The following is a 121,896-nucleotide window of genomic DNA, read 5'->3' as shown; positions in this document are numbered from 1 at the left end:
TCAACACTGAGATGATTCAACGCAATTCCAATAGATTTGTGATAGAGAAAGTCAACCCCATCTAGAGAGAAGACTATGAAGACTCTATGTGGATCACAGCACAGTATTTTCACCTTTTTTGTTCTTGTTTGCTTATTTTGTTTTCCTTCTCATTTTTCCCCCTTTTGCTCTGATTTTTGTTGTGCAGCATGACAAGTGTGAAAATGTTTAGAAGAATTACACATATTGGATTATCTGCTGTCCAGGATACAGGGAGATGGGGAAGGAGGGGAAAAAAATTTTAAACATAAAAACTATCTTTTTATATATTTAAAAAAAACAAAACAAAACACCATCACAAAATTTTGCAAGGGTGAATTTTAAAAACTATCTTTGCATGTATTTTGAAAAATAAAGAGATATTATTTAAAAAATAAAATAAAAATAAAAAACAAAACAGTAACTACAAAAAATAAAGTATGCAGTCCAACCTGGGCATTCCTCCCATCACAAAAATTCCAGCCAAGACTGAGGTTAACGGGAAGCACCCATAATGTCCTTATCCTCAAAAAAGCAAATGAATAACCTCAAAATAATTTGTTTGACTCTGGTGTATATTTATACTTATAGGACTGATTTATGATCTAGTGACTTGGACACAATGTAACTAATTACTTCTTGTCATGAAGAAACATAATGGAAACAATTATTATAAATCAAATACTGTACAGTTGCATCATCATATGACCTTGTATTAGGTGAAATTGACTACAGGAACTTTCTTAATAAAGTAGCTCCACTGCTTAAAGGATAATACCTTCATTCTTTCTTTCCTTCCTTGGCCACTTTCCTGGCAGGCCAAATAGTTAAGCCAAACTGAGAAGAACTTGGGTGACAAAACTCCTGTCCTGGAAACGTGTTCATCTGAAAGTTCCTGAGGTTTTCTGTCTTGGTCTTTCAAATTTTTGTTAACCTCCCCAAGCTCCAATCTCTAAATTAGCTGCATCCCTTTTAAGATTTCAACATGTGATGGCTCATTCACTTACCAGGAAAATTTTTACAAAAAGTGATTAGGTTAAATTGCTAATTACAGTCATCTGCTATAAGGAAGTGTTATAAATCTATATAAAGTCAACATATTTATAAAGTGAATCTTCTGCATAAGTAGGTGAGTGTTGAGGCACAAGTAGACATCAGAACTATAGAACAAATTCTTTTTAATAAAAAAAGAAAAAGAAAAATAGAAGAGAACAGTAATGGCACTAATAAAATCGGATGCAGTCTAAAACAATTAAGTGCCACTTCCCACCACCTGCATCTCCTCTTTCTTGACCCTTTTTTCTTAGTCTCACTTGTTTCTAGTCCCTTTCTTCCTCAGTGACTATCCCTTTAGATCCGCCTGGGTCAATTATCGTCTTACTCAGCCTTTTTTCTTCTTACTCAAGGACTAAGAGGTTGCTGATGACCCATGAGAGATCCAAAAGCAGTAGAGGTAATGTCAGATTCAAGCTTTCCTAATTGAAGAGCTTTTTGCTTGTAATGATTTTCACTTTTTTGGATAGTCTCTTGTGAGTATGTTAACTGCTGTATAATAATGTGTATGTAATTGCTTTTTTGCCATGTCCAGCTGCTGCCAGTGAGAATGAAATACACTTTTCTTCATATTAATTAATACCTCTTATTCCATTCATGTGAAAGAAGTGAAATCAGATTTGGTCACAACCCCAAATAAAACTAAGAAAAAGGTTTCATGAATACAATTAGCAAGAAAACCTAAATTTCCCACCATAATCAATTATGAATGGACATCAGCCATCCACATAAAGAAAACAGTCAGTGGTCGCTTGGTATCAAGAATCAGCTGGCCTTGAGATGGAAAGGGAGATTACAGTCTCATGCTTTTTTTGAAGAGATCGCCAGAAAATATTTTGGTGATAGAAGAAGAAATTTCCTTTTGTTGCTCTCTCCACTTCAGTATATTTTCTATCAGTTCCTCTGTTTCTCCCGCCAAGACATTCATCTTTGTCAAAGCCCTATCCTAAAATATTTGAAAAGAAGTGAGAAAATACCTATAAGTAAATATGTAGATTATACAAATTTAAGTTACAAAAATGAAATATTAGTGTTCAACACTTCAAAGTTATTTGCAACTTATTATATGAACAAACAAGGCCTAATTTCTAAAAAGGCATGATTTAAAGAGAATAAGTATTTAATTTCAAAAAGTCAGCAAAACTGGACACTTAGAGGATGAAGAAAAAAGCTATCTGCAATAGTTTATAAAACTGAACTAAAGCTGAGCAAAAATAAGAAAAAATGATCAAAATATACTTACCATATTTTTCACACTAGAGTCTAAACAAGGAATGTTTCTTATGGCCTCAATATGGGCTTCTAGCTTCTCAATGAAAATCACTGCTAGATCCAACAATTGTACCACATACCTAGGAAAAGGTCAGAAATCATGAGAAGAGAGAGGGGATATCATCTACCATTTTAAGCAAAATTATTTTCTGGGTTTGGTTTTAATTTTTCCTTCTGCTAGTATTTCTAATACTAGTTGAAAGAATTAAAACCTATATTATAGTTTAATAATAGACTTGGTTTTTAAAGAAATGTATGAATCAAAAGGTTCAGACATCATCTAGTTATTTTCCCCTGCTTTTCAGAGGAGCCACATCCTATCATTCATCTAGTACTTACAGATCAAAAAGAAAGCGACCAAATAATCATACGTGGAATTCAATTTAACACCCACTAATCTTCCAGTTAACAATTTGTGCATATGTAAATTAAAACTCCCACAATTTCAACTCATTTCAAATCTTCATATAATAGTAGAAAGAGTAGAGTAATACTCTCTATTTAAAAACCCATTCTAAGATATCTGTAATCACAAATTCTTTAAAAAGAATTATTTCTTCTTGAAGGTAGTAGACTTTGTAGTTTATTAATTCCTATGTACCATGCATTAATATCCACTGATATTATTTTACTGCTAGTTAGAAAACTTCAATATAAAGGGTGGTAGTGATTTGCTAAGGGCTATGCTAGAAGTCACTGGTAGAGAAAATATAAGGAAGCAGATGGTTCAAGTTTTTGTTCTTTTGCTTAGCTAATACTTTACATCTGTATAACTTAATTTTTTCAAAACAGTCCCATACACACTATTCTCATCTGATCCTCACAAAACCCCTTAGAGAAAGAAAAGCAATGTAGGTATTTTCTCATCCCCATTAAGTGTCTCACCCATTGTTTTATAATCATTAAATAAGAGACATTCCCTTAGAACCATAGTCTTCTAATTCCTAGCCTAGAAAAAGCACCTTGTCTACACACATTCTGCTACTAAGTTACAAAAGAAATAATTTAAAAATAAGATGAAAGTGCTTTTTTTCTAAAGTAAAAAGCCAGAACTTAATCTCTAGGTACGAAGGAATACTTTTGTGCATTCAGTGCTCTAACCCTGGAATTCTATCCCCATTCTAGCTTTTAAAATTTCTTCCTGTAGGAACAGTAACATATGACATTTTCTATAGTACTTTAAAGTTCCAAAGTACTTCGTTCACACTAACTCTGTGAAGTTGTTTCTTGCCTGTTTATTGTGGAAGACCAGCCATGCAAGCCCAATTTATAGATAAGGAAACATAGGAAGCTTATGTGACTTTGCGGAGGTCAAATGGAATCTAAAAATTGGGACTTTTGAAATTATCTAGACTAACCTATACTGCAACAAGAATGCCCATCACAAGAGTATGCACCCAATGAGGGATCATCCAACTTGTGTTTAAAAACCTTCATTGAGAGAGAATCCACATTTTCCAAGACAATCCATTCCATTTTATGCAGCTCTTATAATTGGGAAATTTTCCCTACATCACTATGTAGAGAATAATCTTACTCTTTGCAACTTTTAACCATGACTCCTGATTGTGCCTTCTGGAGTCAAGCAGATTAAGTGTGACCCTGTCTCTTCCATGCCTAAAATGTTCTCCTTCTTCATCTCCAACTATTAAAATCCCTAAGTCCTTAAAGGCTCAGTTCAAGTGCTATTCCCTTCAGGGATATCTGTCTTTCCTAATTCTCCCCAAATATTAATGTTCACCCTCTGAATCACTTTTTATTTTATCTATTTTGTTTACATATACATGTGTTTGTATGGATGTATACACCACACAAGTATATGCACAATCTATATTAGGAATTTGTGAAGATATTGCCTCTTCTCTGTAAAATCAAAGCTCCTCTAATTCCAAAGGACTCATGACAGAAAATACTATCCACATTCAGAGAAAGAACTGAAGAAAGTCTATATGCAAATTGAAGCACAATATTTTCCATTTTATTTTTGAGTCTGCTTCTTCTTTCATGACATGATTAAAATTGGAAATATGCTCTATGTGCAATCTCACATACATAATATATATCAAATTACTTACTGGTTTAGAGAGGGGAGAAGGAAAAGATAAAGAAAAATTTGGAACTCAAAATTTTTTTAAATGAACATCAAAAATTGTTTTTACATGTAATTGGAAAAACTACCATTTAAAAAAGGAAAAGAAAAAAAATCAGAACTCCTAGAGGACAGAGAATATCTTATTTTTATCCTCAGTACCTACCACAATGCTTAATACATAGCAGGTACTTAATGTTAATTGATCAATGAAATTAGAAGATAATTAAGTGTCATTTAAATACGGATTTCTCCTAACTACAAAATCCAGGGCTCTTTCTACTATAGAACACTTCCTTCTAGACCTAGTAAAATGCTGTTTCCTTTATGAAAACTTTCCCAATTCCCTTGGCTAGAAATGATTTCTGCCTCCTAAAGAATTCTCCAAGCATTTCATTAGTACCTCCCTTCTATATTTAGTATAGGTTCTTGCATTTGGTATTGCTTATAGTTGTCACAATTATATAACTAAGCTCTTCAAGGTCTATGTCGTCTTTATCTTTGTATTTTTCCCAGTGACCCTGAAAAATGCCTTGTACAAATTCAAAAATCATCAAGAGCCACTGTTATGAAAAAGAATGATTATTTTCACTTTCAGGATCAGCATATTATCACTTAAAAAAAACCTCCCTACAGAAAAAAAAAAAAAAAAAACAAGTATAATGATCAAAGAAAGTCTTAATAATACTTAATAAAAGAAAACACAGTAAAATAGAGAAGGTGTAAGGTTTGGATTCTGGATCTGCTTGCTACATATATATGCTTGATATTTATATGTATATATATAGATAGATATATTTACATTTGTGTTATTTATATGGGCATACCTCTTACCTTCTCAATGTTAGCTTTCTCATCTATAAAATGTGGGGGGTTGTACTAAATCAAGGGATCTTAGAACTTGAATGGGGAAAAAAAATTACATCATTATTTTCATTAACCTGTAATTGTAATGTAATTATTTCCTTCAATTGTTTAAAAACATTCTTCTGAAGAGAGGCTTACAAGGCTTCACTAGATTGTCAAAGCAGTCCATGATACAAACAAGGTGTGACCATGACTCTAAAGGCAAAATGTTATAATAGGAAGGAAGGTGATCTTAAGATATGAAAATTTTTGTTAAGACCCTGGGCACTGAGATCTTAATTAGATGTGTGGATTTAGCCAAGTTAATTAATCTTTAATGAACCTCAGTTTCTTTAGATATAAAATGGGATAATACTAATTATACTGCTTACCTCAAAAGGTAATGACGAAGAAAATCTCTTATGGCCCTTCAAGTCCTATGTAATTTTATGTCATATCACTAAAGTTACTTATTTATGAGTTATTGATTACATATCACTAGATAGCAACGAATAAAATAATACAGACCCAGAACTTGAATTTTCCAAGTCCTGACCTGTGGTAAATAGCTTCTATAGGCAAGTTCTCCTGGCACAGGGGCTTCATCAGTCGTTGTCGAAGAGCCCTCTTCTCCTTCAGTACAGTCTCCAAGTGTTGATTCATGCTTTGCAAAATCTCACACTTTTGAGCTGTATAAACCAAAAGCAGTAAATGTAAAAAGAAAGCAAGATAAAAGACATTAATTTTGAGGTTGCTAATCATTCCTTTTCACTTGTCACGAGCAGTGATTTTATCTTAAATAATTCTCAATCCTTCTCTTCTCTTCATCCAGATTACCAAATCTAAATTTCCCTTTCTCAAATCTATTCCTTTTATGATTTTATAGCTGAAGCCATAGTTCTCATATATGAACTTTGCCTTTATACAATCCAGTATTCTAACAATGCACTAAAAATCAATTATCTTAAAGGCCATTTCAATTTTCTCAATATGCTTTCTTAGAGGCTTGGAGTGACTTACATGAACTGATGCTGAATGAAATGAGCAGGACTAGGAGATCAATATATACTTCAACAACAATACTATATGATGATCAATTCTGATGGACCTGGCCCTCTTCAACAATGAAATGAACTAAATCAATTCCAATGGAGCAGGAATGAATTAAACCAGCTACGCCCAGGGAAAGAACTCTGGGAGATGACTAAGAACCATTACATAGAATTCCTAATCCCTCTATTTTTGTCCACCTGCTTTTTTTATTTCATTCACAGGCTAATTATACACTATTTCAAAGTCTGATTCTTTTTGATCAGCAAAATAACTGTATGGACATGTATACATATGTTATATTTGGCTTATACTTTAACATATTTAATATGTATTGGTCAACCTGCCATCTGGAGGAAGGGGTAGAGGGAAGGAAAGGAAAAGTTGGAACAAAAGGTTTTGCAACTGTCAATGCTGAAAAATTACCCAAGCATATATCCTGTAAATAAAAAGCTATGATTAAAAAAAAAAAGATATAAATTTGTGTAGAATTCCCCATAGATTTTAAATATTAGATTTTATATCAGATGAATTGTCTCAGAGACAGTTTCCCAAACAGTATCATCTCTGTCCATTTGATCTATATTGACTTGTGTGAAAGCCTCTTGATTTTATATAATTGAAATTGTTTATTTTGCTATTTTTATGATTTATTCCATCCTGTGTTTGGTTCTGATTATCTTCTCTTATCATTGGAGTTTTCTTATCAAATAATTTACATATGTGTGTGTGTATACATATATGTATATTATATATAGTTTATTTAAAATTTATTGTTATATAGTATAAAATACCATTCTAATTCTACTTTTACCATATTGCTTTTGAGTTTTCCCACCAGTTACATTAATAAAATCTTTTCCCAGGAAAAAAAAAAAGCTTTCTTAGAATCCTACTGTGGTGAACAATCAATTACTACTTCACATGAAAAAATGTATGACCATGTTCTCTACTTCACTCTCAACCTTTAATAACTATCATTTTTGTCCATTTTGAAACTGAAGTGCTCTGTTCTAATCAGGCAAATATACTTAACACTTGTGCTTGATTTCTAGATCACTAGTTCTAGGTGTAACCTCCATAGCTATCTATATTCATGGTGTGCCCCTTTAGCAGGCTGTAAGCTCCTTTCATGCAGAAACTGTCTTGATTTTATCTTTGAATTTCCAGTATTTAACATAGTACATGGCACATAGCAGGCACTTTATATGCCCTGAATTAAATAAGTATTTTTACAAGGCTTAATCAAACACAATCCTGAAAAGCTAAGAGTCTTCAGTAAAATACAATCTATTACTTAAATCAAAGTGAAGGAAATACAGAGAAAAGAATCAATTGAGGTCACATATGCAAAAAAACAAATTTAAACAAGGAGCACAATAATAAAACACAAATAAATGAAAATGTATTCCAGACTGAAACCATAGGTATTTAAAAAATAAAAAATATGGTGCTGGGCGAAGAAGAAAAAGGCAAATACAAACAGAAAAAGAGAAAGGGGGGATAGTAATATACAAATCCACAAAAAGTAACATAAACAGAGGAACTTTCAATTATCTGTGTGTATGTGTATTCTCACAAGTACAAGCACTTATACTTTTTAAAAGATACTGTGGTTCAAAAATTTAAGATCATGCTGAATCTTATAAGTATAAATTTACAAGTAAAAACAGGACAATAATAAATTAGAACTTGTTTGCCCCACAGACTGGATAAAATTAAGTATAGGACTGAAAGTTCTTCACATCTGATTTATATAAATAAGCCATTAGGTTTTCAGTAGGTACAATTCTTTTTTTATCTTTTTCTTCATTATCAGCAAAGATCTAAAAATTGCCCATCTTTCTACACTTTGTATACTATTTCAAAAACTGAGATCCTTCGATTTAGATTGTATATAAAAAATTAACTTTGAAAGATTAAAAGTTTATGAAAAGAGTTATGGCCTTTGTACCTCTTCATCATCTCCAATTGCCCAGTTTTTATCTTTTTTTCCCCATAAAGTTCAATTGGAATATAGGAGATGGGGGATGAGACTGATAACATTTTGGCCTTACTTGTAAAAGTTATGGGCAAATAATGAGATTGAAACTACCAATAGGGGCAGCTAGGTGGCACAGTGAATAGAGCACTAGCCCTGAAATCAAAAAGACCTGAGTTCAAATCTCGCCTCAGACACTTAATACTTCTTAGCTGTGTGACCCTGGGCAAGTCACTTAACCCCAATTGCCTCAGCAAAAAAGAAAGAAAGAAAGAAAGAAAGTATCAATAAAGGAGATTTTGTATTCCTTAAACATTTGTTCTTGTTTAACTATCTGAAGTGCTTAGTGTATCAGACAAGACATAGAACAATGATGTTATAAGATCCCAGCCATGACAGAAATGTTATACAGTGTTATGCTTTGTCATTTTACAGTTTTATTCAAAGATGTTTATTTAGTCTTTCCTATTAGCATAGATAATCGAGAAATGATTGACATGTCCAGCAACCCTCTATTTAACTAAAACACACTTACCTAGAAAGAAAGGATGAACAACATCTGCTGTATCCTTTTCTAGTTTTAAGAGGTCAATTTCCAAGGTCTTCTACAAAAGACAGAAAAAAAATCATTTGGGTCATTCAGAAAGTAGCTTGGGGGAAAAAAGAATCACATATGGGTAAAAATATATCATTTAGGCCATGCTGCTGTTTCACTGGAAAGAGGGGGAGGGAGAGAAGTGGCTAAACCATAGAAAGAAGATACTATGTGGCCAAATCCTTTATAATTTATTGACATATTTCCTTGGGAGGGATAAGGACCGTTGATTTTAGAATCAGCAAGATTTCTTGCTGGCAAAACTGAAAAATAAAAATTAATATTGTCATATGGCAAAAGTGAAGCTTTTACCTGTCTGATTTCAGCCTGTAAATCTTTAATCTGCTTGATTCTGGAGAAGTTTGCAAAAATTGGAGCAGGATTCTTACATGAATCTAGTATCTCCTATTAAAGAACAGAAGACAGCACAAAATTAACAAAGTCAAAAGCACTAGGAAAATATCAGAAGGAATTTCTGTAAGGTACAACCAAATCTTCCTCTAAATACAGAGTAACATATAAATGATGCAACATGTATCTCCTGTTTTTCAAAATATCTACTATGATTGATAAGGATAATTACACAATTATCTTTAAAATAAGACTAAGAATCAGTCAGGAGAGTTTATGCACATACATATATACATGTGTTATTGACTATACATTCCCATTTGAAGAAGCCACTAACCCTGAAGTTATAAGAAAATCCTAGCTCTTCTGTTATTCCAAATCAAAATCCATCCCTGATTTCTTTGACCACCTTGGAATTAACAAGTCTAAGGTTTCACAGATACATTTACCCTTTTTAGGTTAAAGAAAATCTGATCATACTTTTCTCAAAGAGAAAAAAAAAATAGCACGTACTTGAAATCAGTTTTAAACCATTTCCTGTCCCAGAAGTCAGAGACTTCTCTGTGCTCTCCTCTCCTACTGTCCTCTCATAGTTCTTTCTTTATAAAAGAGGCCAGAAAAGGAGGGTACAGAGAATTAATCACCTGAAGGTTAGAACAAAATGTCAAAATTCATCTTTCCCATGTCCTAGAGTTAACCATTAAAAATAAAGGAAACGAAATGAGTGGCACCCTTACTGATCACTTTCTTTTGCCTTTTACCTTTTTTTTCCACAAATAATTTCTATCCCTCAAGGCTCCCAATCTCTTTTAGACCTTGGTGTGATATAGAGCAGCCAACACAAGATTACATCTCCTGGTCAAATTTACCAACTTTTTTTCAATATTCTAAAAAAGAAGTTGTCATTTCATTGTTGTGTATATTCCTTCCCACCCTCAAAGTACCTCAAAACCACTTTATAAATTAATATATGGTGGTATTGGAAAATTTATCAACCTAAAGTCAATACGATGATCTACTTCAAATTTCTGATCCCTGAATAACAAACATACAGTCCATTACCAGGAATGAACTCCAAATAAGTGACCTCCAAAGTGCAATAGGAATCCTGGCTTGATCCCAAGTGTTAAAAGGCCCATATTCTACCTTCCTTGAGGATAATCTTCAATACATGTAGCCACTCCCCTTACTTAACTCTTTTCCTCCTTTGTGCAAAGCTCCTGGCTTCCTCCCAAACTAGGTGGTACAATGAACAGAATGCTTAATGTTAAGCCTGGAGTCAAGAAAACCAGAGTTCTAATTTGGCCTCAGTTCTGTGACTCTGTGCAAGCCTTTTAGCTCTGCCTGCTGCAATTTCCTCAACTGTAAAATGGGAATATTGTGAAAATTAAATAATATTTGTAAAGAGCTTTAATCAGTGTGAGGCATATATTAGGTGCTTCTCTTCCCCACTTCCTGAGCCAAGATTCAATCCTTTAAGGCAGATATAACCTAATATAAGTATCCCCACAGCACTAACAGTGCTAGAAAATTTTTCCTGTATTTCCCCCTACATAGCCATCCTTTATATTCCAGATAATATGACAAAATTTCACATTGATCACTGTTCTGTGGGACGAGTGCTAGACCCTCTTTACCAAATTAACTAGTCAAGAGACATTTTCAGGTACAAAGAGAAAGCATTTATTTAGTCCCTGCAGGGAGAGACCCAGATACATCTGAGAAGCACCTCAACTCCCAACATGTTGGTGGACCTGACCAGCAAGAAATAGTAATTGGTTAAATAGCAAAAGACCCAAGCCTTTTCATTGGATAGACTAAAAGGAAGTAACCATCATTGACTAACGGTCAGCAATGTTGTCTGCTTCCTGTGGGTCACATCACTTCCTGTCACTGACCTAGGGTCTTGGCCTTTAGAGACTTCTAGGCCTAGAGAACATGTGACTTCCTGCTACTTGGGGCCAAACTTGATCTTCCAGCTCTGCAGATCTCTGAGAATAGGGATCACATGACTGAGGCCTAGACTCAGACTTGAGAAAACTTCACCCAGTTAGTCCTATTCACAGTGAATCTGTGAGCCTATTAAGTTCTATGCCCGCTGGTATCTTCCCACATCATGAAAAAGATAATGATTTAGGGATTGTTTAAACTAGAACCTATCAATATAACCAGAAGGAAAACAATCAAGGTTAGAAAAACAAAAATCAAAGAGCAGATTTGTATGGGACAGGGTCAGTTTCTAAATTTTCCTGGAAAGAGAAAAATCATGACTGTTTTAGGGTTGTGATTTAAAACTAGGGAAACCAAGAGTATACCTGATTTGAGAAGAAAGCTCTATACTTTGGGAGCTGCTTGTGTTTTCCTATATCTTGATACTACACAACAATGCATCATATTGTAAAAAGAAATTGGCAGGATAAAGCTCTATTTTAAAAAAGAGATTGGATACACGAAGATAAGGTCAAAATGGGTTCATGATCTAGGCATAAAGAATGAAATTATAAATAAATTAGAGGAACATAGGATAGTTTACCTCTCACATCTGTGGAAGAGGAAGGAATTTGTGACCAAAGAAGAACCAGAGATCATTACTGATCACAAAATAGAAAATTTTGATTATATCAAATTGAAAAGTTTTTGTACAAACAAAATTAATGCAGACAAGATTAGAAGAGAAACAATAAACTGGGAAAATATTTTTACAGTCAAAGGTTCTGATAAAGGACTCATTTCCAAAATATATAGAGAATTAACTCTAATTTATAAGAAATCAAGCCATTTGACAATTGATAAGTGGTCAAAGGATATGAACAGACAATTCTCAGCTGAAGAAATTGAAACTATTTCTAGCCATATGAAAAGATGCTCCAAGTCATTATTAATCAGAGAAATGCAAATTAAGACAACTCTGAGACACCACTACACACCTGTCAGATTGACTAGAATGACAGGGAAAAATAATGGGGAATGTTGGAGGGGATGTGGGAAAACAGGGACACTGATACATTGTTGGTGGAATTGTTGGTGAATACATCCAACCATTCTGGAAAGCAATTTGGAACTATACTCAAAAAGTTATCAAACTGTGCATACCCTTTGATCCAGCAGTGTTTCTACTGGGCTTATATCCCAAAGAGATTTTAAAGAAGGGAAAGGACTCTGTATGTGCAAGAATGTTTGTGGCAGCCCTCTTTGTAGTAGCCAGAAACTGGAAACTGAGTGGATGTCTATCAATTGGAGAATGGTTGAATAAACTGTGACATATGAATATTATGGAATATTAATGTTTGATAAGAAATGACCAACAAGATGATTTCAGAAAGGCTGGAGAGACTTACATAAACTGATGCTGAGTGAAATGAGCAGGACTAGGAGATCAATATATACTTCAACAACAATACTATATGATGATCAATTCTGATGGACCTGGCCCTCTTCAACAATGAGATGAACTAAATCAATTTCAATGGAGTAGGAATGAATTAAACCAGCTACGCCCAGGGAAAGAACTCTGGGAGATGACTAAGAACCATTACATAGAATTCCTAATCCCTCTATTTTTGTCCACCTGCATTTTTGATTTCCTTCACAGGCTAATTTTACACTATTTCAGAGTCCGATTCTTTTTGTACAGCAAAATAACTGTTTGTACGTGCATACTTTATTTTGCATTTAATTTATACTTTTAACATATTTAACATGTATTGGTCAACCTGCCATCTGAGGGAGGGAGTGGGGGGAAGAAGGGGAAAAATTGGAACAAAAGGTTTGTCAATTGTCAATGCTATGAAATTACCCATGCATATAACTTCTAAATAAAAAGCTATAATTAAAAGAGAGAGATTGGGAAAAGAAAAAGGAGAAGAGAATGTCTTTTAAAAGACAGGCATATAAAATCTATAACTATTTTGCCTACAACAAGGGATGTGGTGACTGTCTGAATATATATGTAGTTATAGCCATGTTCAAATTTTACCTGCTAGAATTAAACTCTATGCATGTGACCACCTCTTCTTATCAAGAAAACATGGAGCAAGAGAACACGTACCACATACAAAATAAAGATAAGATGACATATAAATGGTTGATGAGAATAAATACTTCAGTCAGTGAATAAAATGAAGTTTAGAGGTCAATCTCAGTAGACTAGAGTGCTTAGAAAATGCTTCATGAATATGCAATTAAATATGTCCAAACCAAAGAGAAAGATGAGAGTTTTGTGCAGTGTGAAATAGTCTCATAAGAATTTTACCTTTTTATGTCATGGACAATTGATAGACTCCTAAAATCTATGAACACTTTCTCAGAATAACAGTTTTAAAATAATTTAAGGAAATGTTAAATTTTAATTTGAGACTAATGAAAATAGAGACATAATATTCTCATCAAAGTCCATAAACCCGCTGAAATCATCTTCAGACCCTCATAGGGGCTGGTAGATTCCAAGAACTTTTTGCCTACACTGAGTCAAAATGCACCTTGCTTTAACAATAAGGTTAGCTCCCTTTTTTTTAATACAAAAATAAAATCCTATTTCCCTCATCTCCCTCTATTATCACTGGGAGATTGTCTCAAATTGTTCTTCCATTAGGAATAGCTCCTGACGCTTTAGTGTTAAATTTTATTTTGTCTCCATTCCCCTATCTCTTCAAGTAATTATTTAATGTTCTGTAAACAGACTCTAAGATATATTGGGGATTTTAGTAAATAAATACTCTTTTGTACTGAGAATAATCCTCTTTCCTTCCCAATTTCTAGCTTTAATTTTTTTATTGAAGTTTTTTTTGTTTTTAATTTTCAAAACATATATATGTAGGTACTTTTCAACCTTGCAAATTTTTTTCCCTCCCTTCTCCCACCTTTTCTCCTAAACGGCAAGTAATACAATGTAGGTTAAACATGTGCAATTCTTCTATACATATTTCCACAATCATTATGCTGATTTTTCAGATCAAAAAGGGAAAAAAATGAGAACAAAAACAAAATGCAAGCCAAGAGCAACAAAAAGAGTGAAAATATTATATGTGATGTTCTCTGAGTGCAGATGGCTCTCTTCATCACAAGACTATAAGAAATCATCTTGCTGATCATTTCTCATAAAACAACAAATAATATTCCATAACATTTATATACCATAACTTATTCAGCCATTCTCCAACTGAGATTCAACTTCCAATTTCTTGCCACTACAAAAAGGGCTACCACAAACATTTTTGCACATGTGGGTCCTTTTCCCTCCTTTATGATCTCTTTGGAAATACAAGACTAATTCTCTCTTTAATTAAAAAAAATTCAGTAAATAATGAAAAACCATATTTAAGTGGAATTTACTTATGAGATAGGGTTATCTATAATCTATTCTCAATATCCCTGCTATAGAAACTCAGATGGACAAGCCTGAATACTCATTCATAATTATAATCTAAAATTTCTTTAAAGATTCTTTGCCTTTGCTATTCCAAGTTGACTTCTTCATGAATAGCGAGAAGTAGACAAATTAGAGACATATTACAGAGGTAGAAGTGGCAAGATTCAATAAGCAACTGAATGTGGGGGTTGATCAGGAAGGAATTTCTTGAATCCAGGTGGAAAAATAAAGAGTGTCTGGAGAGAAAGAGGTAATTATAGAAGGGAATAGGAGAAAAGACATAATGAGTTCTATTTTGGTCATATTAAGTCTTAGCTATCAAAAGAGAATAGAAGAGATCTCCAGCAGTCATTTGGTGATATGCAAATGGATATGATATAAAGACTGGTAATTGAAGCCAATCAAATATATGTAATCACTAAAGGATTCCTGTTGTTCACCCTTCTTTTTCAAAGAGGACAATAACAGGGAGGTGATGATGCCATGACATACAAGTGAATTGGATTTAAGTGAAGCAGGGCTGTGCAAAATCACCAATCTCACTTTCTCCTCCAGAGCCACCTAGGTCCAGTGGCGAGATATACATCAGGATGACTGCAGATGGCCCTGAATGCAGAGACACCTTGGCCTTTTTAAGCTAAGGTATTTTCCAGGTCTCAGTTTGACAGGGTAATGTCCATTCAGTGATTAAGGCTAGATAAGAACTGAAGCAAAGGATGACTACTTTTATCTAGCAAAAAAATGAATAAATAAATTCAGTCTGGGAAGGCAGACCCTCGAGTTCCTTGCCAAAACATAAAACAGAAACAATTGGTTGGGGGGGTTGGGGGAAGAGTAGGGGGTGTAGGGGGTGTGTGAAATTACTTGATATCGATTGGGGTCCAAACAATGACCAATTGGGGCTTGGCCTGGGATCTACTGTTGGTAAATCAATAAAAGTCAGAGTGATTTGGGTTTAAGAGATGGTCCTTAAGAAAGAAATCTAGCAGATAAACCTCAAGATATCAAGAGGTTTCAGCAATCAAAAAAAGGAGAAGGTACTGTAAAAGAAGAATAGAAGGTCTAGGATAGATTCTATTTTAATGGATCATCTATGAAAACAAGACAATATCAGAACAAGGAAGGATCAGAAACAAGGAGACTCAATGATCCAGTCTTCAATAATCTGGAAAACACAAATTACTTAGAGGAAAAACTCTACTTGATTAAAACTTCTGAGAAAACTGCCAAGCAACATAGTAGAAACTGGACTTAAACCAATACATTATAACACATTTTGTATAGATACATGATCTTAATATTAGAGATCATGCTATTTTAAAAATCAGAAGAGAAGCAGATTACATGCCTCTCACAGTTATGGGTAGGAGATGTAATCTTAACCAAATAAGGGATAGAAACAATTATGGAAGATAATGTAGATAACTTTGATTATTTGATTTAGTCAAAGGATATGAACTAAGAACCATTTACAACCTATATATTAAGATTGTTAGAAGAATAATTGATAATCTATAGCGAATAACCTATACAAACTATCAACAGTATAAAAGAACACTCCAAACCACTAATAAAAATATAAATCAAAACACCTTTGAGGCTTCACCTCAAACCCTACAAACTGGCAAAGATGACAAAAGATGGGAATAGTCAAGTTTAACAGTTTTTGGGAAGATGGGCATATTACAATATTTTTGGTGGAACTATGAATCAGTACAACCATTTTGGAAAATAATTTGGAATTATGCAAATAAAGTGATTAAAATGTTCATACACTTTGACCTAAATATTCCATTACTATAATTATGCATCAAAGAAGCCATAACAAGAAAATACCTTATGTGCCAAAATATTTATAGCAGCACTTTAAGTGACAACAAAAAATTAGAAACAAAGCAAGTGATCACTGATGGCTAAAGAAATTGTAGTACATGGTAAATGTGATGAATACAGAAAAACATGTAAATATATATACACACAAACTTTTGCAGAATAAAATAAACAAAGCCAAGAAAACAATACATGCAATAACAATATAATAAAAAAGAAATCACTTAAAAAATCAACGTGAATGTTTTTTAATTATAAAAAACAAGCAGGCCTGAAAGATAGATAAGATACTCCCAACCTAACCTTTTGTAGAGGTAGAAGGTCCACAACTATTATATATTGCACAGCTTTTCACTTTTTTTGAGTTATATTTATTTTTACCTCTTTTTTTTTCTCTTTTTTTGCTCTTTAAAATATACTGTTATTTGGAATAGCTCTTTGGGAAAGGAGATATAGAATAAATTGTGATGATATAAAAAAACAAAAAAAAACCTTATATTTAAAAAAATAAGAGAGGTTAACTTTGAGGAAAAGGGTAAAAACCTGGTTTCTCAAAATCAACAAACCTAGAACAAAGAAGAGAGGACAGATGAAAATGTAGAGGGGTTTTGAGGAATGAAGAGGTGAGAAAGACAGTTTAGAACAGATGACTTTGTAATTTCTTTAATGAGGCTTTGTTCTCTGTTAATGGAATTTCAGGCACCAAGGAACAGTTAGGAAATATGGTTTTTGAGAGGAAGGAGATATTCCTAGACAGCCTAAATCATACTAAACAGCAGTTTGCCACAAAATCTACCTGTGCCAAGTATAGCAGATAAGTGTAACATGGGGTAAATGATTTAAAAAGATAGACTATATAGTTCCTTCATTTAGATTTATAGTCTATTAGAAAACAAGATAGCTATTAGGCAAAAGAACTGAATATGTATTGTGTTAAGCATGTAGAACATACAACAGAATTATAGATGTTTAGAACTGATACAGATATTAGGGATTATTCAATCTAAGTGCAAATTTCAAAAGATCAGGAAACTGAGTTCCAAAGAAGATAAATGATCTCCCTGAAGTCATACTGACAGTGAAATTAGAATCTAACACTCTTTAATGATATTCTTTTCTCTATACCATAGTGACTCAGATGAAAATTATCTACCCTGCCTCCTTTCATGAAGTCAGCCCCACTGACCATTACATAGTTTCCCATATAGCAAAGTAGAAATTCTTTACTGTTCTAGCCTCAGCTTCAATTTTCCTATATATCCTGGCTGAAATAACAGGTTTATACATGTTAGAGCTGGAAGAGAATTTTAGAATTTATGCAGTACACTCCCAATCCTCATTTTTAGAGGAACAGAGTTTGCCTCATTTAAGATTGCTGGTAGCAGAGCCAAGATTTTAACCCTACACAGAAACCTATCCCCTCCCTAGGCACTAGGGTCAGATTGCTTTACAGATTTAAAAAGTTAAAAAGAAAAAGAGTTCTATTTTTAAGCAACCCTGATATAATACAAATGAAAGCCCAGATTTACCAGTGCTAAAAGGAATCACCATGTCTCATAGACATTAGGACTCTTAGTGAAAGTCAATAAAGGATCCTATTAAACAATAATAAACAATAAGTTCCCCTGATGTGTGTTAAAAAAAAAAAAAAAGAATGTAATATATAAATTTAGGATTTATATAAATATCAGAATTTGTTATGTGAAACTCTATCTCTGCCTCAAATAAAAAATTAAGTAGGCATTAAAATCTGGGATTAGATGTTTGGCTTCTCCTAAAATGTAAAATTCTGAGTAGAGGACAGACATGAGAAGTGGAGGTGGAGGGAGGAGAGACAGGATTAGCTCATTTAATGGGGTCGAGTAGCATTTTCTGGAAGGAAAGAAGGAAGGAGCTCAAGCCCCTGGAAACTCTATACTCAAGGGTCTGACTTCCTATATATATGTCTAATCAATGAGGTGGCAGGAAGGGGGGCTGGGGTGGGGGGAGGTATTCACTTGGTCTTGTGGCCAAGACTTCTTCAAATAATGTCAATTTTGTGGTATAGACAAAAGCAAACTTAATCTTGGCATGCATTACAAAGAGAAGCAAAGTAAGGATGTGACAATCCTACTGTAATTTGTCCTTGACAGATCACTTCTAGATGCCATAGTTTAAAAGGGAGATTAAGAAAGCTGGAGGAGGAGATCTGGTTTGACTACATTTGTACTCTTAATGACCTCAAGCTAGTAAAGGTCCATCTTTATAAAATAGCAGGATTTGTTCAGTGAAACTATATGGCTACAATTCAAGAAATATTAAGAGTATCTGAAGAATTAAAATTTTAGGTCACCAAAGGACAATGGAGAGGAACAAGGCAGTGTGAATGAAGTGTTGTGTATTATGTTATGCAGAATTGCACAGTAAAAGCAGTATAAAATTTATCATTTGAGAGACTCTGTACTGGACAAAGAAGCGCGCCAGTGATAGAGTGCAGGATAACTGGTAGAAAGTCTAAACACAGGATCAATATTCAAGCAATGTGGAGAGACTTAGAAGAAAGTCCTAGGTAATTAGAGTGGAAAGTCTGGTAGTTTATTTATGGAAAAAAAGGTTATAAGTCACAATGGATTATATGATTAGTATGGCTGTTGATTTCCACCATTATAGAAAGGAAATTATCAACACTGAAAATTATAAATCCATTGGAAAATACTGACAAGCAGGGATGTGAGCAGAATAGGATAAACCGGACACTAAGAATATGCCATGTAAGTACTGGTTAAAGATATATCAATGGACACAAAAGGAGGTAAACAGAAACAGGAAATACAAATAAAACAATGATTACAATAATGAAGAGAGAAACAAAAGTGATTGTTATTAGAGCTACAGGGCATCTGGAAAGAAAGAGGAAATAAATGAGGAATTTGGGAAACCTCACAGGCCTGGCAAAGAGACCTCAATTATTCAGACAAAGGTTAATGAAAGGCAAAGGTTTTTTGCCAAAAATAGAGGTGCCTTTTGACTTGTTTTAGTGATAATTTCATTTTCAAAACATGGAAAAAGTTTATTCTAGATATGATTCTCACTAACAGAAAGGAACTGAATAGTAAGGTGGAACTCATAGGAAGCTGGGAGTAAAGTGACTACTCCAGTCTAGTTTGCAAGAAAGATGAAATCTGGGCACGAAGATGTCCTCCTAGATTTTAGAAAAGCAGATTTCAGAGATTCGGAGAAAAGATAGGCAAGATTCCTTGGATTAAAATGCTTCAAGAGAAATTGGTTAGAAGATGCTAAAAAATGAAATTTTGAAGATAAGAAAGGTAAACAATTCCAATAAAAAGAAAAGTGGGATTTATCTGAGAAAGTCAATATTAATCCACAGGAACTCCAACTAACTTAGATTTTTAAAAGATAAATAAATAAAATACTAGCAAGAGAAAATACTTTTCAGGTAATAGAAAATAGATAAGTACATAGCAGAGTCTTATAAAAAGTGTCAGGAATGCTAAAACTCAGAATGGTGAGGGAAGCAAAAGACAAAAAAAGAGTAGGGTTTATTTGGGAGGGGGTTGTCTTGTTTTAGCTAAATTGAGAGGAATGGAGGTTGTCAAAGAAGATATAGAATCTTTAACTGGGAGAGATAAGAACAAGCAACAGAGTGAGAGAAAGCTGAGAATAGCTATTTAATTCTTTGTTTCTGTTTTATCTACAAAGCTGAATGACCTTTACACTAAAAATAACAGAACAAAAAGTTGATTCATAATTAAGGAGACGATCAGAGAAAACCTAGTTGCTCTTGATGGATTCAAGTGCCCTGGCCCAGATGAATTACTTCCTTGAGTCCTGAAGGATCTGGCAGATGTAATCATTGTGTATCAGTGATACATGTAAAATTTGAAAAAGATGAAATTGGAAAAGGGCAAATATCTTTTTTTTTAACTGAAGCTTTTTATTTTCAAAACATATACATGGATAATTTTTCACCATTGAGCCCTTTTGCAAAACCTTGTGTTCCAATTTTTCTCTCCCTTTCTCTCCCCCATCTCCCCTAGGTGGCAACTAATCCAATATATGTTAAACATGGTAAAAAAAAAAAAATGTAAATCCAATATAGGCATATAATTTTATACAATTACCTTGCTGTACAAGAAAAATCAGATCAAAAAGAAAAAAATTATTCTCTTCATCACCAGATCATTAGAACTGGCCTGAATCATCTCACTATTGAGAAGAGACATCCATCAGAACTGATCATCATATAATCTTGCTGTTGCCGTGTACAATGATCTCTTGGTTCTGCTCATTTCACTTAGCATCAGTTCATGTAAGTCTCTCCAGGTTTCTCTAAAATCATCCTGCTGATCATTTCTTACATAATATATTCCATAACATTCATATACCATAATTTATTCAGCTATTCTCCAACTGATGGACATCCACTCAGTTTCCAGTTTCTTGCCACTACCAAAAAAGGGCTGAAGGGGAAATATCTTAATTTTCAAAAAAGGCAAGAGAACAGAGTCTAAAAATTAAAACTAGTTGAGTCAGATAATTTGGCTGAAATTCCTAGGAAAATTCTATAACAAAATGTTGAAGCAGTGATTGTCAAACATTTAGAAAGGGAAAGGGTGATTACAAAAAATCATCATGGCTTCATCAAGAACAATTATGTTACTTCATATTACATATTGCATTACTTCATATTACATTATAATAATAATGTATAACAGGCATCTTTTTTTTTTCTTTTCAAAGAGTGGGAGAAGGGTTGGAAGAAGAGAATTTGGAATAAAATAAAAATGTAAAAATAAAATTTAAAAAAAAAGTCATGCTAAACCAGTCCCTTTTCCTTTTCTTTTCTTTGTTCTTTTTTTGATAAGATTACTAACCCAGTAGAGCTGGGAAATGCTATAGATATAGTTTACCTGGATTTTAGCAAAGCTTCTAATAAAGTATATCATATTATACTGTAGATAAGATAGGAGAGGTTTGAATTAGGCATTAATACAAACCAGATGAATTGACATGAATTAGGCAATACTATTAACTTATAGATTCAAAACTCATTGAATGGTTGGAATAAAATACTAATTACTAACAGTTTAGTATCAATGTAGAAGATGTTTAGGGGAGTACCCCCAATGGATGCATGCTAGGCTCTGTCCTGCTTTATCATTTTTATCAATGACTGGATAAAGTCAGAAATGATGTAAACCCATCATATTTTCAGATGACATAAAGATTAAAAGGATAGTAATACAATACATGACGGTCAGGATCCAAAGGGTTCTAGAAAAGTTAAAGACTGGGGTTAATTCAAACCTAAATTTTAGAAAAAAAAATGCTTGTGGATTACACTGATGTGAAACTGAGGCAGTTAATGGTTTTTACTGACCACCTTGATTTGCTCAAGCTCCCCACTATGCAGAGGCGGCCAGACTGACCTGGGAATCAGGAGGTGACAAACTTGAGTTTTCCTTAAATTGGGCACATCAGAAATTCCTTGCAATTATTGGCAATCTGAAACTGCAACTTCCCCTGATATGCCACAGAACCAACTCAGGCTGGCTCATGTTGATCTCTAGCTCAGTGGCCAAACCTAATATGGGCCACCTACACCTTCAGAAAAATAACCCAATTTAGAGATAACCTGATAAGACCACTATGAATTTACCGCTATCCCTTGACCTGGGATTTTTGTCTTGATAACCTAATCAGATCACTATATTACACACACACAGCTTGTGATTTCTGTCTTTGTAACTCCTTACTGCTTATGGCCCACCTCAAACTCAGTATGCTCCCATGTATATATTAGCCTTACTCTGCTAAGCCTCCAGAATTAGGACCAATGAGTGCAAAATAAAAGGCAACATGAGGAAAAGACTCACTGACAACTAGAACAGTGTAAATTTAAGGCATCCTGGGAGGTAGTGAATTCTTTATCACTTTCAGGGGTCTTTAAACTTTTTAAATAGGGGGCCAGTTCACTATCCCTCAGACTGTTGGAGGGCCGGACTATAGTAAAAACAAAAACTTTGTTTTGTGGGCCTTTAAATAAAGAAACTTCATAGCCCTGGGTGAGGGGAATAAATGTCCTCAGCTGCTGGCCCGCAGGCCGTCGTTTAGATCTTCAAAGCTGTTTTAAAGGAGAATTCCATTCAGTGTGTGAGATAACTCCTAAGAGTCAAAGAAATCATTTATCCTAGATCAAATTGTAAAGATATGAATTGGGCTGAATTGAAGGCTTACCAATTTTGTTTTTCTATTCATTCCTTTTATTTCTCATTCTAGTCATTCTTGCCTTGCTTTGTTAACTAAAGAACCTAATGCTGCCATAATTAGAACCCCATGGCTTTGCAAATACACTCAAATCTTTGATACCCATAAGATATCGCTGTATCTTTCAAAATTTTTATATTCCTGGGAGCTCATTCCTGAGTTCAATGCACTCCAATACAGCCTTACCATTCACACAGCAAGATCAGACTTCCTAAAGCTGTGTGTGTGTGTGTGTGTGTGTGTGAGAGTGTGTGTGTCTAAAGGATGTACAGTGCTCAAATACCTAAATGAGCTTATTGATTTGGGTATTTCCTCCAACAATGCAGATTGCAATGCATTTATTCCTGCCCTATCAGTGCTCCTCTCATTCCTCTCCTCGAATAAGTTTGCCACAAAAGGGGTTAGCCCCTGTACCAGAAGTCTTTTCTCAATTTTTTCTTATATGATCAAAGACAGCAATGAATACTTGGCTTGGAACAGAATATGAGAATCGAAAGGGAACTCAAAAAGTCAACTAGTCAACTCGGACAAACATATTTTGTTGACTCAGAAAAAGAAGCATAGACCATTAAAATCTACCCATATGACTATTCTATCTTCCATCCCATTAAAAGTAATATCAGTCATGCTCAATCAACATATATTAAATGCCTCCTATGTGCCAGACACTGCGCTAAATTGCAGGGATACAAATTTTTAAAAGACAGTCCCTACTCTCAAGGAGTTTATTATCTAAGTGGGGGGACAGGGCTGCAGAGACACAATTCACACTAAGTCAACAATAATCACCTAGTTCAGGCACAGGGCAGGAATTAAATGAGTAGATAAACTTTCTCAGGGCCTGAGATTGTGCAAGACTGGAGTAAAAAACTCTAAATCTCAGATTTAGTGTGGGAAATCTTGGTCCAGATGATGAAGAGAAGAAGGTCAGCAGTAGCAGGCAAAGATGGAGAGAATGTGCAACGTTTCAGTTGGGAGGGAATTTATGTTTTCTTAGCCATACTCAGATCATCTTTTCTACCAGATCTTTCTACCAAGCTTAAAAGCAAGAAGCATGTTTTTAATTATGTTCCTTTTGCAGTCCTTCCCCATAGTGCTTAGACTTCTGTCCACCACAACAATCATAAATTTTATTTTCTACACAGGACAGCTAGAAGAAAGTCCTTGTTGCTTTTGAAAAATAGCTATCCTCTGCCAAGTATAAAATGTTAAGAACTAGAAGATACTTGAGAAAGAGATCACCTAGTGCAATCTCTTCACTTTTCAGATAAGAAAATTGATTCAGAGAAAACAAAGGTCACAGCTAAGTAAGGAGCCACCAGAACTGGAATTACAGGGAAGTGTCTTTTCCACTAGATACCTTATTGCCTCTCTAAAAGAGCTAAAAAGCTGTCCTAACAGTCACTTCCATAATTAAATCCCATAAATAAATCTGTTGAGTATCCCCAAAATTACAGATTTTCAGGGATTGAAGGAGAAGATATGTAACCAGAAAGTTCCTGCTTATCTATACCTCCCTAAAAGCAGGGCTGGAATATGAAATTAATAAGTGATTGGTGCCAGTACATGAGTAGGCCTGGACTTGTAAATGTGAACTGTAAAAAACTGAATAAATAAAATTATGGCAGGTAGGCTTCAATAAGGAATTCAGTATTGAAGGATAGAATTGGATGAAATAGGTTATGAGAATAAAACCAGTAATTTAAGGACAAAAAGTCTCAAATTTTAGGCTCACTTAAAATTTTATATAATAAATAAAAAAATCTATTATGTATACTTGGGGGGGAAAAAGGAAAATGAAGCTAGTCTAGCAGACACCCCTGGAATAATGGATGTATCAGTTGCAATCAAAATAATGATTCTGGAACAAAAAGCACAAAATCAGACCAAGGAGAAACAGGAGACACCTACTGCTTAGGCAGAATTATGAAACAGTCAAAGCTGTACTCAGTGCCACCTACATTATTCCTATTCTGAACCCTTCTCACATTCTTTTAGTTTTAGCACTTTATCCCCATGGAATATTCTTATTCATATAACCTGTCTCTTAATACAAAAGATGGAAATGATTTGATAATTTTGTTCATATTATAATTTCTCGGAATTGGGGAGAAAGAAAATGCTTACCCCCAAAAAACAGCTTAATTTGGTACAACGGTGAATGAGAAATGATTAAATTTATTCTGGGAACTCCAAAAGAGTAAATTTGGAAACAGTATAGAAACTCTCCTGTTTTTAAATTTGAAAAAAAAAATTAATTTTCTTTTTAAACTTGAGACATAATAAAAAGTCCTTTTCATAAAGCCCTCTAAACCAATGCCTTCCCTTTCCTCACAGCACAATCACTACATATTAGCTATTACTATGTATAAAAGTATCTAGCACATAGAGGTGACTTTGAATGTTAGTAGATGTGTATGATAAGATTGAGGTATTCACACCCAATGTTGAGGTTTGACATTAAATGATGAGCTTCTATAGCAATTCACATGTAAAGAAATGACAAGGACTTTCTCCTTATCACAAGGTACATTTATTTATGAGAAGAGGTTACAGACAAAATGAAGACATACACCAGGAGTGGTAAATATGAAATAGATTTGGAAGGGCGTATAGTTAGCAAAGAAAGTGGTTTTAACAATTAATATCGGAAAAGACAAGTTCCCCAGGGGAACTCACAATTAACCAGGAAAAAGGAATACACCATGTGAGGAAGTATGCCATTGACTAGCAGGCTAAAACCTAAAAGCAGATATAGCACCCTAAAAGAGTTAGCTAGCTATAATAAGGAGAAAGACATCATGAGTCATGGGGGAGGGGATACAAAGAAAAATACTACTAGCAGAAGAAGTAGAAGCAGACTGCCATGGCTGGCTAATCCAAAAGGGATTCAGCAGAGATGAGGTACTCCAAGAGCAGATTTATAGGAGAAATTTATAGGAGAAACACTAATCTCTAGGGTTTGGCATCATAGCTTGGCTTTTTGATTGAATACAATAAGGTAGGGCTACCCAAGAACTTCACAGAGATTGAGACTGGAAGGCTGAGCTGATCCCCATCAGTGCTCTTTCCTTGTTGCCTCAAAAGAGTAATCTTATCAAACTTTCTCTGCCAACCAACCCCACCTCCTCCCCATTTAGGACCTTATCATGTATACAAAGAGACTAAATGACCAGGATAGAAGAATATGATATTTTGGAAGGGATATTAAAGGTCATCTGGTCCAATGTCCTCATTTTATATTTGCAGAAATGGAGGTCCTTAGCTAGTTAGTACAATAGTCCAGACAAATTGAGGTCTTCTGACTTTCTTCAGTTTTGTATCATGTTGGTGATACTCTAGGAAAGATTCTACCAATTTAGATGGAAGGTTGATCTAGCTCAGGGCTTCTTGAACTTTTCCACTCAGGACTCCTTTTCACCAAAGAATTTTTACATGACCCTGGGCATATAGGTATATAAAATAAACATATAAATCAAACATTCACTGACGATAATTTCATGACCCCTACATTCACTTAGGAGACCCTATATAGGACTGAAACCTACAGTTGAAGAAGCTGGGACCTAGGGAATATTTGAAGTCCTTTAAGATTTTATAGAATATTTTCAGAGCAAAGGATATGATAGATATCCATTTTAATCCATTTTGCATTTTCACGGATTAGCACAGTGCCGGGCATATAGTAGGCAATTAATTTTAAATGAATGGTATGTAGACATCAGATTCAGAGTCTCTCCATTTAATTCTGTGTCTCTTTCAAATTTAATCATTCTTCCCTCATCTCTTCTGTACATTTTTTAATTCATAAAATCACAAAACATTAAACCTATAAGGGAAACTATAGATTATCTCATCTCTCATTTTCAGATAAGTTAATTTAAGACCCAGAGAAATCAGGTGACTGCACAGCATGCGTGCACTCTCCTTTTCTATCCTGTATTCTTTTCTTCTTTCATACTATTCTTTCCTCCCTTTCATTACTTTCGGCACATACCTTTCAATGATCTACAACTACTCCCCAACCCATAGCCTATTTCCTTCCACAACGGATACAGAATTAAATTCACAATCCAATGATTTCCATTCCATTCGAAGAATTTATATTCTTCGAAAAGTCAGTTTTTTCCTTTTCTTTCTCTGTTATTTCTTCCCTTTTTTGTATTCTCTCAACTCACTGATGCCCCCAGCATGAACTCCATCTCAAGTCTCATCGTTATACTAGATCAGTAGTCTTCAAAGTGTAGTTCAAAGAATTGTTGGGGTCTCTGAAACCCTTTCAGAGGGTCTACAAATTCAAAATCATTTTTAATATAGTAATGTGAACAAAAACTTTTTGTTTTTTAAAAAAACTCGATAGTTTTTTTAACAACATGAAGATACTGAGAACAAAAGTTTGAGAACCACTGTGATCCTCAACCGTTGTATTGCTCATCTTCTTTACCTTCACATATTCCAAATTCCCTGACTTCCATCCAGAAGATGAAACGCTCAAATCCCAATTTCTACAAGCAACTTTTCCCAGTCCGCCCAAATTTAATTACCTTCCTCTCTTAGAATTACGTCTCACCAACTCTGCCTAAAAACACGTACGTTCGTAGTTACATACATGGTTTATATGTGGTCTCCCCGGTTAGAAGCACCTGGTGGGCGGGGGCTGCAGAAGCATTTCTACATAAACCTTTCCCCCTTCTCCCAACATTTGGAACGCACAGAAAACAATAAATAAAATACAGCCAGTAGTTGTTTTCGAAGAGAGGGTGGCGCCTTCCTTCCCTTATCCGCCTATAGCGAGGCAGAGAAAATTATGACGTCAGAGCTGCGTCCCAGACTGAAAAGCCATTGGAAAGCTCCGGTGCCCTTCTTTTCCCTCCTCCCTCCAGGGACACGCAGGGGGAAGATTCTTCCTGCAGGGACTTTGTCTGAGACAATCCTTCCTCTCCAGAAGAATCGCTAATCTCACCAACCCGCAAAGAGATTTGTTCCTGGTATCGCAGGAAGGGGCCTTAGAGGTCATCTAGTGGAACCCCTTCACGTTTTACAGAGGAGGAAACTGAGGCTCGGAAAGGTTTAGTGACTTTGCCAACATCACCCAGGTAGGACGTGATAGAGGTGGGATTGGAACCCAGGTCCTGGGACTCCAGTTGCGACGCTTTTTTCACAACAACCTACTCTGCTGACTTAAATAAGCCTTCTCTCGATGGACTCCTCCGTTTCCCTCCCGGCCTGTCTCGGATCTTTTTTCCCGGCTCTCCCGCCCAGTCACCGTAATCCATCAGGGTATTAGGCTGATGGCAGTTATTTTTCATTATCCTTGTGGCCACCCACTCACCTGAGTGACGATTCCCGAGGCTAAGTATTCGTTTAAGAGCTGCCCCGCGGCGGTTGGGGAAGTCTCCGGGACCCAAGGGTTTGCAGCCGCCATGCCTCCGTTAGCTATCTTTCCCTGCCGGGGGTGGGGTGGGGGTGGAAGGGCCGGACCAAAACGAGGCTCAGCCTCCGGGGCGCAGGGGAATCCAAACGACGGCTGCCTCGGTTGGCTGCGTAGGCGCGTGCCAATGACATCACAGGGCGTTCCCGGCCCAGGCCGGGGTACAGCCTCCCGCCCTGGGGCGGGGTCCCCGGCGTCACCGGGCCAAGGCCTGAGTGGCCGGGCCGGAGATCGCCCGGCATCGTGGGACGCTTGACTGCAGAAGTTGTGGCAGTCGCGGGCTTGCGGGCAGCCGCGGAGGGCGGTAGGACTTGGCGGGCGGGCGGGATGGACTCTAAAAGGGAAACCGCCGATCCCTCCCGCGGCCGGCGCTGACCATAGCGGCTTCTCCCGCAGGGTGAGTAAGACCGGGGCCGGCGGGCCGGCTGCAGTACTTGCAGGATGGGGAACAGCGCCCTCCGCGCCCACCTGGAAACGGCGCAGAAAACGGGCGTGTTTCAGCTCAAGGACCGCGGTCTGACGGAGGTGAGATCGAGACCGAACCTGGGGCGGGGGATGGAACCCGGCCGGCTCCGGGAGGCGGCGGGGAAGCGGGAGGCTGGGCTGGGCCGGCCCGCGCTGCGACCACTCCCTTTCTCCAGTTTCCCGAGGATCTGCAGCGGCTGACCAGCAACCTCAGGACCATTGACCTGTCCAACAACAAGATCGAGCACCTCCCACCCGCTCTCATCGGCAAGTTCACGCTGCTCAGGAGTCTGTCCTTGAACCACAACAAACTGAGTGAGTCGGGGTGGAGAGGGCCTCGGGCCTCCCGGCCTGACTGCCTGTAGCTGAAAAAAGACCCCACAGGACTGGGCATAGAGAGGAGATGTTTATAACAGCGCACTGGGAGAGAGTGAACTCTCAATGCTCTACTCCCGAAGTATAGCCCTTGTCCCTGTTCCCAGTCGGAGAAAACCCCGCAATGAGTTTGGGTGCTCAGAATAGCATGCAAAGCGTTATTGCGAGCCATGGGGAAGAAATAGATTTGGTTATAAACAATAACCCAGTATGGACAGCATAGAGATAGGTTCTGTCAGGAGAAATGATACCTTCATTGGAGGAGGAAGGTGTGCTCCAAAGACCCGTCTTGAGAGTGCAGTTCTTAATACTCTGATTTTTGGTGTCACCTTTCCTAGTTGGTTGATTTGCCTGTCAGGGCTCTAAGCAAAGTATTGTTTGGGGAGCTTGTTATCAGAAGAAAGCTGGTGGTACACAAGATATTATTTGGGGGATGCAGCTGAACCTTCTAAAAATGTCCCCATTTTCCCATGTTATATAAACTTACAGCCTTCTTCAAAGGATTAAGCTTAATCTTATAATAATGGTGTCCATATGTGTCATCTGTAAGCTATCCTTAAGGAGAAAAATGTCATGGTGGGCCAAATCTTAAAACAATAGCACTAGAACAATTCGAACTATTTTTTTTAAGGGTACATTATTAATGAAGGCCATACCACAGCTATGGAGTTCTGCAAGTGATAAAATTACCTTTTAATAAGCCAACAAACATTTGTTAAATACATACACATAGTGCTAGGCCCTGGACATAAAAAGAGGCAAAAACATCCTCTGCTCTCAAGAAAATTTCAGTTCAATTGGGGAGACTAACATATAAACAATTATGTATATAAACAAAACATTAATGCTGAGAAATTTTCAGAGTGAAGATATTAGTATGTAATAGAAGCAGACAGTGGGATTTTAGCAGAAGGTTTGAGGAAATCAGGAGGTGGAGATGAAGGTGGGAGAGGTGTGGAGATGAAGTCATGTTCAAGGAACAGCAAGGAGGTTTATAGATCATGTGAAAAAGGGAGTCAGCTTTAGGAAGATCACTTTGACGGACTGGAACAAGGAGAGACTTGAAGGCAGGGAGACCAACCAGGAGGCTATTGCAATAGTTACAAAGGATACCCTTTTAATACCTTTGTTTCCTTTATCTTCAGTATGACCTTCTAGAGGGAAATACAGCAGAACACACTATTTGAAAACAGCACAGCATGGGAGTGTTCTAAACAAGTTGAGAATTTGTTGGCATTTGTTGTTCTGTTGCAACAGAATCTTTTGGAAAGTTCTTTTGAAATTGTTCCTCCTGTGTTTGTATTCAATTATTTCTAATTATCTTTGCTAGCTGTTCTACCAGAGGAGCTGTGCAAGTTGACAAAGCTAGAGACCCTACACCTTAACAACAATCACCTGACACAGCTGCCATCTGCCTTTGGGCAATTGTCTGCCCTCAAGTCCCTGAGCCTCTCTGGGAACCGGCTTCGAGCTATACCATCTCAGCTCTGTAGCCTACGACACTTGGATGTGGTAGATCTCTCCAAGAACCAGATTCAAAGTATACCTGACACAATAGGAGAACTACAGGCTATTGAACTGAACCTCAATCAGAATCAGGTCTGTAAATAACTCAGATGTGCATGTGACTTAATGAACTTTTGAATAACCCCTTTTCCTCTTTACCTGGATCTGAGAAAGTAAAAATGGAGGGGGGCAGGGTGGGGAGAGGGGAGAAGAGAGAGAAAAAAAAAAAGAGAGAGAGAGAGAGAGAGAGAGAGAGTGTGTGTGTGTGTGTGTGTGTGTGTGTGTGTGTGTGTGTGTGTGTGTCCAGCCATCTATCCCTTGACTCAGAGCAATTTATTTGCACACAGTTTAGGCAGAAATTCAGTCCCCATTCTAGTAGTTTTAATAAAGACAACACACAAAAAAGGTAGAGATTTTATGGAAAGTGTGACTGATTATCCAATGAAATGTTTGTTGTAAGCCTTCACCTTTGAAGGAGAGGTACAGAGATGAATTTCACAGTCATTGTGACTTCTTGATAGGGTTAAAAAAATGTAATATTGAAATGTGAAGGGAATTAGACCGAAACTGTCCCCTTGTAATTCTGCAATGACTAGACCCCTCCTTTTGAAGTTATCCCTTGTGTTATTGAGCTGCCAGGATTTAGAGTCTTTTTTGAGCACTGTCATGGGAGAGACTAAAGGATTAGCTAATTAAGCAGAGGGTATTAGAATTTTCAGTTTGGGAGGAGCCCATATCTATATATTAACCCCATCTTTTTCCCTCTCCCCCCCCAAAAAAAATTAGTTTTTGGTGTAATGTAAGCTTCTTGAGGGGTTGTTTCATTTTTATGTTGTGTCCTTACACATAGCACAATATCTGGTGTAGTCTAGAAGCTTAATACATAAGTGCTTATTGGTTGATTTCCTTTTCAGAGTCATTTCCTATATTAAATGTTAAAACCCAGTAAACCAGCATCCCATTCCTTTCTCTGAATTGGCTTATCTGAAAATTCTGATCATGTAGAATTCTAGTGAATATTTTGGAATGTTTGGCACAGGAGGTTGAAATTCCTGGTTATATTCGTCATAGCTCTATTACTGACTCTGCTAGTTTCAGTTTTCTCATGTTAAATAATGAGCTGGACTAGAACTGTTAAGGTATGTGATTTAAAATAGGTTTTCTGAGAACTCAAGTTATGGCCCCTCTGCACTTGTCTCTCTTGTCAAAAATGGGTTTTTTCACAAGAGCTAAAAAGTGCTTAGTTGGAAGAACTTAAATGTGGGCAAAGTAGTCTAACCCTTGCATCATAGAAAAATGCTTCCCCCGCAGCCCCAATCCTTTAAAGCATTGCTTCAAGGTTGGTGGTCCAACTTTTTTGTATTCTGAGGGGAAATGGTAATATAAATGCTGCATTCTGAGTGTTGACATCTTGAGGATTTTGTTCACTGAGAAGCAGCTAGGGGACACAGTAGATGGCATGCTGCCTTTGAAATCATGAGGATCCAAGTTCAAATTCTGCTTTGAACAAGAGCAAGTCATTTAACATCTATCTCTTTGTACAATGAAAATCCAATAATGAATAAAACTTATATCCAAAGTGTGAGGATAAAGATATTTGTAACACATTTTACAAATCTTAAAACACTAGCTTTAAATGCTAGCTATTATCATTATTATTAACATTCAATTTCCTGTTGTTGCTATATTATCTTCTCCATTAAATTACAAGCTCCCAGAAGTCAGAGAGTCACCAAGTAAATTTTTGAAGCAATTGTTGGTGTGCTTAGCACTGTGCTGTGATTTAGGGGATGCTAAAGAAATAATTCTTAAATTGATAATGTAGTTGATGAGCTAAAATTTTTTACTAATATCAAAGAGAATGCAGTTTGTGACTGAATTTTGAAAGAAAGACTGAGTTCTGAAGGAATTCATAGGTATTTGGTTGTGAGCAGTGGAATAGAAATTTATACAATTAGGAAGAGTGCTGCATTTGGAGTCAGAGGCCCTGAGTTCCAGTCCCAAGCTTGATGCCCTTAATTAGGTCATATAACTTTTCTGAGTCTTGGTTTCCAAGGATGGGAAGTGATAATACAGCCCTGTGGGAAGAGAAGAATCTAGAGGATGGATGGGATTTTTAGGTAGGTGGGAAGGGGAAAGAGATAGAGAAAAGAGAACATTCTAGGTAAAGCAATGAAGGTAGTGATGAACTGAGTGTATTTGTGGGGGCAATGAAAGATCCAGACTAACTAAAATGAAAGGTGTTTTTAGGGGATAATAAGTAGCAAAATTGGATACAGTTAAACATATAAGAGTTTGTAACTCATGTTACAGAGTTTAAACTCGGTAATCATACCAATCAAGAACCATTGAAGTTTTTAGACAAGAATGACAAGATTAAAACCAGCTTTAAAGAAAATTATTCTGATATCACTATGTGTCAGCCAGACCAAATCAGCCTGACAACAGGTGGGGGAGGGAAAAAGAAAAAGAGGGGGAAGGTTAAAAATGAGCAAAACACCAAAGACTAGAGAAATGTCCGTAAGTGGCCAGAGGAATATGAACCAGTGAAGGAAACTGGGAGTAATAATATAATAGTATCTATTTACACTGTACTTTTAAGATTTCCTTGAGGATATCTTTTCTGTTTGTGGCTTTTCTTGCTAACTGTCTGACCATTCCTTTCTGTTTTCTTCACTGAACCCCTGATGGTTGAATGAACCACCTCTTTTCAGAATGAGAGGTGGAAGAGTCACTTAGTTGACAAATCTTATTAATTACATCTCTGCTTCATGTTTTGCTTCTATTTGCTCTTTTCTACTCACTTGGCCACCACCCTAGTTTGGGCTATATGAGTAACTGCATTGCTCTTCTGTCCTCAATATAACCTTCATAAAGCTTGCAAAATCTTCCTAAGGCATAGATCTAATCATCTCACAACCTTGTGAATTTTCCATGGTTTTCTGTTACCCAGGGGAAAGACTTTTTAGCCTAGTACTCAAGGTCTTCCATAGTCTAGCAATGGTCTACCATTGCAAATTTACTTTTCGTGTCTCTTTAACACCATCTGTTCAGCAAAAATAAGAGTACTAGCTGTTTCCCAAACTCAAAGTACTGTAGTTCCATCTGTTTCTACACTTTCTTTCATATCTAGAACACACTCATTTATCTGTAGAAATCCTTTAAGGTCCATCACATGTATTGCTTCTGTGGTCCCTGGCATTATTTGCTCTGTTTTTTCAAATTTTCTACAAATATTTCATATGTAGTTTTATTTGGTCTGCCTCACATCCTACCTTGTTATCTTGGTCATATCCCTCCTAGTAAGCTATTCTTCCCTTGAGGATAGCGATTGCCATATATTATTTTTCTATTTCTTATCAAAGTACATTATTCCCAGCAGTAACTTAATGTTTGTGTGGTTGAAGAAGGAAAAAAAAAAGGTAACAAAATACAAATCAAAAATGGTGTCATATGCAACAGAAATATTAGGAGAAAGAAGAAATACCATTGAACTTGGCAGTAAGGAATCAATAACCTTTGAGAAAGCAGTTTCAATAGAGGGGGGAAGTGTTAGAAATCAGATTGAGGATGGTAAAGAAATGGAGATAATCGACCTCCCCAAAATGGATTTTAAAAAAAATTTTTTTCTTTCCTTCCCACTTCCCCACATCTATTGAAAAAGACCAAAACCCCTGTCACAAGTAGTATAGGTAGTCAAGCAAAAATCAGTCCCATAAAAGATAGTGGACCATTTGATTTTGTCAGTAAAAAGAAGAGAAAAAGAATTATAAGAAGAGATAAAGTCAGTGATGGATTTGTTCTATTTTCCCCCAAGACATCAAACAGGAAATAATGACTTTGTTACTTTCTTGATAGATTTCTCAGATCTCACCACAGATATCTCGCTGTCCACGCCTCAAGGTCTTGCGCATGGAAGAAAATTGTCTAGAGCTTAGCATGCTTCCACGAAGCATCCTCAGCAATTCGCAGATTGCTCTGCTTGCAGTAGAAGGCAATCTTTTTGAGATAAAGAAACTCCGAGAACTAGAAGGCTATGAAAAGGTTAGTAAATAACAATTCAAATGATTTTCTTATCTCCCTAGAGAAGGATGCTGATCCACATACATTCTTAAACCTAGTGTTAATAGAATAAGTTTTTCCCTATTCAAGTTGTCAGCTATGTGAAGATTACATGTAGGAATTACTGCCAATGTAGCTTTTTTCCTAGAGCTGTAGAATAACCTAGATGACTATGAATTTATTCTTCAAATATCAACATTTTTTGCTGACTGGACCACATCAATGAACTTTTTAAAACTGGATTTAGATCTGATTTTTCTTGCTGTCTTAGAAGAGAGGGGAGGAGGGAAGGAGAAAAATTTGGAACACAAGGTTTTGGAAAGATAAATGTTAAAAAAAAAAAAAAACTTTTTACATGTATTTGGAAAAATAAAAAGCTATTATAAAAATAGCTATTATAAAAATAATTGGATCTAGAATTGTTAGTAACAGAAGGGCAGCAAATTAATAAAAAGTTAGGCTTACTGCGATGCTACATAAAAAATGATGAAACAGTTTTATCTCACTGACTTTTCCCTTATTTAGCCATTCAAATAATTTTGGGTTTTTTTTTTTTTTTTTAGTACATGGAGAGGTTCACAGCCACCAAGAAGAAATTTGCATGACATTCCCCAGAAACAAGGCACCTCACAGGAAACATATATTAAAAGTTGGGAAGTCTGGCTGAAAAGAAGACTTAGGTTATTGCCAAGGAAATCTGCAGTGAGGAAATGATTGAAGGAGGAATGGGCACTTGAGTACCAAATGGTGTCTCCCAAGAGCAGATTATGTTGCATCTAACTTTCTCTCCCCTTTCAGGACTTGTTATAAATAAAGCAGACGGTAAAAGGGGAGTGGGGGAGGACAGCCAAAACGAGAATGAGAGCATGTTAGAGAAGAAGAAATGCCAAGTCCTCAGGCTGAGGGATAACGATGGCCTATATTTTCACAGCTGTTGCTAGTTTCACTTTAAAAGAAACAAGTAGGTAGCTGCTGTTTTATACACTTAAGGGGACTGTGCCTGATAATTGCCCTGAGGTTGTCTCTCTAGAATAGCTCCACACCACAGCTTGGAAGCCCATATTTAATTCTGGTGTGTGAGCTGCCATAACAACTGTTAACAGATCCACCTATGTATTTAACACTTTTTCTATTTGTGTGGAACATGAGTTCATGAAAGGCCTGCTATGATAAATCACAGCATTCAGCGCTTTGTTTATTGCAACACATCAGTTCTGTTCAAATTTAAAACTCTGCTGCTTGAAAAAAGTGCTTATTCTGCTTGGAAGTTAATGTATGATCTGTGGCAGATGTTGCTATTTAAAATGTGCTTTGCTGGTTTTAAAAAACCAAACACTTAGGAGATAAGCCCCAAACTGCAGCAAATTCATTACTACTATTGTAGGTGCCTTACTGGTGAAGGTACTCTTATGCAAAATATGTAAGATGAAAAGAGTTGTAATATCCAAGATTTTTCTAAAGCTTCTTTAGAAATATCTAATTTCCTATAATCTTTGACCTTTTTTGTACTATAATTTTATTAATCAAATTACGTATCCAAAAGCTGTTGCTACAAGAGATTTTCAGAACATCCCATTATGTATATAAGGTGTGCTTTCTGCATAAGATGGAAAAAAAATAAGAAAAATAAATCTTTTTTTTTTTTAAAAGAACCCGGGTGGAGTACAAAAATTAAATAGCCCCTACCCTCAAGGAACTTTTGTTTTACTTGGAGAATTATGTATATAAATATATTCAAAATAAATTTCAGGGAAAAGGCATTAACAGCTGGAAAAAGGGGGGCAGCTGGATGGCATAGTGGATAGAGCACCGGCCCTGAAGTCAGGAGGACTTCAAATCCGGCCTCAGACACTTCACACTTCCTAGCTGTGTGACCCTGGGCAAGTCACTTAATCCCAATTGCCTCAGCAAAAAAAAAAAAAAAAAAAAACAGCTGGAAAAAGGGTGACAGGGAAGAGGAAGGAAAGGTGTGAAGTACAGGTTAGCTCCCTGGAGGCCTCAGAATCAGCAGGAGTCAGGATAAGCAAAAGTCCTTGGTCTTTAGGGGGAAAAGTGAAGGGGATTGACAAAAACTGCCCCATGCTCTCCACCAACTGACCTCCCTTCTCCTGGGCCTCCTCCATCCTCTAATCCCTCCTACAATTATCTGTATACACCAAAAGATTGAGCCAGCACAGAATAGTAAGAAGGGCCATTTTGTAAACATGCAAATAGAGTATTTTGTCCAATAGGTAATTAGCCTTAAGTGCTCAGTTGTCTGATTCCAGTGCACCTATTCAGAGTTTCAGCCTTTACAGAAAGACCTTGAGAAAGGGAAGCACTTGATCTAAACTTTGAAAACAGCTAGGAATTGTATTTTTAATGGTTCACACCATAAAGGATAGACTCTACAAATCTGAGAACAGAGTATTAGGGTGGGGGGAAACCCTGCAAATCAGGCACTTTGGACCAGAAGGCTTGAAAACAACAATTTCTGTGTGTGTGTGTGTAGATATATATATATATATAAAAGCAAGCCTGGAAGGGTGAGAGATTGTGAAAAAAATTAAGCGTCAAAATGGAGTTGCAATTGCTCCAAAGTTTGAAAAGCCAGAGCTGTGTTTCAGGAATTGCTTTGGCAGCTATATGTCAATATGTCAAAACTGCCTCAAGGAACCATGAAATACCAAAGATTTTCTTGTTTATATGAGCCTTGTCAATAAATAAGACATTAAAAATATTTTTTGAGGATTCCACAGCAAGGGAATTGCCAGTTTTGTTTACAGTGAAAGGTTCTACTAATAGAAAAGTTGAGAACCACTGGGCTATAGCAGCAACTCAAGGGAGAAATTATTCAAACCTCATCTAAGATCAGTTCAATTGAGAGTGGAAGGAAGCTGAGACATAACACTTTATGTCCTCGGCAAGAATTATCACCCAGGTGTCAAAACTGACAATATCTGCATATTAAAAATTATAAAGCACTTTCTTCAAATAAGATTTTTTCATTTCTCTGGCTTAACAGTGATTTGCTCATATACAAATACACTTATTGAATACCTGCATTTAATCCAGTGAAGAAATAGGTTAGCACTTTGTTCAGTGTCCACAGCCAAGTTACATAACTGGGATTTGAATTCTGGTTTCCTCTGAAGTCTAGCATTTTACATTTATGCCACACACCTTCATGTCAGAATTGTCATTTTGAGAAAACTTCTCATTCCATTCTACTAGCCAAAGAAAGAAATGGAACTAAATTTACTAGCAAAGCCTAAGTGGGAGACCACAAAAGTTTCTAATATTGAATCTTCTGAGGAGTCAAAACAGTATTTTTCAACAAACTACATCTTTGTAAGACTATAGTAGTTGTCCTTTGTGTAATCCAGCAAAAAACATTCTTCCTCTGAAATAATTTTTTGATGTCTCACATAGTCAATATATGATGGCCATGGATAGTTAAATTCTCTGTAAGCAGAATACAAGCTCTAACAGGTCCTGCTAGGATAGAAAACATCCCTCTACTGTCTGTTTATAAAATACATGTTTGTTGTCCAAGTAGCCAGCCTAATTTGTAGTTTATCACTGTTTGGCTGTAAGGTGGCTTTTTTTGGCCATGTACTTTTTTTTTTTTTTTAATAACTTTTTATTGACAGAACCCATGCCAGGGTAATTTTTTGCAACATTATCCCTTGCACTTACTAACGTTCCGATTTTTTCCTTCCCTCCCTCCACCTCCTCCCCAAGATGGCAAGCAGTCCTTTACATGTTAAATAGGTTAAATATCCTAGATACAATATACGTGTGCAGAACCAAACAGTTCTCTTGTTGCACGGGGAGAATTGGATTCAGAAGGTATAAATAACCCGGAAAGAAAAACAAAAATGCAAACAGTTTATATTCATTTCCCAGTGTTCTTTTTCTTTGGGTGTAGCTGCTTCTGTCCATCATTGATAGATTGAAACCATTTCCATCAGAATAAATCCTCATACAGTATCGTCGTTGAGGTATATAATGATCTCCTGGTTCTGCTCATTTCACTTAGCATCAGTTCAAGTAAGTCTCTTGGCCATGTACTTTAAAAGATGATAGTCTTCTAAAGGCTAGAAAATGTTTTTGATTTGCTGAAAGATGGGAGGACCCACAATGAAAACACATCTTTTGATAACTGAAATAAATGCTATCATGTGATATGCAGTATGCATTTTAATATATTTAAGAAAACTTGTTTTTATATGGAAAAGGCAAGCAACGTGTTTCCAATAATGGGTGTGACACTGGTACAAGCCGAGTATATTATCTTTCTCTTATGTTTCTTCCTATACACACTGGCTGCTGGGTATTCCACCTCAAGTGTTCAGTGTGAAAGTACAAGTAGAATCAGACTAAGATAAACATCTCTACCTAAATCTCTGATCATAAAAACAAGCTAGAATTTTATCATGGAGGGAATATTGAAAGGATAATAGCCCATGAAAACAGCAGATTTGGTAATTAGCAAGTGCATGTCCAAGAATATCCTCTTTCCCTACCTCATAATATATAGTGCTAGATGTTATTGGGTGGGCACAAAGACAACTCTGCCTTCAAATAATTCGTATGGTGGGAGACAGCTTTTCAAAATTTGAAAACTACCTTTCATGCATTGACATTTGCTCACAACAGCCATGTGAGACAGAAGCTATTGATTATTTAAAGAAAAATGAAGATAGAAGATGGAGCCTGAGATCCCTCCCACAGCTAGTGTCGTAGGCAGAATTTGAATTCAAACGTTCCTGATTCCAAACTAGTAGTTCTCTCCACCATACCAGGATCTTACTCTATCCAGGACCTTGTTTTAGGTTTAGGTTGAAGATGGAAGGTTTGTGTGCAGGTCTAAATAAATGCCTTACTGGTATAACTATTAAGAAAATTTTGGTTTTAAGTACTAATTTTAATTAGTTCTGTAAGACAGTGATTTGTGGGGCTGGCAATTGAGAAATCTTGGAATCTTAGAAAGGGATATGCAGTTTTTTAGCAGAGTACAGAATGCATTGAGATAGGGAAAAACTGGAATCAGAAACTAGGAAAATGTGGAAATGGAGAGAGACCTGGGAGACCAAATGGAGAGAAGCTGGGAGACCAATTCACCACTGTAGTCCAAGCGAGAAGTGATGGGGACCTGGTAATTATGAATGGACAGTATGTAAAAGACAGATAATCTAGAAATTGCAAAATAATTTTTACTATTAATATATGGGATGAACAAGAGAAAGTAACCAAGGTTGTAAACCTAGGTGACTAGAAATATGGTTAATATTTTCAGTAGTATTAGGGATATTTAGAAAAGGGAAGAATTGAGGGAAGGGGGTAAATGGAGTTGTGTTTTGGATATGTTAAGTTTAAGATGGCTATGGATCAACTAATCTGAACTATCCAACAAGGAGAGGAGATATGAATCTAGAACTCAGAAGATTAGAGCTGGATGAATGAATTATTTGGAGAGAGATGTGAATCCGTAAGATTCACATCTTATGAGATCAATAAACAAATAAGCATTAAGTATCTACTATGCTAAGTGCTTTATAAATATCACATTTAATTCTCACAACAATCCTGGAAGGTAGAAGCTGTTATTATCATTCCCCAATTTACAATAGAAGAAAACGAATACTCAGAAGTTCAGTGACTTGTCCAGGGACACATAACTAGGCCAAGGCCTGATTTTAATTCAGTTCTTTCTCACTCCAGCCTCAGCTCTCTGTCCACTGTGTCATTTAGTTTTGATAATAAAGTGGGGCCAGCACAAAGCCACGAAGGACACCTCAATAAATGGACATAACATGAAGATCCAGAAGTATGATGAATGTTCAGATATACCAATATATATAGCATTAAATTAATGATAGATTAATTAGTATAAAGTAAAATGAAGTTAAGAGCTTCATTAAAAACAAAAAATGTTTTTTATTGAGGAAAACCTGATCATTCTAATGGCAGTTTCAAATTAGCTCTTCACTTACAGACCTCTTTTCCTTCACAAGTTGAATCAGCTTCTCTGAAAATAGTGATCAAAAATTAAGCCAAAAGAAGATTAACAGCAATCCAGACAACACTACCTATACCCTCACTTTATTCATAAAATTATATCCTTTCCTGTTATTGTCTTAAATAAGGTCCATTCAAAGTTTTCCAGGTTACCTGCCAAGATTAAGGGAACAACATATTTCCTGGAATATCCCAATAACAAGGAAACAACTAAAGTGGCTCATAAATGTACTCCTGGACTGATCTCAGAATAAGTACCAAAGCAGTAATACAATGGAACCATTGTATTGCACATACATTCCACCTGGAAATGAGTTGGTTCAATCAGATAGATAGTGCTACTGTTTGTTTTGATTCCTAGGAAGACATTTCCATTCATTTACTATTTCAATGCCCACATAGCCAGAGCATCAGTGGAAAAAAGGTAACAAAGAGGGGCAAAAAGGAAAGGGGCCTCCACGATAACTGAAAACAGGAAACAGTCCAAGTTTTGTACTTTCTTAGGACTTTGCTTCATCATCCTCTTGAAAAAATATCTAGCCAAAATGTTTTTAATGCCTTGATTTCAATTGAATCAATATTCTTCATAACCTAAGCTAAAAATTTCTAATTGAATACTAAATCAGTATTCCATTCCATTTAAAAAACTACTGAAGGTTAGGTTCCATAAAACTTTGTACTTCGTATTTTTCCTGTGAAACTCTGTCAGGTTTATTTTTCAAAATAATAACTCAGACTTGTATAAAACACTTTTAAGTTTTGCAAAACAGTTTGTAAATTAGTTAAGTGAATAAAGTTACCACTGGTCCCATTATGAATGGATCTACTCCAGACTAGAACTGACTGCGTAGCTCTTTCAGGACAGTTATAATAAGACATTCCTTTCTATCAATAGCAAAGGTACTAGAAAAAGAAAAGGATCTACCAAATGTGCAGATACATTTTTAACCTCAAAGCAACAAACTACTAAATTGCATTAAAAAAGATACATATCCATTATTATTACAGAAAAAAGGAATTAATCTGTATTTATTTCAGCAGCAATTGATTTATAATTCTATTATAAACAAAATATATAACCCTTAATTCAAATGCCAAATGTTGAAAAAAAAAAAAAAAAAAAGGGATAGTCCGGAGAAATATCATGCAAAACAATCCAAAAAAAGAAACAAATTCAACAAAAAAGAGAAACAAAAAAATGTTTTTTATTGAGGAAAACCTGATCATTCTAATGGCAATTTCATCTTGGCTCTTCACTTACAGACCTCTTTTCCTTCACTTCACAAGTTGAATCGACTTCTCTGAAAACAGTGATCAAAAAGATTTCCCACTACCTTGAGAGAACATAGTTCCACGGGTCAGGTACAAAATTTAATTACAAGTATCAATCTGTGGTTTATGGAAAAATAGCTGATATGTATCTGTTGACATATTAATGAAAAAGGCACAACTATATTATGATCAGTTCATGTAAGTTTTCAGGTAATGCTGAATATTCTGCTGGATAAAGTTAAATATGCAAAAAAAAATGATAGTGCAATCACATTTTTCTTCATAATAACTGAGCCCAACTTATGATTTTCCAGATTATTTCTAGCTGAAGAGAAACCAATAAACAGTCTAGAATGGGTAGACTACTATAGTGGAGAAAGCTGGGAGCTATAAGGATACCAAAGCAACCCAAGTACTTTTTTTGAGTTAAAACTCCCCAAACCATTCCTTCAAAAACAAAACAAAATTAGTAACAAAAAACCCCCACTGTAATTCGTGGTTTTGAGGTAAACTGAATTCACTTTATACAGTTATATTAACCAATTTGTCATTCTTGTTTTAAAGAAATGTCAATGTTTAACTTGTAAATTATATATAATTTCTCCCAAATAAATGGAACAAACACTGAGGTGATAAATGAAGATGCAGCTTTGTAATGGGAATGTGATGCTACAATTTTTTTTTTTAATTTTAAACCATGAACTTATACAAAGTGTTCCTGGAAAATGCAGCATGAACTGGGACTACAAAACATATTTCTGTATAGCAATCATTTGGACAAAAATTAAGTTCTTTTATCTAAAAAAAAAAAAAGTTAATTCTGTTCTGCATTTAGATTTTATGATTTTAAGAATCATAATCTCCAAAGCAAAAAGGAGCCAAAAAGTTATTTATCACTACCCTTACCTTAAGGATTTTATTTTTGATCCTGGCCTGTGATTTCATCTGATGCAGATAGGCACATGCTCTGCAACTTCTAGAGTGTCAGGCAGTTGTCCTGAGAGCTTTGAGAGCTTGGGCCACCTGCCCAGAGGGATGGGTTATGACTAGACATTATCTCTATGTAACTTTTTCTATGTAACTTTTATTGGAAAAACAAATAATCCTCCCAAACCTCTAATCCTCCCTATCCCACCCCTGAGTATATACTCTCCTCCATTGCTGTCTTTGGCAATGCTTAAAAATCCTGAAAGCCAGAAGTCTGCTTGAGTGGAACAAAAAGAATGTGTAACAATTTTAAGGGTTTTGCAATGCAATCTCAGCCTGTGTACCAAGGAGAAGAACCCCAAAGGGAAGACTTAATTGTTTATATCAATCTGCTTCACAAAGGAAAAGAGCAAGAACTTGAAACCAAATGACAGGAATCTGCTTCACTTCTCTGTCCCTTGCCCTCTCGTTACTTAGAGTGGATTGTTGGGGCAAAGAAATTTCAAACACTGAAAGGTACTATGAGTGATTCAGGAAGAACTGGAGGATGTAGCAGATGAAAGAATTTCCAGGTAAAGGCAGCAACAACATCTTTAACTGTCAATGAGTTTCTTTGCTCTGGCATTGGCATTATCAATACGATCTTTGTTAGTATCAGCCTGAAATGGAAAGGGGGAAAAAGTTAAGTACACACAGTATAACATGGACATAAAAAATCACTTGAAGGAGTTATTTTCTTCTCAAATCTTTGTCAGAAAGATATGGAATTGAATCGTCTTGAATAAAGCAGAATAATGTCATAAAGTATATATTCTTAAATGTCTCCACAAGATCAGAGGCTTACTCCAGACTTAGGGGATTTCAATTTCAATGTCTTCAGACCTATTTTTCCCCCAGGTTCTGCCCGTTTCTATCAATAGGTGTCTTCGTCAAGCTCCCCTTTGTCTCCTACTCAGCCCCCACTTCTCAAAGGAGTTCTAGGACATATCTGAATGACATCATTTGTCCCCTGATGTCCCTCATGCTGTTATTTTGGTTTATAATTGTTATTATTACCTACTCATCAAACCAATTTGCTGTAAAGATGGTATCTTATTGGAATCTTCCCATAACACTCTACCACAAAGTCAGATATTGAATAACTATTATGGAAAAAAATTTGCTGTAAAGATGGTATCTTATTGGAATCTTCCCATAACACTCTACCACAAAGTCATATATTGAATAACTATTATGGAAAAAATGGAGAGGCTTTGAGAATCTTACCTTCTCAGTGATTTTTTCTATTTGCTTGTTCTGAAAGTCAATCTCATTGCCCATGTCTATAGCCATGGTTTTCAAATTTCCCAGGATACTGCCCACCTGAGACAAATTTTCTTCCATTTCATCTTCTCTGGCATCATTAGTTATCCTATTACAGAGACAATAAAATATTACCACTGAATTTGTAGTATGCCTCAAAAAACTGGAAAACTGTAAAAACTGACTTCTTGAGAAGAAGAAACTAACTTTTCATTTTCAAAAACAGCTTAATTGACTGGATTGTCAACACTCTGACATCAGTTTTTTTTCATTATAGAATAAGTAGTACATATTAAGTGGTCATTCTGAAAAATTTGACAATAGTGAAACTCAGTACCAGTAGAAATAGAATATAATCTTTTATGTATATGTGTACTTAAAAGCAAATTTCTAACATAAATTACCTTTTTTTCCTTTTTTTAATGAAAGCTTTTTATTTTCAAAACATGAATAGATAATTTTTCAACAATAATCCTTGCAAAACTTTGTGTTCCAAAATTTCTCTGCCTTCCCCCAATCTCCTCTCCTCGATGGCAAGTAATCCAATATAATAAATATGTTAAAAATATACTAACATAATAACTACCTTAATGCCATCTAAGAAACCATGCAAAGTTATTCTAACAAAGAAAGGAAATTCAATGTCCTGAGTGAAAAGACATGAGGTTACATGTAATGGAAGGCTGGGGGATTAAGAGGGGAATTTTTTTTTTTTTTTTTATAAGAGTAATGGGGAAAGTTATTGGGAGAAACAGATATACCGTTTAATGTATCCACCACTGGCTGCTCCTGCAGCTGTTTGCTGAGTTTGACCATTTGTCATACGGCCTGGCTGTTTAGAAACCACATTACCAGATGAATTGTCTCCACCTTCAGACCATGTTGCCTTATACGCTTTGCCAGACTCAAAATTTGCTGACCTACACAAAAAAAAAATAAATAGCAAATCAGATTGAGCGGAAATTATGTGAAAGAGTCTACATCTTGTTTAGCTTGCCCTATTACTGATGCATAGTCAAGTATACTTGAGATTTCCATTAAAATGAACACTCAATCCAAGCATTTAATTAAATTCTACTATAATATATAAATGTCATTCATAATTCTCATGAGAATCCACAAGGTATAAAGAGAACTGACTTTAATCCGAAAGGTTAGGATAACCACTGTGAGGCTCACTTCTGGTTAATTACCCTAAGATCAAGTACCCTAGCACATGGCAGAAAAAGTGAAAACTGTTAAGAATAGTTTATCTTGACCATAATATGAAATAGGAAGAACACAGATAAGTTAAAGATAATGTTAACATTCAATTTCATTCAACTTCCTTTCCACCAAACTTTTACTGGAACTAATAACAAGTGATATAAATGTCTGACTGGTTTGTTTCTTACTTGAGGTGAAAGTTTCAAGAGATATTAAATGAGCCCCCAACATAATCATGGAATCATCAAATATTTCAACTAGATGAGTAATCTTGATAAACAGAAAAAGTGCAAATCGTATAGCCTACCAAGCAACAACGAATGAGGACATAGATCCAGACTGCCATTTGAGCCAATCCAGTTTCCTCATTTTATTTATGTATTTGCTGACGGAATTGGGGTTAAGTGACTTTGCCCAGGGTCACACAGGCAGGAAGTGTTAAGTGTCTGAGACCAGATTTGAACTCAGGTCCTTCTGACTTCAGGCCTAGTGCTCTGTCCACTGTGCCACCTACCTGCCCTCTTCCTCATTTTATTTAAGAAAAATCCTAAGGGCCAGAGAAGCTATGATTTGCACAGTTATTCAGATAACCAATAGCAGAATTTAAGGCTTGAAACCAATATAATGGGCTTGAAACCAATATTGCCTATCAGTTCAAGGTTCTTTTTTCCCCCCACTACACCAGGTTTTCTTTCAGAGGTGAGCAAACACAAATAATGAATGACGTGAAAAAAATGTTTGCAAACCTTAAAGCACTATATAAATATTTACAATGGATAGATTTACTTGGCTAAAATTTTTAGATACAATAGCTTATTCTTCCTGATCCTATTTTTCTCCCTATTCAATCAAATATTTAGTTAACATTGACTATATGCTAGAAACTGCTGTTACAAGATACAGAAATAAAATGATTCCTGTCTAAGTTTACATTTTATCCTATGATCTGAAAACCAAATCTTTTATAAAACTATCTTTTCTAAAAGTGACTGATAGTCTATCAGAGTATACTTTTATTATACCTGCACCTGAGAATGATGAAGACATAGGGCTTAATAAAATGCTTGTTAAATGGTAAAGTCTATTTAGAGGATTTCATAATAATGACTCCCAAGAATACTAAAAACTTTCTAACCCTTTTACAGGGGGGAAGAAAAAGTTAAAATAGCTAGTGTTTACATAAGCAGATATTCTTTGTGGAATGTACTACTTGAGAGTCTAGCAAAAACTTTAGAATCCTTCTCAGAACAATGTTTTTAAATACACAGAATAAAATACATAAAATATTACAAAAATCAATTATATTGAATTTTCAAAAATCTTTTTTAAATTAAGGACTCCAGGTTTCTAAGTTTCACAAAGAGTTTTCACAAAATAACATGGGCTATTTCATTTGATCTTCCTAACAACCTAGTCAAGCTTTTATATATATGGCTTTTTTTCAGGTTCTCCTTTGCTAAAGATGAAATGGAAGTTTCTGGAGATAATCTTGGCCCCTTTGGTATACTTCAAATTATTCTCCAATAAGGAAATTTTAAAATGTTATAAGCAGAGAAGAGATTAAGATAGTATAGTATGACTAATCCTAAATGCACTTTGGGGTTTATTGCTGAAAGAACTATAATTTTAAATGTATTATAATCTTTATGCCTTAATACAAATGTGTTCTGTTTTAGAATAGGATGAAAAAAGTGAAGCAAATGTTTTAAAAATATCAAAAATTAAAATCTGAAGTATGTATCTATATGCCTTTTTTTTGTTTTTCCCAGTTACATGTAAAAGAACATTTTGTTGTTGTTGTTGTTATACACGTACATTAATTTCCTAACATATTTCCATGTGAATCATGTTGGGAAAGAAAAATCAGAACAAAAGGAAAAAACACAAGGAAAAAAAAAGGGAACACAGCATGTGCTGTGATTTACATTCAGTCTCCACAGTTCTCTCTCTGGATGGAGATGGCATTTGCTCTTCAAATTTTATTGGAATTACCTTGGATCACTGAACACCAAGAAGATATCAAGTCTATCATAGCTGATTACTACACAATCTTAACTGTTGCTGTGTACAATGTTTTCCTGGTTCTGCTTGTTTCGTCCAGTTCATATAAATCGTTCCATATCTTTCTAAAATCAGCCTGTTCATCATTTTTTATAGAATAATAATATTCCATTATTTTCATATACCATAACTTATTCAGTCATTCCCCAATTGATGGGCATCTGCTGAGTGCCTTGCCACCACAAAAAGAGTTGCTACAAACATTTTTGCACATATAAGTTCTTTTCCCTCTTTTATGATTTCTTTGGGATACAGACCAAGTAGTGCATTCCAATTTTCTTTAAGAGTTTGAATGAAAAAGTTTATTTTGATCTTAATAAAGCCAAAATTATTAAATACAATAATATTCCTTTTAAAGAAAATACAGTCCAATGATACTGTCAGAAACCTTATAACAGGAGGTATAAATAATATTAGCAAGAATAAGCAAATGGGGAGAATATAGCATGAACAATTATTAGAAACCAAAATAACTTCAAATTTGATAGAAAACATATAATATATATGTGGGCATCTTGGGGTTGAGGTTGGAGCAAAACTAGGAAAAATTTTAAAAGTGCCTGTTTTCAGGAAAGGAAGTAGAGAAAAACTAGGGCCTAAAAAAGCCTATTGAGATCGGACCTGAATTATACCAGGGTAAGGTCCAGATCACAGATTAAGAAGGACATAGGTTCCTCAATGAAACTCCTTGAACCTCCAGCAGTTTCAGCCAACCTCTCTTCCAGAATAAAGAGCCATCTGTGGGAAAAGAACAAGTAACTTTGCTTTCAGTTTCAAGTCAATTTACTAATTCTGTTTTACTTTCCAAAATCATAAGTCAGTCAATACACATGTACTTAGTTTAATAAGTATTGACTGACCTAACAGCTAGAAGGTACCTTAAAGATTGTTTAGTTCAACCTTTAATTGAATAATAATCCTTTCAAAAATATTCCCAATATGTGCTAATTCATCCTATATCATGATTTCTCCCGTAATTGGAAACTTACTATCTCCAGAAGCAACTAATTCCATTCTTAGATAATTGATTGTTAGGAATGTCTGTCTTTATATTGAATCTAAATCTGCCTCTGTCAATTTTCTGTGTTGACTAAGTAGATTTATTATAATTTGCAGGACCATGTCCACTATGCCTTTCCCTCTGAATAAAAAAGAATCTCCTTTCTGTCCTGCCCCTTATTCCCTTACCAAGGACTAAGAATTCCTTTAATAGGGTGATGTGTGCCCTCAAAATGGCTTCCTAACATTTAGAGATTCAGTTAAAATGTAATCAGTCAATGAGTATATCAGGATCATGGCATAATTTCTTCTTTTTATAGATGAAGAGGGAGGAGGAAGAATTTGCTTAGAGTCTAAGGACCTTAAAGGTATCAAAATATACTGTTTCAATTAACCGCCTAAAGAAAATTGGCATGTAGAAACATACTTTAAGCATTAGTACTTGAAATATAATTATATACACTGAAATATGTATATAGCTCTTTTTTCATGCTATTTTACTCTTTTAAAGAAATTTTTATTTTTATCATTCTTTTCTTGTTAAATTTTGAGTTTCTCTCTTTCCTCCCCACCCCCAAGAGAGCAATATATTATACATGTGAAATCATGCAAAACATATATCCATATTAGCCATATTGGAAAAAAAAGTGAGAAAATTATACTTCAATTTACACTGAGTTCATCAGTTCTCTTTCAGGAAGTGGATAGCATTTTTTCATCATCAGTCTTCTGAAATTATCTTGGATCATTGTATTGATCAGAGTAGACACGTTTTTCAGTTATTATTACAACATTGCTGTCACTGTGCACAATGATGTACTATTTCTTCCCAATTAACTTCATATATGTCTTTCCATATTTTTTCAAAAACCACTTCCCTCATATTACTTATAGCACAATATTCCATCCCAATCATATGCCATATCTTGTCCAGCTATTCCCCAAGTGATAAATATCCTCTCAATTTCAAATTCTTTTCTACCACAAAATCAGCAAATACAAATATTTTAAATATTTTTGCATATATATATGTACTTTTCCTTTTTCTTTGACCTAGTAGTGGTACTGCTGAATCAAAGGGCAAGCACAGCTTTATAGCCCTTTGAGTGTTCTCCAGAATGGTCAAACCAGTTCCCTATTCCACTAACAGTTCATTAACCTATCCTCTCCACTTCCAATCCCCTGAATCATTTCCAATAGGTGAGGTGATTGAAGAATTGTTTAATTTGCATTTTTCTAATCAGTAGTGATTTAAGGCATTTTTTCATAAACTATATAAATAGCTTTGATTTCATTTTCTGAAAATTACCTATTCATATACTTTGACCATTTTACCAAGGGGTGAATAGCTCTTGTTTTTATAAACTTGACTTGATTTTCTATATACATGAGAAATGTGGCCTTTATCAGAGAAATTTATTGTAAAAATTTTGATATTACTTCTTTTTCTATGGTGCCTTTTAGCAAAATTTTATTTCTCTGACTCTTTTAATTAGGTCTATTTTTGCTTTTGTTTTATCTAAGATCATGACTGCTACTCCCAACTTTTTTTAGCTCAGTTGAAGCAAGAGTTAAACCATGTTAGATCCTACTCCACCCTTTTATCTTAAATCTTGTAGGATAGGTTATTCTTGGTTGTAATTCTATCCCCTTTGCCTTCCAGAATATCATATTGCAAGTTTTCTACTCCTTTTACATGTAAGCTGCTAAATCCTGTGTGATCCTATGACTCTACAATATTTTAATGGTTTCTTTTAGGCTGCTTCCAATAATTTTTTCCTTGACATGGGAGCTCTAGGATTTGACTGTAATATTACTGGGAGCTTTCACTTTAGTATCTCAGGAGATGATGGGTGAATTCTTTCAATTTCTATTTCAAATTCTATTCTTCCCTTTCATTCTAAGATAGTAGAGCACTTTTCCTTCGTAATTTCTTGGAATATTATGTCTTCACTCTCATTTTTGATCTTGGCTTTATGGTCGTCCAATAATACTTAAATTATCTCTCTATTTTAAGGATTAGTTGTTTTCTGATGAGATATGCTACATTTTCTTTTATTTTTCATTCTTTTGACTTTTGTTGTTTCTTGATGTCTCACGGAATCATTAATTTTCACTTGCCCAATTCAAATTCTTAAATAACTATATTCTACAATCAGCTTTTAACCTCTATTTCCATTGGCCAATTCTGCTTTTTAAGGAGCTCTTTTCAGTAAATTTTTTTGGCTCATTTGTCATTGGGTCAATTCTGGGTTTTTAGGTGTTATTTCCTTCAGAATTTTTTGTGCTTTTTCCTTTTTCTTAACAAGCTGTTAACTCTTCCCATAATTTCCTTTCATAACTATCATTTTATCCCCCCATTTTTCCTCTACCTCCCTTATCTCTTTCTTTAACTCTTCCAGGAATTCTTATTCGGCTTTTGTTCATTTAGCAATCTTACCTTTTTTTCTTGGGGAAAGGGGATAGCTATCAATACTCTCATGCTCCTCAATGAAAATTCTTCTCCATTTCAAATAAAAATAATAGTTACCAAACATTGCTAAGTCAAGAAAAGCAAATGTCCCCACATTGGACAAAGAAAATCTGCATCTTTTACCATTCTGAAGTACTTATAATGAAAAATGCTATCCACCTCCAGAGAATGAACTGATAGAATCTAAATGCAGACTGAAACATACTTTATTATTTTTCTTGGAATTTTTTTTTTTAGTCTGTGTTTGCTTTCATAACATAACTAATATGGATAATATGTTTTGCATGCTTGCACATATATAATCTGTATCAAACTGTTTGCCTTCTCCGGGAGGAGGGAGTTGAAAAAAAGGAAGGAATTTGGAACTCAAAATAAAAAAAAAAAAAAAAAAACTTTAAAAAATTGTTTCTACTTCTAATTAGAAAAAATAAAATGTTTAAAATTCTTTAAAAAAATTTTAAAACATGTATCTTGTTCCCTATCTTGAGTCAATCAATTCCTTGTTTGAAGGTGGTTAGCAGGCTTTATCATTGGCCTTCGTGGAAACTTTGTTAGGCATTGATAAGAGTTGTAGAGTTATTCTTTCTCAAAATGCTACATGTATCAATAGTTTTGGTTTTAGTTACTTCAATTTGTATCGGTTCTGACAAGTTTTCCCAGATTTCTCGTTTTTTTATGGCACAATAATATTCCATTACTTTCACATAGTATATTTTGTTCAACCATTATCCAATTGACAGACATCCCTCTTAGTTTCCTTATCTTTTCTTCAATAAATATAGCTACTATAAATATTTTAAGACAAAGGTCTTTTCCCTGCTTTATTTTGTTTTTAAATCTCAATGGAACTACTAATGGCACTGTTGGATCAAAGGCTATATCCAATTTAGTGCATTTTGGGGCATAATTCTAAACAGAGGTATTTTCTATCACATCACACAAAAAAAGCCACTCACAATATCCATGCACATGCAAATATAGCCAAATGAAGCATCACCTTTAGACAGCAGGTTAACAGCTCAGACTGCGCCAAAGACTGCATCCTAAAGTTCATTTTGCTCAATTACTGAGCCAGCCTCTGGTGTTAAATCTTCATTTTTAGTAAGCAGATTAGAAAGGAAAAGATTAGATAAGAGTGAGACACATGAAACAGCAAATGATAGCAAAAGAGAAGCTGATTTAGTTAGAATTTTTAAAACCACATTTAGATTCCAGCCTTATTTTTAAAGAAACAACTGACATTGGAGAATCTGAATAAAAAGTAAGGAAAAAAAGAATCATAAAGTAAATAGAGAATGTTTCATTTTTCAAGATTCAAGTCCATTTGATTGATGATATGCTTCTAACTGAAAGTTAGCCCCAAAGTTAAACATATGTACAAAATAACCACTTTTCACTTCTGAATATGTCATAGCAAAATAACAAGATTTATTTAAAGTTACATCTCAACTTCACAAATAATTTAGTTTTCAAAAAAATCTATAATGGTTTTGAACTACCTAGTTATAGCATATAATTTCTGTTCTGCTCATTCAACTATATACCATGTTATTTTGTTCAAAATGCTTCAACGATGTTTCAGTAGTTTAAATTGTGTCTGACTCTTAATAACTCCATTTGAAGTTTTCCTGGCAAAGATACCAGAGTGGTTTATCATTTCCTTCTCCAGCTCTTTTTACAAATGAAAAAACTGAGGCAAACAGGGTTAAGTGACTTCCAGGATCCCACAACTAATAAGTGTCAGAGGCTACATTTGAATTCAGGTCTTCCTAATCCAGAATCAACTCTGTCCACTAAGCGACTTAGAAGTCCCTGACATACTGCTAAAAAGTAAAATATCAAAAAATCTTAGTGCAGTTTTAAGTTTTATAATTCTGCATAAAGTGTTTTTTGAATGGTTAACTTAATTTTAAAATTCATTTTTAAAAATTCTAAGTTCCAAATATTTTCCCACCCATCCACCCTTCCTTCCCCATTAACAAACAAATAATATATCAATTCCTATATAAAGTCTTTATACATTCCCCTACTTCCTTTGCAAATGAAGACCTATGGGTTATTCTGTGGCCTTAACTGTACATTACGGATACTGTTTCAATGTAATGATCAATTTAGCTAATTCTTTGCTCTTCTTTCTCTTTTTCTTGTGTGTGTGTGTGTGTGTGTGTGTGTGTATTAAAAGATGGCTCCTAAAAAAATTCCCTAGAAGGAAATTCAGGTAATATAAAACAAAGATGTCATAAAAATTTGTTTAAAAAAGAAAGTAAGTTGTGATTTGAGAATAACTCAAAGTTCAAGGTCTTATACATAGATAATTTTGAAGATATTAGATGTGACTTTAACACTGTGTAGCTGAAGAACAGAGGAAGTCACTAGAGTTAAAGCACTTAAGGAATTATGGCTTTTTCTTTTTCAAATTATCAATATTTGAGGAATATTACCAGAGGAAGTCTAGTATGCGTCCTATGTCTTTTAAGAAGACTACATGTGGTGGCAACTAGATGGTGCAGCGAATAGAGTGCTGACTGAAATCAGGAGGACCTGAGTTCAAATCCAGTCTCATTTAAAACTTCCTGGCATGTGACCCTGGGCAAGTCACTTAACCCCAACTGCCTTAGCAAAAAAAAAAAAAAAAAACATATGGGAGGTTCCTTATATTAATATTTTATTTTCTCTATGAAGAGTAGCTATTTACCAAATGCTTAATTGAAACGTATAACAACACACTAGATTCTGAAAAGCTATCAACTGTAAATAGTGTTGATAACTACTCAGATAACTAACGTAAGGGAGTAAAATCTAAATATAATAAATTGGGACATTAAACATTTAATCATCTCGGGACTTTTAATCTTAAGTATACTTAATTTTAAACTAATATTAGTTACACTATCAATTCTCCAATGTGAAGGCATCTGTAATTAAAATATAGATCTTAACACACTTCCTGTGAAGAGAATGGAGCAACTTTTTTTAAAAAGGCATTACTTCCAGTAGTTCTTTTAAAAAAAAATCAAAATTTCAATTAACATATTTATTGAAGTTATTTTTGTGTGCTAGCACATGGTCCCTCGTAAGCCATTACTGACATGGTTTCAACTAATTCAACTAACAAAAAAATCTTGTAGTACTTCTGAATCCAATTCTCCCTGTGCAACAAGAGAACTGTTCGGTTCTGCACACATATATTGTATCTAGGATATACTGCAACATATTTAACATATATAGGACTACTTGCCATCTAGAGGAGGGGGTGGAGGGAGGAAGGGGAAAAATCGGGACAGAAGTGAGTGCAAGGAATAATGTTGTAAAAAATTATCCTGGCATGGGTTCTGTCAATAAAAAATTATTATAATTTTTTTTTTTAATCTTGTAGTATATATTCACATGTCACAGAATCTCAGAGTCAGAAAGGACCTCTGCAGGTCATCTGGTAGAGCTTATATCTAAAATGAGGATCCTCCTCTTAAAAAATGCTCCAGCAATAGATATCCAGTCTTTTCTTGAAGACCTCTACTGAAGAGGAATTTCTTCCTTCCCAAGACAGCCTATTCTTGGACAGTTCTAATTATTAGGAAGTTTTTCCTTGCATTAAACCTAAATCCCTCTCTCACATGCTACCTGGATTCAATAACCATAGTTCTGCCCTTTGAACTCTTTATAGAAGAAATATGATCCTTCTTCCATCAGACTTCCCTTGAAATACTTGAAGATAACTGCCATTCATTCCCATTGGATCCTTTACCTTTCCAGGCTATTTTCTAGTTCACTCAACCTATCTTGTTAGGGAATAATTTTGAGAGACTCCCTCTGGTTTATCCTGTTTTAGAGGTATTCAAGCATCAACAAGGTCCATGCTAAAATGAAGAGCTTAGAACTAAACATGATGAAAATGGAATACTAGCATATTAGTGTGAAAATATTTGTTAGCTGTACAAAACTTCTTTGTGTACAAAATTGGAGAAATTGAGATTTTGAGAACCTCTAAATAACACCAAGATATGGAGATAGAAACAAGGAGCATCCTAGGGCTGGAGGTCTCAAGGGAGTATAAAAGAACAAGTAAGATCTGAAAAAAAATGCAGTAATAAGTAAAGATTTAATGAGTAGTAAAATAAGATAAATAAGTTTTTCCTTTGTCCAAGAGCTCAAATTTTCTTCAGGGATCAATTGTTTATTCAGAGTAGGTGTGTCTTGATTCCACTATACTATACTTGTTGGAGAAAAATCTTCCCTTAGGGATAGTGTTTCAGCTCTATGCTATTCTCTGTATCTCTTAGATTTCTATGAAAGCCATACTACTTGTGCTAGAAAAGGAAAATAAAGTAAAACAAGGACATTAAGTACCATCTCCTCCATATACCTATAACAGAAATATCTAAGAAACCATTGGACATTTTTTCTTCAATGATCCTTCCATGTATAAAATAAGTTGTTCTCATTTTAGCAAAAAATAAAAGTGCTACATAGTTGAAGAGGAGAAGAAGAATGGTCTATATCCCTAACCCTCCATGTCCAATCAGATGCCAAGTCTTTTTCAGGTCTACCCCTACATTTTTCACTTCTGATTACTTCTTTACATTTAGAGGGCCAGCACCCAAATTCAGGCACTCATCATCTTTCACCTAGCTCGTTGAAATAGAAGTCTAATTGGTTTCCTTACCTCTGCTCTCTTCACTCTCTAATCTAGGCTCTACATACCTTCCAAAATGTTATTCCTAAAACACAAGTGATAATGTGTCACTTCCCTAATCAAGGAAATTTGGTAGCTTCCAATAGCCTTTGGACAATATAAACTCATCAAGAAAGTTAAAGTACTCTGTATCTGACTGTCACCTATGTTCTAGACAGATCTCATAATATTCCACATCTCATGCATTCTACGTTTCAAAATGCTCTATCTGCAGTTTCTCATATGTAACATTCCATCTTCTGGCCCTACACCTCTGCCAAGACTGTCTTTTCTATACCTTCTTCCTCACTTCCCCACAAAAAACATGGAACCCCTAGGTCTTTTCAAAACTCAGATCAAGTACTGACTCTTACAAGAGGTTTTTACTGAATCCTAAAACACAGCTTAGTATTCCCATTTTCAAGTTCCTTTCTATTTATCTTTTATATATCTAATATTTACTTATTTTTACCTAATAGAAAGTAAGCTCCTTAAGAGCAAAGAAAGCATTTTTTTTAATATTTTATTTTATTTTATTTTATTTAATAATAACTTTATATTGACAGAATCCATGCCAGGGTAATTTTTTTACAACATTACCCCTTGCACTCGTTTCTGTTCGATTTTTCCCCTCCCTCCCTCCACCCCCTCCCCTAGATGGCAAGCAGTCCTATATATGTTAGATATGTTGCAGTATATCCTAGATACAGTATATGTTTGCAGAACCGAACAGTTCTCTTGTTGCACAGGGAGAATTGGATTCAGAAGGTAAAAATAACCCGGGAAGAAAAACAAAAATGCAAATAGTTCACATTCGTTTCCCAGTGTTCTTTCTTTGGGTGTAGCTGCTTCTGTCCATCATTTATGAATTGAAACTCAATTAGGTCTCTTTGTCAAAGAAATCCACTTCCATCAAAATATGTCCTCATACAATATCGTTGTCGAAGTGTATAATGATCTCCTGGTTCTGCTTATTTCACTTAGCATCAGTTCATGTAAGTCTCGCCAGTCCTCTCTGTATTCATCCTGCTGGTCATTTCTTACAGAACAATAATATCCCATAACATTCATATACCACAATTTACCCAGCCATTCTCCAATTGATGGGCATCCATTCAATTTCCAGTTTCTAGCCACTATAAACAGGGCTGCCACAAACATTTTGGCACATACAGGTCCCTTTCCCTTCTTTAGTATTTCTTTGGGATATAAGCCCAGAAGTAACACTGCTGGGTCAAAGGGTATGCACAGTTTAATAACTTTTTGGGCATAATTCCAGATTGCTCTCCAGAATGGTTGGATTCGTTCACAACTCCACCAACGATGCATCAGTGTCCCAGTTTTCCCGCATCCTCTCCAACATTCATCATTACTTTTTCCTGTCATCTTAGCCAATCTGACAGGTGTGTAGTGGTATCTCAGAGTTGTCTTAATTTGCATTTCTCTGATCAATAATGATTTGGAACACTCTTTCATATGAGTGGTAATAGTTTCAATTTCATCATCTGAAAATAGTCTGTTCATATCCTTTGACCATTTATCAATTGGAGAATGGCTTGATTTCAAAGAAAGCATTTTTGTCTTTGACTTAGGCACTGGAACAATGCCTAATACATGCTTGTTGAACTGAATGAGATGAAGTTACTGAGAGAGACTTAAAAGTATTAGAAAGACAGGTTTTTTTAGTTAAACTGAAGAATAGAAAAAAGATCACATTAAAGCATAGTATTTTCGCCTTTTTATTTAGTTGTTTGCTTGGTTTTTTTTTTTTTCTTTCTCATTTTTTTTCCCTTTGGATTTCATTTTTTTTAGACAGCATGATGAATATGGAAATATGTTTAGAATAATTGCACAAGTTTAATCTATACTGGATTGCTTGTCTTGGGAAGGAAAGAAGGAAGAAAGGAAGAAAAATTTGGAACACAAGGTTTTACAAATGTGAATTTTCAAACTGTCTTTGCATGTAATTGGAAAAATAAAACACTTAAAAAATTTTTTAAAAGATCACAATAGGAAAAAGAACTGGTGCTTAAATGGATGAAATAATATGGAAGACGAGGCAAAGCTACTCAACTTTTATTGAGCTTTTGTTTTCTTTAGCCATTAGAAATAAGCTTCAGACTGAAAAAAAAAAAAATGGAGCAAAAATGGCTGACAGGAAGTTGATATTCAAGAGAATTAGGAAGAGAAGCCATTTGTCTGGCTGCTGTCAGTGAGTTCAAGTAACCAGCCTCCAATAAACTATATTCTAGATTACTGGAAGAACAAGCAGAAGTGATTGCTAAACCACTTTCAATGATCTCTGGAAAAGCGTGGAGAATAGGAGAGGTATCACAAGGCTGGAGAAAGAGAGGCATTTTTTGTTTTCTTGAAAACTGGGATGAGAACAGAGTCCACAGATTATATGTCTATGGGTTTGACTTTGGGTCCTTGCAAAATTTTAGAACAAATTTTTAAAGAGAATGTCAATTCTCTTTTAATACTTTGGTTGGAATTATCCCAAGGAAACCATCATCATGGTTTCACTAAGAACAAGTAATGTCAAACCAGTTACCAAATCAGGAGAATGTTGTAGCTTTAATTTACCAGATTTCAGTAAAGCTTTAGACAAAAATTTCTCCCTCTGATAAAATGAAAAGGTAATCACTAGATACAAGTATAGCTAGATGGATTCAGAAATGATTAACTGAATTTAAGGAGCAATCTGGAAATAAGTCTGAAAGATGTCCAAAATATTTGGCCTTGGAAATTTTAATCTTTTTCTCAGTGATATACAGGTGGAGATAAAATATTTATCTAGTTGGTAAACAGCATAGAATTGGGAAGGATAACTAATAAGTTAAATATAGAGTCAGAATCCAAAAGTCTTGAGAAACTAGAACACTGGAGTGAATTTTATTAGAGATAAATGTAACACTTTAACATCTGCATTTAAAAATCAACTTCTTAACTTCAAAATAGGGAAGACAAGCCAAACAGTAGTTCAGAAAAGAATTTGTAGATTTTAAGGAACAGAAAACTAAAGAAGTCAACAGTGCTAATAAAGGATTATGATTAACTTAAAAAACATTAGGCCAATCAGGATGGTGAAAGAAAAGACTCAGGAAGGACACCATAGCTGTATTTAAACACTGACATGTGGAGAAATGATTAGATATCTTCTACTCAGATTTGAAGGCAGGTCTAGAAGCAATACATGAAAGTGCCAAAAGCCAAATTTTTCTTAAAATAGGGATATAATTCCTAATAATTAAAATCATCCAAAAGCAAAAAAACCTGCATTAGGAAGTAGTGGTTTCCCAAGTGAAATCCAGATAACTACTCATTAGCCAGATATAGAAGGGATTTGTGTTATATTTCACTAAAGCAATGAGAATTTCTTCTAAGAAGGCTAAGAAAGCCTGAAGAAATACAAAAGAATTTTAAGTTCCCAGTCTTTTAACAAATATTCACCTCATGCTTTGAATAATCTGGGCCTCTATTCTGGGGTAAAATTTACAATCGTAAGTCACGTGAACATCTTTATCTGAAAACCTGACAACATAGAAATGGCTTTCCACACCCTACTATTTTTGGTAGCCAAAGAGTCCCAAATGGAAAAGTTTTTGAAAGAGAAGCTATAAACAATAAATAGAACAGTTGCAGCAACTAAGTAAAAGTTTGAAAAATTTAAACCTTCAACACAATGAAGTCATTCAACTTTAAAACCGCTTAATTACGATTTATCAGAATCAAAAGTTGCCAATGTATTTCTTCTTTTAATTGAAAATTTAATAGATTAATTCCTCCTCATGAAGGAAAAGATAAAACTGATTGCTCAAAATTAACTTGCAATTATTCTGAATATTTAAACATCTGTTGTCATTAATAAGAGATTGGTATTTTAAAAAAGTAAGAAGAAAGCTAAATAATAAGAATTTAGTGTCATTTATCATTTTTACAATATAAATTAATGGATGGTTGTCAAATGTTATTCTATTCTAAATGCTACTCTGAGATTGAGTTCGGCCTTCAATCATTTACCTTCTACTGTTTTCAATGACCAACCACTTATGAAAAAAAACTCCCCTCAAAACTTGAAAATATCTTTGGTGACTGCAACAGTCTAGTCTCCTAATGGGAAAAATCTCTCCATCCCAATCCATCCTTTAGCTGCTGCCTTAGCTTCAATCCTAACTCTTTCATGAAGATTCCATATTACAGTCTAGATAAAGCACACCATTTAACATCTCATATCTACTTCCAGTATTGTTTACTAACTCTTTTTTGTTTCTCTAACAATATTCTGAATTTTTTGAAAATGAGATTATTTTATTATAATTAGTTAGCAGACTAGATGCTAACTAGATACCATTCAATAATCTGAGTTCCCTCATTTTACAAACCTAAATGCCTTGCCTAATTTCATATAGATATTAAGAAACAAGAACAGAATTTTAACCTAAGTCTTCTGAGTTTATCCATTAATTTCCAATACATCATGTCGTCTCTTCATATTCTCAACTTCTACTATGATGAACAAATAGTAATCGAGCAGGTATTCTCTATAACTTTTCACAGATCTTCTTTTAGTACTTATTGTACTAATATTGTACTAGTATTTGGTACTTATTGATGGTTAACAAAAGAAAATATTGAGGATTCTGGGAAGATCAAGAAGTTAGTAAATTTCAAGTTCTTCAATTTTCCCCCACAAAAATAACAAATTTGTGCCTCAGGGCAAACATAGTTTGGTGAAAAATCAAGAAGACTTGGGACAGAACAGGGATCTTCCAGGTACAACCAGAGATCTGCAGAAAGCTCCTAGGCTGAGGATTAAGCAGTGGGAAGTACAAATACCTCTGGACTAGCTCCTCAGAAACACTAAGTGAGGACCCCTGCGACAAGCTAGGTTTGGCTGAAGCCTCAGCAGGAGTCACAGAGACTTTCATCTCCTAAATGCATGGGGAGTCTGGGGTCTAAGTCAGGGAAGATTTAGTGAACCTTACTAATCAGGAATACCAGGTCTAGTTTTGCTGCAGAGACTTGGCCCTGGGCAAGAAGAAACCAGCTCACCTATGAGTGCAGAAGCATGGCAGGACAGTGACACTGCTAGCTGCAGGCACTTGAAGGTGGGTGGAATTCTTGGTTTGGGGTTCCAGGTCAAAAGGTAGAGCTGAAGTAAAGCTAGAGACACCATCATCCTCTCTCCCCATGATTAGAGGAGCTTACAGTAATATGTAATATGTTTTTTAAAAAATGTGTTGCCAAGAAAAATGAACCTAACCATAGAAACTTACTATGGGAACAAGGAAAACCAGGGTTCATCTTCAGAGAAGGGCACTGTAATTTAAAAAAAAAAGTCTCTATTCCAAAAAGTTCATTTAAATGGCTCCCTGCCCAGAGAGAATTTATAGAACTCAAAAAGAAAAAAAAAAACAACTTTAAAATCAAATGAGATGTAAAAGACTGCTTGCCGTCTGGGGGAGGGGGTGGAGGGAGGGAGGGGAAAAATCAGAACAGAAGCGAGTACAAGAGATAATGTTGTAAAAAATTAGCCTGACATGGGTTCTGTCAATAAAAAGTTATTTTAAAAAAATCAAATGAGAAACATTAATTAAAGACAAAAAAAAAAAAAAAATAAAAATCATCCAAGAAAAAAAAAATAGATTATTAAAAAAAAAAGTTAACCAACTAGAAAAGGAAACACAGAGTGTCAAAGATGAAAATAACTCTCTGAAAATTAGAATTGGCAAGGGGAAGCTGATGAAGCTATAAGAGACAAAGAAATAACCAAAAAAATGAAAAAATAGAAAACAGAATATGAAACACCTTATAAGAAAAAAAGAGATCTGAAGAACAGATCAAGAAGAAGAGAAAATATAAAAATAAGTAGACTATCTGAAAGTTGTGACCAAAATAGAACCTTGACACAATAATGCAAGAAATAATCCAAGAACATTGTTCTGAAGTAATAGAACTTGAGGTGAAGACAGAAAGAGAAAAAATCCACCAATCATTACTTCAACAAGATCCTTTCTGGAAAACACAATTTTACAATCCCCAGATCAAAGAGAAAATTGTGCAAGAAACAAGAAAAAAATACGTGAACCTACAATCAGAATTGTATAGGACTTATCAGCAGCCACAGTAAAAGACTACAGATCCTGGAATCATAACTATAGCAATAAAAAAAAAAAAAAAACCAAGGCCTCTGGCCAAAAATATCTTAACCAAATTACCCATAATATTGAATGAGAAAAAATGGACAGTCAATGAACTTGCAGATTTTCAGAATTTCCTATCAACCAAACCTGAATTCAAAAGATCAATTTTAAGGAATTTAATATAGACAAACTATTTGCTTTTTTATATAGGAAATGTGTACCATATACTTAACACTGACATCAACAATAGGGTAGCTCAAAATTATATTATACAAATGAGATACAGAGGAAGAATAGATACACTGGCATTAAAGGGGGAAGGAGGGCTCATAGTTTTGAAAACCTGCTCACATTGGGAATGGGTGAAATAAGCAACATTTACATGTGTGCCTATATATATATATATATATATATATATATATATGTCATGAAGGCATAAATGTATCTATACATATCTATATGTACATATAGGTGTCTCTGTGTGTATATATAATCTCTATATAGATATATATACAAAATCTTTATCTATATAACAAATATATATATATATATATACCAAAATCTATAAAGAAATAAGGAAGGAGGAATTGGCAGACAGAGAAACAAAGGGTGTAGGAAGAAAACAAGGGATGGATTCATGGCTGGGGAAAGGTTAAGCAATAGCAAGACAAGTTAAGGAGCAGAATTAAAGCAAAGAGTCAGCAGGGATAGGAAAGATATGTGTGTGGGGGGGAGAGGGGATTTATACATGTATGTCTATATCTACATATATATACATAAATATATCTTTTTTGGACTATAGTCTGCTTAGAGAAGATGGGGAAGATGAAAAGGCAGAAAAAAAGAATAAAGTAAAAAAGGTACACAGCAGAGAACAAAAGAATAAATTACAAGGAAGTAAAGATGGACACTCATGAATATAATTTCTTCTGTTCATGTATTTATATGTATAGATACATACGTGTGTATGTGTGTGTGTGTGTGTGTGTATTTTGAATCTTCCCTGATGTTCTGCTGGGCACATAACAATGTCCTCTTTTGTTTTGTTTTATATTCCTTTTCTGTTTTTCTTTTTTCTTATTCTGTTTTTTTAAAATAAAATAAAATTTAAAAAAAAAAAAGAAAAATGAATTTCAACAAAGAAAATATTAACTCCATTCCACTTTTTTACAGCCAGATACATTTTTCCACCCACTTGGATCTCTAGATCCATAAACAAAAACAAAAAAAAAAAACCTCATTTCTTATTTTAAAACAGAATAGATTAAAATTGTGATTTTCAAGGAACATCAAATTCAATATGAAATTGTTACTTATCTTTTTGAACAGATCAACAACATACATTTATACAATGTGCAACAAAGTCCCTAAGTTTGTCTTAAAACCACATACACATTTCATTAGAAGAAAAAGCATGAAAGGGGAATCTTTTTTTGTAAAACTTGTATAACATTTTAAAACAATCACTATCACTAAAAAAAGAAAAGAAAAGAAAAAAAAACCTCTCATAATACCCTCTAGGAAACAATGGTGAGTTTCAAGCTTTGACTGATCAACTCACCTATTCCAAGGACAAACACAAAGGCCACAACACTTGTTGAGTTCTGTTAGGGTTTTCTCTGTCTCTCTCATGTCTTTGTTTATTTGGTCCATGCCTTCTTCTATGCGATTCAGTTTTTCTAAGAAGAGTTTTTTGAAAGTTAAATTTTGTGGGAAGTCACTACCTATCACAAATGTTCTAGAAAGCTCTCCAAGCAGAAAATAATACTGTATAAGGCAGCATAATATGATACAATCCCAAATCTAACAATGCATTAATCTAATATAGCAAATGTCTATAATGGCAGTGAAAGAGTAAATAGACAATAAATAAATACTATCTGACATGAAGTCAGTCTGGGATATGCCAAACTTTAAAGCACCTAGCCCCTAACATCTGAATTTGAGTTGACCCAGAAAGAGCTTAGGGATATTTTTCAGTTTTGGAATCATATGAAACTTTGAAACTAGATACTCAACATTATTACTAGGTCAGCAGATTGAAACCCCTGAATAAACAAGAACCTTAAGAACCAGGCCCATATGACACTGAACTCCAAGTAATATTTCAGTTTGGATGTCCCCCAACCTTATTTAGGTGACTAATCAAATTTAAGCCCAATAGTCACACTTTCTAGACATACAGTAACTTCTTAATACCTCCAATGGAAAAGTCAAACACTAAATAATCCAAACTATTAAAGAGGTTTGAGGTGGGAAAAAGTACCACCCACATGGAAAAGGGCACTCTTAAAGGATACATATTTGAAAACACAAACACATGAAAACTTTTGTGATTGCAAAAAACCAGTAAAGATCCTGTACAAAGTCAAATTCAGAACTTCCTCCAATGACTCTACACTCACCTCCTTGTTCATCCAGCATAGTGATGGTTTTAATTCCTGCATCTTGAGACTAAAAGAAGTAAAAATAAATAAATAAGTCTACAGTATAGCTAAAATAAAAGGAGTGATATCCACAAATATAAAATAAGAAGCCCATAGGAAATACAGAAAAAACATCAAAATCAGAGAAAGTAAGATTCTAGACAGATTAAGCCAGGATTTTTGATGTGTATTTTACAATGTAGTTACTATCTGGAGTGAAAAATAAGCCAAAGACTTTTATTAAATTAATTGTCCCTATCAGGCTATATATTAATGGAAAAGGAAAAATCAAGTGTTGACATTACATATCATTGATGATATCAATACTTTCAGTTTTTAAACAAAAACTATTGTCAACTTATTCAGAATACTAAAATTTAACACAATCCCTCCTTGCTCAATTCCTAATCTTGACTAAACAGAATTGACTTTATGTCAAACATAACATTATCCAGGCAATAAATGTTTCTGGGCATTACTGATTCAAATACTAAACAGGTCACAAACTATGTAACCTAGAACAGTGACATCATGATGTGCTCAATAGAATACCCAAAAGTAGAACATTCCTAGTAATGTTCTCTTACCTCAATGGCTAAACCCAAGATTCTCCTTGTGCTTTCCAGGGACTAGGGGGGGAAAAAACAAAAACAAAAAACAATGCTTTAATCTAACATTTTAGTGTAAGCAGAACTCATAAAAACAAATATCCATGTTTATCATGTTATTCTCTACTATATGTAAAATAATTGCCAACTACTTCTTAAGCACCATAAAAATTATAAAATTTGTCATTAAAGTTGCAAACTGATTTTCATCAGATACTTCAGAGAAACACTGAATCACAGAATTTGAGAATCAAAAGGAATCTCTATAGTTATCTAATTCATAGCCCACAGGAATACCCACTATAACATAACTGACAAATGGTCATCCAGTATCTGGATAAAGACTTCACTACCCAATCTATCTCAGGACAATACTAATTTTTAAAAGTTTTTTTCTAACATCAAAGCTAAATGGCTTCTTTTGAAGTTCCCCCTATTGCTCCTGATCCTGCCCTCTGGAACCAAAAAGATTTAAGACTGATTCTTTGGCCCTTTTTGTCTCAACACTTTACATTTCTCCCTATTGAATTTTATCTCATTAGATTCAGTCCAATGCACTAATCTGTCACAAAAGTTTTGGATTATATCATGCAGCATATTAGCTATCCTTTCCAGTTTTAAGAAATTTTTTTCTTATTTTCCAATTTTGGCAAACATACTCTCTCTGTCATTATCCAAGTCATTGTTAAAAATATTAAATAGCCAACCAGAGTCCTAGCTACTCCATGACCAATAAATCTTAAATATATTTTCAAAATCCTCAATAAATAAATCAACAAGAATTTATTAAGTACCTACTATGTAGAGGGTACCATATTAGGTGCTGGGAATATAAAGATTAAAAAGGAACAGTCCTCATCTTTCCATATAGACAGTTATCAATCTGGATCAGATTTTTATATCTCCCATCAGAACTATTAAAATGGTGTCCTAATTGGATTTCTTTGGACTTCTTGCCTCAATTATTTCCAATCCATTCACACAGCTGCCAAAATAATCTTCTAGCACAGATCTGACCATGCAAGCTCCATACTCAGTGGCTATTATTTCTAGTAGCTTTATTTAGGGTAGATGTGGAATCTTTTAACTTTTTTTTTTTTGAGGAAAAGAGTTAACAAGGCAATAATAACATACCAAATAAATTCCCCAGGCTAATCCATCAACAAAAGGTTGGTCAAAACAATTAAAATGATCCTTCGTCACTTCAGATCCAAGAACAGAAATACCATACAGATATAAGAGATGTGAAATGAACTAAGACTTTCAATAAAATGTTTTACCTCATCAGTCACCTGGTGAGCCCTTAGCTGAATTTCTTCTGCTGACAGATCATCCATAATGAATCAAAATTCTTGATAAACAAAGAAACAGTTACTGAGATATTCTGTTTAAAAAAAAAGTTTCAGGAATTAAAGCATATTATTTTCATCTTGGAAGATCACTAAAATTTACATGAACTAATGCAAAGTGAAGTGAGTAGAACCAGGATTGTATAATGATCAATTGTGAAGGATTTAGCTATTCACAGCAATACACTAATTCTGAAGGACACATGAAGAAAAATGTTCTCTACCTCCAAAAAAAACCAAAAAAACAAAAAAAACTGATGAGGTGTGAATGAAGATTGAAGCATTTTTTTTTAATACATTATTTTTCTTGGGATATATTTTGTCTGTTTTCTTTCACAACATGACTAATATGGAAATATTCTGCATGGCTGTACATGTATAACCTATATTAAATTGCTTGACTTCTCAAGGAGAGGAAGAGAATTTGAAACTCAAAATTTTTTAAAATGTTAAAAATTGTTTTTATATGTAATTAGAATGAAAAGATCTCTCCCATTAATTTTTTTAAAATTATTTTGTTTATAATAAAAGTCTTCAGTCCAAAGAAAGTTTTATGAATTGAGGAGCAAGATTAGAAAGGATTTCAGTGGCCTTTTGAGTATGCCTACTTCTACAATTCAAATCCCAAATTCAAACATTACTGTGCTAAATCTGTAGCCTGATCTGAAGCACTAACTTAAAAAAAAGGAAGGTCTGTTAAGTCTTACCTCTGCTACATACTAATTACTACTCTGCCTTGGCTAAATCACTTAGAAAATTGTACTGCTATTTTGCATGACTGTACATCTATAATTTATATCAAATTGGTTACCTTCTCAAGGAAAGAGAAAATAAAGGAATAGGAAATTCAAAATTTTCTTTTAAAAAGAATGTTAAAGGGGCAGCTACGTGGTGCAGTGGATAGAGCACTAGCCTTGAAATCAGGAAGACCCGAGTTCAAATATAGTCTCAGATACTTCATACTGTCTAGCTGTGTGACCTTGGGCAAGTCACTTAACCCCAACTTCCTCAGGAAAAAAAGAGGGGAAAGGATCCATGTGTGTAAAAATGTTTGTAGCAGCAATTTGGAATGGTAAGGAATTAGAAACTGAGTGGCTATACATCAGCTGGAGAATAAGGTATGATGGCTGAATAAGGTATGATGTATGAATGTAATGAAATATTATTGTTCTATAAGAAATGATCAGATTTCAGAAAAGATTTCAGTGGTCTTTTGAATATGTCCACTTCTACAATTCAACTTCCAAATTCAAACATTATTGTGCTAAATCTGTAGCCTGATCTGAAGCACTAACTTTAAAAAAAGGAACAAATCCAATCTTGGTCACTTTAGAAGTTTTTCAGATTTGTCTAGAAATCAACATCAGGAACTATGTACATGCAATATTTGGCTAGAGAAGAGGGTTCAAAAAGTATAAGGAAACTAGATCTCAAGAGCTGTATGCTTGAGAAAAAATATCTGTGAAGTATAGGGGAAGCTTATCGGCAGATTCCTGAGGAAGGACCTCACTTTTTTATTTTCTCAAATGATCAGAAGGATTTTGATGTATATCATCAATTCTGACTTAAGGGTAAAGAGGAAGATAAAACTAAAAACAACTTTTAAAAGCCTTTCATAGAGTAGGTACTTAGTAAATATGTTTCCAGACTGAAACACTTTCTCTGCCCAAACCCTTAATTTCCTGATATGGTTGAATAATTTCATACTGTAAAATTTAGGTGAGCTAATGAGCTGGTTAATGTCTGACCTACATGAACTGATGCAAAATGAAGTAAGCAGAAAAAGAAAAACATTGTAGGCAATAGCAGTAACATTGTATGGTGATGAACTATGAATAATTTAGCTATTCTCAACAATATAATGATCTAAGACAATTCCAAAAGTCTCATGAGGGAAACTGCTATTCACACAGAGAAAAAGAACTAATGGAGTTTAAATGCTGATCAAAGCATACTATTTTCACTTTCTTTGAGGTTTTTGGTAGTTTTTCTTTTCTTTTGGTCTGTTTCTTTTTTCACAACAAGACTAATATAGAAGTATGCTTTTCATGATTGTACATATATAACCTATATGAAATTGCTATCTTGGGGAGGAGAGATATGAGGGAGAAAAATTTGAAATTCAAATTTTTAAATGAAATTTGAAATTTGTCTTTACTTGTAATTAGAAAATACTATTTAAAAATTACATAATACTTGAAGAAAAAATTAAATGCCATTAAAATGAATGCTGGTGGCAAAAAAAAAAAAAAAAAAAAAAAGACAGGTTTGAGAACGGAACTTGGATTTTTGAACCAGAACTTAAAATACATCCTGGTTAGGGATGGAGAGACTAGAAATGAAATGTATCTACCAAAGACTGAGAATATATTTTCCTGTCTTGCAAAGGCTGAGGCAGAGTGCCAGGCCTGGGGTCAAAAAGATCTAAGTTCAAATCCTGCCCCATACACTTAATAGCTATGTCACCCTAAGCAAGTCATTTAACTTCCGCTTGTTTCATCTGTAAAATGAACACCTACCTCTTTCTCAGAGTTATTGTGAGGATCAAAAGAAATAATATCTAATTGTAAATGATTTAGCAAGGTACCTGGTACTTACTAAGTAATATATATATGTTGGCTTTTATTATTAACACAAATTAAATCAAAAGAGCTGAAAAGGGGAGAAGATAGGAGACAAGAAGAAAGAGAATAATAAGGGAATAACACCTGATGTGCTCAGCCTCTAGGACTGTAATACTTACTAGAATTGTATATCAAAAGTACTTCATGCCAAAGGCCTCCAGTCATATTAAGAAGGAATTTGCCTCTAAAAGGAATTAATTTTTCCAAGGAAATATTAAAAAAGAGCCTTTCCATCTACTACATATGTAAGATATTAAATGTAGAGTTATAAGGGACATCAGGATACTCTGAGTTGTTTGGCTATTCTAGGGCTCATTTCTCATTTCCATTTTTTAAAAGAGTAAATGGTGCCAAAATGTTTGTGGCAGCCCTATTTGTAGTGGCTAGAAACTGGAAAATGAAAGGATGCCCATCAATTGGAGAATGGCTGGGTAAATTGTGGTATATGAATGTTATGGAATATTATTGTTCTGTAAGGAATGACCAGCAGAATAAATACAGAGAGGCTTGGAGAGACCTACATGAACTGATGCTAAGTGAAATGAGCAGAACCAGGAGATCATTATACACTTCGACAATGATATTGTATGAGGATGTATTCTGATGAAAGTGGATTTCTTTGACAAAGAGACCTAATTGAGTTTCAATGGGTAAATGATGGACAGAAACAGCTACACCCAAAGAAAGAACACTGGGAAATGAATATGAACTATTTGCATTTTTGATTTTCTTCCCGAGTTATTTTTACCTTCTGAATCCAATTCTCCCTGTGCAACAAGAGAACTGTTCGGTTCTGCAAACATATATTGTATCTAGGATATACTACAACATATCTAACATATATAGGACTGCTTGCCATCTAGGGCTGGGGGTGGAGGGAGGGAGGGGAAAAATCGAAACAGAAGTGAGTGCAAGGGATAATGTTGTAAAAAATTACCCTGGCATGGATTCTGTAAGTATAAAGTTATTATTAAATAAAATAAAATTAAAAAAAAAAAAAAAGAGTAAATGACCCAAGTCAAATGACAAGAATAAAAGGGAAAAATACCAAAAATAAGATGATGTAAAGGGCATGTAGTTTCATTCTTTTTTTCAAATTTACCTTTGGCTCTTAAGATATTTGTTGACCAATTCTGTTTCCCTTAAATATGGAACAGGAAAAAAAAAATGGAATCAACTTTTTTAAAAATCTAAGAAAAAGAGGAATAAAAAAGCAAAAATGTGGTCTAAGTCAGCAAACATTGACTAGTTACTAAGACAGCAAAAACAGGATGCTTTACAGATGGAAAACCCAGGCATTATAAGGGTGTTTGTGAAATAGGAATCTAACTAATATTTGGAATAGATCCTCTTTGACAGATTATGACAGGACTGGGATGATACAAAGGAAAAAGTGTGAGAATCAGAGGAATCACGCACTTACCAGGTATGTGACCTTAGACAAGATTCTCATCACTCTGGGATTTAATGAAAGGACTTGAACTAGGTGAATTTTGAGTGCCATCAGATTAAAATCTATGATTTTAAGGCATAGTCATTAATCTCATAAGATAATGAGGAACAGAGAAATGCTGAGCTGTATAGAGGAAGTGTCCATGTAAGTACCCATAAAAATGAGATCCAAGATTCTTTGAAATATGAAGCTGCTATACAATAAGTAATTTTTGTATATTCTTTTTAAAGAAGTTGTAAAATTTATTAATAACATTTTTTCTTTCTTCTTTTTATTACTGCTTTGTCAGATTTTCCTAAGGAAGTAATGTCTATTCAAAAAGGAATCATGTGTTCTTACTTAAATGATTCGAGGAACAGAAGCATAAAGAAAAGAAAAAAGCAAAATTAAGATAGGAGCAAGGGATAGTAGTGATGTTAATTTGGTGTACTGATTTCAGCAATGTTAATTTCTGCACCCCAAAAAATATTTAGAACTTCTCTACAAGGCTAAATTTAAATGAGTAGCCAGGGGTTAAAGTCCAAATCCTTTATTGTCTCCTTCAAAGCCTTGTCTCCTTCATTTGGGGCTCAGCTAATTTTTCTGGAGTCTATCTCTCTTTGATTCCAAGAGCTTGAGCTTCCCGCCTGCCTGGCTTCTGAATTTCCCCGACTTCCAAGGGTTTGTACTTCAGCCTCCAGCCACAACAAAGATAGAATGAATCTGTCTCAGCCTCCGAGAGCTTCTAGTGAGCTTGTCCTTTCTGGCCCTGAGAGCTTCTAGATTATATGCCCCACACTGAGTACAAACCAATCATTACATCACTAGGAAACCATTATTTGTTGTAGGATTAAATCAATGATAAATGAGATTTAACCACTGTCTCCTCAATTACACTTAGTACCTTGTTTCAAGTTCTGGCCCAATCTCCTTGTAGGATTAAATCAATCATAATGAAACATGCTAAATTAGATAACTATTGTCTCTATCAATTCCAATGACTTAGTACCTTGTAAGAGTCCTTTGTTTCAAGTTCAGAGTTCTAACCCATAATAGTGAGGCTTCAACAACAATACTACCTGATGATCAATTCTGATGGACATGGCTCTCTTTAACAATGAGAGGATCCAAATCAGTTCCAAATGATCTGTAATGGGTTTAAATCAAGATGCCTCCAGTGTTAGAGGCTGAAATATATACATTTGCAAGGGATTTTTTTAAAAGTACAGTTTGGGGGAAAATGCAATAATTTTTTTTGAAAGGGTTGGGGAAGGACAAAGAGTAAGGTCTTTTGAGTTATTGTAGATACAATTTTCTGATTAAATGTGGAAAAAAAGGCAAAAAAAAAAAAAACAAATGATCTGTAATGAACAGAACCAGCTACACCCAGAGAAAGAACACTGGGAAATGAGTATGGAACATAACATAACATTTCCACTCTTTCTGTTATTGTTTGCTTGCATTTTTGTTTTTTTCTTCTAAGGTTATTTTTATCTTCTTTCTAAATCCAATCTTTCTTATGCAACAAGATAATTGTATAAATATGTAAAAATATATATAGTATTTAACATATATTTTAACATAGTTAACATATATAGGACTGCCTGCCATCTAGAGGAGGGGATGGGGGGAAGTAGCGGAAAAGTTGAAATAGAAGTTTTTGCAAGGATCAATGTTGAAAAATTACCCATGTAAAGGGACCTATATGTGCCAAAATGTTTGTAGCAGCCCTGTTTGTAGTGGCTAGAAACTGGAAAATGAATGGATGCCCATCAATTGGAGAATGGCTAGATAAATTGTGGTATATGAATGTTATGGAATATTATTGTTCTGTAAGAAATGACCAACAGGATGAATACAGAGAGGCTTGGAGAGACCTACATGGACTGATGCTAAATGAGATGAGCAGAACCAGGAGATCATTATACACTTCGACAACGATATTGTATGAGGATGTATTCTTATGGAAGTGGATTTCTATGACAAAGAGACCTAACTGAGTTTCAATGGATAAATGATGGACAGAAACAGCTACACGCAAAGAAGGAACACTGGGAAACGAATGTGAACTATTTGCATTTTTGATTTTCTTGCCGAGTTATTTTTACCTTCTGAATCCAATTCTCCCTCTGCAACAGGAGAACTGTTTGGTTCAGCGAATATGTATTATATCTAGGATATACTGCAACATATTTAACATATATAGGACTGCTTGCCATCTTGGGGGGGGGGGAAGGTGTGGAGGGAGGGAGGGGAAAAAACGAAACATAAGCAAGTGCAAGGGATAATGTTGTAAAAAATTACCCTGGCATGGATTCTGTCAATACAAAGTTATTATTAAATAAAATTAAATTAAAAAAAAAAGAAAAAAAAAAAAGAAAAATTACCCATGCATATGTTTTGTATATAAAAAGCTATAAAATGGTGAGGAAAAGAGGAAGGAAATTATGTCTATTTGCTCTCCATAAAACCTCATAACAGAAAACCTGTTGCAGGATACCAGCAGTTCAAAAGAACACCCATCAGCCTTTCTGTACATTGCTTTCAAATCTAATCGGGCAGAGATAAAAGAAGCAATTCCACTCATCATGGATACAAAATGTAGAAAATGTTTGGGAAATAACATACAAACAAACAAAACAAATACAACTACAAACTTTTCAGGAATATAGACTTTAATAAGCTATTAGAGAAATACTCATTGGTTATCACTAGGTTGTATCAATGTTATAAAAATTATGCCACCAAATTGATTTAGGACTATCCCTAACTACTAAGAAGTTACTTTATGAAAACATGTATTTTGAAAATAAAAAGCTATTACAAAAAAATAAAAAATATTTTTTTTTAAAAAGAGAAGTACCATAGACAAGACATGCAAAGAATAGATACAATCAATCAACAAACATTTATTAAATGCTATTATTTATTAAATCCTATGTGCCAGGAAATATGCTAGGGGATACAAATAAACATAAAACAAGCCTGTCTGTCTTCAAGGAACTTACATTCTAACAAGAGAAACATTTGCATATACAAAACACATACATGTGGTAGTTGAAAAGTACAAGCAGCTAGAAAGACCAAGAAAGGTGACATAGAGAAGATGATGGTCGAACTGAGTGTTGAAGGAAATCAGGGAATTTTAGAGAAAGGGGTGAAGAGGGAGTGCACTCCAGGCACAGAGACAAAGTGTCATTTGTGAGGATCAGGAAAGCCAGTCTTCCTGAACTATAAAAGATGTAGAATAATATGTATTAAGGACGGACAAGTAGGACTGGTCTAGAATGTTAAGGGCTTTTAAAAAAAGCCTAACTGGGGCATTTGCATCGATCCTAGAAGCAACAGACAACTACAGAGTTCCTGAGCAGAAGACTAACAAAAGTCAAATCTGAACTTGAAGAAAACTATTCTGGCAACTAGGTGTAGGACAGACTGCAGTTGGGAGAAACAAGGCAATTAAAAGGCTACTGAAAGAGCCTAAGAGGCCATGAGGATCTTAAGTAAAGTGGAGATCAAAGGAGTACAGAAAAAGGGTCAGAAGGGAGAGGTAGAAATGGAAAGATGTAGCAGAGAATGAGGAATCAAGACTAATACTGAGGTTTACAACTTTGAAGAGTAGAAAAATGGTGGAACATGGAACTCAAGCTCAGGAGAAAAACTACAGCTGGGTAACTAAATCTGAATAAATAAATCATCTGGTAAGTTGATGGTATGCACTGAGATAATAATTGAATCCAAAGAATAAATGAGGTCATCAAGAGAGCATATAAAGAAAAAAGAGGTCCAAGGACAGAAACTTAAGGCACACCCAGTTAGCAGCTTCTATGGTGTGGGATGAGGCACTAAGGAGGCAGAGTGAATAGTAAGGATAGAAGGTTGGCCCTGAAATCAGGAAAACTTGACTTTAAATCTGGTCTCAGACACTAGCTACATGACTCTGGGCAAGTGACTTAATCAGTTTGCTTCAATTTCTTCACCTGTAAAATGGGAGTGATAACAAGAGCACCAATCCCACAATGTCTGTTGTAAAGATCAGATGAGAGTAATAGTACAAAGCACTTTAGCACAGTAGCAGGCACAGGTATGTGCTATACAAATATCAAATTTTTGTTATTACTGGATGATGAGTCACCAAAGGAATCTGAGAAAGAGCCATTCAAAGAAGTGGGGGGAGAACCTGAAGATTAGTATCATAAAAACTTTTACAAGGAAAGAAAAGAATATCCTAGTTCTAGAAAAGGGTAGTCAACAGTGTCAAATATAACAAAGACGTCAAGAAGCATAAGTATTTTTAAAAGATCATCAGATCATATGACTGGTAATAGTTTCAATTTTATCATCTTAGAATTGTCTGTTCATATCCTTTTGACCATTTATCAACTGGAGAATGGCTTGATTTCTTATAAATTAGAATCAATTCTCTATATATTTTGGAAATGAGGCCCTTATCAGAACCTTTAACTGTGAAGATGTTTTCCCAGTTTGTTGCTTCCCTTCTAATCATATTCGCATTAGTTTTGTTTGTACAAAGGCTTTTTAATTTGATGTAATCAAAATTTTCTATTTTGTGATCAATAATGGTCTCTAGTTCACCTTTGGTCACAAATTTCTTCCTCCTCCACAAGTCTGAGATAAACTATCCTATGTTCCTCTAATTTATTTATAATCTTGTTCTTTATGTCTAAATCATGGACTCATTTTGATCTTACCTTGGTAAGTATGGGTCCATACCGAATTTCTGCCATACTAATTTCCAGTTATCCTAGCAGTTTTTGTCAAATAATGAATTCTTATCTCAAAAGTTAGGATCTTTAGGTTTGTCAAACATTAGATTGCTATAGTTGACTATTTTGTCTTGTGAACTTAACCTATTCCACTGATCAACTAATCTATATTTCTTAGCCAATATCAAATGGTTTTGGTGACTGCTGCTTTATAATATAGTTTTAGATCTGGAGAGCAATCTGGAATTATGTCCCAAAAATTATCAAACTGTACATATACCCTTTGATCCAACAGTGCTACTACTAGGCTTACACCCCAAAGAGATACTAAAGAAGGGAAAGGGACTTGTATGTGCCAAAATGTTTGTGGCAGCCCTGTTTGTAGTGGCTAGAAACTGGAAAATGAATGGATGCCCATCAATTGGAGAATAGCTAGATAAATTGTGGTATATGAATGTTATGGAATATTATTGTTCTATAAGAAATGACCAGCAGGATGAATAGAGAGAGGCTTGGAGAGACTTACATGAACTGATGCTAAGTGAAATGAGCAGAACCAGGAGATCATTATATACTTCAACAACGATACTATATGAGGATATATTCTGATGGAAGTGGATTTCTTTGGCAAAGAGAAGATCTAATTCAGTTTCAATTGATCAATGATGGACAGAAGCAGCTACACCCAAAAAAGAACACTGGGAAATGAATGTAAACTGTTTGCATTTATGTTTTTCTTCTTGGGTTATTTTTATCTTCTGAATCCAATTCTTCCTGTGCAACAAGAGAACTGTTCGGTTCTGCACACATATATTGTATCTAGGATATACTGTGACATATTTAACATGTATAGGACTGCTTGCCATCGGGGGAGGGAGTGGAGGGAAGGAGGGGAAAAATCAGAACAGAAGTGAGTGCAAGGGATAACGTTGTAAAAAATTACCCTGGCATGGGGTCTGTCAATAAAAAGTTATAATTATTTAAAAAAAAAAAAAAAAAAAGATGCACCAAGATCAAAAAAAAAAAAAAAAAAGAAATTGAGGAAATGAAAAGTCAAGAGATAAGGATTCTAGCAGGATATTTAACGAATCATCAAAACAGCAGATTCAATCGAAATTATTACTAAAATGCTTCAACTCTCAACAGATGATTCCCCAATTTGTGGTTCCAATATTGACCTTGTTCCCAAACTCCAGAAGATTCTTACCTCCAATTGCTTACAAAATTTCACATTATGTGATGATCAACTGTGATGGACATGGCTCTTTTCAACAGTGAAGTAATTCAAGGCAATTACAATTGAGTTGGGATGGAAAGAGCCATCCACACCCAGAGAACTATGGAGATGGACTACAGCAAAGCATAGTATTTTTACCTTTTTTTATTGTAGTGGTTGGTTATTTGCTTTTTGGGTTTTTTTTTCATTTTTGATCTGATTTTTCATGTGCAGCATGAAAAATGTGGGGATATGTTTAGATGAATTACAGATATTTACCCTATATTGGATTGCTTACTGTCTGGTGGAGAAGTGAGGACAGAGAGGAAGAAAAATTTGGGATACAAGGTTTTGTAAAGTTAAATGTTAAAAACTATCTGTGTATATAATTGGAAAAATAAAAGACATATTTTTTAAAAATCTATTTTTACATGTATTTTTTAAAATGAAATATTATTTTTAAAAATATTTTTAAGGAAAAAAAAACCACATCAAACTCAACATGTCGAAAAAAGAAACATTTTTCCTCTATGTCTGCTCATTGTTTTGAAACAGGAGAGGCAGAGAAAGTAAGAAGAAAAACAGGCATTGATATCTGAAAGTTATGAGAAATACAGGAAGAAAGAGCCTATTATAGCATCATAAGATCACAGGAAAGGAAGGGACATCAGAAACCATCTAATCCAACTCCCTCACTTTACAGATAAAGGAAATGAAGCCCAGAAAGGTTAACATGATTTGCCCAAGATCACACAGCTTGTAAGCATCTGAGGTGGAATATGAACGCAGGTCCCCTAATTGTAAAGTCAATTCCCTCCTTCAAAAATTCATAATCTTCCCAATAAGCCATAAGTCAACCACTGTACTGTGGAAAAATTTTTAAAACTATAGTGGAAATAAGATAGGGAATCCATAAAAGCACAACAGGATTGCAAGGAAGCAATGATGATTTAATTGAGGTTATGGCACAGAATTATAATACAATAACATTCTAAAATTTGTCTTTCTATGAACTGTTAAATCTTTCATAGGGCTACCTGAATCAATTACTTGATTACTTGACCCTCAAATATTTCATCTCCCACGTCCACACTTTTGCACAAGTTATTCTCATGATTTGAATCTTCTCACTCCTTATTGGCAGCTTGCGGGATTCTTAGTCCACTTCAAGGTTCAGCTCAGGTTTTACTCCTTATAGAAGTGAGACTGCTTCTAAATCTCTCATTTTAATGCTTTCTGCACCCAAAATTATTGTTGCATTTATGTTGTATATACTTTGTTTATTTTGCACACATTTTTTATATGATCCCCAAAGTTTTATTCATATGCCTTAGTGTGGGATAGAGATGACCCTCAAGTTCTCAAAATCTAAATTAGGTGAATACAAACATCCATGGTTCAACCTCCAGCTACAATGAAGTCCTAGTAATGAACTGAATCAACCTCCCAGGATGGAAAAACTCATATCCAATAAGCTACCTATTTGGTGAAGAATCCTTAAACAATGGCATCACATAAAGCAAAGAAAAATACAAAAGGTTCCCCAGTGATATCTAGTCCCCTTTTATTTCTGCAGTAACTGTGGCAGAATATCAGAAAAATAGGGCAGTGGGTATTAAGAATAATAGTTTTTATGCCATTTATAAACTTTAGCTTAGCAGCTGGTACTTGGTTAAATTTTTATACAATGACCATTGAATAGATATGCCATTAAAAAAAAAGATTATATTAATCTTGACAATCTTGCTATAAAAGAAACAAGATAAAAGCAACATCATGCCAAGCTAAATGTAAGGATCATTGTCTTTGGAGAAATAAATAAGGAAGTTGGTTTTACTATCCAAAGTTAATGAGGAACATATAATGTCAAAAGGTCATTTAGTTATCTCATACTGCAGTGCTCATGACTACTATTCACAAAAATATCACCACGAAAAGAACTGAGTTATGAACCAATTTTTTTTAATCAAAAAATTAAGATATGGAAATTTTATAAAGAAATCAATAACACTTTTAACATTAAATGTATTAATACTTGGTGAAATCAATGCTAAAGTGAAAATAGGGAAAAAAGGGGGGGAAAGTAGGAAAATATGGATATGGAATATGAAATAAATGAGGTCAAAGACATGTAAGATTTCTCAAAATCTTCATATCTCAAATACTTTCAATGAGGAAAAAAAACAGGAGGCACTATATGCAAAAAGTACTAAGTAATATCACCAAAAAATTTAGAAACTAAGGTTTCTAATTATAGGCAAAAAATGATTTGTTAAATATAAGGGAGACCCTGAATTACCTGTTTATATATAGTAAGCACACAGAATTGTTGGAGCAAAGATCACATTTTTTAAATCTACAATTGAATTTATTGCTATTTCAATAATGGAGAGCATACACTCACACAGGTTCTATCAATCTAGAATTTTTTCAAGCAGGTCCATAATGACTAACAAATTTCTGAATATTTTCTTGGTTGGTTTTTTTTGTTTTGTTTTTTTTAAGATTTTTGGTTCCTGTTTTTCTATACTTTTTGGCAAAGACCAAGCATGACATATATATTCCATGAACAAAGAATAGAGAAAGAGAACTATAGGTGAAACTTTAACTTTATTATCTATTGCTCCCATTTTTAAAAAGAATATAATAAATTTCACATATTAGTTTCTTCCATAAAAATAATACAAGCTAGAAAAATGCCTCTCTACTTAAAATAATGAAAAACCCAAGAATCTCCAGAATAGTTCAGAGAATGAAAATTTAAGATGAAAATATTAAAGAAGTAAGGAATTAGAACTCAAATCTGAAATTATCAAATCTAACAAGAAAATGTTCATTTAAAAAAGAGAAACATTTTAATAGTAGTAGATTCTCTTTGAAAAGAAAAAGCAACAGAATTTCAGGGTAGTTAGACGGTGGGCATAGTGAATAAAGCACAGGTCCTGGAGTCAGCAGGACCTGGGTTCAAATCCAGCCTCAGACAATTAACATTTAATACCTGTGTGATCCTGGGCAAGTCACTTAATCCCAACTGCCTACTCCCTCCAAAAAAAACACAACAGAATCGGAAAACAAAAACTCTAAGGAAGTAGAAAAAGTAATGTAATTTTTTTTAAAAAACAACTCAAGTGAATGTTGAAAACTATCTTCACAAATATTTGGAAAAATAAAAAGCTATTTAAAAAAAGATAAGAGAATATGAAGAGATGATTTAAGAATTATAGTTCTTCCAGGGGGAAAAAATATGAAAAAGTAAATTTAAATACCATGCTTGAAGATAACACAGAAAAACTACCATTAAGGAAAATGGAGCTATTACATTTGAACTTTAACATGAGAGCTGTATATGTTTACAGAGGTTGACATGACACTAAAGAAAAAATGATCCAGAACTATGTCTTCAAAGAGGAGATTCTTGTTTACACAATAGTGAAGTTATTGAGGAATAGACTCTCAAATTATCTGAAGGAGAAAATACTAAGAACATGGGAAAAAATCTGAGAAAGCACAGTTTGATAACTTTTTGAGCATAATTCCAAATTGCTCTCCAGAATGGCTGGATTCGTTCACAATTCCACCAACAATGTATCAGTGTTCCTGTTTTCCCACATCCCCTCCAACATTCCACATTATCTTTCCCTGTCATTCTAGCCAATCTGACAGGTATATAGTGGTCTCTCAGAGTTGTCTAAATTTGCATTTCTCTGATTAATAATGATTTGGAGCATATTTTCATATGTCTATAAATAGTTTCAATTTCTTCGTCTGAGAATTGTCTGTTCATATCCTTTGACCATTTATCAATTGGAGAATGGTTTGATTTCTTATTAATTAGAGTCAATTCTCTATGTATTTTGGAAATGAGGCCTTTATCAGAACCTTTGACTATAAAAATGTTTTCCCAGTTTATTGTTTCCCTTCTAATCTTTTCTGCATTTGTTTTGTTTATACAAAAACTTTTCAATTTAATATAATCAAAATTTTCTATTTTGTGGTCAATAGTGATCTCTAGTTCTTCTTTGGTCATAAATCTCTCCCTTTTCCACAGGTCTGAGAGGTAAACTATCCTATGCTCTTCCAATTTATTTATAATCTCATTCTTTATGCCTAGGTCATGAACCCATTTTGACCTTATCTTGGTGTACGGTGTTAAGTGTGGGTCAATGCCTAGTTTCTGCCATACTAATTTCCAATTTTCCCAGCAATTTTTGTCAAATAATGCATTCTTATCCCAGAAACTGAGGTCTTTGGATTTGTCAAAGGCTAGATTATTAAAGTTACTGGCTGTTTTGTCCTTTGAACCTAACCTATTCCATTGATCAACTAGTCTATTTCTTAGCCAATACCAGATGGTTTTAGTAACTGCTGCTTTATAATATAATTTTAGAGCTAGTACAGCTAGGCCACCTTCATTTGATTTTTTTTTTCATTAATTACCTTGAAATTCTTGACCTTTCGTTTTTCCTTATGAACTTTGTTGTTATTTTTTCTAGTTCATCAAAGTAGTTTTTTGGGAGTCTGATTGGTATAGCGCTAAATAAATAGATTAATTTAGGTAGTATTGTCATCTTTATTACATTTGCTCACCCAATCCAAGAGCATTTAATATTTTTCCAGTTGGTTAGATCAGACTTAAGTTGTGTGGAAAATGTTTTGTAGTTTTGCTCATAAAGTTTCTGATTTTCCCTTGGCAGATAGATTCCTAAATATTTTATACAATCAGTAGTTACTTTAAATGAAATTTCTTTTTGTAACTCTAACTGTTGGGTTTTGTTAGTGATATATAAGAATGCTGATGACTTGAACAATGTTATTAAAGAAGCCACGAAGAGAGTTTCCCAGTGGAAGATGTGGTGAACAGTATCATAAATTGCAGAAAATAAGGTGGATGAGGACTGTCACAAAAAAACAGTTGGAAGTGCAAACATTTCAGATTGTCAGTCTGTATTCTGTATCTAGTCGGTAAATTCTTGTCAGCCAGCCTGAAATCTCATCTGATCCTAGATGATGATCCAAGCAGCCTCATGCTAAGAGGGGTGCATAGCCAGAAGACCCTCCAGAGGTGGAGCCAAGCCCTTAGGTCTCAATCTCATTCCCCAAGCACAGGTCTTCTCGGAGAGTGATGTCAAATTCAAATACAAACAAGAGCCACTGCCCATTGCACAAGGACCTCTGCAGGCTACACAATGACATAGAAAACCACACACATGAATATAGCTATTTGGGATTAATTTATGTTGTTAAATATTTCCCAATTACATTTTGGTCTGGTTCAGGCCTCAGTGGGAGATGTTGTAGGCCACATGGTTGACATCTCTTTCCTAGACTATTTGGCAACTTGAAGCTTTCAAGGACTCATTGGGACCTGGATATGAGGCTTCTTCTGGGAGTACTTTATTCCCTGTCATCTTCAAATAAGATTACTAAACTGGCATTAATCTTAGTTTTAGAGCACTTCTTCTATTTGTCTTTGTATCTTTGTGAAGTGTCTTTTTCAGCTGTGATAACCACTAAAACCAAGTATCAAAATAAATTAAGACCTTCAAATTACTACAAAGAAAGTGTCAAAAAGAAAAAAATTCTGTATACTCTTTGTGTTTGTTTTTTTAAAACAAAAATTTCAAAAATATTGAGGCATTATTCAATCACTTTGCTAAAAAAAAATTTAGTAAAAAGTTTTGGACTATTAAAATTTTAAAATATGATTTATTTTATCTGTATCTTGCCCTTTAATTTTCATTTTTACATTTATAAGTAACATATTATATATGCACACATATACCATAGAATTTACATGATTTAGAGGACATGAGACCAAAAACTTTTTATTGATGGGGGTACCTACTCAAAAAAGTTTGGAGACCACTGCTGTAAAGTTTTGTGATACATTTATATAACCTTATTTTTGAACTAGAATATCTGCATTTACAGCTTAATACTCACTTTACATCTTAAAACTTATTTGAATAAAAATATATTTCTTTGAAAATATCTTAATTTATATTTTTAACTGAGCTTATTCTCTTCTACTTGTATAAAATTAGCAAGGCTATCCTGTGCACTTAATTTGTCCCTGATTAAGGGAACATTTTCTTATCATCAACAATAACTTAGAAGCAAAAGCCTAAATATTTTGTTGTCCTGGTATATAAAGAAAAGATAATGCAATTTGGTGTACAATCAAAAGCAAAGAGAAAATTTCTTAGCAACAAAAGGAGGTTATCCGGAGGTCAAATATAGCTGCTATTAGGGGGAAACAGAGCAGGAAACCAGCTTCCTCCTTTTAGGGGAATGTCACAAAAAATTTTAAATTAGACTACCTCTAAGTCCTCTTCAGAAAGAAAAGAAAAATGTCTGTAAACTAAGATAATAAGTTTGTATATAAACTTTAAAAATTTAGCCATCAGAATAAAGGTGTTACACTTTATCCAGCAAGGAATTAGGAAGGAAAAAAGAGAAAAAAGAATTGTAGAGAAGATTAAGATATAAAATGATTCTAAGCAAAGTAAACTCTAAGGATAAATAGAAATATTTATAGCTCTTTTTGAGCTGGCAAAAAATTGGAATCAGAAGAGGTACCTATCAATTGGGGAATGGATAAACAAATTATGATACACAAATGTGATGAAAACAATAAGAAATAATTTACGTATACACATACATCTTTCTTTTGGACATGAGCAATAGCAGAAATTTGCTTTATTAATTATAGGTGTTTGTAACAAGGATCTTATTTTTCTCTTAATGGGAGTCAGGAAAGAAAAACATTTTGCTAAATGAAAAAAATTAATTAAAATTTGTTTTAAAGAACAGAAATATTAACCATGGACTCCTTTAGCAAATTCCCTTATCAGAATGTTTTTAAATATATATATATACACATACATACATACTATATACATACTATATATATATACTATATACTATATATAGTATTACAAAGCCTATCAATAATACTGAAAAAAGTTTTTCAGGTTTTCTCCCATATAAGTTCACAAAGCCACTGAAAGACACTTATGAACCCTTCCTTACCCCTGCAGTAGAAGATAATTTGTTTATGTTCTTTTGAACACTTTTAAGATAACTTGAGTATAGTCTTAGGAATGCATCCCTCCAAAATCTATTAGCTGTTTTTATGATATCTCTATTCAGTACCTTAGTAATTAGTTTTTAACTTCATTTAATACAACCCTCCCAAATTCGAATTATCCCCCTTAGATTTAATTAGGGAATATTATCATAGATGCATTATAACTGTGTAAGCACAGTATGTGAACTAATGAGATAAACATTTTTTTAATTTATCTGCACAATTGTTTACCCAGAAATTTAAGATAGGTTTGGTTATCAATGATCTGTTGCTATTAATTAATACAAAAATACTTCTACATCATTGGCTTGGCATAGTGAATAGTGAGTCATCTTCAAAGACAAGAAGCTCTTGATACAAGTCCTAATTCTGACACATTCTGATGGCACATACTGGACAAATACCAACCTCTCAGTGATCTGGACAAGATTCTAATACTAGCAATTACAGAAAAGGGACCAAGCTACATTGCAGAATGAATTTCCTCACCTGAGCACTCCTTATGCCAATGTAATCAATGATCCAATACCTAACTCTATCCTTAGAATTCTGAAAGACTATTGTCCTAGGGACAATTAAGAAGAATAGAGAAAAAAATGGGTGCAGTTGAACACCTAACCTGAGTTTTATATATTCACTGAATTCAGGATGTATTCATCCCGTCAATTCTACAAAAGGGCTAGGAAAAGAAAATGACAATCTGACCAGGGGCAGAAATTTAATTAGCAATTCAACAGGGAAAGGATACTTTCAAACAAAAAAAGAAAGTAGTCATCCTGACCTCTAGAAGAAATTGATGTAATATAGATTGGCATAAGAAATGATGGTGGTAGCAGAGTTCAGAATAGGTTTTACAAAAAAAAGTTATTTCTCAAATTTTCAGTTTACTTTAAAAAAATAGTTTTTAGTATGCTTTCATATGTGTTAAAAGTACAGTTCATCTTACTGGAATTAGGACTGTTCTAGAAATCCAGAATATAATTGTAGAATATATTGCAGTCACTAAAAATACAGAGAGAATAAATAATGTTGAAGTGAAAGTCTAAGGACCTATTCTGTAAGTACCATTACTTTAGTTCATTAGGCACTGGTGATTTTGTCATTAGTACTCTCTTCCAAAGATACATACATACACACACACACACACACACACACACACACACACACACACACAGAGTTGAGTATATACATACTCAACCCCCCCACAACTGGGTAAATAATCTTGGGGAACTGAAATGACTGAAAGATTCTTCTTGTTACCAATGTGGTGATCCTTGCTTACCAAGATAGCCAGAAGGATGATCAGATGACAGTTACGCAATCCATCACTGGGACAAACAAGGCCTTTTTAGACTTAAAAAAATATTTTATTACCTAAGCATTCTCGAGTTAAAAGTCCATTCACAAAATGTCTTAACCATATCTACTTTAGCACTACTCTTTCTGATGTTTACCTCATTGTTCTTTGTGATGTGACCTCTAGAACTCTTAAAAGACTGTAAAAACTCTACCCAAATCATATATGAAGGAAAGCCCCTAGACAAAAAGAATTCGCAACTGCAGCTGATATTGATTCTCCCTCTGCTAAGATTTCACTTCACTTTTTTTTAACTGATGGAATATTCAATCAAAAAAAATAGGGACAAATAGTATATATGAAGTATGTGTCATAATTTTTTGGTTCAGAAAACAAGATCACTATATGTAAAAGCAAAACTAACAAAACCAATAATAAAATTCTAGAGAACAATTATGTGTTGTATGTGATATATACACACTAATTATGTCTTGTTTTAACAATCACAACATTGTACAATAGAAAGGTCGCTGGATTTGGAGTCAGAATCCTTGATTTTGAATCCCCATTTTGCCTCCTACTTTCTAAATGACTGAATAAATCACTTAACTTCTTTGGGTTCCTTAATTATAAAATTAAATCAGAGATGTCAGACAATGATGGCCCATCAGGGGGTCTAAATGAGATAAGAACATGGAAATACTTAACAAAATAAAAATATAGTCAAACCTCAAATGTTAATAAGATGTAGTGTGCTAAATTCATATGGATTTAGTCCATTTAGTAGTCCCAGTTTCTTTTTAGAGTTTGATACCAATGGACTAAGTCAGGATTTCTTAAACTTTTCCCATTCACATCCTCTTTGTGCCTGTGAAATTTTTATGTGATTTCAGGTATACAAATTAAATATTCACTGATAACAAATTATAATTTCGTGAAATCCTTCTCATGTCCACTTATGACCCACATTTTAAGAAATTGGATACTAGATGATAACCCTTCAGCTCTTTCCAGCTTCGGAGGTGATGCTATGAATGCCTCTCTTACCATATGTAATTTTCCACACAAAAGGAGTAAAGCAAAACCACAAAAAAACCCAATCAACAGTTACAAGTATTTCACATTTGTTCTTCCTCAAAAACTGCTGGTCCTAGAAAATTAAAAACCAACCCTAGCAACTAAAATATGATCATCATACTTCTTACCTTCTTAATGGGTGGGGCAGGAGAAAAAAAAACTGAACATGAAAATTTTTTAAATAAAGCAACTTTTCAAAAAATGACTACATAACAAAATTTTTCTGAAGGAACAGCTTGCATAACTCCAAATATAAACCTAAGATCAACACAGAAATGTGTTGAAACAATTAGATAGCACTATAGATAGAATGCTTAGCTTAGAGTCAGGAAGAATTAAGACCACATATGCTTTAGATAGTTACTAAATGTGTGTCTGAACAAATCACTTAGCCAGCTAGTCTACCTAAGCTTCCTCAAATGTAAAATAATAATAATAATAATGTAAAATGTAAGGGTCCTTTTATGAGTCAAGCCCAGTGCAAACAGGAGATTTGAGAGGCCTAGAAGTAACTTTTGTAACTAAGGACTGCCCCTGGATGGGATCCCAGCCATATTGAGATAGCTTCCTAACGGGAGACGGCTCCCTCTCTGATTGGCTGTGTGTGTGACTTCACAGACCATTTTAATACCCACCACAGGAGGAAGTCGCTCTCTTTATCCTGGGGTAGCTGAGTCATGTAGATGGATAGTCAAGAAAGGTAAGGAGCTTGATAGTGAACACGTGAGTCTCTCACAGACCAGGTATTCATTTGGGAGTTAACAGGCAGGGCATTATGTGAGAAAGTAAAATAAAGGCTTTACGTTTGCACATGGTTGTTCTTGAGCATGCTATCGGTTATTAAACTACGATTTGTGGTGTTCTCTTCTTTTGTATAATATGATGATTCTCTGGGAGCAGGTTTCTTGGGGAGGTTTCTGGAGGCAGCCTTCATTTCAATTCAGATTAAAAATCACCTCAAATACAGCTAGGAGTTAAAATGCAATCTTTTATTGTCTCTTCCAAAATAGCCCGATTAAAAGACCCCAGTTTTTGGAATAAGAACGCATTATTTGACAAAAATTGCTGGGAAAATTGGAAATTAGTATGGCAGAAACTAGGCATTGACCCACACTTAACACCGTACACCAAGATTAAGGTCAAAATGGGTTCATGACCTAGGCATAAAGAATGAGATTATAAATAAATTGGAAGAGCATAGGATAGTTTACCTCTCAGACCTGTGGAAGAGGGAGGAATTTATGACCAAAGAAGTACTAGAGATCACTATTGACCACAAAATAGAAAATTTTGATTATAACAAATTGAAAGGTTTTTGTACAAACAAAACTAATGCAGACAAGATTAAAAGGAAAACAATAAACTGGGAAAACATTTTTACAGTAAAAGGTTCTGATAAAGGCCTCATTTCCAAAATATATAGAGAATTGATTCTAATTTATAAGAAATCAAATCATTCTCCAATTGATAAATGGTCAAAGGATATGAACAGACAATTCTCAGACGAAGAAATTGAAACTATTTATAGACATATGAAAATATGCTCCAAATCATTATTAATCAGAGAAATGCAAATTAAGACAACTCTGAGATACCACTACACACTTGTCAGATTGGCTAGAGTGACAGGGAAAGATAATGGGGAATGTTGGAGGGGATGTGGGAAAACAGGGACACTGATACATTGTTGGTGGAATTGTGAACGAATCCAGCCATTCTGGAGAGCAATTTGGAACTATGCTCAAAAAGTTATCAAACTGTGCATACCCTTTGATCCAGCAGTGTTACTACTGGGCTTATAACCCAAAGAGATACTACAGAAGAGAAAGGGACCTGTATGTGCCAAAATGTTTGTAGCAGCCCTGTTTGTAGTGGCTAGAAGCTGGAAAATGAATGGATGCCCGTCAATTGGAGAATGGTTGAGTAAATTGTGGTATATGAACGTTATGGAATATTATTGTTCTGTAAGAAATGACCAGCGGGATGAATACAGAGAGGATTGGTGAGACTTACATGAACTGATGCTAAGTGAAATGAGCAGAACCAGGAGATCATTATGTACCTCAACAACGATCCTTATGAAGATGTATTCTGATGGAAGTGGATCTCTTCGATAAAGAGAGCTAACTCACTTTCAATTGATCAAGGATGGACAGAAGCAGCTACACCCAAAAAAAGAACACTGGGAAATGAATATAAACTGCTTGCATTTTTGGTTTTCTTCCCGGGTTATTTATACCTTCTGAATCCAATTCTCCCTGTGCAACAAGAGAACTGTTCGATTCTGCACACATATATTGTATCTAGGCTATACTGTAACCTATTCAACATGTAAAGGACTGCTTGCCATCTAGGGGAAGGGGTGGAGGGAGGGAGGGGAAAAATCGGAACAGAAGTGAGTGCAAGGGATAATGCTGTAAAAAATTACCCTGGCATGGGTTCTGTCAATTATTTTTAAAAATAAAATAATAATAATAAAAAACAAAAACAAAAATAACTGACAAAACCAAATGGGAAATTCATTGCAAGATAAATATTTATAGGCATAGGAAATAATTATCATTCTAAATTTTCTTCTTAATTACTTATACAGAAATGGTAAACAGTGCTGAGCACATCTGCATATGTCTTATTTGCATGTTATTTATCATTTTCAGTTAAAATGGATGTTTAATAAACTTAAAAAAAAAAATAGCCCGGTTAGTTTTCTTAGAGGCCTAGCTCTCTGTTTGGTTCCAAGAGCTCTTGCAGCTTGTCCTTTGTCACCTCCAGTTCCTCTGAATCTTGGTTGTCCTCCTTCGTTCTGCCCAACTGCAGTCTCTAGCTTGTCAATCTCCCGAACTGACTCACTTCACTAACTCAGCTCCTTTTAAACTCTTTTAGAGGTGTAAACTCAAAGGTTGACTCCTCCTCCAAGAGTGGGATTATGGGAGGTGTGAATTCACAAAGTTATAAAGTTAACTTTGTGAATCTCCTTTACTTGTGAACTCCAATGTGTGAGCTCTAATGTGTAAACTCTCTTAAAGGTGTGAGCTCTAATGTGTGACCTTTAATGTGTAAACTCTTAAAGGTGTAAGCATTGTTTCTATCAACTCCATTGAGTTATCACTAGGATTCTAACAATTCAAGAAATCATAGCCAGAGACCTCTGAAGGCCTCCGAGGAGGTGAGTTGGGTTAAAGTTAGTTGACACTGCAAAAGTCAGTAGCCAGAGGATTCTCTGACACCCTGGGAATTAGGAGAGACTGGCAATGTGAAATATTGAGTAACGCTAGGGCATTTGCAAATGAAGTGACTGCTCAGGGTTAAGTAATAAACAATATTTTACAGTAAAATAGCACCTACATCCCAAGGTTCTTGTGAGGATCAAATGAAATATCTGTGAAGTGATTAAAACAGTTCCTGGCACATATTAGATGCTTAAAAATGTTTGTTCCTTTTCTCTTCCCCCTTATTTTAAGAGGTATAAACTTATTCATACACAGACAAGTAATAGGTTTCTGAATATTAAAAGTAATGTGTTGGAAAGGCACAGTAACTAATAACATGAGACATGGACATCAAAGGTAAAGATTAAGGTATATTAGTTGAAAGAAGATAAGAATAGGAAAAATATTAAAATTGTAGCTTTTCCTATGCCATTTCAGATACAAATTCTCTATTTTTTTTTAACAGAATGAACACAAATTTTGAATTGAAAGGCATTATAGATCAAGTACTTAATACCTCTATTATGTACTTATACTTAAATAAATATCACTTTGTGTGGATGTGACACATCCAGAATGCTGGTCTGTAGCAATGAAACTGGAATTGTGTGTCAATAGAAAGTCTACATTTTTAAATAACAGAAATATTCTGAGTTCATAACAAGAAGAGATGTGTAAAAATGTCAATTTTAAAAAGACATTTTAGTGATTATTAATAATAGGATACAAGAGGAAGCCAATTCTAACTTAGATCACAATGAAAATACTTTTATTTTTTTAAAAATAACTTTTTATTTATAGAACTCATGCCAGGGTAATTTTTTTTTACAGCATTATCCCTTGCATTCACTTCTGTTCCGATTTTTCCCCTCCCTCCCTGCACCCCCTCCCCCAGATGGCAAGCAGTCCTTTACATGTTGAATAGGTTACAGTATATCCTAGATACAATATGTGTGCAGAACTGAACAGTTTTCTTGTTGCACAGGGAGAATTGAATTCAGAAGGTATAAATAACCAAGGAAGAAAAACAAAAATGCAAGCAGTTTATATTCATTTCCCAGTGTTCTTTCTTTGGGTGTAGCTGCTTCTGTCCATCTTTGATCTGAATTAACTCTCTTTATTGAAGAGATCCACTTCCATCAGAATATATCCTCAAACAGTATCGTTGTTGAGGTATATAATGATCTCCTGGTTCTGCTCCTTTCACTTAGCATCAGTTCATGTAAGTCTCGCCAGTCCTCTCTGTATTCATCCTGCTGGTCATTCCTTACAGAACAATAATATTCCATAACATTCATATACCACAATTTACTCAACCACTCTCCAATTGATGGGCATCTTTTCATTTTCCAGCTTCTAGCCACTACAAACAGGGCTGCCACAAACATTTTGGCACATACAGGTCCCTTTCCTTTCTTTAGTATCTCTTTGGGATATAAGCCCAGTAGAAACACTGCTGTATCAAAGGGTATGCAGAGTTTGATAACTTTTTGAGCATAATTCCTAATTGCTCTCCAGAATGGCTGATGAAAATACTTTTAAAAAGATCATCAGCATGTCTAAAAACACCAAACCAAGCCATACAGTTTTAAATTATTATATTCAAAATTTACATTATTAATTTATTAATAACATGTGTTACACCACCTCAGTTGATAATGATCAATATTGGCCATGAAGAAGATTTACAAATTAAAAAACACATATTCATTCCCACTCCAGAATAGAATGTTGTTAAGGACCATGCCTAAGTGAAAGGACAGGTTAATTCTCCAAGAGAGCCTTCACAGCTGTGGATCATAACATCTGAAGGAGCTGCAAAGCAGCTTTTACTAATGCACATGTTCCTTGCGGGCTGGGAATAAAATAAATTGAAGGCAGAGGGAAGAGGAGAGAGGTCAGACAAGGCAACTGCCTCTAAGTGGAGAGGTCAGAGAACAGCAACTGCCTCTTAGTCTCCTTGTATCACCAACATCATCCTCTCACATAAAGAGATCCATTCTACAAGTCTGAATTAGATCTCCAGCAACCACTGGAAGGTGGCTCCCGTATCACAACAGAATGTGAAAACTTAAAAACCAAATAAAATTCAAAAGGAATTATTTTAAATTGTTTTTTTTTTAATTCAAAAAAAATTTCAAAAAATTTTTAAATTAGTTATAATCTACATAATACTCATTTTACATTCCTTCACTATCAAGGCAAATTTCTTCATATCCTGGACTTCTTAGCTAATCACAGTAGAAGCAGGTGCCAAAACACTCATCCATCACTGGATGACTATTAACCTTTAGCAATAATGATGATGATAGACATTTATTCAGTACTTTAAGGCTTTCAAAGTGTTTTACACACAAGAAACAAGTTCTCATTTGATCCTCAAAACAATTTAACATAGGCGCTATTACTACTAATAGATAGAAAATATCGTGTACCCCATGCGCTAATATTTTGTTCTTAGTGTCTTTTTTCCCCACTCTTTCCCCTTAGCAATCTCTCACATAGAAAAATCTTTCAAATTTATAATTCCAGCTTTAACCTATTTCCTGAGCTGTAGATCTGCAATTCCAACTGCCCAAAAACATTTTTACCCAGATCTCCCTCCAGTAGCTTAAACTGATCACATTCAGACCTCAGTTATCTTTCTCTTACAGACTCTTCTATTTCTGGCAGCCATACAATAATCCTTCTAACAACTATATTCAGTAATTTGGGGTTATTTTTGACTCCTTTCTCTTCCATTTCTCATATCCAATGAGCTATCAAGTCATAGAATCATAGATTTTGAACTGCAAGTGATCTCACAGATCATATTTTAAAATTGAGGAAACTGAATCCAGAAGAGCAAGTAATGGGCTTAACATCATAGTGGTGGTACAAGTACAAGAATGTGAATCCTGATCTGACTTTAGTTCTCGGTTGTTCCACAAAGGAGGCAAGGTTAAGAAGGGAGAAAAGCAGAGATAAGCTGAAAGCTTCAATTGTAGGTCTTATGAGAGACTGTATGTTATCTAAGGACCAAGGTGGCTAAGTTTAGAGAAGCTCACTGTAAGAAAATTCACAAGATAACAAATACTTCAACCACACACACTCTAAAAGTCTTTTAATATGACAAAAAAGTGGTACAGCAGAGGGAAGGAAGACACAAAGAGGCTATTTCAATATTTAATAATGTATTAAAAAAATTTATCTTAAGAATACTAAAAATCATGGCAACCTTGGCTTAAAAAGTTTCATATTGAGGCTTATTAGGTGGCAAATATTTTCCTTCATATAAAACATTTTTCTAATTCAACTTAACAAAAACATTCTTTTTTTTTAACATGTTAAAGTATATCTTAAATATAATATATGTGTACATGTTTATACAGTTTTCTTGTTGCACAAGAAAAATCAGATTTAGAAAGGTAAAAATAACCTGGGAAGAAAAACAAAAATGCAAGAAGTCCACATTCATTTCCCAGTATTCTTTCCCTGGGTGTAGCTGGTTCTGTTCATCACTAATCAATTGGAACTAATTTGGATCTTCTCATTGCCAAAGACAGCCACTTTCATCAGAATTCTCATATAGTATTGCTGTTGAAGTGTATAATGATCTCCTGGTTCTGCTCATTTCACTTAGCATCAGTTCATTTAAGTCTCTCCAAGCCTATCTGTATTCATCCTGCTGGTCATTTCTTACAGAACAATAATATTCCATAACATTTATATACCATAATTTACTCAGCCATTCTCCAATTGATGGGCATCCATTCAATTTCCAGTTTCTAGCCACTACAAAAAGGGAAGCCACAAACATTTTTGCATATACAGGTCCCTTTCCCTTCTATAATATCGCTTTGGGATTTAATCCCTATAGAAACACTGCTGGATCAAAGAGTATGCACAGTTCGATAACTTTTTGAGCATAGTTCCAAACTCCTCTCCAGAATGGTTGGATCTGTTCACAACTCCACCAACAATGTATCAGTGTCCCAGTTTTCCCACATCCCCTCCAACAATTGTCATTGTCTTTTCCTGTCATCTTAGCCAATCTGATAGGTATGTGGTAGTATCTCAGATACCACTTAATTTGCATTTCTCTGGTCAACAGGGATTTGGAGTATGCTTTCATATGTGTAGAAATAGTTTCAATTTATCATCTGAAAACTGTCTGTTCATATACTCTGACCATTTATCAATTGGCAAATGACTTGATTTCTTATTAGTCAATTCTCTATATATTTTGGAAATAAGGCCTTTATCAGAACCTTTAATTGTAAAAATGTTTTCCCAGTTTATTGTTTCCCTTCTAATCTTTCTGCATTAGTTTTAACAAAAACATTCTTAAAAACGATACAGAATTTTCAGTAGGATAAGGTTATATATTTTTAAAAATCAATCCAAGTTAAAATGATATAAATTAACTGTCAAAAGAATTTCTGTCCTAATGTTTCAAGAGTAGCAATGTAACTTGAACTGAATCTACAAAGTGAGAAAAGGCTGAAAGAGAACTGAAAAGATGATAAATGTTCTTCGTTAGCCACACAGTACCTTTTCTCTTCCATCCTTATTTAAAAAAAAAAAAAAAAACTCACACAGCAAAAAGAACAAATAAAGAATGATGGCCAGTGACTACTAGTTTTACAAATTAGGTGATTTAACTATTCTAACCTCAACACAGATTATATGTCAGCCCTTTTAGTCAACTCTTCTCAAAGTTTACAGTTGAAGCAAAATATGATTCAGTAGTATTTCATATAAATTTTGCACTTAGAAAAATTGGGACTGACCTCAGATCTGTTAACTGTCAGTAATATAAAAAACATATGTGGTCACTTGTAGCTAGTATTTTATCTTTTACAATGCATTTTCCTCACAATAAACCTGGGAAGCAAATGAGAATAATATTTGTAGTATTTTACAGATAAGGAAACAGTTTCATAAAAGAACTGACCAAGTTCACATAACTGGAAAATGTTTTCTACTGCAAAAGTTTCATAAATTTAACAACCAAAAAAAGCTTTTTACTTTATTTCTGAAGAAAATGTTTAAAATGTTGGAGGAGATGTAGGAAAACTGATTTGCTAATGCACTGTTGAAATCTCCAACTATTCTGGAGAGCAATTTGGAGCACTGCTCAAGCATACCCAGCAATAATAAGCTGTGATGTGAGGTGCATAGGACTATTTGACCCTATATTAAATGGTTCCATACACTATTACATCCAGCAGTACTCACTATTCACTATTGGGTCTATATACAAAGAGATCATAAAAGGAGGGAAAAGACCCAAATGCAAAAATGTTTGTAACAATTTGTTTTGTAGTGGCAAGAAACAGGAAATTGAATGGCCACCAATTGGAAAATGGCTGAATAAGTTATGGTATATGAATGTTATAGAATATTATTGTTCTATAAGAAATGATCAGCAGAATGAATGATTTCTGAAAGACCTGTAGAGACTTACATGAACTGATGTCGAGTAAAGTGAGCAAAATCAAGAAAACATTGTACAAAGTAATAGCAAGCTTATGTGATGATCAACTGTGATGAATTTGGCTCTTCTCAGCAATACAGTGATCCAAAACAATTCCAATAGACTTGGGACGGAAAATGACTGGCATACAGGGAGACAATTATGGAGACTGAATGTGGATCAATGCTTAGTTTTTCACCTTTTTGTTTGGTTTGCTGCTTCTTTCTTGTGGTTTTTCCCCTATTCTGATTTTTCTTTCAAAATATAACAAACATGGAAATACATAAGGATTGCACATATTTAACCTAGGTAGATATATAAATGTCAACATTTTTAAAAATTAACTTTATGATGGCAATTTTTTTGATGCATGTCATATGATAGCAATTATACAAGTAACAGCCTTCTTAAAGTATATAGAAAATAATTTAATCTTTATAAGTCAGGATCAAAATTATAAATAATTATTGTACTCAGCAATAATAAGCTGTGATGTCCTTCGTATCAATGAGGTGCATAGGGCTATTTGACCCTATATTAAATGCTCCCATATACTATTACATGCTTTATCTTGCATGTTCCAAAATAGTTTTCCTTTCAATGCTGGCCTCTAGGAGTAAAATCCATCTTTTCCCCTCTAATATGGGAAACCAAATAGCAATGCATTAAAACTGTACCAAATAGACTAGCTATTTTTGCTGTCGTTATTTCCTTTGAAAGAAGACATGAGGGGCAGCTAGGTGGCCCAGGGGATAGAGCACCAGCCCTGAAGTCAGGAGGACCCGAGTTCAAGTCTGACCTCAGACATTTAACACTTCCTAGCTGTGTGACTCTGGGCAAGTCACTTAACCCCAATTGCCTCAGCAAAGAAAAAAAGACATGATTTGTAAAGGAAGCAAATTTGAGTACATGGATTTTATCATATCATATTGGCTGCACAAGCCTTTTTCTCCCCTTCTGACTTCCTATCTATGCTCTAAATAAGAGAGATATTTCTGTACTTAAGATAACTGAAACAAAAACAAAAGTACTAATATGCTGTAATAACAGTTATCTACAAAAAGAGGAAAGTTCCACAAACATTTACATAAAGTCACACATTGGAGTCAGAGAAGAAGTAGACTGATGGTATAATATTATCAGGAAAGTAATATAGCAAAAGTCACTTTGAATCCCAAAGTACACTTACAACAATGACAAACATGAACCAGCAAATGATCACATACTATAAACTCCCTAAAAAGAACTACTAGGTCTCAAAAATACATAAACTACAGGGTAGTAATTTATATGACCACTTTAATTATGCTCCCGTGGTTGGAAAAAGGGCAGCTACATCTATGATTTTATATAAATTAGAATTTATAAAGCCCATGTAATCAAAAATTTGGCATTGGTAGTAACAGGATTAGAGAAAATTGTAAATAACATATAAAATTATAAAACATATTGGTAATACTGAGACAACTATGGATAACAATACCCAGATTTTAAAATCACCAGGCATTTTCTAGTCCGGACCATAATTGGTACATCGCATTTTAACATGTAATTTGACAGTAACTCTATTATATTGGATGAGCCGCATCACAGACACTAAAAGCCAGCTTTCAAGAACATGAAGACTACATAGAATGGTGTCTGTTAATACTTCCAATACCTTATTTCAAAGAAGTTCAAAGTGCATTCATCACATGGGTTGAATTGTAACTACCTACTGTACTTCAACTTCCCCTCTGCCAGCCATTAATTACATCTTGATGAGATTACAAGCAGAAGGAAAATGACTACTTCTCAACAGACCAACCTGTGTTTTCCTTCAACTTTCTCTGTGAATCATTCTTTCCTTTCCAACTTGCATAGTTAACTAATGGCCATGGCGGGAAGGGTCGAGGAGCAAGAAGAGGGAAGGGGAGCTTTAAACATCCCTCCAAAACTTCATCCACTTGAGGGACTTTTCCCCATCTCCCCCATTCCTGAAGCTACCTCATCCTCTCTTTGTATGGCAGCATCAAAGCTACCAGTCTCCTAAGGAAAATTCTCCGGCTTCCTCCGACACACCCTTAAGCTGAACAAGAGTGGTTCAAACTCGGGGCTCTGAAAGTCGGTGAATCTTCACACTAAGTGTGCGTACACACCGACCAAGATACACACCCTTGGGGTGTGTGTACACTATTGTCATGAAGTGTACCCTAACCCTATATAAGTGTATACATACCCATACACACACACCCCTCCTCCCGAGAAGAGAATAAGAATAGTTAACTTGATTCCCTTCCGCTCAGGGGAGGGGGGGTGGAGGGGTTCGCACGGCTCCCACCCTCCTCCCAGGTCAGGGACCCCGAAGACGGACGGACTCTTCCCCCTCTCCCTTCAATTCCCGGTCCCTTTCCCGCCCCCCTTCACCTTCTCCCCCTCCCCCTCGTCCCAGCGCCCGAGCCTCTTCCCCGTCATTTTTCTTCTCTCATTATTCGCCTCTCCACCATTTTTTTTAAGTCACGCGAAGTTTCTCCTCTTCCAGAATCTGCTCCAGCAGTTCCCCAGGTCCCGTCTCCAGGACCCAGACCCTGGGGTCTCTACTCACCAGAGAACTTCGCCCTTCCCCTTCCAATCCTCTTCAAACCGGACTTGGTCAAAGATAAGATTCTGGGCTGCGTCCCCCTGACGCATGCGTACTCAGAACCCTCCACATTTCCCCCTTTACCCCGCCCCCATCAGGCGCCTGCGTACTTCCCCAACTCCAGCCCCACCTACCAGGGCACGCCCCTGGAGCTACTGCCAATCAGCGTACAGGAGAGGGAGGTTTAAATCTTCCACCCAGAAAAAGAACTGCTACCCAATCTAGTACATCAGTTACTCATGAGTTGTTTTTGAAGGAGTCGGATGCTGCATGTAAAATTCTTTTTCTAGTGTTACTATAGTTCTATTTCTTTTTTTCCCAGTCTTTTCTCTATATCCCACCAAATATAGGTGCAACTGATCTAAAAACAACACAATTCAACAAAGTATTTATTTGGCAAGTCACATATTGTACTAAGGATACTAAGATAAAACAAGAACAACCCAATTCTTGTCTCTTTAGGAAATGATATTGCAGCTTGTGCACAGAATTGTAAAATGGGATGACCTTGAATTAGATGACTTCTAAAAATTCTTCTAACTATAAATCAATGTTCCTATAATCCTAAGCAAATACAAAATGTATTATACAATATGATAAATATGTTGTAGTAATATATGATGATGTGATACAATGTAATGTCTAACAAGTAATATAATTAATGTAATATGAAATGTAAAGTAATTTCCATAATTTCCCACACCACCTTGGTTATATACTCATCACTTTGGACTTAGGCTATTGCCTTCTGGTTGGTCTCTCTACCTCAAATCTCTGACCTTAATGCTTACCAAGGCTAACCTCTCTACTTAGTCAAGTGATCTCATTGAGTCCCCTCTTCTCCAACAAACAGCCCCCTCTGACACTACCAACTCACTCACTCATTTGCAATCTCTCCCTCTCTACTGGTATTTTGCCTACTGTCTATAAATATGCTGATGAATCCCTCATCCTGAAAAAAAGAAAAGACCCTCACTTAGAGAATAACATACACATTCAATTGGGTATAGAAATCTATCTTAATCTGTAGAGAAGTAAGAGGGAAGGAAGAGAAGGCAAGAATGTTAGTAATGATATAAGGGAGGATGGATTTCAACTAAAAGCAAAATACTTTTGAAGAAGAATAAGATGAAATGAGAAATAGAGAAAGAAAAACAAGGAAAATAGGAAATAGGAAAAATAGGAAAAAAGAAATACACAGTGAAGGCAGCTAAGTGGTGCGCTGGATCCTGAAATCAGGAAGACCTGAGTTCAAATCTAATCTCAGACACTTAACATGTTCTAGCTGTGTAACCCTGGGCAAGTCACTTAACCCCAATTGCCTCAGCAAAAAAAAGAAAGAAAGAAATACACAGTTAGTAATAGTAATCATGAAAGAATTTTTACAGCAAGTTTCCCTGATAAAGACCATGTTTCTCAAATATACATATAGACAGAGAGAAAAAGGAAGAGAGGGAGAGAGAAAACTGAATCAAATTTACAAAAATGCAAGTCATTCCCCAATTGATAAATAGCCAAAGGATATGAACAAGCAACTTTTTTTCCCTGAGGTAATTGGGGTTAAGTGACTGGCCCAGGGTCACACATCTAGGGAGTGTTAAGTGTCTAAAAGTCGTAGTTGAACTCAGATCCTCCTGATTTCAGGGCTGGTGCTCTATCCACTACACCACCTAGCTGCCCCTAAACAGGCAATTTTAAGAGGAACTATGAAAATAAAGTTATGTTCATGTGAAAAAATGCTTCAAATCTCTATTGATTGGAAAAAATACAAATTAAAAGAACTCTAAGGTCCCACCTCACACCTATCAAATTGGCTAAAATGACAAAAAAGGAAAGCAACAAATGTTGGGTGGGATATAGGAAAATTGGGACATTTTAAATAGCACTATTAGTGAAGTTATGAACTGATCTAACATTCTAGAGAGGGCACCATCCAAGATAAGATTAGGGGAAAGGCACTAACAAGAAGAAAACAGTATAGAGTTAAACTGTTTCACCAAGAATTCAAGATGGGAAAGGAGAGAATATGGTTAGTTCAGGGACAATGGCCTAGAAGTGAACTGAGAAAGTTTGAGGTCATGGTAAGGAAAAAGAACAGAGTTAAGTATATGGGAAGGCTAAGGGAGGGGAAGAAAGCCAATAGAGTGTCATTAGATAAGGAAATTTCAGATAACTATTAAAATTAAGGTAAAGTTGAAGCCAAGGTGGTACAGTGATAGGAAGCAGTACAAGAGTTCCCATCTATGCACTCTTTCAAACAGATATGGACAAAATATCAGGTAGAATCCTGAAGGGGTAACAACGTGGGGGAAAAAATCAGCTCAGTTGGCATAAGGAGACACACAGGGAAGTCTGTATATTAGGGACAAGTTGGCCTAGAACCATACCACAAGAAGCACTCTAGCTACCAGGGAAAGGTTATGTAAGAGGAGGTCCCATACCTAGAACCATACATGGGCATTGTGAAATGGAGATGTGTGAACAAATGGCAGCTTTGTCAAAACACTATCCAATCATGGATTGAGAAAGAGTAGACTAAGAAGAAAATCTGCTCAGGGGAGTAGCATTCCCTGGTCAGGAGGCCCTGGGCTGTATATGGAGAAAGGAAGTTTTCAAGCCAGTAGAAACAACCAGAGAGGTGGAGCCTCGTTTTCAATAGCTAGCCCAGTCTGTAGAGGAACACCCCGGATAGAAAACCTAGATCACAGAGGAGCCCATAATTCCTCTTTGAATCAACAGAGTTTTTTTAGCTGGCTGATAGAGTTAAAGTTCAGGAGTAGTCAGGACCAGCACAGAGCTTCCCTCCAAAAGTATAGCAGTCTGAAATCATGAAGTGTTGTACCACAGTTCCTTTTTAATGTCCTGACCCCAGTTTCTCCAATTGGCCTCAGGTTATAACCTTTCCCTCTTAATGTTTGATGAGATAAAGGTTTTATATCTTTGGGCTATAATCATTCCTTCTCAGTGTTTGACAGGATAAAGGTCTACCCATTTTAGATGTCATTAGACTATCAGTAACCTCTCCAATAGCTCCCTCCATTGTGTCATCCTAGGTGCCTGCCCCCATTAGGTCATCCCCATCCAGGTACCTTCCCCATTATGTCATTGTTCTTGTTATCCTATAAAAATCTTGCTGTCCCAATGCTCAGGGCCAGATTCTTTGAGATGATAGTCTTGTTCAGCCCGGGGTCCAACCATGGATCCATTTGGTCTCAGTATATCTCTCCATTTAATAAATTATTAAATTGTTCTCTAACCTCTGTCTTGCTCAGTTCCTCTGACAATGGTCAAAGGATATGGACAGTTTTCGGATAAAGACATTAAAGTCATTTCTAGTCATATGAAATCACTATTCATTAGAGAAATGAAAATTTAGACAATTCTGAGGTACCACTTCACACCTCTCACATTGGCTAAGATGACAGGAAAAGATAATAATAAATGTTGGAAGGGATGTGGGGAAACTGGAACACTAATATATTGTTGGTGGAGTTGTGAACTGATTCAATCATTTTGGAGAGCAATTTAGAATTATATCCAAGAGTATAAAACTGCATACCCTTTGATCCAGGAGTGTCTCTACTGCGTTACTATCCCAAAGGGATCATAAAAAAGGGAAAAGGACCCACATGTGCAAAATTTTTTGTAGTGGCAAGGAACTGAAAATTGAGTGGATGTCCATCAGTTGGGGAATACCTGACTAAGTTATGGTTTATGTAATTGAATATTATCATGCTGCACAGGAAAAATCAGTAGATCTGATTTTTCTTATGCATCATGACAAATATGGAAATATGTTGAAATATTGCACATGTTTAATCTACACTGGATTGAATGTCATCTAAGGGAGAGGACCGAAGGAGAGGGAGGGAGAAAAATTTGGAATACAAGGTTTTGCAAGGGTGAATATTGAAAATTTTCTTTGCATGTATTTGGAAAAACATAAAGTTACAAAAAATGAAGAAGAAAAAACTGCCTAGATCTCTTAGAAGCAAAGGGCACATCAATTGGAGAATGGCTGGGTAAATTGTGGTATATGAATGTTATGGAATATTATTGCTCTGTAAGGAATGACCAGCAGGATGAATACAGAGAGGCTTGGAGAGACCTACATGGACTGATGCTAAGTGAGATGAGCAGAATCAGGAGATCATTATACACTTCGACAACGATATTGTATGAGGATGTATTCTGATGGAAGTGGATTTCTCTGACAAAGAGACTTAACTGAGTTTCATTGGAGAAATGATGGACAGAAACAGCTACACCCAAAGAAGGAATACTGGGAAATGAATGTGAACTATTTGCATTTTTGATTTTCTTCCCGAGTTATTTTTACCTTCTGAATCCAATTCTCCCTGTGCAACAAGAGAACTGTTCGGTTCTGCAAATATGTATTGTATCTAGGATATACTGCAACATGTTTAGCATATATAGGACTGCTTGCCATCCTGGGGGGGGGGGGGGGGGGAAGGAGGAAGGGAGGGGAAAAAACAAAACATAAGTGATTGCAAGGGATAATGTCGTGTAGAAATTATCCTGGCATGGATTCTGTCAATGCGAAGTTATTATTAAATAAAATAAAATTTATAAAATAAAAAAAAAAAAAAGAAGCAAAGGGCAAAGTAGAAATAGAAAAAATCCACTAGTCACTTCCTAAAAGAAAACCCAAATTGAAAACTCCTAGGGATATCAGTCTAAATCTAGAGCTTTCTGATCAAAGAAAAAATGTTGCAAGTAATCAGAAAGAGTTCAAGTATCAAAAAGGTCCAGTCAAGATCAAATACCATTTAGTAGCTACTAAAAAAAAAAGGAATAAATAGCTTGGAATGCCTTATTCAAGAAGGCAAAGGGATATAGGACATATAGAGCATTTATAGAGAAGAATAACATACCTAGCAAAACAGAGTATTATGCTTTTTGGTAAAACAAAACAAAAAGAGGTTTTTGATGAAATGAAAGATTTCTAAGCATTTCTGATGAGAAGTCCAGAGCAGTAAAGAAACTACGAAGTAATATAAGAGTGAATAGGAAAAAAATGTTTAAAAAAGTTTTTTAAAGAGTGAATAGAAGCATTAAAAAGGTAAACATGAATAAATGATGATAAAGGACTGAACTAAGATAAACTGCTTATATTCATGGATGGGAAGATATCACATGAAATCATCTTTATTATTATCTGGGTTAATAGAGAAAGTCCAATTAGACAATGCCTGGGAATGGTTCTATCATATTTTGATGATTTAAAAAATGAAAAGAAAGGGAAAGAGAAATACACTGGGGTAGGGCAAGGAAGGCAAAGAAAGGTTAGGGAAAATTATCTTACATAATAAGGTGCAAGTAGAAATATATGCAAAGAAGAAGGGATATGAATGACAGCTAAGACTTGGCCCTTACTCATTTGAACAGTCAGAAGACACATATACACAAACAATTGGGCAGAGAAACATATTTCATTCAACAGGGAAATAGGCGGGAAAAGGGAAAAATGGGAGGGGGAATTAAAGCTAGGTGACATAGTAGATAGATTACTGGACTTGGAGGGAAAAAAAAAAGACTCATCTTTCTGAATTCAAATCTGACTTTAGACACTTACTAGCTGTGTGACCCTGGGCAAATCACTTAACCCTGTTTGCCTCAGTTTCTTCAAATGTAAAATGAATTGGAGAAGGAAATGACAAACCATTCCAGTATTTTAGCCAAAACCCCACATGGGATCACAAAGAGTTGGACACAACTGAAAAGATGACTCATCAACAACAAATTAAAGAAGAGATTATTCTAAAAATGTATAAATATAAATGTATAAATAAAATATAAAAATGTATAAATAAAAAATGTATAAAAATATTTATAGCTCTTTTTGAGGTAACAAAGAATGGGATTCTGAGAGGGTACCTATAAATTGGGGAATGGAGAAAGAAGTGATAGACTATATAATGAAAAAGAGGTAAAGGACTCAGAATGCAGAATGAGACAAGTATTTTTTAGGACATGCCCAATGAGGAAATTTGTTTTAATTGATCATGTATGTTTGTAATAGGTTTAGTTTTTCTTTTTCTCAGTGGAGGTGAGGAGTAGGCAGAAAGAATTAGAAGGCAAATTTTGGCCCTTTGAAACTATACCTATATAGGAAAAAACTTAGGGGAAATCTCTGATCAACACAGTGAATAATTACAATTCCTGAGGACTCATAATAAAACATACTTCCTATCTCCTGACAGAGGGATGATGGACTCTAAGTGAAGATTAAAACTTTTTTTTTTTCAAGAACTGTCAGTGGTTAATTTTTTTTTCCTTTTTTTATTTTAATAGTATTTTATTTTTCCAAATAGATGCAACACTAGTTTTCAGCATTCATCTTTGCAAAATCTTGCATTCCAAATTTTTTTCTCTCCTCCCCCCCTCTCTCAACAAGATATACAGAAAAATCATGTGCAATTCTTCTAAACATATTTCCATATTCATCATGCTGCACAAGAAAAATGAGATGGGGCAGCTAAATGGAGCAGTGGATATAGCACAGGCTCTGGAGTCAGAAAGATCTGAGTTCAAATCCACCCTCAGGATGCCCATCAATTGGAGAATGGTTGAGTAAATTGTGGTATATGAATGTTATGGAATATTATTGTTCTGTAAGGAATGACCAGCAGGATGAATACAGAGAGGACTGGCGAGACTTATATGAACTGATGCTAAGTGAAACAAGCAGAACCAGGAGATCATTATATACCTCAACAACGATACAGTTTGAGGATATATTCTGATGGAAGTGGATCTCTTCAATAAAGAGAGTTAATTCAGATCAAAGATGGACAGAAGCAGCTACACCCAAAGAAAGAACACTGGGAAATGAATATAAACTGCTTGCATTTTTGTTTTTCTTCCTTGGTTATTTATACATTCTGAATTCAATTCTCCCTGTGCAACAAGAAAACTGTTCAGTTCTGCACACATATTGTATCTAGGATATACTGTAACCTATTCAACATGTAAAGGACTGCTTGCCATCTGGGGGAGGGGGGGGAGGGAGGGAGGGGAAAAATCGGAACAGAAGTGAATGCAAGGGATAATGCTGTAAAAAAAAAATTACCTGGCATGAGTTCTATCAATAAAAAGTTATTAAAAAAAAAAAAAAATCAAATCCACCCTCAGAACTTAACGCTTCCTAACTGTGTGACCTTGGGCAAGTCATTTAAACACAGTTGCCTGGCCAAGAAAATAAAAAATAAAAATCAGATCAAAAGAGGGAAAAAAAATCCAAGAAAGAAAAACAAAATAAGCAAACAAACAGCAAGGAAAAAGGTGAAAATACTATGCTTTGATCCAGATTCAGTCTCCATAATTCTCTCTCTGTATGCAAATGGCACTTTCCACCCTAAGTCTGTTAGAATTGCTTTGAATCATCTAATTTTTGAAAAGCACCAAGTCGTTATAGTTGATCATCACATAATCTTGTTTCTGTGTACAATTTTCTCTTGGTTCTGCTCATTTCACTCAGTATCAATTAATGTAAGTCTCTCCAGGCCTTTTAAAAATCATTGTTTCATATAAAATAATATTCTATTCCATTCATATATCACAACTTATTTAGCTATTCCTCAGTTGATGGGCATCCACTCAATTTCTAAATCCTTTCCACTACAAAAAGAGCAACAAACATTTTCGCACATGTGGGTCCTTTCCCCACTTTTATTATTTCTTTGGGATACAGGTCCAGTAGAGACACTGCCTGATCAAAGCTATGCATAGTTTGATAGCCCTTTGGGTACAATTCAAAATTGATCTCCAGAGCAAATTCACAACTCCACTAATGTTTTCCTCTCCTTCATCTCCTCCATCATTCAAAATTATTTTTTCCTGTCATTTTAGCCAATCTGAAAGGTATAAGGTGGTAGATCCAAGTTGTCTTAATTTGCATTTTGAGACATTTTTAAAAGACATGACCAAGGTGAAAATTTGTTTTACTTGACTATACGTGTTTGTAATAGGGATTTTCATTTTTCCTGATTTTTCAAGATAGGGACCAGGGGAAGGAAGGAGGACAAGAGAAGATGGATTTTGTATGGAAATAAAATTTAATTTAAAAAATGAAGCATATGATGATCTTTGTGTGTGGCTGGAGTGTGAATTGTAATGCCGAAGAAATTGAGCAAGACAGAGATTAGAGACCAATTCAATAGTTTATTAAATGGAGAGAAATACTGGGACCAATGGATTCATGGTTAATCCCAGGGCTAGAGGAGACTATCATCTCAAAGAGTCTCGCCCGAGTATCTGGACAACAAGCTGTTTATAAAATAACAAGAACAATGACATAGTGGGAGAGGCACCTAGATGGGGATAACCTAATGGTGGGGGAGGTTACTGATATTCTAATGACATCTAAAATGGATAAACCTTTATCTTGTCAAACATTAAAAAGGAATGTCTATAAAACCTTTATCTCAAACATTAAGAGGGAAAGGTTATAACCTGAGGCAGAATAACTAAATAGGACAATTGGAGAAACTGGGTCACGACATTAAAAAGGGAACTTTGGCACAACAGAATAAGGAATAGATTATGGGAGATGAATAGGTTAAGGTAGTAAGAAGTTAAGGTGTTTAAGGGAATATTAATATGTATATTAAATTCCTTACTATAGGAATAAAAGTTGGAGAGGAAAAAATATAGCAGTTAAAGAAATACCACTGAAGAATGGAGAGGAGAGGAGTTATAGATTATATGGACTTCAAAGGAGGAGAAATGATGGTACTAAGAAGAGAATTTGGAAGTGGCAATAGAGAGAAAGAAGTGATCCAAGTTCCCCTACCTTGACTAGTGAGTCATCAGAATGAATAAAATATGCAATCAGTCCTAGAAAGGGTAGTCCCGAAAAAATTGTGTCATCATATGGTAGTCAAATTAGTTTGAGCCAGAAGATGGAAGGAGTAAGAAAGGAAAAAAATGTTAAGATAAAAACAAATTGCTTACAGATATATGTAAATAAGGTATTCCAGAAGCACAGAGAAAGGATAGTTTATCTTGGACTTTGAGGTGGGGGGGAGAGGGGGAAGGGCAGGAGAAATAAGGAATGGTTGCAGTGGGTATGACTGGGTTGGAGTTTGTTAGCATTAAGTGAAGACATCAAACAGATTTTCAAAGTCAATAGAGTTCTGAGGTAAAGGTGGAGTACTTTCACTGCCTTTCAGTTCAGGTTAGGGAGGGGAAGACCCTCAGGATCTAAAACAATCTGAGTTAATCATATCCCAAAACAATGACCAAATTGAATTTGACCTAGGACCTATAGATGGCCAATTAGAAACAGATTGGTTTTGGTTTAAGTCCTGATCTTTATGCAAGAAATCTAGCCAGTAAATCCCAAGATATCTTGGGAGGATTCTGAGGTGCAAAAGAGAGGGGAAAAAATGCTTTTAAGAGCGTCTGTAGATAAGGGTATGATACCCTATATGGACAGAAGAGGGAAGGAGGGAAGAAAGAAAGAAAAAAAGGAAGGAAGGAAAGAAGAGTCTTCCAATTGAACAATTCTAGTTTCCAGATCAGTTTCACTCATAGAATCCTTCCTTTATTTATTTAGATTTCTTTTGGAGGGGGAGAGGAGAGACTAGGTGAAAGAGGAGATTCTTTGCCTCAATTGCAACCTAGCCTTAATCACTGTCAGACTGAGACCTACTGAAAACTTTAACTTAAAAAAGGCCAAAGTCTCCCATTTCATGGCCCCATCTGGGGCCATTTCCTGTCATCTTGATCTATAGCTTTCCACTGGACCCAGATGCCAATGGAGGGGAAATTGAGACAAAGTCACCTGCAAGTGACTTTACACAGCCTTCCTTTATTAAACCCAATTCACTTGCATGACATGGCATCACCTCCCTGATATCATGGTCCTCTTAATATGGTCTATGATGTAGGGTTTGCCACCAAATGATGGCAGGCACCAAAAGTTGGGTTTGGATTATATGAAGAATTCACAATGGTCATTCTCTTTGGTAAAAGGTAGATTTATTTAAAGGAAGAGGTTACAGACAAAATGAAGGGATATAATAGACATTGGGAATGGTAAATATGAAATAAAATTGGGAGAGCATAGAAAGAGGTTTTCCTGAAAGGGACATAGCACCCTAAAAGAACTAGTTGGCTATAAGGAGGAGAAGTGAGGTTGAGAGCATAGTGGAGTTAGGGGACCCCACTTGGCATGAGTGAGGAGAGGTAAGGAGAAAGACACCATGACACAGAGGGCCATGGGATGGCCATAAGTAGGGAAAATTTAATCTCAAGGATATGACTGGGACTTCTAAAAAAGGCATGGTAAGGTGAGACTGCTGGAGACCTCTGTAGAGGGAGGGTCTCAGAAATTTGACATAACTTGGATTTCAGATTGGAAGACTTCTCCAGAGGGTGGGACCATGTAGCTAAACTGATCTCTATCAGTTCCTTCTCCCTCCTTGCATTAGGGATCATTTCTTTAGTTTCTCTCTATCCAGACTGGAAGACTTCTCCAGAGGGTGGGACCATGTAGCTAAACTGATCTCTATCAGTTCCTTCTCCCTCCTTGCATTAGGGATCATTTCTTTAGTTTCTCTCTATCCAAAACATCATTCAGGACCTCTAAACTTTTTGAGAATGAAGGGCAAACAACAATAATTAGGAAAGAGAGATAAGAACTTGGAGTAGAAGGAGTAATTCAAGATTCCTCAGAAAAGAAGATGTAGTTAAGCTTAGGAAAACCACTTCTCAACTTTCATTGAGTCAGCACTAATATAAAAATTACTTTGTGTGGTGTTCTTCTTTTGTATAATATAAGATGGTTTTCTCTGAGCAGGTTTCTTGGGGAGGTTTTCTGGAGGCAGCCTTAGTTTCAGTTCAGAGTAATAATCATTCCAAATGCAGCCAGCTGATAAAATCCAAACATTTATTTTCTCCTTCCTTGGGCCTGGGTAGCTTTCTTAGAGGCCTCAGCTTTCCTTAGTTCCGAGAGCTCTCATTGCTAGTTTTTTTCCTCTAGCTCATCTTCCGAACTGATGCTCCTCCACTCTGAATCTTCAGTGGAGAAGTGAAGGAGAACCTGCCACCACGCTAGTGTGAAATGGGATGGATGAATCTGATTGCGCCTCTGAGAGTGAGCTTCTTCTGAACTGACTGATGAAAAGACTCTCAGTCTTTTCAACTGAACTTCCAACTAAGCCTCTGTCAGCTTCTTATATACGATCTCCCAAAGGTTGACTCCTTCTCTGAGAGAGTGGGATTATGGGATCTGAGAGTGGGATTATGGGTTTCTGACTTGTGAATCTCAAAGTGAATACTGACTTGTGAATCTCTTAAAAGTTTGAACTCCAATGAGTACTTAAATACATTAGTGAACTAGAGGATTTGCTAAGTACCATGCTAAATTAGGCAACTGACATCACTTTGTAAGGATCCTAACATCAAAAATGTGGTGTTCTCTTCTTTAAAATATAATGGTTCTTTCTGAGAGCAGGTTTCTCAGGAGGTTTTCTGAAGGCAGCCTTGGTTTCAGTTCAAAGTAATAATCACTCCAAATACAGCCAGCTGATAAAATCCAAACATTTATTTTCTCCTTCCTTAATTCCAAGAGCTCTTGCAGCTTGTCCCTTACTTCTGTCTCTGCCTCTGCCTCAATTCTGACTCATGGCTTTCAATCTTCTGAAGTGACTTCTGACTCTAGCTCAACTCCCACTCATGGCTTCTTCTGAACTGACGCTCTTCCACTCTGAATCTTTTCAACTGAACTTCCCACTGAGCCTCTGTCAGCTTCTTATATATGATCTCCTCCGAGAGAGTGGGATTATGGGTTTCTGACTTGTGAATCTCATACTGAATACTGATTTGTGAATCTCCCAAAAGTGTGAACTCCAATGAGTACATTAGTGAGCTAGAAGATTTGCTAAGTACCATGCTAAATTAGGCAACTGACATCACTTTGTAAGGATTCTAACAACTTTGTATTCAATATGTATACATTTTGTATTTATCTCTCATTGTACATTCATGTTACCCTCTTCTCTAGCTCTTTTATCTGCATTTTTGTCTCTTAGTTCTCTTATCTGATCACTCATCTCCTTTTTTCTTCATTGACTGCATTTTGGATGTTTAAATGCTTTGAATTGATCATCTCAGAAGTATTTCAAAGTCAACAAATGGAACTCATTTTACCCTCCAAAACCACCCATCTTTTGAACTTTACTATTTCTGTTAAGAGTGCCACTATCTTTCCAGTTATACAAGTTTACAACCTCACTGACATTCTCAATTCCTCACTCTGTCACCTTGTATCCAATCATTTGCCACATCTTGTCATTTCTACTTGCATATTTCTCATACTGTGCCCCTTTTCTTCACTAACAGAGTGCTCATTAACTCTCACCTTAACTATTGAGTAACTTATTTGGTCTCCCTCTCTAAAATCTCTATCTACTCTCTAATCTACTGTCTACCTCACAACTGCAATGATTTTCCAAAAATGCTGGTCTGATGATGTCACTCTCCTACTCTATAATCTCCAGTGACTCCTAATTGCTTCTAAAGTCAAATATGAACTCTGGTTGACATCTAAACCTTTCATAACTTGATCCCAACCTACTTTTCTAGCTTATTCATTTACGTCTTTCAGAGGAACAATTTCAATCTATTCAAACTAGATTACTAATTGTTTCTCAAAATTGTCTCCTCTTTTTTCTGTGATTTTGCACTGGCTTTTTCTCTTGCTTGGAATGCATACCCTTTTCACTTCTTCCTCCTATAACACCTTCCTGCAATACAACTCAAGCACTGGCTTTTCTTTGCCTTCATAATTTTAGTGTGTGTATGTACATACATAGGTATGTACACACATATGTACACACAAATTTAATTTTTGTCTTTGTATTCCAAACACATAGCACAATATCTGGAACATGAAAGGCATATGCTTTGTGATCAACTAAAGTACTGTGAGGCATTTTAAATTAGTAGATAATATAACTTATTTCTAAGAAGATTAACATTTCTTCCTCACCTCTGTCTCTCTGAAGCAGGTGTCCTAGCTTGTTTTAGTGTTCAACTCAAAAATCACTTCCTATATGAAAACTTTGCTGATATCCTATTCCTCAGCTGTCAGTATTCTCCTAGATTCCTTTGTATTTGCTGTGCATTTTGCATTTACTTTTATGAGTACTTCTTTTCCCCAGTAGAATATAAACTTCTTGTGGAACAAAACTGTTTTGTTTTTGCCTTTAAATCTCCACCTCTTTTTAAAAAAATTATATTATAGCTTTTTATTTACAAGATATACGCATGGGTATTTTTTCAGCACTGACAATTGCAAAACCTTTTGTTCCAACTTTTCCCAACTTTTCCCCTCCTTCCCTCCATTCCTTCCCCCAGATGGCAGGTTGACCAATACATGTTAAATATGCTGAAGTATAAGTTAAATACAATGTATGTATACATGTCCAAACAGTTATTTTGCTGTACAAAAAGAATCGGACTTTGAAATAGTGTACAATTAGCTTGTGAAAGAAATCAAAAATGCAGGCGGACAAAAATAGAGGGTTGGGAACGCTATGTAATGGTTCGTAGTCATCTCCCAGAGTTCTTTTGCTGGGTGTAGCTGGTTCAGTTCATTACTGCTCTACTGGAACTGATTTGGTTCATCTCATTGTTTAAGAGGGCCACGTCCATCAGAATTGTATTGTTGTTGAAGTAAAATCTCCAACTCTTTTAAAAAAAAGTAATCAGTTAACAAATACTTGATGAACCTATGAATCATCAGTGATGAAATTTTTTGATTCTGTCTAGGTTTTCCAGGTGCATATTTAATTGTTGTTATTCTTCTTCAGACATCTTTAGACTGGAGTCCTGTGATTAATCTTTAAAGCAATTCATCATTTTTTGCATGCTTTCTCTCTCAGGTGTCAGGATACAAACAGCATTTCCTGCTGTGGATGAATACTGAGGACTTGTGATGTCATAGATACTTTAATTGGAAAAGTTTCTTCAAGACTTCTGTAAGGGGAATACGGTACACTACAAGTTCACAGGTAAATTTAGGAAAAGGGTCTGTCCGGTGATTTAATTGATGTAGAGACCTTAGCTTCGAGAAAATTCGTTCTATTAAAGTCGATCTCCAACTAGTCTTAGAAAGTTGCTTGGTACTTGCCCAAGGTCAAGAACCTTTAAGAGTCCAGAGGTTGAATTCTATCCCAACTCTTATGGACTCCAAGGTAAGTTCTCCATCCACAAAAGGCTGGGCGTGGATTTTCTTTTTTGGAAAGGTGGGGTGAGGTGTGGGGTGGGGCTAAAAAAGACCCGGGAAGACGTCGAAGTGCCGAGAACTGTAGCCAGGCTGGGGTGGGGTAGGGGTGAGGGGGGTGGAGTCAGGTCTGGGAGCGAGGAGAGGACTAGGAAGAGAGAGCTGCAGAGCAGGTGTTGAAAACAACTTCACCGACGTCTGACTTTTGCCTACAACTGGCTCTGCTTCTGCGAAACTCCAGCCAAAAGAAATCCGACGCCTTGTACGAAAGGAAGCTCTTCCCAGGACTGCTTTTTTTTGCAACTCTAGCTCTTTCCCTCTCGTTTCCTTCCCATTTTTTTTCCTCAGGTAGATGCTTCTTCGTTCAGTCGTCGCCTCCCTCTTCCCGCCCCTCGCTATGTACTGTTCGCCCTCGAGGTTTTAAATAAAGCTTTTGGTAGCACTTGGTAGGCGAAGTGAGAGGATAGCGGTGACCAAATGCGCGAGCGCAGGCGTGGCGGCTCGCGCATGCGTGGAGGTGCTGGCAGCGGCAGCTGCGGGCCCCGGCGGGGAAAGCGGGTCCGGGAGCGGTCCACCGGACCCCACCTGGAGCCCAGGGCCGGGGGTGGTGAGGTCCTCCTCGCCAAGGCCCCGGCGGCGCGATGGAGTAAAGGAAGTCGAGTGTAAGTACTGAGGGGCCAGTTCGGATCGGGTGGGCTAGCTGGGGGAGCGGGCTGGGGGCCTGCTCCTTTTGGGGGACTTCCTAGTCTCCACCAGCCCAGCAGGGGCCTGGTTTACGGGCCTGTCCGGGCTTCCCTGAGTCCGAGGTGCGGATTTTTTCGGGGACTGTGCTGGAAAGGCAGCCCCTTAGCGTTGGCTTTGAGCAAACCTCTGACTCCCAAGTTTTTGCTTCTCCTGGAAACCCAGACGGTCTTTGGAGACCTTCTGTCATAGAGGCTGGAGGAGGGGAATCTGTTTTTAGGGTTATGACATCAAAGCTTGAACCCTGAAAGGAACCTGAGAGGTCCTCTACTCTGACCTCCCTCATTTTACGGCGCCCTGTCTAAAAGATTGATATAAGTAGCAAGAATTAGGACTCCCGATGCAGGTCCTTTAATTCCAAATGCAGTATGCACCAAGTTGCTATTCTCGCATCTGGATCCCAAAGCTATTACTTTGGATCTCAGTATAGTTTTTCGAGGAGTAATTTTGGTCAATATTTTGCATATGTTTTTCATACTTATCTTAGAATATTTTAATAACAATTTCCGGAAATGTCCATTTAAATACGTTTCCATAAGGTCTTCTTGGGGAAACATCAAGATTTAGTAAACTGATTACAAGAATTAAAATGACGATATTGGTAAGACAAATCAATATAGATTATAAAAGAAAACACATCCAAGTTAAAATTTGCAAAAGAGATTATTTGGCTAGGATTTGACCAGATACGTGCGAAATGAAATTATAAAAGTAATGGATCTCTAAATATAGTTCTTTGTAGTTTTTTAGTCGTCTCTTTTTTGATTTAGCATGGAACCTTGTGGAAGTTTTGATTTTGCTCCATTCTTAGGCTGTGGTGGGGCTTTATTTCTGGATGGGAAGTTTCTGTTTGCACCTTTGTTTTCCCTGCTCACATTCCTATATCTTTGCATTCTATATTGTACCTCTCTCGGGCTATCAATTCTCTGTCTATTGTTTTCCCATTTGAATGTAAACTCTGTGATTTGAATTTGTATTCTAGTGCTTAGTACTGTGCTTGGCACTTCTAACCTGTTTTTTTTCCCATTTCATAAAAGCTTTTTCATTCAAATAATGAAGATTAAGTATTAAACTGTTTTTGACTTAGAAAATATTTATTTCTCTGTAAAATGAGAGGCTTGGATTAGATGAACTCTGAAGTTCCTTCCAGCTCTGGTTCTGTTCTTTCTCTCCTTATAATAATAAATGCTATGTGAAAGGAACATAAAACGAAAACAAAACAGAACTCTATAATTATGTTAAAACATCCAAACGGAACGATATAGCAATAAAAATTACCACAGTTTGCTCCCAGTTCTGGCAGGTCATGAAATGTTACAGAGTAGTTAAAAGTCTATTAATTGGGTGCCATGGGAAATAAAATAAGTAGAAAACTTTCTTGTGGCCAATCTTTTCTTTTTGTGAGTTTTGTACTGCAGGGAATAAAAATAAGTTGCTGGAAATTGCATTTTCAGGCATTTTTAGTTAATTGCTAAATTCAAGAGTTTACAAACAGGAGGAAAACAAGTGTGTGGATTTATCTTTATTTAGTTAAGCCCACTCATCGAACACAAAAATACCTTGCATTACAATAGTCTTTGTAAGGAGATAAGATAGCTAAAATTGTACTAAAGTTTGAGGGAGAAAGGAAACGAATAAATGATTGGTAGTATTAGGTCAGTGATGTCATCAAGGTAAATATTCCCAATTCTGATTCTTGACCTATAAATCTTCCCTAAATAATTCACTGAAGAGTGCTAGAGGGCTTCCTCTAGATCTTTTGAGCAAATGAGCACTTGAGTGATCTATATTTTTCAATTTTGTTTTTTCTAAATTTCTTTTATACTGCAATGCTTGCCATGTATATCTCCATTGACCTTTGAATCACTTGAAATTTTAGTTTTTTGGCTATTGAAGTATACACATTTGCTGCCATATAGCATTACTAGGAATTATTAATGTTTCTTCCTTAATTTTTCTTTATTCTGTTAAATATTTCTGGATTACATGTAAACTTTTCCAATCATTTTTAAGAATTTTGAACAATATGTTCACAAAGTATAAAAAATATGATGTGACAGAACCCTTTCATTGGAAAGGGGACTTGATTATACAGCTCATACTTCCTTTTTATAGATGAAAAAATGAAGACCCCAAAGAAGTAAGATGAAATTCAAAGTTATAGTGACCTTTATTTAGAAGCCAGCATTCTTTGTACATCAAGTGTCTTTTTCTATAATATATAGTTGAGTATATAATGTGTGCAATTTAATCTGGGTGATCTAGAGATGCTCAAGATAAGGTTCTTGTTCTAAAGGACTTGTAGTCTATTTAAGCATATGTACAAATAGCTGTTGTATGGGGGAGCTATGTTTGTTCCAAAATAAGGGGAAGAGTTCAGTTTTAATAGAGATTATTTGGATCACATACATTTGGATGATGTGACAAGTCTTTTCCCTCATCTACAGTTTTAGGAAGTATATCTTTTGGAGTTAAATCAAGAAATCCCAGTCAGAAAGTTGGGTAGCCTACGCAACATGGCTGAGTAGTACACCACGTTACAAGAATGGTTTTTTGAGTTACATATTAGGAACACAAAGGAGATCTAAAGGTATCTTAATACACATTAAGGATCTGAAGAACTAAATCCTGGACTTTATACTGTGAATTTTATGGAACTAGGGTTAAAACAAATCCAATTCGATAGTTATAGAATCCAGTTATATATCACAGTGCTTAATTATAGTTCACATAGTTTAGGTCATCTAGTCCAACCCATTCATTTTAGAGATGTGGATTTTGAGGCTCAAAGAAGTTAAAACAGTAAGTTGGCAGATCCCAGGATTTAAACTCAAGTCCTCTGATTCTGTATCCAGCATGGAGAGCATTCTGTACTAGGATTTTTTTTTTTTTTAATGCATGGGTAATTTTTACAACATTGTATACATGTATGCAGATTGTACAGTTCACTTGTTGCACAAGAAAAATTGGATTCAGAAGGTAAAAATAACTTGGGAAGAAAAACAAAAATGCAAGTAGTCCACATTCATTTCCCAGTGTTTCTTTTCTGGGTGTAGCTGATTCTGTCCGTCATTGATCAATTGGATCTTCTCTTTGTTGATGATATCCACTTCCATCAGAATACATCTTCATATAGTATTGTTGAAGTGTATGATGATCTCCTGGTTCTACTCATGTCTTTTTTTTTTTTTTTTTTTAATAACTTTTTATTGATAGGACGCATGCCAGGGTAATTTTTTACAGCATTATCCCTTGCATTTACTTCTGTTCCGATTTTTCCCCTCCCTCCCTCCACCCCCTCCCCCATATGGCAAGCAGTCCTTTACATGTTGAATAGGTTACAGTATATCCTAGATTCATGTAAGTCTTTCCAAGCCTTTCTGTATTCATTCTGCTGGTCATTTCTTACAGAACAATAATATTCCTTAACATTCTTATACCACAGTTTACCTAACCATTCTCCAATTGGTAGGCATCCATTCAATTTTCAGTTTCTAGCCACTACAAAAAGGGCTGCCACAAACATTTTGGCACATACAGGTCCCTTTCTCTTCTTTAATATCTCTTTGGGATATAAGCCCTGTACTAGGACTTCTTAATGTGAAGTCTGTGAATTAATTTAAAAAATATTTTGATAATTATATTTCATTACAGTTGATTGCCTTATACATTTATACAAACATTATTTTAAGAAAAGTTGCACTCTGGCATTCAACAGACTGCCAAAAGGGCCCATGACACAAAAAAGGTTAACATGTGTTCTGCACCCAGTTGGAGTCTATAGGAACAAACATGCCTTTTGATCACATTGCCCTTGACCAAAATTATTTGAGCGTGACTGACTAGCTTCAGCTCTGTTTTCAGCTCTTATTTCTCTACCTCACTACTGCACAACATTATCCACCAAAAAAAGGCATCTCACCACTTTCTGTGGCACAAATTGCCAGTTTTTTCCTCTTGTTTTCGGACAACCTATTAATACGTATGCCAATTATGCCTGTGGAAGAAACAAAGAAAAGTGGTAGACTTAATAACTACATGACATAACAAAGCAATTAATTTTTAATTTAATTTAAAAATTTAATAGCTTTTTATTTACAAGTTGTATGCATGGGTAATTTTACAGCATTGACGATTGCCAAACCTTTTGTTGCAATTTTTCCCCTCCTTCCCCCCACCCCCTCCCCTAGATGGCAGGATGACCAATACATGTTAAATATGTTAAAGTATAAATTAAATACAAAATAAGTATACATGTCCAAACCGTTATTTTGCTGTACAAAAAGAATCAGACTCTGAAATAGTGTACAATTAACCTGTGAAGGAAATAAAAAATGCAGGCAGGCAAAAATATAGGCATTGGGAATTCAATATAATGGTTCTTAGTCATCTCCAAGAGTTCTTTCACTGGGTGTAGCTGGTTCTTCATTACTGCTCCATTGGAACTGATTTGGTTCATCTCATTGCTGAAGATGGCCAGGTCCATCAGAATTGATCATCATAATAGCATTGTTGTTGAAGTGTATAATGATCTCCTGGCCCTGCTCATTTCACTCAGCATCAGTTCGTGTAAGTCTCTCCAGGCTTTCTGAAATCATCCTGTTGGTCATTTCTTGCCAAACAATAATATTCCATAATGTTCATATATCACAATTTATTCAGCCATTCTCCAATTGATGGGCATTTACTCAGTTTCCAGTTTCTGGCCATTAAAAAGAGGGCTGCCACAAACATTCTTGCACCATTCCCTTCTGTAAGATCTCTTTGGGTTTTTAATTTAATTTTAATTTTTATTATTGATTTACTATCCAGCACAAATATTTAAGTATGCAAAGAACGAAAAAAGATTGCATATTAAGCTAAACATCAGTTTAAAGATAAGATTTCTCTTTAAATTTAACAAGTTAGTAGCACATTTTCTCTGAACTTTTTGTTTTTTTTCCGTCATTTATTCATTGCCTTCATTTTTATTTCTACTTTCTCTCCCTTGACCCACGCTCTCACTTAGTACACAGCAATGTATGGGCCATATATGTAAATATTTCATCCTTCATTTTTATAGAATCACCTCTCTGACAAGACTCAGGAAGTATACTGTGATTCATTATAAGTTTTCTGAAGTCTTTCAGAGTTGTTTTCATTTACATTGTTTACTTATTATATAAATTGTTTTCCTATTCTCATTTTACTCTTTATCATTTTATATAAATCTTGACAAAGTTCTTTGAATACTTCATCTTTTTTCACTGCACAGAGAATACTGCATAATACTATTACTTCGCATTCCGGTATCGGTTTGGCCATTAACCATTTGATAGGTACCCACTTTGTTTTCAGTTTTTTGGTATAATAAAAATTATTATTGTAAATTTTTTTTTAATAAATAGGGGATCTTTCCCTGTGAGACAAAGCAAATTCTGAATATTTTGTATCTTTGTATAATGATTGGGATTAATTTGAACATTTCATACTATGTAGATTTTAATTTATATTTTAATGTTTGCTGTTTAGCAGACAATTATTCATAAAAAAACTTAATCTCAAAATAAATCTAATAAACCCAATTTAGGGGTACTAAGCTTAGTGAGAATTCAGGGTCTGCAACTAGGAAAACCCAAGTTCAAATGTGGCCCCAGAAACCTAATAGTTTAGTGACACTAGGAAGACCTTTAACTTTCCTTGTCTTCCTCATCTTATTCAAGTTTAAAATAGGGTTAATAGCAGTATTTATCTTCTGGGATTATTGTGAAGATCAAATGAGATTATATTTTTTTTAAGTCTTACCAGAGTTCCTGGCACATATTAGCAGTTAGTAAGTCCTTCCTTCTATCCTTCCATAATGTTTGTAAAATTATATTTAATTATATATAAGTGTGTGTATATACATATATATATGCATATCTTTGCACATCTATATATTTATAAAAAGATGTGATTTTTTTTTTTCCCATTCAAGTTCATGAACCCCCCTAAAATCTATCTACAAACTTTTTGTGGCAGGCCAGGACTCAAGACATTAATTTTAACTAGATGGAAATTAGGACTACCTATCTTTTTGCCTTCTTTAATGTAAACAGTGTATTTACAATTCATTGTAAACAATGAGAACTATTTAGCCTTTTCATGGGGTTATTATGTTATTTTGCCTTTTTGTGATATGATACCTTTGGCCTGCTTATAGATAGTGATAGCTAATAGTCTCTATAGTGCCTACTATATGCCAGACACTATACTAAGTGCTTATTATCTCATCTGCTCCTCACTACAACCCTATTAGGTAGGTGTTACTGTCGCTTTTTTACAGGCCAGAGAACTGAAGCAAATAAATTGTGACTTGCCCAGGGTCAAGAGTGGGGATATGTCTGAGGTTTCATTTGAATAAGGCCCAAAGCTCAGCTGTATCTACTAAACTGCCTTGCTGCCAACATTTATGAGTTGTGTGTGTGTGTATAATTATCCCTATGATAAATGACCCCTAGGAGCTATGCTTTTATTCCCTTTTTTGTCTATTAAATAGCTTTCCCATCATTTTCCTTGTTTTCTTGCTTTGCTTTGGTTTTCTTGTAATTAGTAACTTGGAAAGAAATTTTTAGTAAAATGCCCTAGGGATTTTTTCCTTGGTCCTGGGAAGATTTTTTTTGTCAATAATTTAAATCTAAGTGCTTATCAGATTTGCAGTTGAATTGTATTTTTTTTAATATAGCTATAAATAGCTTGATTACTTAATCTGAAAACTTCATATCTTTTAATCATTTATCAATTGGGAATTTGATCTTAATTTTATTAATAAATTTGACTTTGTGTTTGAGAAATGAGACCTTTATCACAGAAACTTGCTTCAAAATTACTTTCCAGCTATTCTTCCCCTCCCTTTTAGCTATTCTCTCTCCTTTCATCCTGTTCCTTCCTCAAAAGTGTTTTACTTCTGATTACTACTCCTCCCAATATGTCTTTTCTGTAGGATAAGAGGTTAAAATACCCAGTTGAGTGTGTATGTTATTTTTGATGAGGGTACAGTTTACTCCCTTCCTTCCCACCGTAAAAGCTCTTTCTTGTCTTTTTTATGGCAAATAATTTACACCTTTCCACCTCATCTCTTTCTTTCCCTTTCTCCTAGTACATTTTTCTCTCACCCCTTAATTTTATGTTTTTAGGTTTTATCCTTTTATATTCAACTTATACCTATGTCCTGTATCTATATATACTCTTACTAGGGGTCCTCAAACTTCGGCCCGCAGGCCAGATGCGGCAGCTGAAGACGATTATCCCCCTCACTCAGGGCTATGAAGTTTCTTTATTTAAAGGCCCACAAAACAAAGTTTTTGTTTTTACTATGTAATCCGGCCCTCCAACAGTCTGAGGGACAGTAAACTGGCCCCTTATTTTAAAAGTTTGAGGACCACTGCGACTGTCCTAATAATGAAGAAGTTCTTGTGAATTACAAGTTTGATTTGTAGATGAAAAAGAGCTGGGGGGTTAATTAAAGATTAGATGATAAGATCCAAAAAGGTCTCAAAAGGCAAGAGCAAGAGGCTCTTGACTGTGTGTGTGTGTGTGTGTGTGTGTGTGTGTGTGTGTATAATGGAAAATTTAGTATAGATAAGTTAAATATAGTATAGATTAGTTCTGAATTTCACTTATAGTAGTCACCTTGAATAGCAGTGCAAGATCCAGGGAAGTGGCAATAAGTTTGTCTGAAAAACACTGTAGTTTTTAATAACTTCAACCTGAGTCAGCAAGTTAACTCATACTTCAGTTACTTTGAATACAAATCTAATGTAGAGAGGCATGTTCAGTTGATGATAATAGTCTTGCATTATCTTTTCTTATGTGTTCATTTCTGGGCATTATATTACTTTTTATTTTATCAACATTCTTTTATATTTCTTAATATCTTATATCTTTACACCATTCTTATTTTGAATACCTCTTCCCTTCCTCTTATTGAATCATTCTGGACAGACATCTTTTAAGATGTACATTCAGGAACTTGAAGAGCAGCTTGAAGAGGTGAATGGTGAAGGCTCTCAAGACTGTGCTTTATAAAGTTTAGGTGAAGAAACAGGATGTAAAACTTGGGAAAAAAGGTTTAGTGAGGACATAATTGCTGTCTTATACTTGAAAGATCTAGGTGAAAGAAGGTTTAGATTATTGTTTTGCTTCTTCCCACAAGATAAAACTAGATTCTACAATAAGATGTTTTAGACAGATTTTGTTTTCCAGTAAAGAAAAAATTTTCAATAATTAAGACTGTCCCAAAGTGGAATGGATTGGCTTGGGAGCTGTCATTGGATTTTTGGTGGTCTTCAGGGAAAGAATGAAGTTGGATTTGTAGATGATTCTTGTATTGTATGGATTGGACTATATGGTATTGTCTGAAACCTCTTCTAATTGTTCCTTTGACAGTATGCCTTCTGAGCAGTAAACCTTTTCTATTATGATTTGTTTCAGATACTCAAGTTTATCAGAATTATGTATAAAATAATTAATGAACTCTGAATGAGAGTCTTTCCTTAATTACTGCTGTAATTAAATTTAGTTAGACTTTCAGTTAGCTGAATTCTAGATTGGTAAAATTTGTTGGAATAATCTTTTATAAAATTTTTAAAATCAAAAGTAGAATTACCTAATCAAAAAGCATAATTAAAATAAAGATTAATTAAATTTAATTAAAAAGATAGTTTTTGATGTCTTTTGTTCTTATATTACCTACATATACCTTAAATCCCTACCTTTTCTCTCTTCTGGAGAACCAAAACAGTCTAAAAAATAAAAAAGAAGAAAAAACTGACCAATCATTTCATTGTTTCAACCCATGGACCCTCTCTTGCCAAAGGTGGACTTAACTATCTTCCTTGGGGCCAAACTATTTTTGCTAGAATAAGAAAAGAGATCTCTAAACTTTAAAATGCTTTCCTTTATTTTTTAAAGTAATTCAAATTTTATTAATTTCTTTGTGTATGTATAATTCCTGCATCTCCTTGAGCCCTTTATTATATTGTAATAAAGAATAATTGTGTAAAACTAACTTATGCTAGGACTTCTTCAGACACATGCACATTTATGATCCTGTATCTTAGGAAAGAAGGGAGGGATCCAGAATCTTGGGGCCTGATGCTTTTTTCTTTTTTGTCCTCCTGGTGTAGAAATTGGTTATTTACAAGCTTATTGTGTGTTCTGGTTCTTTTACCTTAAGTTATTGTCATCATGCATATTGGTTTCCTTGTTCTAACTTCTTCACTATGTGTCAATTTGTACAAGCTTTTCTGTTCCTCTAAATCCCTCATTCACAATTTTTTACTGTTGAATAATATGTTCCTATGCAAAAATTTCCTTATTCCCCAGCAGTTGTCTTTCTGATTCTTAGCAACCACATGAAGAACTGCTTTGAATATTTTGGTGCATATGGGACCTTTTCTTTTTTTGTCTTTGATTTTCTTGGGATCTATGCCCACCCAGCAAGTGGACTTTGGCTTCATTTAAATTTGTTTCCCAGAAATAGTTGAACTTTCTTTTTCTCTGTGTTTTTGTCTGGTCCTGTGAAATCTCTTTTGCCAAGCATGTAGCATGCTGGCAGAATGCCCTTTATTTCCTTAGAATAGGGGCCTGCAAACTAGAATCTATGGGCCAAATCCAGCTTGCTGTCTGTTTCTCAGGATAGTTTTAGGCTACTATTAACTGGGGTTCTGAGGTTTGTTTTGGTTGCTGTCATGAAGATCCATTTTCTGTCTCATACCTCTTTCTCCTTATGAGGTAAACCCATGTTTAATGGCTTTCCTATTTGGTTGTAAGTAGGCAATGACATTAATTTCTTATTAAGTAACCTAGATGAGGCAGTAGAGATGACAGGACCTTTTCTTCATGGAGGTTAGGATGGGAGTTAGGGGAAAACACAAGATATACATAAATATAAAGTAGTTATAATGCAGACTAGAATATCACCTTGAGAGATACAGAATGTTTTGGGAGGCAATATTTTTTAGTAGTAACTCATTTTTAGAATAAAATCATGCTTGAGCTTTAATGGTAAGGTTGACGAGATTTTTAAAAAGGTAAAAAAATGAGGATAGGAGAGGAAAATATATTTGACTAGGCCTCTAGTAAATCTCATTTCAAAAAATTTTACCTCATTCCAATTTTGTTTTATG

General features: G+C 35.1%; 4 protein-coding genes across 8 annotated transcripts in view; 2 read left to right on the top strand and 2 right to left on the bottom strand.

Annotated features, from left to right (window-relative positions):
* Nucleotides 1-1,179: 1,179 nt before the first annotated feature.
* Nucleotides 1,180-28,178, bottom strand: HAUS2 (HAUS augmin like complex subunit 2). The gene is made up of 6 exons (XM_051977168.1): nt 28,053-28,178; nt 9,217-9,309; nt 8,845-8,914; nt 5,835-5,967; nt 2,315-2,423; nt 1,180-2,017 (listed from the first exon to the last, which is right to left on the bottom strand). The coding sequence occupies exons 1-6, from the start codon at nt 28,143-28,145 to the stop codon at nt 1,865-1,867; spliced, it is 651 nt and encodes a 216-aa protein (XP_051833128.1). The 5' UTR covers nt 28,146-28,178; the 3' UTR covers nt 1,180-1,864.
* LRRC57 (leucine rich repeat containing 57) lies at nt 27,583-36,211 on the top strand. 2 transcript variants are annotated; one of them, XM_051977167.1, is made up of 6 exons: nt 27,583-27,816; nt 28,548-28,676; nt 28,793-28,931; nt 30,322-30,590; nt 34,356-34,541; nt 35,123-36,211. In XM_051977167.1, the coding sequence occupies exons 2-6, from the start codon at nt 28,593-28,595 to the stop codon at nt 35,162-35,164; spliced, it is 720 nt and encodes a 239-aa protein (XP_051833127.1). In that variant the 5' UTR covers nt 27,583-27,816; nt 28,548-28,592; the 3' UTR covers nt 35,165-36,211. The 2 variants fall into 2 exon arrangements, with proteins under 2 accessions (XP_051833127.1, XP_051833126.1); XM_051977166.1 differs by lacking the exon at nt 27,583-27,816 and adding an exon at nt 28,349-28,455.
* Nucleotides 36,212-41,747: 5,536 nt separating this feature from the next.
* SNAP23 (synaptosome associated protein 23) lies at nt 41,748-96,816 on the bottom strand. Of its 2 annotated transcripts, none has more exons than XM_051977171.1 (8): nt 96,718-96,816; nt 65,935-66,038; nt 64,634-64,675; nt 64,026-64,074; nt 63,182-63,299; nt 44,825-44,983; nt 44,028-44,172; nt 41,748-43,420 (listed from the first exon to the last, which is right to left on the bottom strand). In XM_051977171.1, the coding sequence occupies exons 2-8, from the start codon at nt 65,989-65,991 to the stop codon at nt 43,355-43,357; spliced, it is 636 nt and encodes a 211-aa protein (XP_051833131.1). In that variant the 5' UTR covers nt 65,992-66,038; nt 96,718-96,816; the 3' UTR covers nt 41,748-43,354. The 2 variants fall into 2 exon arrangements, with proteins under 2 accessions (XP_051833131.1, XP_051833130.1); XM_051977170.1 differs by having other exon boundaries at nt 65,935-66,005.
* Nucleotides 96,817-111,516: 14,700 nt separating this feature from the next.
* Nucleotides 111,517-121,896, top strand: part of ZNF106 (zinc finger protein 106) — an 85,571-nt gene continuing 75,191 nt past the window's right edge. For all 3 annotated transcript variants that reach the window (XM_051977150.1, XM_051977151.1, XM_051977149.1), the window contains exon 1: nt 111,517-111,669. The gene's annotated coding sequence lies outside the window, so the exon portion shown is untranslated. The remainder of the gene's footprint in view (nt 111,670-121,896) is intronic.

The sequence above is a fragment of the Antechinus flavipes genome, chromosome 2 (genome assembly GCF_016432865.1).
Source record: "Antechinus flavipes isolate AdamAnt ecotype Samford, QLD, Australia chromosome 2, AdamAnt_v2, whole genome shotgun sequence".
Taxonomy (NCBI): Eukaryota; Metazoa; Chordata; class Mammalia; order Dasyuromorphia; family Dasyuridae; genus Antechinus; species Antechinus flavipes.
The sequence above is the reverse complement of the archived record's forward strand: the minus strand, read 5'-3'. Positions and strand labels throughout refer to the sequence as shown.

Bases quoted from the DNA above. Each gene is read 5' to 3' on its own strand.
- LRRC57 (XM_051977167.1), top strand. From the start codon at position 28,593: ATGGGGAACAGCGCCCTCCGCGCCCACCTGGAAACGGCGCAGAAAACG. The intron at 28,932-30,321 runs GTGAGTCGGGGT...TATCTTTGCTAG, and splicing joins CTTGAACCACAACAAACTGA to CTGTTCTACCAGAGGAGCTG. The intron at 30,591-34,355 runs GTCTGTAAATAA...CTTTCTTGATAG, and splicing joins TGAACCTCAATCAGAATCAG to ATTTCTCAGATCTCACCACA.
- SNAP23 (XM_051977171.1), bottom strand. From the start codon at position 65,991: ATGGATGATCTGTCAGCAGAAGAAATTCAGCTAAGGGCTCACCAGGTG. The intron at 64,676-65,934 runs GTAAAACATTTT...TTCCCCCCCTAG, and splicing joins CTCACCAGGTGACTGATGAG to TCCCTGGAAAGCACAAGGAG. The intron at 64,075-64,633 runs GTAAGAGAACAT...TACTTCTTTTAG, and splicing joins TCTTGGGTTTAGCCATTGAG to TCTCAAGATGCAGGAATTAA.
- HAUS2 (XM_051977168.1), bottom strand. From the start codon at position 28,145: ATGGCGGCTGCAAACCCTTGGGTCCCGGAGACTTCCCCAACCGCCGCG. The intron at 9,310-28,052 runs GTGAGTGGGTGG...GTTCTTTAATAG, and splicing joins CCTCGGGAATCGTCACTCAG to GAGATACTAGATTCATGTAA. The intron at 8,915-9,216 runs GTAAAAGCTTCA...TGTCTTTTGTAG, and splicing joins TACAGGCTGAAATCAGACAG to AAGACCTTGGAAATTGACCT.